The sequence below is a fragment of the Panulirus ornatus genome, chromosome 67, assembly GCF_036320965.1.
Source record: "Panulirus ornatus isolate Po-2019 chromosome 67, ASM3632096v1, whole genome shotgun sequence".
NCBI lineage: Eukaryota > Metazoa > Arthropoda > Malacostraca > Decapoda > Palinuridae > Panulirus > Panulirus ornatus.
In genome coordinates, this window is record NC_092290.1 from 8,889,062 (window position 1) to 9,033,240 (window position 144,179).

A 144,179-nucleotide genomic window follows, 5' to 3' on the forward strand; every position below is an offset into this window, starting at 1 on the left:
GTACAAATATTGCACATGACAGCTACAGACTGAGTGTGACCGAATGTGGCCTTTTTCTTGTCTTCCCTGGCGCTACCTCGCTGAAGCAGGAGGTAGTGATGCTGTTTCCTGTTGGGTTGGGTAGTGCTAGGAATGGATGAAGGCAACCAAGTATGAATATGTACATGTGTATATATATATATAGATGTCTGTGTATGTGTATGTATATGTGGAATTATATATGTGTGTATAAGCATTTACGTGTATATATGTGTATATGAGTGGATGGACTATTCTTCGTCTGCTTCCTGGCATTACCTCGCTAATGCAGGAAACAGCAATCGAGTATAATAAAATAAATAAATATATTTATTTTTATATTCATCTGTTTTACTTTGTCACCGTCTCCCGTGTTAGCGAGGGAGCGTAACGAAACAGACGAAAGAATGGCCCAACCCACCCACATACACATGTATATACACACGTCCACACACGCAAATATACACACACAGACATATACATATATGCACATGCACATAATTCATAGTGTCTGCCTTTATTCATTCCCATCACCACCCCGCCACACATGAAATAACAACCCCCTACCCCTGCATGTGCACGAGGTAGAGCTAGGAAATGACAACAAAGGCCATTCATTCACACTCAGTCTCTAGCTGTCATGTATAATGCACTGAAACCATAGCTCCCTTTCCACATCCAGGCCCCACACAACTTTCCATGGTTTACCCCAGATGCTTCACATGCCCTGGTTCAATCCATTGACAGCACGTCGACCCCGGTATACCACATCGTTCCAATTCACTCTATTCCCTGCACACCTTTCACCCTCCTGCATGTTCAGGCCCCGATCACTCAAAATCTTTTTCATTCCATCTTTCCACCTCCAATTCGGTCTTCCACTTCTCCTCGTTCTCTCCACCTCTGACACATATATCCTCTTGGTCAATCTTTCCTCACTCATTCTCTCCATGTGACCAAACCATTTCAAAACACTCTCTTCTGCTCTCTCAACCACACTCTTTTTATTACCACACATCTCTCTTACCCCTATTATTACTTACTCAATCAAACCACCTCACACCATATGTTGTCCTCAAACGTCTCATTTCCAGCACATCCACCCTCCTCTGCACAACTCTATCTATAGCCCACTCCTTGCAACCATATAACATTGTTGGAACCACTATTCCTTCAAACATACCCATTTTTGCTTTCCGAGATAATGTTCTCGACTTCCACACATTCTTCAACGCTCCCAGAACTTTCGCCCCCTCCCCTACCCTATAATTCACTTCCGCTTCCATGATTCCATCCGCTGCCAAATCCACTCCCAGATATCTAAAACACTTCACTTCCTCCAGTTTTTCTCCATTCAAACTTACCTCCCAATTGACTTGTCCCTCAACCCTACTGTACCTAATAACCTTGCTCTTATTCACACTTACTCTCAGCTTCCTTCTTTCACACACTTTACCAAACTCAGTCACCAGCTTCTGCAGTTTCTCACACGAATCAGCCACTAGCACTGTATCATCAGCGAACAACAACTGACTCCATATATATATATATATATATATATATATATATATATATATATATATATATATATGTGTGTATGGAAAGATAGTGGGGCCTGGATGTGGATAGGGAGATGTGGTTTCATTGCATTACACATGACAGCTAGATGCTGAGTGTGAGCTTTTTATTTCTACTTGGGAGGTTAGTGGTTCACCACAAATATGTGTTACTGCTTATAGGGGGTATAGATGGGTGTTGTATAAAAGGAAGGGTTGGGCTCTAGATAATGTACACAATACAAAGAAATACAAAGGAATTTAAACAGCAATAAATCACAGGGTCCTTTCAAGGCTGTTTGTAATAGTGGAAAATATCCGAAACTCACAGATCAGTGTGGCAAAAGTTAATGGTATACAGATAACTGAAAGAGAATTATCTGGAAACTGTCAATGTTACTCAAGAGGCACAAATAATGTAAGTTGTGTTGGAAATGAAATGCTTGAGGAAAAAATGTGGTGTGAAAAGGGTTGAATGAGCAAGAAACGATTGGATAAGGGAAAAGTAGGGTAATAAGAGGAGCACTGGTTGAGAGAGCTGAAGAAGGTACGCTGATATGGTTTGGATTCATAAAGAGAATGATGAGGAAAGGTTTGGTAAAGAGGTTATATGTGTCAGAAGTGGATAGGACAAAAGGGTAAACCAAATTGGAGATGGAAGGATAAACTGAATAAGATTTTGACTGCTCAGGGCCTGAATGTGCAGGAGGGTCAAAGGCATGCATGGGACAGAGTGAACTGGTGCAATCTTGTATACAGTAGGTGGTGTGCTGTCAATGAATCAAGGCATATATATGAAGCAGCTGAGGGGAACCATGGAAAGCTCTGTGGGGCCTGGTTATGTATAGGGGGCTGTGTTTACAATTTACTACACAACGGCTAAAGAATGAACATAAGAATGTCTTTCTGTGTCTGTTCCTATGCTATGTCATGAAAACAGAATTTCAAGTGATTTATCTAGTGTATCTGCCCACATTTTCAGCAGATTGTTGCAATTTCATTAGGACCATGAGCCTTGTATGCTTCAAGGCCTTTCAGCATTTCTAATATCTTTTCTAGATATCTTAACTATTTAAACCCCCTCCCTACTCTATCTTAGTAGTAATGGGAATATAGTGTCTTCCACAATGAAAATCCTTTTGATCTTAGGAGTTCCTCACATCACCCTCTACAATTCTCCCTTTCAAATCTTCTAGCCTACTAAGTTGCTCTTTAACTGACAATTTACTTCAGATGAATTTCTGGAAGCTTTGGGTTTTCTACTTTCTTGCCCACAATATTAGTTTCAGTTCCTTTGTTTCTACTTTCTTATCCTGCTACACTCATACCTTGCAAATACAGGATGGATGAGTGCCATTTACATTTTGCCACTTGAAGCTCCTTTGCTTTTTGACACCTTTCATTAAACCATTTCTTCTATCTTCTTTACATTCCCTCTGTACTTGAGGCTTAAATTACTCATGTTCCTCTTCATTGTAAAACTTCTCACAACAAAGCCCTGGTTCTTGAAAAACCTACATTAGCATGATTATGTTGAGATTTGTGTTGTTTGTGATAATATCTGTTTTTGATTACCTCTCCTTTTTTAATGTTCTCATTTACCACAAAGTCAACCTGAAACATTATATAATCACTTTTTCCAATTGGTGTATCATATATAATCTCTATATACATGCAAAGATAAGATCTAATAATGATGTTCATCAGTCTCTCTCATCCTAGTTTGCTTACAGACATGTTAGAATCAAATTTTTCTGTATACAATTTAGAAAACTTTTTGCCGTGACTCCCAAAAACCATGATAATCTAAATTCCAAGTCTATCTCTTTATAACTGAAATCCCAGTGTCTGTGTGCAATTACCCATTTGCACTATATGGAGGAGTTTTATACTCATGGGGGTCCCCTCAACATTCTTTACAACCATACTTCTAAAATTTATGTATGCTGTCTACATTAACCATGTCATTCTTCAGCCTGTTCCATTCATCCACCACTTGTACTACGAAAGTACTGCTTTATATCTTTCCTGAGAAGTTCCTTGCTTAATTTCATGTTATGTCCTCTGGGTGTTCTATCCGTACATCTGCTCAAGAAATGTTCATTGTCCACATCACTGGTCTTAAAAAATATAAAGGTTGTGATCAGGTCACCCCTCACTCTTTTCTCTTCCAAGGTGGATAAATCTAAAGCTTTGTCTTTCCCTGTAACTGTACTGTCCTAATTCTGGTAATATCTTCATTGCCCTTCTATGGACCCCTTTTAATTCTTTGTGCAACTTTTGGTGTGGTACTCAAACTTATAAAGCATATTCTAGTTTTGGCCTTATATAGAATATGAACAGTTTGCTAAATATTTCTTACCAATACACTTGAAAGCTGTATTGATAGTTACAAGAAGACACTTTGTCATCTTTATATCCTCCTAATGTGGGACTCTGGTGAGAGGTTAGGGATGATGTCAACTCCCAAGTCCCTCCCACAGACTGAATTATGAAGATTATTTCTTGCTAGATAATAATTCTCCTGAAGTCTTTATTTCACATGGTCCCAAACTTATTACCTTGCATTTGCTCGAGTCGTTTTATCAGACCAACTTTGGAATCTGTCTATGTCCCCTTGTAAGAACATACACAATATACAATCCTACAGCATTATCATTTCCCTCATGACCATTGCATCATCTGCAAACACCTTCAGGCAAGTTAATTACACAGACTAAGAAGAGTAATAGTACTAAAACCTAATTCTGTGTTTGTTGAGATTACTATTTATGTGTCACAAGGACACAGTTTCCCATTCACATTGCCCCATCTCATAACCTTGTACATGTGTACCATGTCTTTACCCCTAAGCATGTAAACACTCACCCTACCCTAAGCCAGGTATCCATTTATATACTAGTTCTGAGGGGATGATGAACACCTGAGTTGGGTATGGGATGACTAACATGCCCAGAATTCAAACCAGTGCATGGGCCCGAGCTCACTCATGGTCAATAATACTACCCAATAAACTACAAAGGCCTTTGCAATAACCTATTTGTACTGTATGGGTTGCTTTTTATATGATTGAGGCCTCCAACTCTTGAAGATTCTCTTCCATCACACTTTCTAAATCTATGTATGCTGTCTGCATAAGTATGTCCTCAAGCATTTTACTCTTTTCTCTCTCCACTCTTAAACAATAAATGTCTTACAACTTTTCTAACAAGTTTCATCATTAATTTCATACTCTTGAAGAAAATTTCAATGTCTATGTCATCAATCTTTTTTTTAAAACTTAAAAGGTAGTGATCAAGTCATCCTTCACTCTTTTCTTCCAAGGTGGACAAATTCCAAGCCTCTAGCCTTTCCCTTTAACTTGGTTTTCTTAATTCTTTGAATGTTATTACCTCTCTGTACTGGGAGAAGGGAGTGCTACACTAATGGCAATTAATTTCTTTGACATTCTCTACTATCATTAAACCTTCTGAATCTCTGTATGCTGACTGCACTGCCCATGTCCTCTCGTCATTGTATTCCCCTCATCCATCACTCATATACTACTTAGGTACTTTTTTTACACTTTTTAAGTTTCTTGCTTCATGTTATGTCCTCTGGTTGCTCATCTCTTCATCTCTCAAAGAACCATAAACTGTTGGCATGATCATTGTTTTAATAACTTATTAAAGGTAGTGATAAGGGGAAAAGGTGTGTGTGTGTTACCATGGTTGTTTAATTCATTTATGGGCAAATTAACAAGGCAAAGTCTTATGGCAAGACAGAGGTCTGCAGTATGCAGGGTGGATGAGGGTGGCCTTAGGATGCTGTTTGCAGAAAACACAGCTCTGGTGGCATAGTCTAGAGAAACTCCATAAGTTGGTGACAGACTTGGATTGTGTATGAAAGGATGTACAGCAAGATGAGACAGAACTGTTTGGTTAAGTTTGAATGGGAAGGACCTGGAGGAATTGGAAAATTTTACTCAGAGCAGAAATGGTAGTGGCAAGAACCTTATGGGCTGAACTGAGTCACAGAATGAAAGAAAGAGGCTATATATCCCTTGGTGCACTAAGCCTTAAACAGCATGCATGGTCCAGCAATTTCATCACTGTGTGCAAAAATAATAATTTAATGAAATGTTAGACTAGCACAAAAAAGTATATAATAAACTTTGTGTTTGCCTGTTCCACTGCTAAGTGAAGGGCAGAGAAGGGAATGGGTAACATGTCTAACAGCTTCTACAGAAAGAAATGATGTTTCTTTCCTTTTACTGAGTTTGTTTTCCCACTATACTCTTATTTCATACAAAGGCACAGCACAGCTTTGGCAGTAGATAACATGAATACATTTGGAAACATTTCACCTTTCTCACTAAATATTAGTGAAAGGAAAATTGGCTGACAAGCATTAGGAGGATAGTGATGAATTTCTTTCATTATCTTGAACTTGGTTTAACACTCATTATTTCATACACAAGCCCAAAAGGAACATATTTAGAAATATCACACTATTCACCATACAAATAAGTGTGAAGACATCAAATGTGAGAAGGAAGGATACTAGAGGTGTTTTCTTATTTGGCTATGTTCCCACTCTTTAATAAGCAACTGTTACTAAAGCTTTCCACCACCCTATGATTACACTAAGAAGAAAATTAAGCAAATACAAAATCTTTTCCACATATGTAAGGCCTATGAGGACATCTGCACAGGTCTCCCTCCTTATGGACCCCAGCTATAATCATTCTCTAAGTCACTTATTTCCTCTTATTTGTCATTATTCTTCACTTTCCTCACAATCAGATACAATGTGCTCCTTATCACTTAGTCATCTGACAATTCAAATATGTTCCATGGGGTTAGGGTGTATGCCACAGGTTGAACACCATGTAATGGTTCTAGGGATAAAAGAACAGAAGAAATTTTCTTTACCTGGAAGGCAAAGAAAGGGACCTCTACAGGATAAAAGTCTGTACAAAAAATCCAGTGACTATTACTTAAAGTAAGACTTTCAAACTTCAGGTTATAATTGCAGAACAAATCCTATAACTCAATTAAGGAAGGGATATCATATGTCTGGTAGCATGATAAAGTCTTCGAAGTCAGCTAAACATGATTTGTTGCCTCAGTTACCCTGTGGTAAAGAGAGTAGAGGGATGCAGTTTGTTTATAATCCTTGCTTTGGTGACATTTTCACTCTGTTCTGGGTGACATTTTTCTTCTACCAGTAACTAACCATGAATCCTAAGATGTCTAAGGAAGAAAAAGCCCACTTTCTTGCTTAAAAGCAAGAGAACATCTCTACAATTGAGACTTCAAGACATACTGGTAAGACCAAGTCCACCACCTCTTGTTGCTCAGTTTGTGGGCTTCCTTCTAAAATCACCCCTCCCCGAAAAGCTAGGCCCAGTTGACCTAAGAAGAAAAATGATGCAAGTGATGCTCTGATGAAGCATGAGGAATTGAAAAACCCATCCGTCTCTTCTAATCAACTTGGAAAAAAATTCTCACCAGTGTGTCAGAGAACAATAAAACACCACTTACAGATGGATTCGGATTAGCCATCACATCATGCTGCATAGAAATCTCTTCACATTGAAATGCATTTGAAACACTTGGCTTCGGCTTGTAAATCTTCAGATTGCACAGTTTTACATAAGTAATAAGGAGCAATGAAATTTCATTCAAGTGCATCACAACCAGGCATGGAAGGTTGAGATGGCTAAGTAATGTCAGCTGTTTTAGTAGTGATAGGGGTTGACCAAGAGGTTGTATTTTCTCCCTACACATTGTAAGAGGTATAAGTTTGTTGAGTATTCCTGGTAAATTATATGGGAGGGTATTGATTGAGAGGGTGAAGGCATGTACAGAGCATCAGATTGGGGAAGAGCAGTGTGGTTTCAGAAGTGGTAGAGGATGTGTGGATCAGGTGTTTGCTTTGAAGAATGTATGTGAGAAATACTTAGAAAAGCAAATGGATTTGTATGTAGCATTTATGGATCTGGAGAAGGCATATGATAGAGTTGATAGAGATGCTCTGTGGAAGGTATTAAGAATATATGGTGTGGGAGGAAAGTTGTTAGAAGCAGTGAAAAGTTTTTATCGAGGATGTAAGGCATGTGTACGTGTAGGAAGAGAGGAAAGTGATTGGTTCTCAGTGAATGTAGGTTTGCGGCAGGGGTGTGTGATGTCTCCATGGTTGTTTAATTTGTTTATGGATGGGGTTGTTAGGGAGGTAAATGCAAGAGTTTTGGAAAGAGGGGCAAGTATGAAGTCTGTTGGGGATGAGAGAGCTTGGGAAGTGAGTCAGTTGTTGTTCGCTGATGATACAGCGCTGGTGGCTGATTCATGTGAGAAACTGCAGAAGCTGGTGACTGAGTTTGGAAAAGTGTGTGGAAGAAGAAAGTTAAGAGTAAATGTGAATAAGAGCAAGGTTATTAGGTACAGTAGGGTTAAGGGTCAAGTCAATTGGGAGGTGAGTTTGAATGGAGAAAAACTGGAGGAAGTGAAGTGTTTTAGATATCTGGGAGTGGATCTGGCAGCGGATGGAACCATGGAAGCGGAAGTGGATCATAGGGTGGGGGAGGGGGCGAAAATCCTGCGGGCCTTGAAGAATGTGTGGAAGTCGAGAACATTATCTCGGAAAGCAAAAATGGGTATGTTTGAAGGAATAGTGGTTCCAACAATGTTGTATGGTTGCGAGGCGTGGGCTATGGATAGAGTTGTGCGCAGGAGGATGGATGTGCTGGAAATGAGATGTTTGAGGACAATGTGTGGTGTGAGGTGGTTTGATCGAGTGAGTAACGTAAGGGTAAGAGAGATGTGTGGAAATAAAAAGAGCGTGGTTGAGAGAGCAGAAGAGGGTGTTTTGAAGTGGTTTGGGCACATGGAGAGGATGAGTGAGGAAAGATTGACCAAGAGGATATATGTGTCGGAGGTGGAGGGAACAAGAAGAGAGAGACCAAATTGGAGGTGGAAAGATGGAGTGAAAAAGATTTTGTGTGATCGGGGCCTGAACATGCAGGAGGGTGAAAGGAGGGCAAGGAATAGAGTGAATTGGAGCGATGTGGTATACCGGGGTTGACGTGCTGTCAGTGGATTGAAGCAGGGCATATGAAGCGTCTGGGGTAAACCATGGAAAGCTGTGTAGGTATGTATATCTGCGTGTGTGGACGTATGTATATACATGTGTATGGGGGGGGGGTTGGGCCATTTCTTTCGTCTGTTTCCTTGCGCTACCTCGCAAACGCGGGAGACAGCGACAAAGTATAATAATAATAATAATAACATTGTAACAATATATGAAAGATTTTACAAATCAAGATGTTGATTTTTATGATATTCATGTTATCACTGTTTTAATGCAAGAAACTGCATTTTGCCAGAGTTAAATCAGTAATGGAATAGCTCTAGGAGAAATATAAATTTTGGACTGGCCAAACAATTGTCACAATCTAAATCCAATATAAAACTACTGGAATGTGATGAAAAATAAGCTATCAGTGCACAGTACTGCATCAGTCCCCAGGCTGACAGGAAATCAAAAGGATATGGACACAAGCTACAGACACAAAGTAATTTAACTCAATAAATTATCAAATTTGATGCCATACATGCTGAAACAGGTCATCAAAGCTAAAACAACACAATAAATGTGAATAGGGGCCTATGGTTTCAGTGCGTGACATGACAACTACAGAATGGATTTGAGGAACTGCAGCCTTTATTCTCTTCCTGGTGCTATCTCACTAACATGGGAAATAGCACACAAGTATATAAAAAAAAATTTGAATCAGGATTAATTCTTTTTCTTTGCAAAGAATATATTGACATAAGTAAACTGAATATTCAAACAGAGGCAGGAATTGATACTATATCAATCACATCAATTGGTATGGGCTGCTGTTTTCCACTTATCCATTTATGGGATAAAGGGCATATTGATGGAAAGTTCTGTGCTTGTTAGGGCAATAAAGAATGTTTAAAGGTACAGTAGTCTTCACAGTGATGTGTGGAGTCTTAGTATTTGAATGCAAGATAAGTTAGAGAATGGATGCACCGGAAATGAAATGTCAGAGGATAACATTGTACGTGGTGTTAGGAGGGTCGATCATGTAAGGAATGACAGCATAAGAGATATTGTAGTAAGCACAATACAACTGAGAACATACCATCTATCATAGCAATGAGGGGTATGGCAGTCTTGAAAGTGTTGTATGGTTGCAAATCTTGGGACCTGAACACAATAGAAAGGAAGTGGGTGGTATGCTGAAAGTGAAATACCAGAGGACAATATGTGGTATAAGATAGGCTGATTAAAATAAAAGTGTGTGACAATAAGTGCAGTCTGAATGAGATAGCTGACCTGGCTGTGCTGAAATGGTTCAGACACATCATGGAAGAGCAAAAGGATGAAGAGATCCATATTTTTGTGTAATGACAGGTAAATCTGTATGTACAGGAGTCTCAGCAGTGTTGTAAGGATGTTTCTTGGGGCATGAATGTAAAAGAAAGTGGCATGAAACGAGGTGATTGCAGAGGAAATAACTACAAAAAAAGTGATAGTAATGCAACTGGAGTGAGAGAGCTGACCGGGCTGTGCTGATATGGTCTGGACATATTCTGGATGTGCAAAAGTTGACTGACTAAGAGGATCTACCTGTCAGATGTGGAGGAAGGATGGAGAAATGGGAATCAAGGAGAGAGATTACCTACTTACCAGTATGAGTACCTTCAATGAGACTGCCATGATGGTAGATACTACATGGCAATCACAGCAGTGCTTGCTTGCTGTACTATTCTTTTTCTCAATCACCAACCAACTACTCATCTCATATCTGATTTGCTGCATGATGCTATTCATTTCAGCACTAACTCCTCTGGCATATTTTTCTAGGCTTCTTTTGCATGATTCTGAAGTCAATCCATGTACATGTCTCAGTTCTCCCAGTATGGTACTAAATAACAATTCTAGCTTCCTTGATGCTTTCCTGTATAGGGTGTGGATTTTCGTGCCTTCAATTCAAAGCCAGGCATATAGTACCAAATACCTTTTTCTACATTATTCTAAACTATATGGTTCAAGTTCTTTCAAGACTTTGTATGCTCTAGTCCAGTGATTTTACTTGTAAAGTGCTTTTGATTCTCTTTAGTTTGTCTGTTTCAATCTGACTGACTGGTAACCACTATCACAATAGCATTCAATCTTACATACATGTTAAACATCATTGTCAGTTTGCCATCTCTATATGCAAAAGTTCATAGAAGCACAACATTTGGCTTCAAAGTGCTACTTCTTCAATGTGTTCCTTAAATTCAAGTCCTTCCTTTACAAAAATTCCTATATCCTTGAGTGAAGGAAGCTTTGGGGTATCGAGGCCTGAACTTTACGGAGGGTGAGAGAAATGCAAGAGATAGAATGAAATGGATCATTCTGTTATATGGTGGCAACATGCAGTCACTAGGATGATCCACAGCACAGAATGCAGCCAAGGCAAACCCTGGATTCGTCTATGGGCATTGGCTGAGTTTGGTTCCAATTCCTTTTACAAGAAAGAGTGAGAGTAAATTTTCAAATACGATGCCATTGTTCATTTGTTCCTGATGCTACCACACTATGGTAGGAAACGCAATTTGGCATAGAATTTTTTTTACACCTAACTGAGTATTTTGTATACTGCAATGACATTACCAAATCAAATACTTCAGAAATATCTAAGAGTAAAAAAACAATGAACAACATAACTCAGATTTTCCATGGTTATGTTACATACACCATTAGATTAGCTACAACTTTTGACAATGAAATTTCTATAAAGTTCTAAAATTAACCTGCCCTTACTGGGAGTTCCTAATTTATGAATGGGTCAAGTTCCTGAAGTTCATATATTCATAATTCAGAAATACAAAGAAAATCAAAATTCTGCATGAAATTATTGAAAATACATATACTTGCACATAACTATATGCTATACATTATGAAATAATCATGGTTAATAAAACATCATGTTAAACAACCTTTACCTAAAATAATGCACATTTAAGTAGTTCCATGGTTTGTACACATGGATGGTTGTTTCTAAGTCAGAAGGGGGAAAAAAATATTTTTTCTAGGCTCATTTGTAGGAGTGGGTGTTGAAAGTCAGATACTCATAAGTCAGGGACTCCCAGCACTAGGATTAGTTTACATTGTGCTCTCAACACATTTGGAATATTCTTTAAAATCTACAGTGTAGAAAATGAGTCGCCATTCAACAAAAACTATAATTATCAACTAGTGTACAACTAAATCCTCTATGACAAATAAACTAGAAACCACTGGCCATAAACATTTCTGTACAAATGACATCAGTTTTCATGCATCCTTATGGGACATTTCATAGCTAATTAAAAGCACACTAAAAAATTCTTTAATTTTGATTAATTCTAACATTTATGACATTTCATATGCTGCAAAGTGTTTTTGGAATCAACTTCAAATTTTCACTACCTTATAAACTCAGAATAAAGTGAAGATAAAAAAAATGTAAACTAAATATAGTGAAGATAAAAAAAATCTATCTTCAAAATTATAATGCTGTAAACTCTAAATACAGGAAAAATCTACATCTCCACTTGTAACTCAGAATCTAAAAAAAAAAAAAAAAAGGATATTGAGCAACTTCCTAACTGCCAAAGGAAATGGCGAACTTAATGAACGTGAGAGAACATATGACAGGACATAGTTACCTATTGGGATCACTAATAATGTGCATACATATGTATTTATTACAGTCAACATCATTCATACAATTCTCTTTCTTCATGAACTGATAATCTGTTTAATATGTTAATCAATAGCAAAATATGGGAAATAACTTTTCTCAGCATCTGATAAGCATGTTATTTTTCATCTTTTCCACTTCAAACAGTATTAAAAAAAATTCATTCTTTTTTATTTCAATTGCAAACATAATTAAACCAATACTCATTCAAACAGGATAAAAACCATAAATCAAAAGCTTGCTTACTGGAAAATTCTGATGCAAACAATAAACATACAGTGTCCACAAAAAATACCGTCCACCCCCATGTATTTTCAAAGGCAATATAGAGTTTTAGTCTATTGTGGGAACAAGCATATGATGCTCTCAGGGTGAATTCATCATACACCTTGTTGCTGTGACTGCGTTTCTCATGGTGTGAGCACTAGCAACCTTCCTCAGTGTGCCTCAGGCTATCTTGAGGGAAGGATACATTATTTCTTTTTTTTCCTCTCTCTCTCTGCTCTTCCTATGTGCCACTTCATTTTGAGACTTTTGCTTCTGGGTGCTGTATTTCTTCCTCCTCTGCTTTAAGATGGTTGGCTCTTACATTTCTAAGGAGAAAGACCAAAATATTGTCTGGAAGCAAGAAAATCTGGGTACACTTGAGCTTTCTAGGCACACCTCACCAGTGCCTTACCTCAATCACAAGATCAAGACCTTGAAGACCCAAAACATGGAACTAGAATAGAATACTTCAGGGGCCTTGCAAATTCCATGCCCAGATGTCTGTAGATGGCAATCAAGGCCAAAGGAAACAACAGAATACTAAAATGTAAGTGTGACATTGCCTTTGAAAATGGATGGGAAGGTGAAGATTATCTGTCGACATTGTAAGAATAACCAACCCATATATCTCTACAAATCTTATACAGCATATTTGGAATAGGCTGCTAATCACTGTAAGTCTGGATGCACACATCTAAATATCACTAAGTACCCAAATGTAACTAGTATACTTCTGACCTAACCCATACAAATAACTAATCATCGGTGCTTCTTTTCCTGAGACCAAGATATCAGCCAAACTTGGGTAAACATAAGCTCGGCATCAATTAAGATGCACAACTCAAATATTCTGATCTTTCTACCACACTTATCTCCTTAGAGAAAAGCTGTAAAAACTTACTGTTGACCATAACTGTTGAATGTGGGATCAGTTTAAGTTTATTACTAAAACTTTACAGCATTTTCTGTACACTCATATAGCTCTATTTGGTCTACAGATTCTCTGACCAATATAAATTTTTACAAAGTTAAAGGGAATCCTACTTGCAAATGTAGGATTATTACCCACAGCCAACTGTATGACCTTCACTTAACATATACTTTAGAAACTTGTGCAACTTTCTTTCATAAACAAAGCTATAACATGCAATGTCAGATATAGTGTATGAAGATCAACAAACAAATAAATGATCTTTTCTTATATTGTAAGGTACTGCTGTTCTCAAAGCTGATTACAGATGAAAATTTTGCTTATAATAAAAATATATCTGATTCAAGACTGAAATAATACCTTAAATAGTAATAAAGGCTCTATAAAACATGTTCCATCCCCTTACTCCAAGTATGTGAAATGGTACAATTTGCTGTAATACAACAATAGCTCTCTGGTTTATAATGCTAAAGAGGGAGGCTATAAAATATCAAATTCTAAGAGGGTAAAATATAAAAAATACACAAATGAAATAACATAAAATATTATATTCTGAGATCTCTGGGAGGTTACTACATAAAAGGAATTATTGGTTCACACTTTGAACCCAGTTAAATATAGACATCAGGTGCAAATAGAAAAACAAGGTCATTATATGGGTTTGTGGAAATGTATATGATACAATGATAACAGCATGCATACTCAACAATCACACAACTAGAAATAAAATTACCCTTATTCACATGAATGCACGCCATCACTAAAAAAATCAGGTCACTGGTAGAATAATCCCAAAGACTATGTACTTCTAAACACCCACATCACAGTTCACTTTTCTTGTGCATGAAAAGAAGTACAGAATCCTTCTTATATAAAGCAAAAACGATGCACTCATAAAAACATACATTCCTTGGTTCCTTATCCGTAGGACACACAAAGTTATTAGTTATGATCTTGACACACTGTTGCCAATGATGTTCCCAGAGAACTTTTCCCTTTGTTCTCCTTCAACATAGTTTTGTGATGCAAACATAATAAAATAATCACCGTGATATATCTATCTTCTTTGAAAATGTAAGCTGGCAGCAGTTCAGGATTCCAACCTCCTGAGTGTGTTCTCATAATAAGGAACCAAGTCACCATTGCATAAGTGACATGTACAGAAAACTCTGTTTGGCAAAAAAATAGTCTCTATCATTCTTCAGGATTTCAGATTTAAAACTGTAAAAGACTACACACTAGAGTAACACTACCAGCTATACAAACACTACCTACTACACATCTCCCTGCTCCTGGATTGACGTTCCTTGCCGCAGGATCTTTTCTAACAATACTCTGCCCCTACCTTCATTATCAAGCCTCAGAGGGCAGTTCAGGTGCCGACATCTTTGGTTTTGGTTGGCCAGTAAAGAGTGAATGGCAGAGAATAAAGGATACTGCGGTGTATTGCACTACCTACCCTAAGCTACCATCAGATGCATGGGAGAAAAATGCAAATTGTACTCTTGGCGCCGCAGACACAAATTCCAGGAGGAAAAGGAAATGGTCCAGCGAATGCTCATTTGAGACCAGATAAGGCTGCGCTTTGCTCTCAGTCAAGTTATATTTTGTTTTTCACAGTAAAGAAATTTTATTAAACAAATAACAGAAGAAATTTTCATTTTTGCAGTAAGCATTAAAAGTATGAAAATTTTCTTAAATGAGAATTCTTAAGACCACAAGTAATTCACAGTTCTGTAAAGTTTTATGGTAATTTTCAAATTATAAGTGCATGAAAATAAACTTGCTAAGAGCATAAGTTGAGCTTTACTGAGATAGGCATTTGTTCAAGGCCCTAAAAACCAAAAGCATCAAAGTCCATCTCTTTGGCTTCCTGCTTTTTTCTATCCATCTCCTCCTCTTCTTCAGGGTTGCTATCCAACTTCTCCATATATTTTACCACACGTTCTGTGGGCTTCAGGCTTCGCAATAGGCTTGTCTGAAAAAATAAACATAAACAGACCACATGAAAATCTAATAAAATATCAACACCCGTTTATGCTATTTGTTACAAAATAGAATAGAATCCTTTATATCAAAATGAATTTAGATTTTACAGACCTAAAAATCAATCAATCATACAAACCCAGGACCCATTTTATGTGCTCTTACAGCTTCAAGGCTGCACTCCAATCAGGAACAAGGATGCGATGGTGTTACCTAGGAACATTTCCATGTGCTCTGCAATTCCAAAGCTGCTCTACTTTTAATAGCAGGAAAATGATAGACTCCTTGTAGAAAGTCGTTCTTTGATGAAACTATATTCCCAACGAATGATCCTTGCCAAAGGTGACTTCACTCTCAGTGTAACCTCACACTTGTTCACCGTTTACCACATTTGTGATGAACAGATGAGGAATGGCCTTTAATCTAAACCCTCAAGGAGGATCAGCATTCCATGCTTGGATCCTTCTTCTTAGGAACCTGGATGTTCCAGCTCCAAGGGAAATAAATGTTTAAGGGAAGGGGAGAAAGGATGGTTTGGGCATGTCTTATAGTTGAAGTCAAGGGTTAGCATTAGTGCCTGTAAGGGAATTCAAATTGGAACAGGCATCAGAGATACAGATAGATAGATAGATAGAAAGACAGACAGATAGATAGACTGCTTGTGACTTTTACCATGGTGGCAGGGATAAGGCACTACACTCACCACTTGACTTGTATGACAAACAACATTTCTTTCAACTACCTGTGGACTTCAGTTAAAATTGAAGAGAAGAGGGTGGACATGTTGGAAATTAAATGTCTGAAGATAGACTGTAGCATGAAGAGATTTGAATGAACAAAAAATAAATGATAGGGCAAGAGGAGTACATATGAGCAAGCTGAAAAGGGTGTGCTGAAAGTTTTGATCTCATTTGCTTACATCTATTGAGCACGCAAGTGAAAAGTTGCTTTTGTCATGGTAGTGCTGAAAGTTTTGATCTCATTTGCTTACATCTATTGAGCACGCAAGTGAAAAGTCGCTTTTGTCATGGTACAGTGTCATCAAAGACCTTCCAACTCCAAAGGAGTCAATTTTTCCCTGCTACTGAAAGTAATGCAGCCTAAGGATGCTGGGGGTTTCAGAGAAAGGTACTAGGGAAATGTAAAGTGAATAAATTACAAAAGATATATAAAAGCATTGCTGAAGAATTTTCCACTCCTAAGGAGTCCATTATTTCCCTACTACTGGAAGTGATGCAGCTGCAGAGCTACTGGAGCTTCTGGAGAAGGGGCCCTAGAGTAACACAAAGACCCTTTCAAGAATGGTGTCTAAGGGCAATTACAAACAAAAAAAAAAAAATATCACAGGGGATATTATAAACAGTCTAAGGGCAATTACAAACAAAAAAATAATATCACAGGGGATATTATAAACATAGTCCCATGCTATAAAAAATTATACACCTCAGTTAACAGCTTTTAGCCTTATTGCAGGGGTCAATCCTCACCTGAGAATAATGGTGAGCATGGGATTAGGGAAGTCATCAGACTTGAATTGACCCGTAAGACTAAGCAAAACCCAAAGGGCATTTTCAAAACGACAAGTATAGTTTCCTACTATGAAAGCCATAAACTTTCTCATTCTAAAGATAAATAAGAATGTGCCTGTAAGAATCCTTCAAATCCATAAAAACTGTGTAAGTCTTTAGACTTAGGGAATGACAGACTGTTGTAATGTAGTCACCTTAAACTGTTTTGTCTGATGCACAAATAACTTGAGAGAACTAAAATAGTTCTCTTCTTGTTTTAGTCATTTCTATGATTAGAGACAGGATACTGACAAAAACCAGTTCTCTAGCACACTCTTTCACATCTTTGATTATCATGTCCTGCATATATTCTCAAAAATACAGAATCAAGGACTGTCCCAAATTTTCCTTAGAAGGGTTTTTGAGTGATCCATCTCCAGCCTAGGTCCCTTTACAACAAGAAATAACCATCTCTCCAATTTCCTAAAATCTTTGAAGTTCTGAAGCGACTCCACATTCTAAAACAGCTAGCTAGCTATATGGATGGGAATCTACTAGAGGATCCTGCCTGAATAGGGTCATCCAATATAGGCTCCTATGAGCTTAGTAGGGGGTCAAAAAGACACATTACTCTTTGCTGTAAGAAATGACTTGCTGGTTCTTCCCAACATCATGGTTGGGGGAGCTAAAATTAATGAAAAATGACATATTGCTCACCCCTGCCAGAGAGTTAGGATAATGGGAGATAATTTTGAAGTACCATCTTCCTGCTGTAAGAAATAATAGCTTCCTTGACTTGCTCACTCTTCCCAGCACCATGCTGCGGGGTGCTAGGATTAACAAAAGACTGTTTCACTTAAGGAAAGAGGGCTAGAATGTCTGGTTATCCAGGCCAGATACAGAAGAGCATGAACTGAATTTTAATGGGTCTTCCACTAAGAGTGAAGACAGCCAACTTTCTCCATTCCTGTCTTCGTTGTACACGATGATAAAGGATTCTCTGCATGCAAAAGAAAATATTTGTGGGCAAGATTCATGACTTTCTAAAGGTTTAACATGAAAGAATACTCCTTTTGACTAGGAAAGGAGTCAGAAAATAGGAAAAATCCATGAAGACTCTGCCAGTTTCCCTAAATGATACATAAAAAGTAGGAGATTTATGCAAACTAAATAACTGCCTCTCACCCCATCCAGCTAGTTAGCTCTAGATGAGATCAAGTAATCAAAAGGAGTACCATCTCTTTCTCTTTCTATACAGAATTACTTTGAAGAGTCCAGGAAAAAATCCAATGTGGGGCATGGTATAGGACTAAAGGTCTAGCTCTTAGAAAATGAACTGCTTTTTCAGCTCTCTGCATCATTCCAAGGATACTAGGAAGTTTCTCTAAGGCAAAAAACCACTCTGGTATCCCTAAAAGGAATTTTTCTCTATTTCTAAATGAAGAATTGGTTAATTAGGGTATTTCTGAGATGTCATCAAACAAGACAGAATCAAATGACAAATCTTTGAGAACATTTGCTTAACAAAACCCAAGGCTCTTCTAAAGTGAGGCTGCACGAGTGAGAAGTTCAAGAGCAGCTGAAAACAGGCTCACTAATGTCCAATCTAGGATTGTAACTTGCCAATAACTGGGCCCCTTTAAGGAGCAGCTAAGATGGACTGTCGAAACACAGAAAATGGAGGCTCCACTTTTCTCAAACAGCCTTGGTATTTTAACATCAACAAATGCTGATAATAATTCCAGAAATGAAGCATCAGAATCACACACCGCTATGGGTGGTGAAAACTACTCTTGGCTCAGCTGAATTCTCTTAATCCAAGAGGGAAAACTTACACTTTTCTCCTGCTGAAAAGGAAGACAAGAAAGAACCTTGAGAGTATCATGAGTGGACAGAGGACTTGGAAGGAAATACTTTTCCCTCTGACAGAGGATTAACTGCATGTCTACCAAGTGACAACGTTAACAGTCTGGATCTGTTTTAAAAGTATCAGGCACTGAATATGAAAGTCTTGAAACAAGAGAGAAAGAAATACTACATAATCTGTATGTGAAAGGTCAGTGATTCTAAATCCAAGATCTTCCATTATGTGTATGATGTTCAAAAGATGGAATTCTACCCTTTTTAATTCATACTTATTGGTGCAATCTAACCCTTCCCTTCACAGTGATAAAAGCCTTTATCTAACTCTTATGACACACCAAACACCTCAGGAGCAGTGGGAGGCTTGGAAGAAGTACAACTTCCATGCTAGATGCATTTTACATGGAAGTTAACGAGTTCAATGCAATCTTCACAGCTGGTGATACCACACAATTAGGTTTCAGCTGAAGAAGACTGAGGTACGCTAAACTACTCTGATGAAGGGGATGGAGATCTGAAAATCTATGTAATGGCTTGACACACAAGAGAAGCTTAACATTAAAACAAAACAATTCATAATGCCGGGAAAATGTTTACTTCATCACCAAAACTGATGAATTATATTGGCAAACTTCTTCCCTCAAAGTGTGAGTTCTCAAAAATTATCAAGGCCTAATCTAAAGAAGATACTCTTATTCTGATTCTTGTGTATAAACATTTCTTTTACTTATTCATACCCAATGAGACTAATAAAACATGCTAAATAACAAGCACATCTGTGGATGCTCACAGAAAGAACCCAGTATATGTAAGAATAATTGTTCTATATAGCCTTCTGGGTGGATCTCCTTCCTCATGCATCTGCATGGGACCCAAACTGGGGACAAATACCAGGTGAGAAACCCCCTCCTCTTGTACCCAAATATATCATCAGCAGGATAGCTGGAACATGGTACTAATAAAAAAATACTCATCTTTTATATTTCCAAACAATGAATCAGATACAAAGTGAACTTGTTTTGTTTCTATCCATAAGGAGATCCCACATCATATACTACCTTATACTTACTGGCATGGTGGTAGAATTCTCTAAGGATGGAGAAAGGCACTCAGTTTGCCTTCACTAAAAAATCAACTAGTATATCAAAGGTATACTAAATGGGACAAAAGGACTCTGAAAACATGACGGCTAATACTTATTCTTTGTATCCTCTAGTGATGACTCAGGGAACACAAATTCTTGATTAACAAGACAAAGTGCATCAGAGGCTTTAGGTATGTGTACCGTGGGTTACCTTATAAACTACAAAAACCCTAGAAGGGAAACAGTACTCCTAAGGTGAACCACTTATCTCAAAGGTTAACTAGCATTCACAAACATGTACATACCAGCTGGGACTAAACCCATTTGACTCCTATTATGTCTTGAAAAGCTAAAACTCAGACTTAAAGGGAAACTGAGACAAACTATGCAAAACACACACCAGATGAAGCAAAAAATTCAACCAAAAGATGCCCTGGAAAAGCAAGCTCTTCTATATGAATATTTGCTTTCCTTTATACGAAAGCTTGGCTTTGCTATAGATTAATGTTCAGTATTACCCTGCAGGGAGCCTGGTTCCCATTGCCCATGGTGTGTCAATGGTCAAGGTGTGGAACAGCCAGAGTGGGGCTTATAATGATCCAACTGTCCCACTGACTTAGGGGATGATCTTCATCTGCAAGAAGTTCCCATCATTGCTAACCCTGTGAAAAACAAAGTTTCTGTGAATTAGAAAAAACCCTTCCCCATGATCGAACAAAGAGAGCCAATTGTCTATCTTATCATCAGTCAAGGTCAACAGGGCAGAACCACTGGCAAAAGTTAACTGGCTGACTTACAACCCTGATACGACAATACCAGAGTATGAGTGAGTGCCCACACTCTAAGGCACCACTATTCTAGTCCCTAACTCTGCGATTCCCCTTACAGGGAGAACAAACTAAAAAATCCTTTGAAGAAATGAGAGAAAAGCTTAAATGGAGCAATGGGACGGTACGTACTATTTCACAGAAAACAGAAACAATGCATGTAATAGATTCATTAAAAAATCTCTTAATACGAAGTCCACTGAACCAGAGCATGTGAAATATTTGGGGTAAACCAAGGAAAGGTCTGTGGGGCCAGGGTGTGGACAGGGAACTGTGGTTTCGGTACAATACATGACAGCTAGAGACTGAGTCTAAACGAATGTGGCCCTTTTTGTCTGTTTTCCTGGCACTGCCTCGCTGAAGCATGGGGAAGCGATGCTGTTTCCTGAAGGCAAGCAAGTATGAATATGTGCACGTATATATATGTATATGTCTGTGTATGTATGTATATGTGAGTGCAAATGTTGATATATGTGTATGTATGTATATCATTATACATAATCACTGAGTCCCGCATCAGAGGTATCGCCAAGAAACAAAGAATGGCCTATCCCAATACACACATATACATATCAACATATAAATTTTGCCATTCTACACTTAATCTCTCCTGATACTTCCTCACATACAAGTCTCCTTTCCAAGGTCTCATACTCTCACCACTCTTCTCCCTGAAATTTTCTAAATTTTTTGAAAACCTCTACAAATCTTCACCTCTGCCTCCACAAGATAGTAATCTGACATCCTTCCATCTGCCCCTCTCAGCACATTAACAACCAAAAGTCTCTCTTTTACACACCTATCAATTAACACGTAATCTAATAAGGCCCTTTGACCATCTCTCCATGTGTATATCTCTTTTTAAATCAGATATTCTCAATCACCAGTCTTTTCAGTACACAAATCAACAAGCTCTTCACCATTCCCATTCACAGCATTCAATACCCCATGTACACCAATTATACTCTCAACTGCCACACTACTCACCTTCACATTTAAATCACCCATCACTAATACCCGGTCTCACGCACCAAAACTGCTGACGCACTCGCTAAGCTTCTCCCAAACACTTGCCTCTCAAGATCTTTCTTCTCATGACGAGGTGCAATTTTACCCGCATCAATCTAGAATCTACTTCCTTACACCCTATTACACACTCCCACAACTGCTTCAGGAGTAGTGCTACTCCTTCCTTAGCTCTTGTCCTCTCACCAACCACTATCTTACTCCCAACAACTTTCCAAACCATTCTTCCCCTTTACCCTTGAGCTTTGTTTCACTCAGTACCAGAACATCCACGTTTCTTTCCTCAAACATACTACCTATCTCTCCTTTATTCTCATCTTGGTTACATCCACACACATTCAAACACCCCAATCTGAACCTCTGAGAAGGATGAGCACTCCCAACCTTTCTTCTGTTACCTCTTTAAGAAATTGAAATAAAAAAGGGGAGGGCATCCAGCTCCCTACATTTAGTCGCCTTCTATGACACACAGGGAATACATGGGAAGTATTCTTTCTCCTGTATCCCTAGGGATATATATAAATAGGAATAGGAATTCAGTGAATTGGAAAGATGTGCTATACCATGGTCAATATGCTGTCAATGGACTGAACCATGGCATGTGAAAAGTCTGGGGTAAACCATGGAAAGGTCTGTGGAGCCTGAATGTGGATAGGAAGCTGTGGTTTTGATGCATTACACATGACAGCTAAAGAATGAGTATGAATGACAGTGGCCTTTTTTGTCTTTTCCTGGTGCTACCTTGCTGATGCACGGGATAGCAGTGCTGATTCCTGTGAGGCACGGTGGCACCAGAAACAGATGAAAGCAAGCATGAATATGTACCTGTGTAAACATGTATATGTCTGTGTATGTATGCATATGTACGTGTATGTGCATGTGTATGCGTACGTGTGTATATGAGTAGATGGGTCTTTCTTCGTCTGTTTCCTGGCACTATCTCACTGACATAGGAAATGGCAATCAAGTATAATAAAATGTATATTCAAATATATATATGTTGGCGTGAGTGGAAGACCATGCGTGACATGGGCAAATAGGGTGGAGGAATACTGGAGGGAGAGAAAAAGTAGAAGAATGCTTGGAATAGTGTATGCAAGGGAGGCATGTAAGGACAGGGATGAGTGGTGACTCTTCTGCCGTGGCCACCTCTTAATGGGAGTTAGCAGCGGGAATGGGTGTTAGAGATATAGATCGATAGATGTCAATGCATGCATATGTACATGTATGTGTTTTTATGTATATATGTGTGTGTATATGAGTGGATGGGTCTTTCTTCGTCTGCTTCCTGGTGTTACCTTGCTAGCGCTGGAAATGGCGATCAAGTATAATAGCATAATAATAAAAATATATCAAATATATTACAAACTTATAAATACAATACAGATAAATATCCTCAGCATTATATAAATAAGATACTTATCCATGGAGGGTGAAAAAGCCAGACAAATGAAAAGAAGGCTAATAAAGGAAACATCCTGTAAGTTACAAGGATCAAAGAATAATAAGGTGGCCAGAGTGTCCAGCAATTGGCCAGTGGGACAATTATGTACCCATGGGGTGGATGTTACTGATTGGTGGAGGGCAGACTCAAAGCAAGCAAGGCCACTGTCATCAAATGCGTGATTAACAAAGGGTAAAGGACTATTAACCTCAACAAAAGGATAAGGGTTAGAGGATTCTGACCCCTGAGGATCAAGAGATCTCTCAGCTTGCGGGAAAACTGACCCAGCAAAGGAAAAAAAGTTAGAATTCTTCACATTTCACAATTCAATTATCAACTGCAGATTTGCTTTAATATCTAAAAATAATCATCAGTATTCAAAAGTAAAAAGGTACTATTACTAAAGCATAAAAAACATGCCTTCCTAAAAACTTACAGATGCTGTCAAGTCCATGAAGCGGAGAAACTTTTTCAGCACTGTTACCATCAAACTAAAGTTGGCTTCTGGGAGCATGGCACGAATTTGTGCTTCACATGACTGAAACAATAAATATTAGTATTTACTTTGGAAGGTCAGTGCATGCAGATAGTTTAGTTTAACAATTACATTAATCATGTATGCCTAAACAGGATATAAAGATGTAGTGTGATCCTTCCACATTATATCAAATGTATAGCATCAATTGCAGACAATATACAACATTCTCAAATTGTTAGTGTCTATTCATCGAAGCAATCAAAAGTTTGTAAATATACTTTTTCATTATTTAGCAATTTTCTTTGATTACCACCACTCTTCAACCATTCACACATTACACGTCATAAACAATTTCACTTATTTTTTTTTCAATGCACACTCGCCATCTCCTGCATTAGCGAGGTAGCGTTAAGAACACAGGACTGAGCCTCAGAGGGAATATCCTCACTTGGCCCCCTTCTCTGTTCCTTCTTTTGGAAAAGTAAAAACGGGAGGGGAGGATTTCCAGCCTCCAGCTCCCTCCCCTTTTAGTCGCCTTCTATGACACGCAGGGAATACATGGTAAGTATTTTTTCTCCCCTATCCCCAGGGATAAAATATTCTATTCCTTTTGCATATCTGATTATCATTCCTATATTTGCAAATTACTATTAACCACTTTAGTTGAACACACATATCACATACCTGGGGCTACTTGAAGACATGTATGAGAAACATGCTCATGTTTCCCACCCCATTTTGGACATCATAAAGTATTCATAAGTCACATACAGATATCAAATCACTAACAGTAATAACTAACCCTCAGCAATTTCAAAACTGTCAGATACCAAGGAAACACCACATGGGAAGAACCCTTATTGGAGCACACATCTAGCAGCCATGAGTTATAACCATGCACATGGCAACTGTAAATGTACATGCAAGGTACCATCAGAAGAAGTGGAGGTGTTGAAAATTGGAAAATCCTTCTCTCTAAAACTGTGTCCCTTGAGTATGACAGACATTCTATAGTATATGTCTGTAAAAATCAGGGCTGGGACCTTCCATTCTAAGTATTTCCAGCAAGGAAGCACTGGCCTTCCTCAACCTTCCCTAATCACTCAATAATGGTTGTGGCAGCTCACTTGTTTTCAGTTCTCTCTCTCTCTCTCTCTCTCTCTCTCTCTCTCTCTCTCTCTCTCTCTCTCTCTCTCTCTCTCTCCCTGGCCAAACAGACTGCCAGGGATGTCACCAAACCATTCAGTTCCACTCACTGACAGCTTCAAAAATGTGCAGATCACAGGAATCAACCTAAAAGCAGTGGCAATTGGTAACACAAATGGTTTTTCAAAGAGGGAGGAAACAGCCTGGTATGATAGGACAACCAGAAAAAAACTGCTTACAGAGTGCTAACTCAAACGAAAATGCTTTTCAACTTTTAAAACCTACTTTTCTTTGCTCTGCATCCTGTCTTGTGAGCACAGCAACATATCCACATGAAAGGGGAGGATCAAGAGAAACTTTTTTTTTAGATAAGACAAAACACAAAAGTGAAAATGAATAGTTTCATTTGTAAATGTGGTAAGGCAGCTGTAATGGATGGTACTGCAGTTGAATTTCTAAAGAAAGGAAGTGCCTGTATTGTTGATTGGTTAATTAGGATTTTCGAAGTATGTATAGACTGTGGTGAGGTGCCTGTGGATTGGCGGAATGCATGCATAGTGCCAGTATATAAAAGCATGGGGGACAAATGTAAGTGCTTAGATTACAAACATTTGTTTGTTCAGTGCACCTGGTAAGGTGAAAGAGTGGTGACCAAAGATGATGTCAAGCACAGAGCTTTAGACTAGGAAGGAACAACATGGTTTCAAGATTGGTGGAGGAAGTTGGATGAGGGGGGTAGTTGCTCTGAAGGATCCACATGAAAATACTAAGTGAAACAATACTTTGTGTGCGGCATTTATGGATATGGAGAAAGCATATCACAGGGTTGATGAAGATGCTTTCTGGAAGGTGTTATGAATACATTGCATGAGAGGAAAGCAATTAGAAGTAATGATGAGTTTTTATCAAGTCAAGCATATGTGTGAGTACGTGGAGTGGGTGGAGTGGTTTTAGGTGAAGGTGGGTCTACAGCTGGGGGGTGTGATGTCACCATGGCTGTTAAGTTTGTTTATAATGAATGAGGGTAGTGAGCAAGGTAAATGCAAGGGTCTTGGAGACCAAGTGGCAAATATGCAGTCCGTGTATGGGATTAGGGGTCTGGAAAGTGAGTCAGTTGTTTGATGATGATTAAGCACTGGTAGCAGATCTAAGTGCGAAACTGTAGAAGCTGGTGTCTGAGTTTGGGTGAGTGTATGAAAGGTAAAACTTGAGAGTAAATGGGAATAAAAAAAAGGTTATTAGGTTAAGCAGCACTTTACATATCTCCCCAACTCAAATACCCAACATCCTATCATCTAACATATTCAAGGTTCCCTAGAACTATTACTTTATCTCCCTTTCACCTCTTCCTTACCTGTTGCCAAATCTCCATCTGCTCCCTTCACTGATGCTCCCACTTATTCTCTAGCCATCAAAGTATAATATACTGAAACCAGAGCCCCCTATCTACAACCAGGATCCATGGACCTTTCTGTGGTTTTGTCATGTGTGTTCACTATTTTCTGCATCAGTCTGGTAGCACTTAGAAAAGATAAATGAGCTCTGGAGTAAAATATCATTATCAGGCTCCTTCCCCGGTTTGTTCATTTGGAAAGTAAGAAAGGAATGCATGTGATCATTCAAGATCTTTCCTAAAAAAACAGCTTTACTTCAAAAGTTTGCGTACAAAAGTACAAGGGGAATCAAGTGCATATAAACATGCATCATCGTCAATCCCACCCGGGCACCTTGTATTTATCTAAATACAATATCCCTGGGGATAGGGGACAAAGAATATTTCCCACGTATTCCCTGCGTGTCGTAAAAGGCGACTAAAAGGGGAGGGAGCGGGGGGCTGGAAATCCTCCCCTCTCGTTTTTTTTTTTTTTTCCAAAAGAAGGAACAGAGAACTGGGCCAGGTGAGGGTATTCCCTCAAAGGCCCAGTCCTCTGTTCTTAACGCTACCTCGCTAATGCGGGAAATGGCGAACAGTTTGAAAGAAAAAGAAAGAAAAGTGGTGTGAGGTGGTTTGATCGAGTAAGTAAAGAAAGGGTAAGACAGATGTATGGTAATATAAAAAGAGTGGTTGAGACAGCAGAGGAGGGTGTTGAAATGGTTTGGACATATGGAGAGAATAAGTAAGGAAAGGCTGACAAAGAGCATATATGTATATGAAGTGGAGGGAACAAGAAGAACTGGGAGGCCAAAGTGGAGATGGAAGGATGGAATGAAAATGATTTTGAGTGATTGGGGCCTGAACATGCAGAAGGGTGAAAGGCATGAAGAGAATAAACTGGAATGATGTGGTATGCTGGGGTCAATGGACTGAACCAGAGCATGTGAAACATCTGGGGTAAACCATGGAAACGTCTATGGGGCCTGGATGTGGATAGGGATCAGTGGTTTCGGTGCATTACACATGATAGCTCATGTATGAATGTGATTGGATGTGGCCTTTCTTGGTATGTTTCCAGGTGTTACCTTGTTGACACAGTGAAAGGCGATGCTGTTTCCTGAAGGCCAGAGTGGTGCCGGAAATGGATGAAGGCGAGCAAATATGAAAATGTACATGTGAATATATGTACATATATGTATGTGCATGGCGTATATGTATATATTATGAGTATGTGAGTGGATGTGTCTTTGTTCCTCCATTTCCTGGTGCTACCTCACTAACACAGGAAATAGAAATCAAGTACAAAAAAAGTACAGCAACTCAAATATAAGTGGTAGGCACATACCTCATCTTCCATTATGCAGTAGCCAGTGAGCAATGCAGTGTATGCAGCAATGAGCGTGTCTTCCATGTGATGGCCAGCCTTTTGAAGTACTGAAAAATATCAATTTAGAATTTCAACAACCAATTTCCATAAACTGTTACCACAACAATCAGAAACAAACAACAATAAAAAACTCAAGAATTTGTTTCAATCAAATCTGATAACCTACAGCTTATAATTAATTTTTCCCTGCACATTATATACAATGGCCCACCTGAGCAAAACGAACATTATCTGATCACTTTTTTTATATACTATTTGCCATTTCACACATCAGCGAGGTAGCGTTAAGAACAGAGGACTGAGCTTTTGAGGGACTATCCTCACTTGGCCCCCTTCTCTGTTCCTTCTTTTGGAAAATCAAAAATGAGAGGGAAGGATTTCCAGACCCCCATTCCCAATGTTTTTATTTTTATATTCTATTCATTTGCTTTGTCGCTGTCTCCCGCGTTAGCAAGGCAGCGCAAGAAAACAGACGAAAGAATGTCCCAACCCACCCACATACACATGTATATACATACATGTCCACACACTTAAATATACATACCTATACATCTCAATGTGTATACATATATATACACACAAAGACATATACATATATACACATGTACATAATTCATACTGTCTGCCTTTATTCAATCCCAATGTTTCTATATCAACAAAAAAATATAGACCCGAAACTCACAATTTCTAATTTACATTCATGCCTCTGCTGCTGTCCCCCATCTTTCAGTGAGGTAGCATCATGAATAAATGAACAATGTCTCATTTGCAAACATGCACTTTCTGGTTCTCTGGCATAAGATACCGAAATCAGAGCCTACCATTCACAACAAACACCAATGAATAATCCATGGTTTAGTTAGAATGGTTCAATGCCAAGATGAAGCTGACTGTATATTGCTTCCCATATAATGCATAAAGCCAATTAATTTTTTCTCATGCATGTATGCCTCTTATCCTCAAGACTGTTCAGGCCCAAACCAAAGCCTCATTTACTTGATCCTTCCATTTTATTGGTTTCCCCTTTCTCTTTCTTCCAACCCAAATATCCTCAGTCAACCTTTCCAAATCATGCATCCAAAACACTTCAGAATGCACCCTAGTAATGTCTCAATTCAACTGCATTTACTACCTTTCAAAGTATATGACTTATGTAAACATTTAGGCAGGAGCATTAGGTAGTAGTAACAGGTAGGAACATTAGGCAGAAACATTACATGGTAGTCTGCAGGAACATTAGGCAAAAGCATTATGCAGTAGTCAGAAAGAACATTAGCCAGGAGTCCATGCAAACTCTACATTAGAGATGCCCTCTGCTAGAAGTCTGTTAAGGGCAGGCACTAAAGGCTAGGAAGCAGCACTCAAAGTTCACTAGTTCTGGAGACTATTGTCATGACCATCTGACTAAGGGAGTTCCCGGTGGGAAAAAGTGTCAAACATCTTCTAACATAGAGAAACTTCAAAGTGGCTGCAAAGAGAACCATGTCTGACGAGGATTAGGTTTTGAGTGTCCAATGCTGTTTAATCATATCTGAGATAGATAAGGATGCTAGAATTAACTTCCTTAGAATATGTAGCATGAGGTGCGTTGAACACGAACATGTGGCAAATTATAGTGTCTGAGATAGTATGGTGTAAAATGTAGTTTGACTGAGAAAGCCAACCAGGATGTGATAAAATGGATAGAGAATCTGGAGGATGAGTGAAGAAAATAACAAAAAAGATCTGTGTGTAGTGAACATGCATGTTCAAACAATAAAAAAAAACCTATGCACCTACATGATTGATCAAATTTTATGTACAAAACAACAAACGACTTTGCATACAATGGTGTGCAAATTGTTGAAAAATGTGAAATATGCTTAGGAGCATATCATTATAGTGTATTACTAACTTCCATAAAACAGCACAGAATCACACTATGACCAAAATGCTGTCTGCATACTAAGGAGGATGAACATGCTCTGCAGAACTAAATAGTGTACAAAAAGGTTACAAACAAGCCCTATAATCATGATTGCCTCTTTAAAGTTGCTTCTAATGGTTCACACCATTGTAAAAATTTGACTTTTTAAAAAAAATTTCTTTATTTTTCAAAGTCTGTCAATGACTTAAGCTTCACAATGTCCTAGAAATTGGAATAACTTGGTAAAATGAATCTAAGATAGAACATTTCAGAGTAAATGCCACTACATCAAAAGCTCAAAATCCCACTTACATTTAGCAACAGTTTCCTCTATTTCATCTTCCTTCTTCTCATCTTCTTTCAATTTGCTTTGTTCAGTTAGGTCATGATCAATGATCTCATTGGTGTGGGCTTCTTGCTGCCGAGCACTTTCTTCACAGCGGTAAAACAACTCTACTAAAGCCTGCATTGCACCTTTCCTCTCACCTGTCCATGTGTGTAAATGACAGATTTGTCAAAAAGATCATTATACCTGTAAAACATCAGGTTCACTAAAAATAGAATTAAGCCTTTGCTACTATCAATACCAATCTGCAGAGGTAAATAATGAATACATACAAAACAAAATAAACTTTAAACAACTTATCACAAAATTCAATAAAACAACCCTGTATGGAGGCTTCACAAATGCCTAGAGGTCATTCTATATCACCAAAGTTTTCCAAAAAGAAGTGTAATTTGCAAAAACCTATTTCTAAACTCAAATATATAATTTTTTTATAGATACTTGCATTTCCTGCTGTAGGAAGGCAGCATCAGGCTAACAGCCTTCGGGCATTAATCTTCACTTTCCTCCTTCTACTGTTCTTTCTTTTGGAAAGGGATATCACAAGAGAGTTTGCTTTCCATTCCCCTGATCCAGCCCCTCTTAGTCACCTTCTATGACACAAAAGACATACATACATAGCATTCTCTCTACCCTATCACTGAGGATAATCAACTAACTTACCTCCAAATATTTCATTCTCATCATTCAAAAACTCTGGCGCTCTTGTTTTCATAAGTAAACTACGATTTATTTTGCTGTGTTCCACCAAATTCAGAAGCAAGCAGCATGCCTGAAAAATAAATCGTTTGAGACAAGAAAATTGTACCATTCTATTCACAACTGCATACATATAAACTAACTCCTATTCTCATACTTTACATATATGGCAATTTACTTAGTACACACAAACAAAAAGCTTGCTTCATTCTTTGGCAAGTCTAATAAGTCAAAAAACATGGTTAAATTTCTCTGGTCTTTTTATAATCAATGTTCACATTGCAATTGTTGGGACTCATAAAACTTGATTATCTACTTACCAGGATAAGTAACTCGAATCTTTTATCAGATGCCAAGTATCTAGGCATTATCAAGAGACAGTAGAGAGTGATGTCATATACTTCTTGTTGGTGTCCCAATAATTTACTACCTAAAGCTGTTAGCAAACAGAAAAACAAGTTAATACCATACTCCAACAAAACATCCACATGTATGAAACACTGGTCCATCTATGAGTACTGTTGTTCAAAACTGAGAAAACTTGCTATATCTAAAAAGGTTCAATCATCTGAGAAAAAAGTATGAAGGTAAAACGAGGAACACACTAACGGAAGGAAGTTTAGGAAGTAAACTGGTAAACTGGCAAGAGGGATATTGGTTTGGACAACTAAGCTTAGGTACTGTAAAAACAGATACTGTTTGTGGGTTTTCCCTTTAGCGGAAAGACTTTAAATGACCCTCAATTTACTTCAATCATAAATACTAAAACATCCATCTTGCCTTTTTACAAGTTAATGTATGAGACTTATACTACCAAACAAACTGAACTAGCAGCGTGCTGGCCCTGAAGTCTCAGATTTACTTCTGCCACACTTGGTAGTCACAACATTATCATTATCAGCTGCTTGAGCACATTCAGTACTGTAGATCCTTATGTGGGTATCTTCATCTATACATCAGAAAGTTCCACAAAATAATATGTATTATATTACATAAATATTGGATTTAAACACATCTTATGAATAATTCTATCTATCTGGCTTCTTAAAGTTGGTTTTGCAATCTAAAGAACATTAGAATTCCAGACCAACTGAAAAATTTCAAATCTTAATTGTTACCACTCGGGGAATAAATGTAAAAATGTTAATAAGCTCTCCTGTAGCTCCCAGGGGAAGCTGTGGCTTTGGTGCATTACACATGATAGCTAGAGACTGAGAGTTAACAAATGTGGCCTTTGTTATCTTTTCCTAGCACGACCTCGCACGTGTGCGGGGGAGGGAGAGGTGCCATTTCATGTGTAGCAGGGTGGCGACAGGGATGGATAAAGGCAGCAAGTATGAATGTGTGCATGTGTATATATGTCTGTGTATGTACATGTATGTATATGTTGAAATGTATGAAAAAATTTATGTGTATGTGTGTACATGTTTATATATGTGTATGTGAGTTGATTTATCTTTCTTCATCTGTTTCCTGGCATTACCTCACTAACACATAGAACAGTGATCAAGTATAAAAAAAAATGTGTAAACGGTAATCATAAGTAGTGAAGTGTCATTGAATGTGGGTAATGCTCACAAACCCCTCCATCCCCAACATCTCTCCCAGGGAAATTACATATTATCAAGTGGGTTATCTTACAGCACCCCATGTTAGGGGCTCTACACATTAGCTTTAGCATTACACATTGGCTTTCTTACCATGCTAGTTCATGTTTTTGTATATATTCTTTACTAATTACATGTTCTCTAATCTCATAAAGGGAAGCAGAAAATTTGAACTTTTTTATCCAAATCACGAGCAACTTTTACTCCTCCAGCCAGCACTTAAAAGTTTAAAATGCATATATATACCAGAGAAAGACGATTTTCATTTTAATGCAATAGTCATGAGCTAGAAATAGGTGTGAGTCAATAAGAAGGCTGTGTGTGCTTGGTCCTCCCTCCAGTAGTACAAATGGATTAACACATACTTTACTTCAAAACTAAAACAAAAAATTCCTGGCCAAGGCCATAAGAAGTTCATTAATCATTCTTAATGTGTTTAGAATTAAGCTATTCCCCTTACATTAATCAATAAACTATTTACTACACTACATTCAAATAAAGAATTTGAACTTCTTAAGTTTCCCATGACTCATCCATGACAGAAAATTAAAAATACATTTAATGTTGAGGGGAAAAAATAAAAAAAAATACAGAAAATGCATTACTTACATTATATACAATGACTAAAAAATCATACAATATAATAGAAACAAACTGCCTAAACATACATATTCTTCTCTCATTTTTTGAATAAACATTAAGTTCACTCATACCTTCTTGCCCTGCATTATGAGTGAGGTTGATGAGGACCTTGATTGTGGTAAGCAGAGCTTGAACCAGCAACTGGCCCGTTGACATCCCACTAACCGTCACCTGATTCTGACCATCACACGTAGGATACAAAGGAACCTCAACATGACATACACGATACAAACTCATCAGCTTCTCGGGAAAGATACCATCTTGAAACTGTAACAGGTACTCCTGGTTGGCTGTGTTCTGGTGTGTGACCTGGACGGTAAAGCAGAATATCCATACATTAAACTACTATTCAACATGTGCACAATAAACATTGCCCATGAGCTAGGAAAACCTGATTTGGTTACTACATTTCTAACAAGCATTGGCACTGCTTAATGTCCCACTGTAAGTTAAATACATAAAACCTTGTAAATATATAAAAATTTGTATGCTATAGCATTTTTGTTTGCATTACACATGTTACAAAGTCTATGAGTATGCTGCAAATTTTTTGAATGAATATGCTTACAAAAGTTATTTTACTTGCTAACAAAAATCTGATTTCTCCATAATGCAAATTCATAAAACTACGAGCCCAAACGCTGACCTGTTTGTCACCTCCAGTGAGGTGTTATCAAAAATCTGTCTACAGAAACAAAGAGAAGGGCAAGCAGAGTCACACAAGTGGCACTCTACTCAGCCAGTATTCATGAGGTATATGAAAGCAAGAAACAAATGTAGCATGATAAGAAAGGAGGAACTGAGAAACTTTGAAAAGCATATTGAGAACAAGTTCAGTGACAATCCTAAACTATATCATAATTTGTAAAGCATAATGAGAACAAGTTCAGTGACAATCCCAAATTATCTTATAAGTTTATTAGGAGTTAGTTTCACAGCAGCAATATCAAGATTTTGGATTTGGAAGGAAGAGTTTTAGAGGATGATGTAATAACATAAGAATAGGTATTGAAAAGTTCAAATGTGTTTTTACAGCAGAAGACACTATAACCCTACCATCATTGAGGTGTAAACATAAGAATAGGTAATGAAAAGTTCAAATGTGTTTCTACTTCAGGAGACACTATAACCCTATCATCATTGAGGTGTAATGGGGAGGAAGTTTTGGAAAGGACTGATATCTGGGAAAGACATTAAAAGATGTGCTATAATTGTGTACAGATACACTAGACAAACCTCTTAAAGTAGTTCAAGATGTATATGGAAAAAAAAATTAAAGTGCCAAGGAAATGTAAGAGGCAATCATCAAACCACGAAAAGACAACAAACTACAGAGCACTCTCCCTGGCAAGAGAGTCATCTGTAAGTCCTGGAAAAGATAATTAGGAAGCAAACAGATGAATTTCTTTTGAGGAGAAATTGTCTTAAGTAAGAGACAAAATGGTTTTACAGAAATGATGTCATGTGTAAGAAACCTTTAAGATTTCGACAAGAGAATCAGCTGTCTTGAACAAATGGGAAGGCTGAGTAGATTCTTTGTACCTAAAATGCCATAAACCATTTGACAGTGTGCAACATGAAAGTCTGATTAAGAGCCTGGATCACAAGTCTCATCCAATTAGCACCTTATATGATAGTTGCATCACTCAAAAGAAAAAAAATTACCTGAAATCAATACATTTCAGCTGATGCCAGGAATTTTGGCATGTAATTCCTTGAAGCCTGCCCTCTTACTGTAATCCAACTCTACCGAGATGTTTAGCAACTTTTCATACCACGTACCAAAAGTGTATCGGTTATCTCCCAGGAGCCAGCATCGGAAGGTGCCACATGCTGACCCTCTAAAAATGTTCTCATCCCCCTAACACACTCCTGCTCTCCACTGTGCCATATTCTAATATTCGGCTGTAAAACTCCTTGTAAAGTGTATATTGATGTATTCAACAATGCTTCACTAGATCAAACCTGTAACCATCAATTGTGTGTGAACTCTTGCTGCGTCTCACAACAAATGCCCCTCTTACCATGTTAATTCAATCACATTATAATGTCCAGCATGCTGCATGCATGTGCCCAGCATCTGGTCAATGCTTTAGATAATGACAAACTTAACGATGCATAAACATACTGTGAATCAAATTATGAAAAGGATACAAATGACCTTGAATCTGATGGCAACAACTATAGACTAAGTCTGTTTAGCAGGCTTCTGGTCACTCTCCTTAGAAGTACAAGAGCACCCTATAGTATGGCTTCCCTCCTGCTGCCTTTTTTCTTCAGTAAAGGATAAGCAGTGCACAGCAAATGTAACAGGTGCAACTACTGACTCCCATCCCATCACCACTACTGCCCAACCTATCACACCAAACACATAACATTGCACCAAAAGATAAGATTGTTATAAAGCATTGTTTTACTGTAATGGCATAATACTAAAAAAAAATTTATCCGTGTATTTCAAGTGTATAGACATGGGCTATAGATAAAGTTGTGCAGAGGAGGGTGGTGTGTTGGAAATGAAATGTTTGAGGATAATATGTGGTGTGAGGTGGTTTGATCGAGTAAGTAATGAAAGGGTGAGAGAGATGTGTGGTAATAAAAAGAGTGTAGTTGAGAGAGCAGAAGAGGGTGTATTGAAATGGTTTGGTCACATGGAGAGAATGAGTGAGGAAAGATTGACAAAGACGATATACGTGTCAAAGGTGGAGGGAACGAGGATAAGTAAGAGACCAAATTGGAGGTGGAAGGATGGAGTGAAACAGATCTTGAGTGATAGGGGCCTGAACACACAGGAGGGTGAAATGCATGCAAGGAATAGAGTGAATTGGAACTACATGGTATACTGGGGTCGACATGCTGTCAATGGATTGAACCAGGGCATGTGAAGCATCTGGGGTAAACCATGGAAATTTTTATGGGACCTGGATGCAGAAAGGGAGCTGTGGTTTCAGTGCATTACATAAGACAGCTTGAGACTGAGTGTGAACGAATGTGGCCTTTGTTGTCCTTTCCTAGTGCTAACTCCCGCGCGCATGGGGGGAGGTGGGTGCTGTTTCATGTGTGGTGAGGTGGTAACGGGAATGGATGAAAGCAGCAAGTATGAATATGTACATGCATATATATGTACATGTCTGCATATGTTTACGTATGTATACGTTGAAATGTATAGGCATGTATATGTGCGTGTGTGGGCGTTTATGTATATGCATGTGTATGTGGGTGGGTTGAGCCATTCTTACATCTGTTTCCTTGTGCTACCTAGCTTATCAGGAGACAGCAACTAAGTATAATAATAAATATTTATTCATTTTATTTATTTATTTAATAAATATAAATATTCAAGTGTGGTACAAAAGTACATTAAGTGGTGATAGATTTTTTTCCCGAAAACTGCTTCCAACCAAATCATGTATGTTAGCAACACTCTAAAACCTCAATTACATCCCAAGACACTATACTGCCTAAAGGAATAACAAAAAATGAAAAAAATATAAAAGTTATGGCAAAACCTATAAAGAGTGAACAATTATGCAAACATTTCTTGATATTCCATTATTTTCAATTCATCAGCTTTGGTATTACTCACATACAATAACTGACTTCATCAATGTAAAATCTTTTCTTTGTTATATAACACTTGCTGTGCTTACTTAATCTCTTGTTGATGAAAACATGGTAGTACCTAAAACTAAAATGCAAGACTTCACACGGTCAAATTCATTTTTTGCTCTCTTCTGATTTTATGTGAAAGAGTAATCAATTCTACACAGAATATAGTTGGTTTCACATACAAAAAAATCAGTTGCCAAAAAAATCTATCCAAAGAAGAAAAATACAACACAGCTCTTCCATGCCAGAGGGAGGGGTAAATATAATTAGCAAGTCAGAGCATAAAGGAGTTAATGGTGACCCCTCTCACAACAACTGGGATCATGACATCCGTGACAGACCCTGAACTATCTGACTACTAACAGAACTCACCAGACCAAAACACTGATGAGGCTATTTCTAAATGAACAATGACCTACAGCCTTTCAAGAACACATAAACCATACAGTTAAAAATGCTTTCTCAATGACAATAACAAGAAATCCAACTGCACAGAAGCAGATGCAAGTGCATTATACCACTAATTTTCCCATTACTTCATTGGTAGAATAGCAAAGTAAAGCGGAATGTACTCTTAAATCATATCATAAACCAAAATGTCTTCAGTCTTCTATATCACAATGCAATATATCAAAACTTGAACTCAGATATTAAAATTATGAGCCTAGACAGGTACAAATGTAACTTAAGAGTAACAACATGGTCTTTGGAGATTTGCCTCCTGACTATCAATGAAAGCTGGGTTGGCTAAATCATACCAACCTCTCTTGACTGTATACTTCCTCAATATAATTACAATCAAAACCCATCAACACAGATCCATTCAGAAACACTGTCCGATGTTTGAGACGTATACTACCGTACAATCTAAACTATTAGAATGCCGGCCCTTGAGTCTCAAATTTTACTTCTGCCACACTAAAGACAACCAGTAACCACACACCCTTCACAGATACCAGAACACAATAAACAGTGTAATGTCCTTACGTGGCAATCTTAATTTCATGTTTTATGTATGTTCATTATAAGAAAAATGAGTTACAGGACTCCTCTTGTTCAGGGTTACACCACACTGGAAAAGTCAACTTTGCCAAGGCCATATTATTAGGATTACAGTCTTGTCAAAGAACATCTCACTCCATAGAGTCTACACTTCCCTGCTACTGGACTTAGTGCAGCCTTGGGCTGTAAGAGCCTTCAGAAAGGTCCTGGATAACATTAGGACCCTTACACAAAAATTAGTCCTGGGATAATTATAAATATGTAATACAAAAAAATTAAGATCTTGTATGCCACTAAGTGTCAAGGTCAACAAGCTAAGAACATACATCAAATCTTTACATATTTATTTTGAATTCTTATTCTGGGGGATGGTGTTCCCTAGACACCAACTATACGAGGTTAAACTGCAAATGGAGTCACCTTTGGGGAGGCTGTATTATCACCTACTGACAAAAGGGAGTACAGATTTGTTGAAAAACTTCTCATCAAAGGAGTCCATCATTTCCCTATCAGTGGAACATACCCTTCATGCTGTGGGAGCCCCTTCAGTGTAATGTGTCCTCCAGTGCATTACACATGACAGCTAGACTCAGTGTGAATGAATGTGGCTTTTTTTTTTTCTGTCTGTTTTCCTGGTGCTACCACGCTGAAGCAGGAGGTAGCAATGCAGTTTCCTGTGGGGCATGGTGGCACCAGGAATGAATGAAGGCAAGTAAGTTTGAATACGTACATGTGTATATATGTATACGTCAATGTGTATGTATATGTGTATTTGAGTGGATGGGCCATCCTTCATATGTTTCCTGGGGCTACCTTGCTGATGCAGGAAACAGCAATTAAGTATAACAACAATAATAAATAAATAATAATAATAAAGCCACCACTCACTACCCTTTCATATCTGCCCATCTCCACCCTTTCACATGCCACATGCACTTCTCACGCATGCCAGCACTACTAACCTAAATACCTCCAATTCGAGGGAGTGGGTGATGAATTGGAGGTATGAAGGTTAGTAGTGCTGGCATGTGTAAGAGGTGCATGTAGCATGCAAAAAGATAGAGATGGGCAGATATGAAAGGGTAGAGAGTGGTGGAATAAAGTAAATTTGCTTGTGAAAAAAAAAGAGAGGCATTTGGGTGGTACTTTCAGGGAAAGAGAGCAAATAATTGAGGGGAGAATAAGCAAAAATGGCAGGATGTCAAGAGAAAGGTGCAGAGGCTTAAAGTCAGGGAGAATAAGATGTTTTAGGAGGAGGTTAATAATGTGCAAAAAACAAGAGAACAAATAGGAACACTAGTGAAGGGAGCACAAGGGGAAGTGATAACAGGTGATGAAGTGAGGAGGAGATGGAGAAGGTATTTTGAAGGACTTCTTAATGTGTTTGATGTGTGACAAATGTAGGATGCTTGACTCTGGATGGAATGCAAAGTGCGAGTCATGGAAAGTGGTATGGTAAAGAGGGATGAGGTGGTGAAAGCTTTGCATAAGATGAAATATGGTGGAGTGGATGGTACTGCAGCTGAATTTATTCATGAATGGAGTGGCTGTGGTGTTAACTGGTTGGTAAGAATTTTCACTGCATGTATGGTTCATGGTGAGCTGCCTCAGGATTGGAGGAATGCAGTTATGCCACTGTATAAGGGTAGGGGGGATAAAGGTGTCTAAACTACAGTTATATATTTTTTGAGCATACTTTGTAAGCTGTATTGGAGGGTTTTGATTGTGAGGGTGAAGGCATTTATAGAGCATGGCTGGGAGGTGCAGTGAGGTTTCAGGAGAAGTAGAGGATGTATGTATCAGATTTTTGCTTTGAGAATGTAAGAAATACTTAGATTTGTATGAGTCATTTTTGGAAAAAGCACTTGATTGTGTTAATAAAGATGCCTTGTGGAAGGTCTTACGAATACACAATGTGGGAGGAAAGCTGTTAGATGCAATGAGAAGTTTTTATCAAGGGTGTAAGGCATGTGTATGAGTAGGAAGAGAGAAGAGTGACTGGTTCCTTGTGAAGGTCAGTCTGCGGAAGGGGTGTGTGATGTCTCCATGGTTGTTTAATTTGTTTATGAATGGGGTGGTTAGGAGGTAACTGCAAGAGTTTTGGAAAAAAGGGTGAGTATGTCGTCTGTTGGGACTGACAGGGCTTGGGAAGTGAGTCAGTTGTTGTTCGCCAATGATACAGCACTGGTGGCTGATTCCAGTGAGAAACTGCATAAGATGGTGAATGAATTTGGAAAAGTGTGAGAAAGGAGAAAGCCGAGAGTAAATGTGAATAACAGCAAAGTTATTAGGTTCAGCAGGGATGAGGGACAAGTTAGTTGGGATGTGAGTTTGGAGAAAAATTGGAGGGAGCAAAATGCTTTAGATATCTGGTAGTGGACTTAGCAGCAAATGGAATCATGGAAGTGAAAGCGAGTCATAAGGTGGGGATGGGGATGGTGGTTGGGAGCGATGAAGAATGTGTGGAAAGAGAGAATGTTATCTCAGAGCAAAAAATGGGTATTTTTGAAGAATAGTAGTTCCAGCAATATTACATGGCTGCGAGGCATGAGCTATATAATTCCAAAGCATGCTTCACCTAACCTTTCCATATTCTTGTTTTCCCTTCCCTTTTCCTCCTTTCATCTCTGACTTATAGATGCACATAGTCTTACTTTACTCATCCTCTCCAAATACCAAAGCCATTTAAGCACAATCTGATCAGTTCTTGAGATATAAGATGTGTCAGCCATACCCCCTTCCTCCCACTTTACTAAGCACTTCAAGTCAACAATGATGTACTTGTATTACTATTTGGGTGTTCTCTACTTTTGCATGCCAATCTATCAATTCATAACTTTTTTTTTCACATAAGGAGAGTTTCTGGGGCTAATTCACCATTCAATTCTGTTGGTCAAGGATAAATACCATAAAATCTGCTTTACTCTACCCTTCCATGTCCTTTGTCAACCCCTGCACTTGTTACACAACTATACAACACAGAGATTCTTTGTTCCACTTCAGTTTAACCCATTTACTTATTCATCAAATTCTTCTACCACATTCTCAACTCTGCAGCCTTCAATGTCTAGAAGAGCTTTTCAACAAAAGCATATTCTTTAACACACTATAATCCTTTTCTATTAGCTATTTCAAATCTTTTGTTTAAAAAATGCAGCAAACACACTCTCCCCTATTTCATTATCTTCTCAAACATTCCTACTTACATGATTATATCCATATCATCTCAGTATGCTATGTTCCTATTCCTTTTTATAACCACTCATATCATATAAAATCAAGAAAACTAGAATCATGCAGACTCAATTGATAGCTATTCTATGATGCCACATTCCATTCCTTCCTTCTTTTGTTTTACGACAAAGAATCAGTCTGATTACTTTTCAAATCCAGAAAACTATTCTACAAATATAATTCACTATGCCCCACTACTCACATTTTCTATAACTTTGAGGCAGCGGTCAACCTTTGACAACTTCTCAAGCAGTGGATGAGTCCATGTTTCCAAATCAGGAGAGAACAGTTGAGTACACTGAGTGATGGTGCGTACCAGGTGTTCTACTCCACCAAGCTCCCGTAGCTCCTCCTTGAACCATTCTCCCGCACGTTTTGAGGTTAAACTCAGGAGTGTCTCCATGGCAAGGTGACCTGCCTAAGAAGCAATATCCAATATTATTGCTAACGTCTCTAACTGTCACAAGTATCAGCAGCATACATCAGAGAAAAACAAACCATGATACATAACATCACTAAGGCTACTTACTGTTATGTTATCAAGATTAAGATGCTTTGCATGTCCTTTCTTCTGCATGTCCCGACACAGTTCCCTAATCTTCTTCTTGTTTTGGACAACAAAAGCAGCATCACCCTGGGAAACGCTTTCTGAAGTGTCAGCATCAGTGTCTAAGAGGTTCAGCATCAATTCAAGTGAGTCACGGTCCAGATCCATGTTGAGACGATCCTGACTTAGTGTGAACATTACAGTTGCTGCACAGATTGCCAGCCTCTGAGGAGACAAAATTGGTCAAAATGACAGTTCTCAAGCACAATATATGATCACAGTTACAGTGTTAACCACAGACTTTCATACCTGTACTTTTCCATAAAAATCTATCTACTTATGTTCATTACAATCATGTAACCAATAAAGAAAGTTTTTAAAACAAAGTGCCCCAAAACAATATATGTTTAGCTCTATAGATATCAGAACAGTTAAAGTTTTTTGGCTCGGACTTTCATATCAGAAAGTTTATTAAACTATGAGTGCTTGACAACAGGCAAAGTTGTACGAAATGGATGAATGCTATAACTGCAAAAAGACAGAAACATGATTTCACTGAGGTTTCCTGCAAGGCCTAAGCAGACTTTTATGTCTACTCTTTGTTTCCACAGTAGCTACCTAGCAGTACTGAAGGTTTCCAGTTAGTCCCTTTTACCATTTGGTGATGCTCAGCATATCTGAATGAGCAACCAGGTGATCAATACCACAAAAAAGTAGTGTACACCATTTTTCTACAGCAGGAGTGAAAAGGGTAGACTATAAAAGGTATTGAAGTAGCATCCCTTTTTTCCCCCCAATATACCTTGCACAAATTTACTATGCGCACATTTTCCCCCAAAACTTATACTCTTTATATTTCCCTCCATATGATACAGCCACAACTGGGGCATGTTTCTACCTGTGCCATGTTAGCTACTTTAAACAAAATTTCCATAAATTCACAGATCCAACATATTCTGGAAGTTACACTGCTTCACATCTCAGCCCAGCTTGGGTACAAAAATCAGATGAATTTCTCAAATGGAGATATCTTTTTATACTACCATCTTTGAAGAGTTAAGAGATCTCTCATAGTTTTCTGAACAGTGATATAGTTCCACAGAACCTGGCACAGCAATCATAATAACTGGGCCACCTGCTTCATCCTCATCATTCATATTATTTTCCTTCAGAATGCTTACCAGTTTTACAACACAGTTTTCCAAATCAAAATTTCTAAAGATGACATCATTAACCTCCTAATTCATTAGACATTTACTGTACAGCATGATGACTATGACCATTTTACCACTGTAGCCACTTCTGTTTTCCTGCAATACACAATATAAATATACCACAAAAAAGCATCCTTGGAATAAGCATGTAAAAACTGAACCTCAAAATCAAGCCCTAATTCTAAATGTGTTACAGGGTTCAATTTGATTATGTTTTAGAGCAGTCCCTTACTGAAAAGCAACTGTAAAAGCACATCATCCTTGCATGTTAGTGAACAATAGAGCCGTGTAACAGTCCCAGATTTCGATGACCAAATCAACCCAGACCTTTTTAAGTTTTCTTTACTCTAAACTAATAACTGGAAATTATGGTGGCTGGGTAATGGTGGACAGCTGTGTGACTTAGGGAACATACTCTTTTAAGGTTCTAAGACTCTGTGAGTTATGCTTCAACTGGAGAGAACTATTAGCAAACATCTTTGAAGCTCTTCTGAGTGTAGGTAGGGAAATAATCAAAGTACTCCATATCCAACCACAAGTACTGTGCAAGTACTGTGAGGACAACACTCATAGAAGACTATTTTCATTCTCTTTGTGTTGAAACCTTGAATGGTGGTAAAAAATCAGACATCAAATTGTGTTTAATCATATGGCACTGCCATTTGTCAGTCAACTTGTACCTGCACCAACTAATTATGCTTAATTCTCTGACAACTGCCTGCTGTGTCATTTGGTTTCATTTTATGTATCATTCTTAAAACATATCATCTACTGGGCTGACCACTTCTGTTAAACATCAACCAACTCACATGATCTGAATGAGCATCGGACAGGGCACTGAAGAACTTGATGACGGTACCATGAGCCCGCAGATGCATCCTGAAAGCAGGCACCATACACTTCTGAGCAAGATTGAGGGCAGCCAGACATCGAGTAGATACAGGCATAAATTGTCTTAAGGCATCCAAGAAATACTCCACATCATCATTGAATTCTTGGAATTCTCCAGACTCCTGAAGTTGGTGAGTCTTTTTCACATTCTTCACCACAGTATAAAACTGAAAAGAAAATATCATGAACACCTACACAAAATTTTCATTATAATTCTGTTTAGATAAACAAGTATGCAACTGTGCTGTAACCAGTATTTATGTTACTGACTGCACTGCCCTGACTTGTTCTTTTTTCTTTTATGCTGAAGGCTCCATTCACGGACAAAAGATGAAGAGCCAGTTGTATGGGCATTACATGCTGGAAAGGAGTACGAGTGAGTACAAAGATATACAAAAGGGAGCAGCAGGAGGTCAAGAGGAAGGTACAGGGGTTGAAAAAGAAGGCAAATACAAGTTGGAGTTAAAGAGTATTTGTTTTGCAAGAAGGTTAATAATGCAAGGAGAACAAGAAAACAAATGGGAACAGTAATGCAGGTAGCAGGTACAGAACGTGAAGGATGAGGTGAAAAGAAAAAGGGGTGAGTATTTTGGAGGACAGCTGAATGAGTTTGAGTATAGGGTAGCAGATGTGGGGTGTTTGGGTCTGGGATGTATCCACAGAGAGAGAGAGTTATGACAAGTAGTTTGGTAAAGAAAAGAGGTAGTGAAAGCCTTGCATAAGATTACAAAAGCTGCAGTGGAAGAGTCTGCTGTTGAATTTCTCAATATGGGAGGTGATCGTGTTGTTCATTGATTAGTTCAAACTCTAAAGGTGAAGCACCTGATTTGCAGAATACCTGTATAGTGCCACTGTGTAAAGGCTAGAGATACTAAAGTGAATGTTCGAATCATAGAAGAGTAAGTCTGAGTTGTACGGGAAATTGGTGATTGAAGAGATGGAATGCATACACTGAGCATCAAACTGGGGAGGAACAATGTGACTTTACAAGAGGATAAGGATTAGGTGTTTGTTTTAAAATATGAGAAATACTTCAAGAAACAAAAGGACTTGTGTGTGACAATTCTGGCCCAAGAAAAAGCATATGATTAGGTCAATAAAGACACACTGAGGAAGGCTTTATGAATACACAGCATGGGAGGAAAACTAATGAAACCAATGAAGTTTTTAAAGAGATTAAGTGTGTGCATGCACAAAGAAAGAAAGGAAAATGAATGGTTTCAGATAAAGGTGGCTCTGTAGCAGGGGTAAGTGATTTCACCATGGCCAGTCACCAAATGTCCAGCTCATCACATTTAACTGTAAATGTTGTTAAACATAATGAGAGTTACAAACCACTACAAAGTACTTGCCAAACATAATCATACCTCAAAGAAAGTAAAAATAAATTACATTCTATGTAAAATAATAGAAAAAAAATGTGTCATGCACCTACAAAGAGGTTAATGAGCATCCACTCACTTCCAAACATTCATAATTCAATTGGTGAATAATATGTAAAATTTACTCTTTACTTATTTACTTACTTTTTCAACACAATTCTCTTCAGAAGGTTCTTACCTGATACAAAAACTCATTACAAAGTAAGAAAAGTATGTAAAAACATATTTTCTGCATTTTTTTCCTGACAATTTTACCTGTTTTGTAAAAATATTAATTGCAGTATTTTTGTCAAATCTAATTCTAGTGTAGGCAAAAGACCTGACTGCATACCCAGACTGGAGTATCCGAGTCTGGGTTTTAGCTGCAATAACTCTCAAAACAATACACATGTATGGTTTTTGATAGTCTTGTCACCTCTCTGACAACAATTATAAACTTTGAAGTGATAACTGTCAACATAAAATAATCTTGCATTTCCATAAAACGTGAAGCATGTGATATAAAAGATATCATGAATAAAGATTGGAGTATCCGAGTCTCTGGGTTTTAGCTGCAACAACTCTCAAAACATACATGCTTATGGTTTTTGATAGGTCTTGTCACTTCTCTAACTGACTAAAATTCTAAACTTTTAAGTGATAACTGTCAACATAAAATAATATAGCATTTCCACAAAATGCGAAACATGTGATATAAAAGATATCATGAATAAAGGAAATATGTTTAATGTCCATATCATTAATATTCAGTCTATTAACCTACAATACCCACTAAACAAATGAAACGCAACAGAAATAATAACTTTAAAAGAAGAATTAAGAATTCTTATCAGTGTAACTTAATACAGGATGATACCCTGAATTTAATTTCAGCATTGCTCAAAGTATGAAATATCATTTTCGTCTTCACAGTTAACAAAATTCTTAAATAATTCAGGATTCCTCATGTGATACACTAACAAAAAAGTAAAGTCCAGCGATTGGATCCATTCTCTCACAACCATGAGAACTAGATAATGTTTTAGACTCATTCAGAGAAAATGATGTAGCATTAACTCAAAACGTACTGAGATACCATTCTTCATATTCAAGTCTACTTGATGAGATTAAATGGAGAAACAGTTTCATGAAATACTTATAGATTTAAAGCCTCAACTAATATCATTCCTGCATCATAACTAAAAAAAAAAATCCAAAATGGAAATGATACTCAGATGACTGAATCAAAATCTACAAGTGAGGTACCAATTCATCACATTATTATGCAAGTAAGTTCCCTTACAGAGCTCAACAAAGATCACGACCATAAAAATAAAGCATATCAAATTCCAGGGAGATTCTTTTGTACATATCTTGTTAAGAGTCAATCATCACAAGCCATCTGACCTTAATAACTGCAGAACTAAATCCCCAGTGCCCATGCAAGATTATGTTCATGTAACCCCAATGAAATCCACTGAAATTCATTTTTATCACAAGGATATTGTATTAATCTGTACTGGATGGACACAAGATGAACCAACACTTGCCACATACATTACCATATCATTTCAACTGACTCTATCAAATGAGTTAATGTAATCTGGGACAGCAAAAACAAGAGGAGCATGATCATTTCTACCCTTGAGATTACAGTGAAGCAGCCACAAACTAATACAGTATGATCATATAGGCCTGTTTATTAAAAGCTCAAAATAACCATATGTCAAATAACTTGTTTTCTATTTATCCGATGAAATACATCATTAACACATGAATCTGCAATTATTGTAACAACTACTTTACACAATGACAGTAAATCTACATTTGTAAGATCATCAAACCTTGCATTATTTCACTCTTTAATTCTTACATATAAGAATGTTATATTGTCAAGTGTACATCAAGCTATCAAGGTCAATTAAGCTCCTCTCCATAGTTGTAAAATAGCATTTCAAACACATTTTTGCACAAATAACTTTTCAGTTCAAAATTCCTTAAGGTTTATAAATCATAGAGAAAACTCAAATCTCAGCTAAAGTCCATCACTGGTTTTTAAGTATGACAAATAACATGAAATACCAAAATTCTGTACAAAAAGCTAACAGCACAATCAAGTAGCATAGCAACCGACTCATCACAAATGGAATCATTTAACTTCCTACTTTTTATCCTTAACTTTTACAGTATATCATCTGGTGCTCTTAGAATACACATCTAACCATCATAGATTTTCCAGTTTTCTCTTTAATTTTCTATCCACCTTTATCAACTGCTGCCTATTTGCCATTAGTGTATGTGCATCTATTCTTATAGCAGCCTTCACTCTTTTGCCTATTTGCCTACAAATGCATATAAGTCATACAGCAGCCCTCACTCTTTTCACACAGTCTTATTTCTTAATCCAAGTACCCTAGTTTACTAATCTGAAAGCAAAACCAAAACACAAACTTATCCATCGAATAGACTGACTGGCACTACAGGGGCTTTGACATTCAGGGACAGAATACACTGCGAGGCAAGATTCAGAGGACAATATCTTGCTATGAAAATAAAAATGACAACAGAGTATAGAAAGAACTGTGAAATGGTGATAGCACAATCTTACCTGTTTTACACCCCTTGCACATTTCACACTTGTTATGGACTGTGACTCAGTGGAATCATCTAAATCTGCAGATGATCCAGGCCATGTCTGCACTCTCTTTAAAGGTGGTGGTTCAAACTCATCATATGGTGAGGTAGCTGAAGATGTACTTTGGCTGCTTGGCAATGGTGGTGGAGGTTGTTTTGAGGTGTCATCCTTTTCTTCTTGGTCGTGCCACTTGTGACGGTAAGTAGCCCGCTTTTTGGCGTCCCGGTCAGCATCTCTGCTCTTGAAGATACTTCTCTTTTTAACCAGAGGAGGTGGCTCAGGTTTTTTAGCACTTTCACTCTCTGGCTTACTTGACTGATCTGACTTGTATGGCTCATAAGAGGAAGTGGTGGATATCTGTGAAGATATAGGAGAACCCTGAGATGAGAACAGCAAATCCTCCATTTCCTGTGTGTCAGCCATAGCAGCAGAGTCCTTAAGTTCCAGACCACTGGAGGCAGTACAATCAATGGTGGTGCGATCTTCAATTTCATTTTCATCAAAATCCGTGCTAAACAAATCAAAGTTATCACTTTCTGCATCTCCAGCACCCGAGGAGACCCCAGGGCTAACACCTCTCCCTACTGGTGATGTTTTCTGAGGTTCTCCTGTATCACTTGAGCCCACACCAAATATTTCAAAATCGTCAGTTAAGGGACCATCACAGACTTCATCACGCAATGCATTTTGCCGAGTATCAATGTCAGAGGAAGAGGTTACAGTGTTTTTACTCGTGCATTTGTTCAATGCATCTGATTTAGAATATTTAGAACAATAAGTTTTGATGCTACACTGGGATGTCTGACTGTTTGATTTGTTCCCTGAAAAACTAAAATTATCATCAATACACATATCTACAGGTAGGCCACTTCTCTGGTCCATTAGTCCAACAAACTCATAACTAGAATCAAGGGCTGAATTCAAAGTCCTGTTTGGAGAATCCAGTCTATCTGGAGGGTGAAAATTAGCGTCTTTTGACACAATACTTGGTAGAGTGACTTGTGAATCTTTGTACTCTGTCAGCGGGAAGCTGGAGGGTGCAAGCTCCTCTGATGAGTCTCTGTTTTCCTCACTAAAGTCTTTTGTGGATGGAGAACTAGCAACACTTGTTGAAGTGCTGCCAGCATGAGAGTCATCACTGGGCAGTTCCACTGTACTTGAATATATTTCCTGAGAACAAGAGGCCACATCTCTACTCTTAAAGATTTTCAACTTTATTCCACTACCAGATTTTGAACTGGTCACAGTCTCAGAATTTTTTGGTTTTGTTACAACACTAGTAACGAGCTTATCACATGTATTTTCTCCAGATGATTCTGGGTTACCTTTCACTGTCTCTTGGCTCGATTTTGGTGTCTCAAAAGCAGCCAGTGGAGGAATCTTTGAATTATACACATTATCACTAACTCGCCCCTGAGCTTTATCCACAAAAACTTTAGAGGGCTCAGATATCACCTCTGCATTCCTACTTTTAAAGAACTTTCGAGGTTTACTGAAAGTTTTAATTGGGGGTTTGACCTGGAGTGAGGCGCCATTGGCAGGGTTTCCACTGTCAAAATTGTAGCTGTCATCAATACTTGATGGTGGCGAATCATCAAGAAATCGCTTACCACTGTCATCTTTGCCTGTAGAAGAATAAGGAAACTATAAGTGTGAGTATCAAAAAAAAATCATAAAAGATATAACATGTACAGCTTAAATGCAACAACAGTATAAAATCTTTTGATTAAAAAGATTACCAGCATCAGCTAAACATTTTACTGTTATAGCAAGATAGTGTCAGAAACAAGCAACAGCCTCATATATAATCATTCACTCTTTAGCATTCATGTATAATGAACTGAAACAAATGTCTACAATCCACATCCAAACCTAATAGACTGTGCCACATTTTACAACCAGCATTTCATCTATCTTAGTTCAACCCAGTGAGAGCATGTCATCCCCACACATCATGTCAATCCAATTAATTCTTTCCCATGGATGTTACCATACTCTGCCCACTCATGGTTACATCAAAAGTGAAAAGCCATCTTTGTCAAGGTTGTATCATTGGAGTACAGTCTTGTTAAACAACTTCCTACATCCATGGGCGACAGGAGCGACTTAAAAGAAATCCTGAATAACACCAGGACTAAAAGAAATTGGTCCTGGGAAAATTCTAAATAAGAATAAAACAAATTCTATCCCATCCATGCCAGTCACCCACCTGAATACTTATGTCCTGATAACCCAAAGCTTCCTTTACTCCTTCTATTTATCTCCTTGTTGGTCTTCTACCTTTCTCCCTCATTTTGTTACATATATCCTTTTACTCACTCTTTTTCTTATCCTCTCCCTACTTCCAACTATTTCAGCAAACCTTGATCAGTTCTCTCAAACAGACTGTGCTTAGTATCCCATGTCACTCTTACACTGTCATTCCTTACAGGATCAACCTACCATACACCACATTATGTTTGCAGGATTTTTTTCCCCAATACATCCACCCTCTTCTGTTTCTTTCCATTCAGGGCCTGTCTCATAACCATACGACAAACATATCCAAACATGCCCTAACAGACACACAGACCACACAGGACCTTAGCCCCACCCTTCCCATCTTGACACACTTCAGGCCCTATGATTCTGTCTGCTGCCACATCCACTCCAGATATTTCAACTTTGTACTTTACTTCCTCCAGGTCCTCCCTATTCAAACTTACACTTACAAAACATCCTGTCTCATTCTCCTGAAATGCCTCATTACCTTATTTTGGTTCACTTTGATTCTCAATTTTTTCTTTCAAACACTCTTTCATATTCTGTCAACAGTCTGTAGAGTCTATCTCAAGAGTCTACAACCAGAGTCATGTCATCTGCAAACAACAAATAATGGTTATCTATGCCAAATACAATCAAATACATAACAGGTATTTCCCACAAAATGGCAGATCAATACTGTAAAGTCCAATACCTTTGTCCACAGAAAATACTGAACACATGTATCTGCTCTCGCAAAGGGGCTAAACTTCTGTAATTTCAGCTATCTATTTCTCCATACAGCAAGCTCCAAAGTAAACACTGTCAACTTCATACAGGAGCCGCTGTTAAACAGCATCATCCTTATATCCAAGAATTAAATATCACACAGCAAGGTATCTCTAACTACCACGCCAATCAAGCAGTTGCGTGCTTGCAAATGGAATACACTTAAAAACATACTTACACTTTCTAACACAACCTGTTTTAAGTCAAATTTGTCAGTGGTATGCATACCACTGGTAATTAGTGTCACAATTAACCCTTAGCATCCTATAAGTCCTCTTTGTCTGCAGCAGACTCCCAGCATAAAGACTTGCACAGCTCCAAAACAATGAAAGCTAATAGCCTACTTACTTGATACAGCATTAGCCTGCAGGTACCTGTAAAATTCATACACTTCTAACAAAATTATGCCCCATTCTCCATTGTTATCACTCAGTTCATGTACATATGGCAGAGTTAACAATAGCAGGGTCAGCAACATGACTTGCCTGACATATGATATGAACCAAATGAATCACTTCTCCATTAGAAAAAAAAAAAAAAACTATGCTGCAACTACAACACAATGCCAAGCTCCTAAACATACAAAACCATACACCAAGCTATAACTGGACTCTTAAGAGTTACAGGATAATGAGAAGCATTTATATTCATTAAAGGCTAAGTATACATGGGAGAAACTCATATGGGAAGGAGCCACTTCAAAACCTACCTGGTTTGGCTGCACTAAACTAATACTTGGAAAATTAGCAGACAGGCATAAAAATATGACACCAGTCATATGTATAACTAGCCCATTACTGACTAAAGTAAAAAGTCTCTCAGCTCACACACAATGTAACTTATGTAGTGAGCTGTAAGAAAAAAAAAGAAAGAGGCTTCCACACTCTTTAATAATCTACTTTCCACACTAAGTTGATTTATCAAGGTACACTAATTTCCTAATTCACACCTTCACCAACCCGTGGCATCCTCACATGAAATACTTCTACTAACATTCAAAAATTCAACCAACCCATCAGTCTGTCTCTTTTCCTTCTACCTTCAACTATATTCCAAACAATCATAATCGCATTACCAGAAAAGGCCCTGCTGTAAGTGTAGCATGTTCACCATCTTTAATTGCAGTGGGACCCTGTTTAGCAGTCAGGACATGTTCTGAGAGAAAGAAAAACTTACAAGACCACCACTAAAAGGGATCACTCTGTTACTATCTGTATGGGGATGCATTCCCAACAACATTAGCATTTCTTGCATTCAAGCTATGTATGAGGACTTCATTGGGGTACTAGTTACTCATACAACAGCCTCATTTACTCACGTCCAATCACCAGCTGTGATACATCATGCACTGAAACCAAAGCTCACAATCTACATTGATAACCCTAAAAATGATACACAAATGGTAAACATCAGTATGTATTAAGACTGGCCACCAACATCATCATCAATCCCTTGCTTTCTTCTTTACACAGATAAGAAAAGATGCTCCTCAACTTCTCCATGATGATTAACTGGCTTAAAGGCATATGGCATTTAGTTAAATATTCCACCTATACATGCAGGTAACTGAGTGATGGACTATGCAGGAACTTTCAGCTTCACTGTATTCTTGAAAACTATTCTTATGGTCAACACAGCCAAGTGTAGCTCACGAATCACTTCCAACCATCTTATCACTTGCATTTTAAAATCCAAAATAAGTCAAATATTTTACACTTCAGTTACATTTCTAGCACTAACACTTGTAGGTCTTCTCCCAAACATTACAGATTAAAAAGCTTCAATTCTTAGTTTTTTATAAAAAAAATTCTCAAGAACAAAGAACTCTACAGCAAACCAGCACTCTATAGAAGCATTCAAAGCACTGTCCTGGTCAACAGTGAAATTCAAATGAAACCAAAAAGATCATTTCTAAGCTCCAAGGACCAAATATATTTCACCTATATCAAATACCTACTAAGCCAGCATGACAAATTTCAGCAAGTCAAATGCTAGGATGAACGAAACAAATCAACATATTCAATGAACACCTGACTACTATTGGTGAGACTGAATCTTAATGCCAATTCTAGTAGCAACCCTTCTGAAATACAAAAAGTACAAGTAATGACATCAACCTAAGCCTAGAAACTCATACATATTAACATCAAACAACTTACCAAGTCCACCATTGATGCTTCGCAGAGATGTGAAGGATGTAATTCCCCATTTGCCCACATGCCCAGCTGTTTTGGTTGCTGAGGGTTTCGTACTGCTACTGCTACCTGGTTCAGTCACAAGCTTGTCAAACTGACTTAATGGGGGTGGGGCAGATTTCTTACGACTGTACGTCCTGCTAAATCTACCACTCATCTTGATGGATGCTCTGTCAAAATGATTTATTACAATGTGAGTATCTCAAATGATTACTTAAATATACATATAACTAAAAACATTGTTTAGATACCCATTTTCATGAGTTAAAAGAAGACTGTTCTACTTGCATGAAGAAAACCATAACAAACTGTATGGCAATAGTTAACTAGACAAACTGGAAGCAAGCTTGCTTAAACTGTCATGATTAATCATTATTCTCCTGAGGATTCTGTCACAACTAGTTGAGAAGAACAAACTCCTAAATCTTGGTTTTCAGTTCCCTTCCTACCTTTTGCTCACTTGCCACTATGGATAACAAACACTAATTCTGTCAAAGGAACAAATCATGACATATACTTACTTACTTACAACTTACTTCCTGCCCCAGGAGTCCCTTTTTTCTTCATAAGGCTCTATAGCACTCAGGAAGCCAGCCACATCCACCAGTTGGGACTACAGGTTATTAAGTGTAGTGATGCTGTGTGTACATCTATGAGCAGAAAGTGCTAGCAACTGAATGGCAAGTGCAAGGTGTCTTCTTTACAGTACTTGCATTGCAGGAATGTAGGGTCTTGGAATATGATGAAACGTTGTTTGTAGTGTAGATGGGATGAGTGGTGATGCCTAGTGCACAAACAAGAGTGTGACTCATGTTTGTCTACGGAGTATGGTGTCAAATAGGTGTATATCGAGTGGGTTGGTGTTTAATGCTGAGTAGGGATTCTTGAGTTGAGAGGGTGGATGTTTAGTGTTTGTCAGGTTATTTCAGTGTGTATGTATTTTGACAGTGTTATATTTGCTTTGGATGGGGGATGTGAGTCAATATCACTGACGAGTAAGGCAGAGGTAAGTTTTTCATTTTTATGTGAGAGTGGTAGGTATGGCATGGTCTGGATGGGATTTGGTCCAAAGCTGCTGCGTACAAATGAGTGTCAAGCACGTTGAGGTGGGGCTGTATTGGAAGAATCTTAGATTATCGTGTTGGTGGTGAGGTAGCACCAGGAACAAATGAAGAATGGCCTCATTTGCTCAAATCCACTTTCTAGCTGTCATGTATAATGCAGTGAAACCACAACCCACTATTCACAAGCATAGCTCAAAGACCTTTCTGTGATGTCCCCTGACCACTTCATATGCCCATTTGCAGTATGTAAGCCCCTGTATACCAGTGCTCTTTCCTTCCATGCCTCACACCCTCCTGCATCTTCAGGCCTCAAACACTTAAAGCTTTTTCACCCAAGTCTTAAAAGTCATCTCTCTCTCTTACCCTAGCATTTCATTTTCAAACACACCTCATACTGTCCTCAAACATTTCAAATGTAACATTTCCACTGCCTTCTTATACTTCTATCAAAGGCCCATGCCTTACATCCACACAATAACGAGACTATATAACAATAAACATACCCAACATTTTCATTAAAAACATTGATTTCTCTTCCACACATTCATTAGAGTGCACATGACCTTTGCCCCCTCACCCCCTTCTGGCTCACTTCAGGTGCCATGGTTCCATTTGCTGCCATATCCACTTCCAGGTATCTATCACACTCAACTCTGCCCAAGTTCTCCCCATGCGAGCTTGCACTCCACATAACCTACCTCTCTTCACTCCTAAACCTAATAACAATTCTATTCTTATTCACATTTACTCTCAACTTTCTCGTATCACAATCTCCCAAACTTAGCTGCCAGCTTCTTCAGTTTCTTACTCATATCTTTTGCCAGTGCAGTGTCATTATCAAACAACTAACTCACCTTCCTGGATCATCGACTCCCAACAGAGAGCATGCCTGCTCCTCTCTCCAAGACCCCTGCATTCACCTACCTCACCACCCCATCCGTAAACAAACTATAGAGCCAAGGTTACATCAACACATCCCTGTCGCAGAACCGCCTTCACCTGGAACCACTCACCCTTCTCTAAAACTACTAACACACACACCCTGAAATAGCATCTAAGGCAAGGCTAGCAAATGCTCAACAATTGACAGCATGCAGGTTCCAGCTAGCAACTAATCAGAGTTAGGCATTCAAATTTATACATCCTGAAGGGAAAGTTCAGTATTGGGAAGCACAGTCTTCTTAAGGATCAACGTGCCAATGCTGATATGACTCATAAATTTACATTACAATCAGGACTCGTTTTGATTTGGGACTTGGAAAACCATAAACGAGATGGCAGGATCAAATGGAAGAATTCTTAGGCTTGTTGAGGTGAAAACGAGAAGGATGAAAAAAAAAAAATAAAGCTTTCTAATCCTACAAGAGAGTTGAGCCAGGATCTAACATTACATTATAAAAATCATAATTTATCATGCATTTGCTAAGCCCCTGTAGGGAAAAGGCATCAGAGATATAGAAAGATAAACATCATTAGATAAGAGCCAACAAAAGAGAACATGAAAAACATATGAAAAATGCAATTCCCCATATCATTAACTGATCATAAGTAGAATCATCTGAACCTACATCAATCTAAACGTTCTTGATGCACAGTAATTCCGACTCCGTGGCAAACTTTTTCCTTATTTTTCTCACCAGAATCATATATAAGTAGCCACCATGACAGAACCATCATATCAAGCCTGAAGATGGGACAAGTTAGTTCCGAAACATCATTGCCCTTTGGGGAACTCCTGAAGAAACTTCATGACCACCAGAAAATTGTACAGCAAACAGAAACTGTCCATAAGAAAATAAGTAAAGGAGAATGTGCCATAGATTTCAACCTGGTATGCCTCCAAGAAAATATCCTGCCTGGCTACATCCTGCCCCACAGGAAATTGCACTGCTACCCCCTGCATCAGCAAGGTAGTGCCAGGAAAACAGACAAAAAGACCACATTCATTCACACTCAGACATATATATATATACACATGTACATAACTCATACTGTCTGCCCTTATTCATTCCCGTCGCCAACCCGCCACACATGAAATGACAGCCCCATCCCCCCGCGTGTGCGCGAGGTAGCGCTGGGAAAAGACAACAAAGGCCATATTCGTTCACACTCAGTCTCTAGCAGTCATGTATAATGCACTGAAACCACAGCTCCCTTTCTACATCCAGGCCCCACAGAACCTTCCATGGTTTACCCCAGGCGCTTAACACGCCCTGGTTCAATACATTGACAGCACATCGACCCCGGTTTACCACATCATTCCAATTCACTCTATTCCTTGCACGCCTTTCACCCTCCTGCATGTTCAGGCCCCGATCACACAAAATCTTTATCACTCCATCTTTCCACCTCCAATTTGGTCTTCCACTTCTCGTCGTTCCCTCCACCTCTGACACATATATCCTCTTAAGTCAATCTTTCCTCACTCATTCTCTCCATGTGACCAAACCATTTCAAAAAACCCTCTTCTGCTCTCTCAACCACACTCTTTTCATTACCACACATCTCTCTTACCCTTTCATTACTTAGTCGATCAAACCACCTCACACCACATACTGTCCTCAAGCATCTCATTTCCAGCACATCCACCCTCCTCCGCACATCTCTATCTATAGCCCACACCTCGCAACCACATAAAATTGTTGGAACCACTATTCCTTCAAACATACGCATTTTTGCTTTCCAAGATAACGTTCTCAACTTCCACACATTTTTCAATACTCCCAGAACTTTCGCCCTTTCCCCCACCCTATGATTCACTTCCGCTTCCATGGTTCCATCTGCTGCCAAATCCACTCCCAGATATCTAAAACACTTCACTTCCTCCAGTTTTTCTCCATTCAAACGTACCTCCCTATTGACTTGTCCCTCAACCCTACTTTACCTAATAACCTTGCTCTTATTCACATTTACTATCAGCTTTCTTCTTTCACACACTTTAACAAACTCAGTCACCAGCTTCTGCAGTTTCTCATCCGAATCAGCCACCAGCGCTGTATCATCAGTGAACAACAACTGACACTTCCCAAGCTCTCTCATCCACAACAGACCACCCATAAACAAATTAAACAACCATGGAGACATCACGCACTGAGAACCAATCACTTTCCTCTCTTCCTACACGTACACATGCCTTACATCCTTGATAAAAACTTTTCACTACTTCTAACAACTTACCTCCCACACCATATATTCTTAATACCTTCCAAAGAGCATCACTATCAACTCTATCATATGCCTTCTCCAGATCCATAAATGATACAAACAAATCCATTTGCTTTTCTAAGTATTTCTCACATACATTCCTCAAAGTAAACACCTGATCCACACATCCTCTACCACTTCTGAAACCACACTGCTCTTCCCCAATCTGATGCTCTGTACATGCCTTCTCAATCAATACCCTCCCATATAATTTCCCAGGAATACTTAACAAACTTATACCTCTGTAATTTGAGCACTCACTCTTATCCCCTTTGCCTTTGTACAATGGCACTATGCAAGCATTCCGCCAGTCCTCAGGCACTTCACCATGAGTCATACATACATTAAATAACCTTACCAACCAGTCAACAATATATATATATATATATATATATATATATATATATATATATATATATATATATATATATACTCACAAAACCTTCACAATGAAACAAATATCCTTCCAATGCAATCCTACCTCTACATGCTCGACATTCAATTTTATGCAACAAACCATTCCATAACTAGCCATCAATCCCCAAGTAGAATTATACATAAAAGCTTACCCCTGCCTAATGCATCAGTAGCCTCTACTCAGAAACTCCTTCCCCAACAAATACAACAATGACAAAACACATAAACAGTGAACTAACACAATAAGCACTAAACTACCCATCTCTTGAACACCAACCCACCAGACATACACTCAATAAAAGCCAAACTCCCCAGGCATACACATGCTCTGGACATCATTCATCGATACAATATTACACACATCATTTCAACATATCCCACGACTCTTCATGCCCATGACGCAACTACCAACTACTGCCATACATTCTTTGCATAGAGAAACACACACATCAAAATATCATGACCTATGGTGGACATGGCCAGCTTCCTGTGTACTGCAAGAGCCTCATAAAGATAGAAAGGACTCTTGGGCCAGGTGGTAAGTATAAGTTTACAATCTGTGATTTCATATTTTAATGTTTAATGAGACTTTAAGGGCAATATCTGGTGTTTACAGTTAAAACCAGCAAACTGAACTTCATTCAATTGTTAAGCAAACCCGCAACAGTAGTGTACCGTAAAAGTGTTCCTTACCATCACATCTCTATTAGCTATGAATACTGACAATGTATTTTGTACTGTTTGTGTAGCATTAAGCAACAACAGCTGTGGAGCAATATATTCTATTTAAAGAAATCAAGGTATATGATTTGACTACGTGGGAAAATGCAGGGTTAATCAATAAATTTTGAAGTGTTACTTGTCAAATATTAAGAAAGCCTCTAAATTTCTCACCTAGTTTCAAAAAGGATAGTAGAAATATACCAAGCATATATTCGTCTCCTGATTACTGTGTTGTCTTCGTTGACATCTAGTGACATGGTAGTGCAATTTTGGTGTGTCCAGTATAATTCAATATGAACATTAAACCTTGAACATGTGTATTATCTATTCTTACTACTAGCTATCATCTAATCTAAATATTGTTAAAAAAATAATATAAACTGGTCCTCTCATATTTATGTACCTAAAATATAAGAAGTCATTTCCCAAAGTTAGTTTCAAGAGGTATTTCTGAAATAGCAATAAACTACATAAAACAAAAAAATAAAAAGACATTTCCTGATGCTAGTTTCATTGCAGACCTCAAATATATTTACTTAAAATATTATACTCTTATTCACGCTCAGAAATTTTTACTGTATTCTCTTAATACCACATTCACAAAGAATGGAAGAGTATCAGAGGGCAAGAAATGGAGGAAAAAACATGGAATGGAGCATGCAGGGAGGCATGTAAGGGGAGGGTTATGTGGAGACTATTTTGCCGTGGGCACCCCTCGCTGGGAGTTCCCAGAGGGAAAGGGCATCAGAGATATGTACATAGATACACTCACACTGCAAAACAATATCACTCAATACAAAAATACTTCTGATGCATAATTAACCATATAAATTACAAAAAAATGCTCAAATCATGCAGCAAGCAGCAAACTAAAATTTCTACCAAAAAGTGATCTTCCTGACAATCACCCTTAGATTACAAAATCCATCAAAATTCATGTTGACTGCATTATGCTTAGTGAAATACACCTACAATGCTATAGGAGAACCAGTCAAACTCTGATATTCATGTTTACATTAAGAGTCTATTGTTTATCTGTATGATTTCTTGTGATTTTGTTTGGTAATTTATCAGATGAGACACGTGTTCTAGTTGATAGATTTTGATGAAAGTGTGAGATTGTACTAGTAACACCACCTAATCAATCAATATCAAGTTCTTGTATGGTGTACAGGGGCTTTGAGTTCAAAGGAAATTGTGGGGTAAAAGCACTCTATACCAACAAATGACAATAAAATGAATCTATTGGTAACATCTTCAAAATCTGTCAAATACAAAATGAAATTGGAGAATGCCTATAGCATCCCAACTTCCTTTTCTAGTGTCCTCTTACAAAGCATTAAGACATTAAAAGACTGATCGTCCTACGGATAGATGATGAGAACAATCGCTTAGTGCTTGTTCACATACTACAGAGCTTTAATTGGTTCATATTTCAAAGTACAAAATGACTATAAACACTGTGAAAGAACAAAATATAAAGAAACTTACCTTACTAAGAGTTGCTTAATAAGCTGGTAAAGTAACACCCTATACAAAGTTCACCCACAATGAGAAGATGCAAAAGTTGCCAAAAATGGAAATTTTTCATAAGATTATGAATTTCAAAGTTACTGAGAAAATATCTATCTCAATCAATGGAATGAAATGAATTTCCCATTGTTTCTTGAGGCTTCGGTTCTTAAATGTATCATGAGATCTGAATGCTTTGAACATATAGCGTAATACATTCATGACTCCATCTATAAATACGAGCAAAGAGGAAATATCTGATGGTGTCAGATTCCATATATAAAACATCAAAACCTATGCCTACAGATGCTGACTCCTTCTAGATAACGCGTTATCATTGCCCATACAAAAGTTTAAAATGTTTTTCTATCATTACTCATAACAAAAGTTGTACACCACAAGCCAGGTAATAGCATTACATGCCTTAGCAAATAATGGATTTCACATATAAATACACCACACACATACTTCTCATTACACCTATCTACTGAAATTGCCCTCTTTTATACGTATAATGTGGATTTTTACATGTTACCAAGCTTCTTATTCCATCAACATTATCATCTAACTCCACAGTTTCCCTATCCATCATAACCTTACCTCAATCAATATATCAAACATCAATAGAACACGTTTAACAGTGTAAAATGAAAAATCCCACTCTTAACGGATGCTACAGCAACTCAGTAAGATTAGATAGAACAGAGATCATAATGCCAGAACACATGAGCCCACCAACAGATAAATTACTCTGTTTCAGTCTCTATCCCAAAGATGCGATGCCACACTTCCTAACGTGTTGTGGTATAAACTACAATAAACAACAAAATCTAACCAACGCAACCAACATCAAAATAAATGTCAATTATAAACTGGGTCTCCTACAGTATGAAAGGTGTATTTCACATACCATACAGCAATCCTCTTGAATTTCAGTGTACTTCTTTGTTAGAATACCATTTCCATAAAGAGCTGGGGCATAAAATGATACTTTCCAATGCGTTTCACAATTTTTTGATGAATTTAGAGTTCCTTCCCCATAGAGATTTTTTTTGGTGACCATGGCATATCTAATGAACTAACTTAAGAAACGAGTGTTCATAGCCGGAGACTTCTACAAAATAGATCTATCCATTACATACAACAGACACTTCATAACTTCAGTGGATTGTAAACGGTCAAAATACCAATATTTGTATTATTTTACCCCCATATTCCACTACTCATCACGGCCCTCCCCACTTTCGAGTTATCTCCTGAGGTAGGATAATGAACCAGCAAAACAAAACTGCCGACTGAAGGTGATACCCTATTCTCATACGAGTAAACAAATAAAAAAAAAAAATCCGTTATTGATACATATACCGAACTGCCACAAACCACTGCCACAATGACACCCCCAAGAGTGAAACCCTCCCTGGTTACGTGAACGGGCAAACTGTTCTCACCCGTGTCATGCATGAGCCCAACACACATCATCAACACTTGAGTCCTAATCAATTCTCATTGCCCGTTACCCCCTCATTCATACCTCAAGCCTTGTCAACATGTCGATTTAACCCACGATTGGGATGGATAACGTAGTTCGGCACTGAAATAAGGCTGGACGTAGCATGAGTCGACTCTCATAAGACAATTACCTCGGCAGGAGAGAGAGAGAGAAACATCACCTCGTTTATTTTGACATTTCTGGTCTCGGGTGGACTGGAGGCACCACAAACACCCACAATAATCATTTCTCCTCTCCCACTGCCATAACAACTCTCTCTGCGAGACCAACGACACGGGTCGGGATGCGAACTACCCCTTTAGCACATCCCTGCTGGTCCTAGTGGCATGTGGTGTGAGATTTTGTGGACGACGCGCTGAAAGTTACCAGTTACAGCAAGCTGGGACGTCGACCCAGATACATACCTTCCCGCCATTCTCCTATTTAAGGGTTCCCTGCATCACACAGGCCTGTGGCAACATCACGCTCATCCTCGTGGTGCATCCTACCTTGCGCAGAGTCACTGAACCATAATACAAGGGTGATCATCACAGTATCCACCAACGTAAACACAGTGCAGTGTTTTCATATTCCGCCATTATCGTCGACGAATGACCCTCTGGCCTGTAACTCTCCAGAGCCACTTTCGTATCGACACCCCGACGACATCTATCGCAGCCCTACTATGCAAGCTTTTAAATTATTTACAGATGCGAGGGAATAATAACTCGCGGGAAATTGTTATCCATTCCATTTATACGAAACTAGATGTAAAATCAAGACGATGCCAAAACAGTCCTTACGCGGTGGGGCATTAAGGGTCGTTGTTGACTCGCCCCGTCCTGAGTTGCGGAGGGATACACAAACAGGAAGTTTAGGGAGCGGAAATATAAATAATCGACTGCAGTTAATTATGAAAGGTTTTAGCATATTGATAATCGTGATGTAACCTACCTCGCGGACATGCTGCACCAAGTCCCACAACCGTAGAGAACACTTGGTGAGGTTGTTTACGCCGAGAAAGGACGAATAATAAGTAAAAACCGGCACCTCGGCTTTGCTCTTGCAGCGAAATCATTGTATAACAAAATTTTAAATCAAAATTATGAATATTTACCCGCCACCAGCATGCACTCTCCCCGATCCATGCTTAGTTAGGCTAAGGGTCAATGAGCACTCAACGAACTTCCTTATGTGAGTTAATTTTCACGTTATTGCCAAGTACGAGTAAAAGTCATTGCCCCTGATCACCTCACCCCACACATCTTTACAGTTTGAAGACATGCGTTTATAACTGCCTGTTCCTAACTGGCCTCCCGTAACTGAACGTCAAGCCTGAAGTGCTTTGATACATGCTGACACTTAGTGGAATGTCATTTCTGTTACATTCTACACTTTCTCTGACATTCGGATTATCATTTTTTTTTTTTTTACCTAAGGGTCAACGGACCTTGGGGGGAATTATGATTTCAATAATATGTACTCATCATATGTATGTTAGTATAATGCAATCATTCATGAGCTTATAATTACACTTGTGTATGACATAATACCATAATCAGTATTTTCATTTTATGAGCGTGCACACACACACACGAGACGGGGTCCCACAAGTGTAGAAGTCCAACCTCATTCACACACACACACACACTTTGCGCTTACCCAAACTGATAGCTAAACAGAGACCACTACGATTCACAAAGAAGTTTTTACAAGTTAAAAGAACAGAACAAGAGGGCTGGTGAGGCAAGGAGCGTGAATGGGGGGTTGGGAAAGTACTTTTGAAGTAGAACAACGGTGTTTTGGACTCGCGGAATAAGTGGAACGCAGAGGAAGTAAATGCAACTACCATTGGAAATTTAAAAACCTTTACATTAGAGCAGCAAGGACAGGGGTAGGCAAAGGGGGGGAGGGGGCGTCAAACGGGTGTAAGGTTCCTTCTCTGCATGCATAATCTAATAACATATTTTCACATATATGTAAATGCATCATTAGTACAAAGACTATTTTGGAACAAACAAATACAATGGTAGTAGGAGGCAGGAAACCACTGACCAGGGAGGCACTACCACCACCTTGGGCTTGGAAGGGTTAATGACGGCAGCGCAGTAAGCCTTCACTGCAGGGACTGTCGAGTTTCCCTCCATAGCCCAAGTTACTGTTTTCTTTCTGCCCCACATACATAATGGGTTCCTTGCATTTATTCAACAAGCTCACTTTCTCCAACTTATAAAGAAAAAAAAACAGCACGTAACTCACTCGATCCTTTGTCAACTCTAAATCTTAAGCGGTGAGCGCTACGCGTCAGCCTTGCATAAGGGCAAAATCTCGCTATAGGTAAGTCTGTTTTACATACAGGCGGTCCCCGTCTTCTGTCTCATGTGGACACACGCTGAGGAAGTTGCGAGAGAGACGCACGGTGACTAAGGTGTATTTTGACGGTGCAGAGAAAGGCAACTGATATATTACCAGAATTTAACAGATCAGAGCTATAATGAAAGGCTAACGGTTATGTGCTTTTGCTCACCACGGAAGAGAAAGAGAGAGGGGGGTGACCTGATTACAGCCTTCAAGTTTCTAAATCAGATGGGAGACGTTGACAGCGAAGTGCTTCAGAAAGCCATGGCAGGCTTATTATCATTATCATTATTTTCTTACAATGGAAGCGAATTTGTTTTAGTCTTCGTGGTGAAAGGCTGGATTAGACGAGGCAAAATGAAGCTATGAATGCTGGCCGTACACAAATGGACGAAAAGCTAACCTAATGGTAAAGTTTAAGTCATCATCTCCTCCACCCCACCCCACATACGTGTGAGTTAAGATGGGTATCACTCACGCACGCGCGTGCGGACAGACTAAGCTTTTTATTCCTTGGTGACGGTGGAAAGCCTTGATCCATCACTCGAAGATTCGTCCCCCAAGCTAAGCGTTTTTCTCGACTAGATTAAGTTAAAGTATAAACCTCCTCTCATACATCCTAACCCAAGCTAATCAAGCACCACGCATTCCTCACCCACCTCATCATCAACCACTGTGTCAAGCACCTTACATTCCTCTCCCCATCATCATCAGAGGAAGAGGAGGCCCTTGGCTGATACACCTTTACCGAGCCCAATATAAATCTTTAGTACTCAAGTCAGGCTTGTACTGCCGCGAAAACTAGAAAACTAAACGTTCCCGATACCTGAGGAGCATTAACCAATACATTACACCTGCCTACAAGATCTCAAGCATGGGGTGGTGACATTATAGAAAAGAATTTGTGGGTTTACGAAGCACAGCTGAAAAGCAACGAGTGGCAGACATGGTCGAGTGATATTTCTAAACTGGTCCAACTTTCAGAAAACTTCAAGGTCCGTCCAGTAGCATCCTTTGTCCGTTCGTATGTTTCACCGCAGTATACTCGCGAGGATGCACTGGCATTCGTGAGATGTGAAACGAACGAAAACACTACGCTATTCACGTGACGAATGTGCGAAAAGACACTAAAGTAACTTAAAGTAGCCTACGTCTGCAGAATAGATCCACTGCAAACGTAATACGTACGTAAAAAGAAGAAAAAAAAATCGTAGAGCAAATTCCTTTCGAATCTGTTGGAGATCACCTCCCCTCGGCACATGTGTCAACTCAGGGTCGAGGCACGGAGCTCTCCGGCCAAGTTGGTGCGCTAAATATCTGTCATAAATAAGAGGAGCGCAAAGTATCGACCAGTGATGACTGCTTCTCACCTCCAGCACGTGGGGCCTGCTGGGGGTAGAGGTGGCTTCCCACCACCAAGCAGGTGGTTTGTTGACATTCCTCGTGTGTCTTTTTATCTTCCCCCGCTTATTTTCTTACCCTAACATGTAATCTATACATTTCTGCATACTATTGATAAATCGTTATCATTATCATCATCATTATTATTACTATTATCATTATCATTAATAACGTTATCTGATACGATCATCAGTTATAAACTATTATTAATCCCTATGTTATGCCTCTCTTCCTGAGGAATATGTGGGGCCTTCTGAAGTCTTTCAACAACACTGCACTTACAAAACACTTTCATAACCATAACTGTCTGTTCTATATCAACATACGGGGTTATCAATCAAAAAATGAATTACAATCAACACCAGTTATCGACAGAATCAAATCATTAGCCACCTCCCTTGCACATAAGATACATCAGATGTCCCAACTTAGCTCCGGTTTTCACCCAAAATATCTAAATCACCGGCAGGACTATGATGCTGTTCGGCTTAACCACAGAAATACCACACACACACACACGCGAGACACTATGAAAGCACCAAACAAACACGGAAGCAGAGCAAGAGGTAGAAATCTTACCTACAAGCTACGACAAACATCTGCTGGTGTTATCTGTTCTCTTACATCCGATCTTCCCGTGCGACGGCAGAGGCAACGCACGCGTGGTCGGCAACATTACGGAACGTGCAAGCACTTCATCCCGTCACTACGCGCATTTTCACCAACGGAACACTGGAACCTGATGGATCGCCTGGCTGTGATTTCGTAGCGTACAGAAATGGATTCCTTGAGCCATCCCTTCATCATTTTTCAAACTGGAGCACTCCTACCTACACTCAGCGAGCTTTCACTCGCTGTAAGGGTACTGTGATTTGTGAGACGAAATCAGGTTTTCAAGCCGTATAATAACAATCACCAACCTCTCCTTCTCGAGTTTAACCAAATCAAGCAGCGTCTGCTGACACTCTATCAAAACTCCCTCATAATCAAGTACTCATGAGCCAACTCTCGTGCTGGAGTTGGAAGCGAACGAGGAAGTGGACGAGGCTACCCTACTCTAGCCTAGTACATCTTCCGACTCACGTTACTGCCCCCCAAATTTTTTCAATAATCCTGTATCCATCAAAGGGGTTGAAACATCATTCTTTAGACCCCATGTTCCAACGAAATGTATGCCAGAGCACAAGACAGTAGTAACACAGTCACTCATCCTCGGCGTTTCCTACGCCATCCATACAAACATACAGAGACGTAGAAACATTGTACCTATACGAGTAGGAGCGGGCCATCTCGACCACTCTGTTAGGCGGCCAAGAACCAACACTTCCCCGACGTATGTCCTCCTCTGCTAGACACCCCTTTATGAGACATATTTCAGCCTTTATCACGTACAAAGGACCTCTACACTCCATCCTTTCCTGAGACGGAGGTGAACTCGTTACTGTATTCCATTCATACATCTCGGGGCTCCCTGATCCAACCTCTAAACTACCTGATAGTTCGAGCATGCTGCTCCGCCCTGCACGGTACAACCTCTAGTGTCATACCTAAACCAACAGGGTCACTCGACCTTTGTAAACCCTCCTTTACAAAATATCAATAAATACTAACCTTATTATCGTAGAATAATACTGTGATCATACGGTAGAATACTCATAATAACAAAATTAGCTCTAAACAGAATCACAATAAGTGAAGACGTATAAGGAAACTGGTTCAAACCTCGCGAATACTTTTTCTTTTGTTTTTTTTGTTACGATCCACACGGCTCTCACGCTGGACCACGGACAGGACTGATAAGATTACCGGACTCGGCCTTTCACAGCAACTCAAGCCGTTCCTCGGATATGGGGTAGATAAGAGCCTGCGAGGTTACATCCAGTCCACTGTGTGTAAATCGTTTACAGCTGAACTAAAACCAACGGAAGAATGGACTTCATTTTACATAAACGAGAACCCTGAGCAGAGAAATAGTTTAAGATAAAAGAATGTACCAGTTTGGCAGTAAGCTATGACATGAAGCGTTTCAATCATAGGATTACGTACGCGATCGAGTCTTTCACACTTGATTATGTATGCATCATCTCCTCCAGTTTGTTTATTTCATCGCCTCTTCCATTGTGCATCGTCTTTCCCATTATTATTTAAGGCCAGACCTTTCTTAAACATGTATAGTGGTGGCCCACTTGGCCCACTGGCCACCACAGGTTAGCTGGTGGATCGTACGAAGGTAGTGTAAGTGTTTGATAGGTTGGCTGGTCGTGTGGGCGTTAGGTATGTCAACACCTAAGGTCTAAATCATTTAAGCCCATCTGTGTCAAGATAAATCCACCAATCAAAAAGTATTTCACATCTACTTCAAGTCTTAAAGATAAAGTGCCAGATAACGTACATCTTCACTAATGTTCACCTGGATGACAAGATATACTCGTGATTCTAAACTCTTCATTGCAGAATACCTTTATCTATCTTTTCCATTCATATCTTTATGTCATTATGGTAGTTTTCGTGTTTTTTTTTTTTTTTTTGTCGTCACTTAGCCTAAATGAATATATGTGAATATGCTTTCTCTTAATATGGCCCACTACTAAAAGGGGCTTAATAAAATATGAAAAAAGCCTTGGTCGAAGTTCATGTCATCACACCAAAGGGTTGTTCCGTCGTGTTCAAGGGCCATATCGTCGTGTTCAAGGGCCATACCGTCGTGTTCAGGGGCAATAAAGTCGTGATCAGTGGTAATCCTGTCGTGTTCAAGAGGCGTAACGTGGTGTTCAAGGGCCATAACGTGGTGTTCAAGGGCCATAACGTCGTGTCCAAGGGCCATAACATCGAGTTCAAAGGCCATATTGTAGAGTAGAAGGGTCATACCGTCGTGTTACGGGCCATAACGTAGTGTTCAAGGGCCATAAGGTCGTGTTTAAGGGCCATGACGAGTTCAACAGCCATAACCAAGCGTTCAAGGCCGAAGCCGTCGCCTTGTAAGGCTGCAGCGTCTTGGTCTTGAGCTAAGCCAACTCGAACACTTACAAAGCGAAGTACCATGTCCACTGTATGACTCAGGCACAACATGTGTTTACTAAGCGGCATCGAATCCTCTTGTTGGCCAGGAGTTGTATCATTCGCCTGTGCTAGTATAGTGTTGGGGGGTTAGGGGGGATATTTCATTGCGACAAATGCCCAAAGAGCGATCAGAATCACTTTGAAAGACGGTGATGGACAACATGGCAACAAATATTCGACAACAAACCAATTGTAAATGAAAAAAAAAAGGGAAAGGAAAGAATTATCCTAAACAAGTTGGTAAAGAGCCAAATAATTCACACTAGCAAATGTTATCGTGGCATTTGAAATGAACAAATGAACCGCGCTGCTTCTCTTGGTTTAAACCACTGAGCACAACGACGCGACCCTTGAGCACGACGGTACGACCCTTGAGCACGACGGGACGACCCTTGAGCACGACGGGACGACCCTTGAGCACGACGGGACGACCCTTGAGCACGACGGCACGACCCTTGAGCACGACGGGACGACCCTTGAGCACGAAGGGACAATCCTTGAGCACGACGACACGACCCTTGAGCACGACGACACGACCCTTAAGCACGACGGTACGACCCTTGTGAGCACGACGGCACTACCCTTAAGAACGACGGTACGACCCTTGAACACGGTGACACAACCCTTAGATATGATGATGATGATGACCTGACCTTCGAAGTGACCCATACGGGTCAGGTCAAAGGGCGGGCCATATCACCCCAAGGGTCCTACTTTCGCGCTCAAGGGACGTCGTACCCATCAAGCTGATGGGACCTTTTAAGTATGTGGCCCAACGTCACGCTCACCACAACACTCCCTACTGATATCAAAGATATCAGTTATCTTAAACAGATAACCCATAATGGTGTATGTATCAACTTTCATGTTGAAGGCATGGGTTTGGGGGGGGAGGACACGTTCGAGGGCAGTGAGCGTAACCCAAGTCCCTTATGCGGGGCCCCAGTGACAGCATACCCACAACGAGGTCACTGCCCAGGGGGGGCTGCAGTAAAACCACAATACGTTTACCAAACATTACCTTACTGAGGAGGAGTCATTTCATCCTCCCCCCTCTTCCTCAACACATTCTGTTATTGATCCCTAGCTCTCTTACCTGTTGATAAAGGACGTTAAATAAAATAAATAAAAAAAAAAAAAAATGCTTGCCATGTTGGCCCCCCTCGCGACTAGATCCACCCTGTATGCTCGTGGCCAACAATTCTGAAGTACTTACTCGAGGTCTGCCATAAAGGACGTGGAGGGAGGGGGGATTTCCTCAATGGGAAGGAAAGAACGGGTGAGGTGGGGTCGGTGAAGTTGCCCCTTAATGCCGGAGGTGTAAGTACGAACTGACCGGACGCACCACCACGAGGCGAAGTTACTAGGCGAGCCAGCTATGCTAACGCTCCGCACGGTAGGGTAAAGGTTACCTGAAGTGCTTCCAAATGCGGACGTTCAACTCGATTCCCAGGATGATGCGTCCCGCCAGGGGTTTTATTTATCAACCCCCCTGTGGGAGGGAGGAGGAGGAAGTCATATAGCGTGAACTGGTCCAGGAGGGAGCCATCATGACCAGGGACAGACACACACGGGTCTGGGTAGTGTAACAAGTGGAGTATTTACCCAAGTCATGGCTCAGTGGCCGCTGCGTATGGCAGACTCACCACCACTACCACCACCACCTAACCCTGCTCTCTCTCTCCCTCTCCCTCCCTCCCTCCCAACACCACCACCACCCTCCCAACCCACCTGGCTGGTGGGAGTTGAGGAGGACGGAGCTTCGCTCTCCACACACACACACACACACACACACACACACACAAACACACACACCACACACACATGGAACCCTCACCGGTGAGAAGTAAAGGGTTCTCGAGTCGCATATGACAATTCCAGACGGAAAGCAATATCTATATCACTACGAGGAGCCTTCGGTCGGCGACCACCTGTCTGCCCCAGTCAGACGTATTCCGTCCCTCACGCGGGACAACCCGCCCCACAACCGCTCTAACACCAGGGGACCCGCCCCACACCCGCTCTAACACCAGAGGACCCGCCCCACACCCGCTCTAACACCAGAGGACCCGCCCCACAACCGCTCTAACACCAGGGGACCCGCCCCACACCCGCTCTAACACCAGGGGACCCGCCCCACACCCGCTCTAACACCAGAGGACCCGCCCCACACCCGCCCTAACACCAGGGGACCCGCCCCACACCCGCTCTAACACCAAAGGACCCGCCCCACACCCGCTCTAACACCAGAGGACGCGCCCCACACCCGCTCTAACACCAGAGGACCCGCCCCACACCCGCTCTAACACCAGGGGACCCGCCCCACACCCGCTCTAACACCAGGGGACCCGTCCCACACCCGCTCTAACACCAGGGGACCCACCCCACACCCGCTCTAACACCAGAGGACCCGCCCCACACCCGTTCTAACACCAAAAGACCCGCCCCACACCCGCTAACATATGAGGACCCGTCCCACACCAACTCTAAAATCTGAGGACGCGCAATAAACCCGCTCCAACGCCTGAAGATCCTCCCCACCTTCACTTTAACACCTGAGGACGCAGCCAAAGCCTGCTCTACCACCTGAGGATCACGCTCCACTTCCACCTCAGCACCTGAGGATCGCCTCCAAAAAAAAAAAAAAAAAACCGCTCTAAGCACCCGGAAACAACGGCCAATATGAAACCTGAACGAGAGAGAGAGAGAGAGAGAGAGAGAGAGAGAGAGAGAGAGAGAGAGAGAGAGAGAGAGAGAGAGAGAGGGAGAGAGAGAGAGCAACGATATCAACATCGCAGCATGCGGAAAGGGGTGGTTGAGGAGAGGTGATGCCACGAGAATGAATGAGACGGAAGGGTGGAGGAAAAGTCACCCCCCCCCCCCTGCCCAAGATGTGTGGGTGGCACTCCCCATACTGAGGCGGACAGGTAAGCCCTCATGTATGAAATAGCGACTCACATGCAAAACAATCACGGCACACACACACACACACACACACACACACACACACACACACACCCTCAGCTTTTTCGGAAGCAGGCTTTGTGATGCTGGTTAAGTAGGGTTTTCAGGAAAGGGGTGAAACTTGTGGTGGTGACTAATATGTCATTATAGGGTTGAACTGTCGTGTTTTTGAAACTGTACAGAGGGAAACAAATGACTCGCAAATAGAGTTGAATGTCGTGGTTCTGAAACTGTACAGAGGGAAACAAATGACTCTCAAATAGAGACAGAGTTGAACTGTCGTGTTTTTGAAACTGTACAGAGGGAAACAAATGACTCTCATATGGAGACAGAGTTGAACTGTCGTGTTTTTGAAACTCTACAGAGCGAAACAAATGACTCTCAAATAGAGATACAGTGAAATTACGTTGTAGCACTCAGCTATCCTTGGATGACACACAGGTCCGAAATGAGAAAGGAAATGTGTTCAGCACGAGAAAGAAAATTATGATTCGGAGGAGGTGGGAAGGGAAAGTGAGATGACTTACATATCGAGGTGACAGGACAGAACCCTAAGGAACGCCACTATTGTCAGGGGGGGAGAAGAAGCCGCTCCATAAACGACTCCTGCAATAGCAAGGTCACAGAGGGACCTATGTATTGCGGAAATGAGGGAAAGGAAACACCAAAGGATGGGAGGTCAGGAAAGAAAGAGATATGCTAAAGCGTGTCAACTGGTTTTCAAGATGTCCAGAGGGTACGGTGCAAAGTAACACCAAGGTCTCTAAGAGAGGAACCACCTGAGGGGAGTCACAGTGGACAGGTCACCAATGGGCCGAGCAATGTGTTTCTACCACAGGCGAGTCTTCCCATGCTGTGCTGTGGTGCCCCTTTGGACCAAGGGAAGGCTGGCCCACAGTGTCGTGCCCCCAGGCCCATGACGAGCCTACCCTGACGCCCGCCCACCCAACCCCGACCCCTCACAGCACCGTTATCCAGGCGGCCAGCAGGAGGTCCTCCTCCGTCGTGCCTGCTGCTACACCGCTGGGGATGTCCCTGATGAGCAGCTGCCTGCCGCTGCGTCATCGGTCACGTCTCCGGAGAGCGGTCCGTGTGCAACTGCAACCAACCTCACCCACAGGCCCCTCTCTCTCTCTCTTGTTGCTGCTGCTGTTGCTTTCCAGGGCACAGGGACGGCCGGGCTGTCCAAACTCACCCGTGCTGGAGGAGTTCGAAGTGACCTCCGTCAGTTCCTCGAGGTTTACTATCTCTCTCTCTCTCTCTCTCTCTCTCTCTCTCTCTCTCTCTCTCTCTCTCTCTCTCTCTCTCTCTCTCTCTCTCTCTCTCTCCCTTCCCCTACAACGAAGGCAGTTTGGTCTCCTCTCCCCAATGTGGCATACGTTGGTGGCCTCCCACAGAGTGAGGCCTGAGCAGCTGCGTTAGGTGTACACCTGCCACAGGTGTAGAACAGCTGCGGCAGGTGCAGAATCCTCGCGCCACCTCCCCTTAGAGGTGTTTAAGTACTGCTTTTGCTGACTTATCAGATAGCTGACCTCGGGCAGAGAAGCGGTGGGAAGTGCGTTCTGGGGAAGAGGAGGAGAAGGGAGGAGAGGAGAGGAGGGGAGAGAGGAGAGGAGAGGAGAGGAGAGGAGAGGAGAGGAGAGGAGAGGAGAGGAGAGGAGAGGAGAGGGGAGGGGAGGAGAGGAGAGGAGAGGAGGGGAGGGGAGGAGAGGGGAGGGGAGGGGAGGGGAGGAGAGGGGAGGGGAGGGGAGGGGAGGAGAGGAGGGGAGGGGAGAGGAGAGGAAGGGAGAGGAGAGGAGAAGAGAGGAGAGGAGAGGAAAGGAGGGGAGAGGAGAAGAAGGAAGAGGAGAGGAGAGGAGGGAGGGAGGTAGTGCCGCCTCGCCTTTCGCAGGTTTAATGAGCCAGCTGCTGGAGTGGGGGCGCACCTCACCTCCCACCTGACGCGGCGGGTCGTACCTGAACGACTCGTCCCAGCCACGGCCTGGCGAGGAGAGCGACCAAGAAGAAATCTCGTCGCATCTCGATAAGCCATATACTCGTGGGGGGGACGGGTCCTGCCGACGTGCCTTTATGACACGCTGGTCACATGGCTGTTGGAGACGGGGTCTTCGTCTACCGGAGAGGAAAGAAAAAGAAAAAAAAAAAAAAAAGAAGGAAGGAACATAGTAGGGTTTTAAGGTGGTATACGAAGATCACGATCGTGTTGGCAGCTGTCACGCGCGTGAACCTCCCTGCTCCCCCCCCCCCCTCCTCGTCCTCCTGTGCAGGTTGTATAATATAACTGGATCAGCATTGGTGATGACTGAGGGGGGGGGGGGGGAGACGACACGACTCTCGCCACTAAACCAGCCCATCGAACGGAACCTCAGGCATGAAATCTCTCTCTCTCTCTCTCTCTCTCTCTCTCTCTCTCTCTCTCTCTCTCTCTCTCTCTCTCTCTCTCTCTCTCTCCGGGCCGCGGGCTGGACTTGACCTACTGGTATTGAACTCTCCGTAGCGTCGACGGGGGGGGGGGAGGTGTGGCTCACTGGGTCAGATGACATCACACATGCACACATCTCGGACTCACGAGCTCGGTGCGACAACCCTTAGTCCCCCTGACGGTAAGGTCGACCCAGGCGTCGACCTCTGTGTGTGTGTGTGTGAGTGTGTGTGTGTGTGTGTGTGTGTGTTTCTCCCTTCAAGAGAGCACACACGAGGGGGATTGGGGGGTGTGGGGTGGTGGTGGGAGGGTAGTGTGAGGGGGAGTTGCATCTCGGCCACCACGTCTCAACAGGCATCATCCTCATCCTCCCCAGGGGAGCCGCTATCGACCGTCCGCACGGCGGAGGGAGGTAGGTAAGCCCACCCGCCGCCGCCGCCCACGAGAGAAACCCGCCCTTCCGCGCCCCCCACCGGCACCCCGGGCGCTGGCGAAAGGTGGCCCAGCAACTCCTCCCAGGGAACACTCTCCTCAGCGTACCACCCACCCAGCCAACATCTTAGGCAGGACACAGGAATCGGCTTCGTTAATTGCGCTTCGGACGAAGAAATACCGCGATGCACCAAACTCCCTAGTGCTGCTAGCAGTCCGGTGCATAGGTTCGAGTCCAGGTCGCGGCAGCCGGCCCACAGTCAACCCAGCTGTTCATCAACTCCTTGAGGTTGGTTGATACACTGGTTACCTAGCTCAGGATTATACATATATATATATACAACTTTAATGAGACGGCCTTGATTAGGGATCAGTTGCCCGTACCACCTCAGCAAAGATAAAAAGAAATCAATACTGATACAATCTAACAAACACTTTATGAGTAGAATGAAAACGTAGAAATGAGGGAAATATTCTTAATTATCATTCTTCACTTTTCGGTTTTCTTTAATTAATAACTTTATCTAAAGGTGAAAAGACAATCATGAGTCAACTTTCTCTACAGACATGACTGATTTTCCCTTATCTTCATTAACTAACTGGTTTGACGCATGGTTCCGTGGTCTTCTCTACCTTAAACCCATTCCAAATCAATTTTCATCACTACTTCTCCGTCTATCTATCCATCTCTCTTTGTCTAACATATCCCCCTTAACGAGGTCAACCATACTTAGGACGCAAGGTCAGCCAGGCCACGGGAACGAGAGTAAACAAGTCTTGAAGGGAGAGTTTAAATCGTCCAGATGAATGGTCTCAAAACACCATGGTAAACTAGCACAGGAAAACCAATTTCGTTAAGTCTAGTAAACAAAAACATCACGCCCAAGTATCAACGTCAAAGCGACACAAGTAACAAACTCAAAAACAGGAACGAAAAAGACCGATTTTAAATCACGAAGGCTGGGCGAGAAAGTCTAAATGAAAGTTCAATGAAATATCTAAAAACAAGAGCACAAATATATGACTGCCTGGGGACTTGAATGCTACAGGTGGCGTGTTAGATAAGATGGAAACTTATCCAAAGGAGATGGGAATGAAAGACAAAACCAAAAAATAAACGCAAGTATATTACACATCCTTGCCCACTTCTCCAACGGCGCGGGCGTGGGCAGGCCTACATGTGTGCGTGACTCACACTTACTTCTTTCATAAATGTTTTAAAGTTTGCAGAGGTGGAGCTGTTATAAGAGATCTAAGTAACGCAGACGGCCAACCTCACGCTCGTCCCCTTGTATAGTAATGATGTGTCTCACCCAATACAGTACACACACATACACACACACACACACACACACATATATATATATATATATATATATATATATATATATATATATATATATATATATATATAAGCTTAGAGAAGAAATCTGATACAAGTGCTAAAACAAAAATAATCCGACAAATACAATTTTTTTTTTGCTACGTCGCCAAGTTCCTTGTGGAAAAATTAATACCCACATTCTTTTACATCTAATATTCTACCATCACTCTACATCTAATATTCAACCATCATTCTACATCTAATATTCAACCATCATTCTACATCTAGTATTCTACCCTCATTCTACATGTAATATTCTACCTTCAATTACTGCTGGTAATATCATCACTTTTTTCTTGTCTAGAATGAAAGAAAATAAAGCTCCGAGTGTCTCTCTCCAGTCTTGAAAAAGTTTGTATAATGCCGGAAGTGTTGTGATTCTTAACTAAACGGAACAGTTTTATTCCTCTGGTCATCTGTATTTATGGGAAATTATAATATTGGCAAAACTACGTCAATGTGTGTCCCTTTATTACCATTTTCTTGAAGACGATATAAAATTTCATTTAAATAAACGACTGTGTGGATTTTTCTGACGTACCGATATATATCTTTATTTATTGGAGGCTCCAGTTACGAGCAACCAACCACATCAAGGCTGGGCATTAATCGAAACATGAAAAGGGTTAGAGAGAGATATAAATAAGGATATAAGAACAATCAATACGTTTTGGCGAAAGTGGAAAATCTGCTAATCAAAAAGAAGCAGGTCGCACTTGGTGGTAAAACAGACATGAAGGAGCCCAAGTTCCAAAGCTTCGGAATATTGGGGTTGAGACAACACACAACGGTCCATCTTTACAGGTGCCACCGTCTTTATACTCTGTTAAAGAGAACCAAATTTTTTGATAAAAAGAAGGAAGGGTGTATATGGCATGACCAAACCTTGAGGGACACCGCTACTGATTGGGAAAGTAGATTATCCAATTAGTGATAGCTTTAACAGTGGGTCTCCAAGAGACTCGAATAGATATAATGGAACGAAGTGGATGAAGCCAAAAGAGTGGAAGTTAAAGTTGAAATATCGTTGCCATACCTTGTAAAAGCTTTTAATATATCAATGTCTATTGTAAACCTTTACGTTTGGACTTCTTTTACACTAAAAGCACTCATACACGTAGGAAATAACGTGTTCCGTTTTTCGAATACAATTTTGTTAAATCCTTATTATTTTTTTTTTTTCAGTGTCGATCGTACGAAATGATTCGCCTATACACAGGCCATTTTGGAGGGAATTTATTTGAGAGTCGGAAGGCTACTTCAGTGCAGGAATTTAAGGTAAACTTGTCAATTTGAACATTGTTTAGACAATTCATCATACAACTGTGCGTATATCTATTAGTTTCTGGATTTAGGAATTACTGCATGTTTCTTTGAAATATGCCTTGTAAGAGATGTGGGTCGTCAGTCCAAGATGTCATTTTATTTTTCACAATCACAACTAGTCCATCATCCCAAAATAAGGTCTCTGACACTAAATACATTGATAATGAACAATCTACCCGCACAGCTACAGTATATGAACTTACAAAGTCTCCTACGGCGGGGGGACACTAGACGTTCTGGCGCCAATTTCTGAGTACCGTCATTTTCCTTCGCGTGCTCTGTCACATATCAGCAAAACCAATGGGTCAGCTACTTTGTCTGCGTCAACATAAACAAGCAGGCAATACCTTAAGTATTCATGAAGCCGTCTTCGTCCTGGTGAGCCCACAATGTAGTAAATATTAAGGCGGTCATGGCGACATCATGGCCGATGGCTTGGCGGGCAGAACTCGGGGTACGAATGTAAACTATCCAAATGAGTTGTTTTACGGTAATCAAAATTACTATAATTATCTAAGGCTTCAATATTTAATAAAATAATATAAAAATATATATCAAAAAATAATATTGATAAGTTAGAACTAAGTTATATATTTTGTTTTAGTGAAAGTTTGCATTCACGATTATAAATCTTTACTTGACTATGGAATCTTACGTCATCAAGTATAACCGTTACTAAGTGCTCGATGGATCGCGAAAATGAAGCAAAATTAAGGAAAAAACGGCAAGTTATAAAAGTGACACGGAAAATACTAGTGTGACGCCGCCTACAGAGATGATGACTAGACGTTGGTAAGGTAAGAAACGTTATCACCACTTAATCTTGCCTTGCAAAAGTCCAAGTGATTACATTATTTTGAACTACTAACAGTTTATCCCACAAGACTCATTTATTTCTCTCTGAAATGTCATTTACATGTAATGAAAGATGATGTTTCAAACAAATTGTATTTGAATTTTCATAAATGAACGATATGGGTTTACTTTAGAAGAACGTACACAAGTTTTCAATGGCGTTATCTGTCGTCAATGTCGTGTAATCATATAGACCTTATAACCCGCCTAGTACATTGTATTTATCATTAACCCAAAATTTCTTTCTTTGATAAAGTTCTGGTGTTACCCAGGACGTCTTTCCGGAGGCTCTTTTAGCAAGGAAATATGGATTCCTTTGAAGCGCAAAATTCTTTGAGGAGACGGTATAAGCCTCGCCAAAATGACCTTTCACTTGCCCAGTAACTTCATAAATATCATTATTAAATTAGCGGGTCTGAAGGAACATTTTGAATGTAATATTACTTTTGTTTGAAAACTTTTGTAGAGAAATGTATGACATTTAAAGACCCTTGTGTAGAGGGGTATTGCATTATCGTAGAGGGAGGTGGCTTAATTTTACGTGATTTACGAGCATCATTATTACGTCCTTACACTTCACCAGTCTTTGACACCCTAACCAGTCCCAATCATCTGTTCTAATCAATGGAAGTTTCAGCAGCTGACTGAACCTCCTTTCACGATATCTCATGAAGCCTCAGGACGGAAATCAAGGTCAGCTAGGGATGGATAGCAAGTAGGGAGGCTAGGCTACGGCCCAAGGCCATCCGCGAGAAATTTGATAACACGTGACATAATCTAAGAGCCGTTATTAATTTAAGCATTTTCCCCCACGAAAGGAAGCTGATTAACAGACAAGCAGAAAGGATAGAGAAACTATTACGTTAAAAGGAAATTTTTTCACCTCGTAACATGAAAAATATTAACAGTGCAGGTTGCACCATATTCGTTGTACTTATGAAATATCAACTAGAGATTGTGATGAATGTATTTTTAAAAGATAAGGTCTGTTAGACAACTTCTGGAGTGGTCAGTGGATAAAACTTTCCCTATAGGCTGCTATAGTGGTATAGTTACTCTTCAGCGAGACAGGAAAAATAACGATAGATTCCATGAGCCCATTCCCTGAGTAGATGGCAGCTGCAGACAGGAATATGATTGCTCAGTTCTACGTGCTTTTGAATGCTCTAGGTAGTTACACGTAAGCACCGTGCTGACCCCTTAAGGTTAGGTGTTTGCGTGTGCAAGACGTGTTGCAACATTGCCTACAAATGTGTGCGCCAGCAGGACAGCACAAGTTATCATGACTGGATAAGTGAACTATTATAGACTGACTGTTTCCTGTATCTGATGGGAAGGGCTGGTCTCTCGTCGTGCATTGTGCCTTCACTAGTAGATTAGCGTGTAAACTTGCCGTGTTGTGAAATGATTTTACAGCGAGACAGAGTTGACAAGCCGTTGTTGTTGATGTAGCTGCTGCATGAAGGAATAATTGCTAGACCATCATACATGGGAGAGTAGGTGAGTGAAAGTTTGTTAGACCATCAGAATGTGGGAAGCGCGTGAGTGAAAGTTTGTTAAACTACCAGTATGCGGGAAGCAGGTGAGTGAAAGTTTGTTAGACCATCACACTGTGGGGAAGTGTGAGTGAGTGCGAGCTTGAAAGATCCTCAGAATATGGAGGTTATATGAGTGAAAGTTTGTTTGACCATCAGAATGTGAAAATTATGGGTAAGTGAAAATATGTTAGACCATGAAAATGGGAATATGGATGAGTAAATGTTTGTTAGACCATCAGAATGTGGAGATAAGATATACAGAGGTTTTCTAAAGGATCTCTACGTAGCTTGTAATAATTTTGTCTTGTGATCAGCCTGGTAATTTCAGAACGTTCAGAAAATTGTCGTCCGTATATATTTCAGGTGTTATATATATATATATATATATATATATATATATATATTATCCCTGGGGATAGGGGATTAAGAATACTTCCCACGTATTCCCTGCGTGTCGTAGAAGGCGACTAAAAGGGGAGGGAGCGGGTGGCTGGAAATCCTCCCCTCTTGTTTGTTTTTTTAATTTTCCAAAAGAAGGAACAGAGGGGGCCAGGCGAGGATATTCCAAAAAAGGCCCAGTCCTCTGTTCTTAACGCTACCTCGCTAATGCGGGAAATGGCGAATAGTTTAAAAGAAAGAATATATATATATATATATATATATATATATATATATATATATATATATATATATATATATATATATATATATATTAATTTTCCAAAAGAAGGAACAGAGAAGGGGGCCAGGTGAGGATTTTCCCTCTAAGGCCCAGTCCTCTGTTCTTAACGCTACCTCGCAAATGCGGGAACTTGCGAATAGTATGAAAAAAGAAAATATATATATATATATATATATATATATATATATATATATATATATATATATAATGATCTACATTTGGACGTAGAACTGCTGACAATGCTACACACAGTATCATAATTTGGTACCAAAGTTTCCCAAATATCAAAAAGTCACATAATACAAGAAAACGCATATTATACATGAAAAAGTCGATTTTTTCAATTTTGTTACAACTCGTAGAAGGAAAAATTACCATTCACTTGAAGTGAATTGTGCAGTTTGTTGTTACATCAACCGAAATTTAAGACAGGCATACCATGTCACAATGACCAACAGAATTTTTATCATATTGGTATAATAGGACCAAACCTCAGTGATTTTTTTTCACCACAATGTAGTCCATCATTATACTAAGAGGTTAAAAAGTAGCAGTTTCAGTGTTCACTTCTGCACATAATGAATACATTGGTTTCTATATAACTTCGATGCGTTTCCGTACCCTTTTTTTATAGCAAACGTTATGATGTGACATTATAGCCTAATCCTTAGTACAATTATTTCTTAGACCTGATATATATATATATATATATATATATATATATATATATATATATATATATATATATATATATATATATATATATGTGTGTGTGTGTGTGTGTGTGTTATTACTATTTGTGTGCTGCTGGTAGAGAGTTATACAATCGTTCCCCGTCAATCAACCTTGTAAATATATACCATGTCATTACCACACTCATTATATAATATATATATATATATATATATATATATATATATATATATATATATATATATATATATATATATATATGTGTGTGTGTGTGTGTGTGTGTGTTGTGTTCTTGTATGTAGGTGTGCAAACAAACCAAAATTTTACAACTTGTGGGGACATCGTTTGTAAATCTTAACTCATGGGCGTGACTGTGTAACGGAAGAACTGCATAATACTAACCCATTACGTTGAAAATTAATCATTATGTTCAATGTTATATATGGTGGCCGAATATCGTTTAGGGTTTAGACGTGCGAATTCACGTAAACACGCGTCATGCAGGAGAGTGAGGAGGTTACGAAGGAGACTGTGGACAATATTGCATGTTGACACTGCAGGTTTAATGGCAGGAGAGATGTTATTTATAGTCACTGATACTTTCTCGAGATGGTTGGAAGTGATTACATGTATATTTAAGGGTGTGTTGCCAAGGATACCGCCTCAGATGTTATAATGCAACATTTGTGGCCTACCAAACATCACTGCGACAGTGAAACAACTTTCAGGTGTGAATCCTAGAGCTTACAAGGATTGGTATTCTTGTGCTCCTTACCATCCCTTAACAAGTAGTAATGATATAAATACAGTTAAATCCTTCACACAAACCGTAAGAGAGACAGCAGGCGATTGATGAGGAAAGTTGCAAAGATTCTTGTTCAAGCATATAATGAACAGGCTTATCCCTTGACCTGTTATTGAAACATTAATGGGGGTCACGTTTATTACAAGTGACAGAACAGGTTTGGCTAATATCCTATTGACGGTTGAAGATTGCGCAAGACCCGTCATGTAAGACGCGCAGAGACCAGAGGAAAAACATAACGATAATAACGTATTAGTCAAGAAGAAAACAAATACCGTAGTAAAATGTGATTTATCAGTATGAAAGTTCAGGATATGATGAAGGTTTCAGTGATCCTAGTCCTAATACAGCTAGCCATCGAGAACAACTACGATTTGAGGTTTTAGAGACCGTCGATTTAAGTCTTGTGCAGTGGATGGATCTGATTTGTGATGACTGTCAAGTATAGACTACGTTATATTGATTTTCTGTCATTACATAAACGGTCAGAAGTGAAGTGATACTACATCACTGTACGTTAAGTTTCAAAGTTGTGTTTTAACTTGTTGTTTTTGACTGTAAAGGTCTAGTAATTCAAAACGTAGAATATTGACATTTCAGTTACGCACGTTTACATTCTTAAGGGCAAGGGGAAGTGTAACGGCCTTGGAGGAAAATTATATCCTCCACAAACTTTCATAGTTTACGTCGTCACAACAGTACAAATTGGCTTTTGCTTCTTACACATTGTTAGTCTAATCACGTGGTTGTAAAGTCTAGCAAACGCTTTTTCAGCTTTAACCTTGAACAGATTGAATGCCTCTTCAACACTAAAAGAAAAAAGAAGTAAGAATCAACACAAGTTACGTGTTTACCAGTGTGGTGAAATTACCATAGTTGGAAACTTACCAGGGGCGAGGTCTCACAGGCATTGCGACATATTCTGTCATAATAATGCGCGGTATGTGGGTAGTCTCTTGTGGCAGGATGAGGAGGGAGCTGGGCTTTGTGTTCATTTGCTAATGGTCGCTCTTAGCTATATATCAAGCATATCAGGACATTAGATTTATTGGTTGTTAGTCATCATTACCCCAGGATAATTGAGTGGTCATATCTTGATAATGTTTTTGGAGGTGGGGGGGGGTGAGAATCCTTTGAGGAGAGAGATGAACAAAAATGATTCAAGTAAGAATTATGAATTACACTTAGATTTCTGATAAACCGTTTAATTCATTCCGTGACAGTTCCTCTTGGCAGTTCAGGGGATGACAGTCTATCCCGGTTACCACTTTTACCATTAGTGTAGCACACGTACTCCTCCAGTGTAAAACATTTTTTGATTATCGATGAATGTTAAGTTATCTGATAAAGGTGCGTGTATGTGTGTGGCTATATTATGTGTACACTTAAATTATCTCTTGTGTCAACGTGTAATAGCATTAACTCGGGGAATCCTCCCCCGTCAGCCAAGCTGGCTAACCTAATCGTACACACCACAAACGTTACTATTATGGTTTTATACCGTTTCCAGAAGAATCTATTCAAAGTTGCCATTACTGTAAGAAAAAAATAAGACGAACTAACGCTCCTGCATAGCGAAGCTTCAAACGGTTTGGTCAAGCTCTCCCCAACGGCCTTCGCTAGCAACGGTTACTTAGGAGTATAGATAAGATAAGACCCTATAAATAACGTCGCTGAAATCAGTTTAAGTAGATTGCTTAACAGAGGTACTGATTTGTTTTCATCTTTATATATATATATATATATATATATATATATATATATATATATATATATATATATATATTTTTTTTTTTTTTTTTCATACTATTCGCTATTTCCCGCGATAGCGAGGTAGCGTTAAGAACTGGGCCTTTGAGGAAATATCCTCACCTGGAAATGTCTGACCAGGTGTTGCGTTAGCAAACCCTATCAACTAAACTATAGGAGAAATTTATTGAATAAAAGCAATTATTTTGTGTCCCCTGATGATATGATTATTACACGAAAGTGCATTTGGGAACTTGTCGTGTTTCATTTTCCCCATGCTCATAGGAATATATATATATATATATATATATATATATATATATATATATATATATATATGTGTGTGTGTGTGTGTGTGTGTGTGTGTGTGTGTGTGTGTAAAGTACACAAGTAGCGTTTCCACATGATTTTACTTATCTGTCTATCTGTCTATAGACATTATAAACATTGATTAGTCTTCTAGAATTACCAGTACGTTAAAGCATTCATGAGTACCTTTTGAAAGAAATATATGTCTGCACACTATACTGTTATAACACTAGTTTTAACAAAGAAAATAGTGTGAAAGTGGTTTGTGATTACAGTCCTTCTAGTGATGCAGTGGAAGGACGATTACTGACATGGTTGATGCGCAGTACTAGTGTCATATTATTTGTTCTTTTCTTATAGATGTTTGTCTTCACACAAAACCACAAATGAGTACTACGAATGCATTTTTTTTTTTTTTGTTGCGACAAATGAATTGCATGTTGGCGGACTGATTCTGAAAATATAACTTTAGTGATGACACTAGCAAGTACGGGATAACGCAAGAATGTAAACAATATGAGCACGCATCCTGTGAGGCAAAACATGCCGGTGTAAACGCTTTTGTTTGTATTCTCGCTCTCATGAATTTCGCTTTGATTCAGGAACTCGCAGATCTGTAGTAAAATAGGTTATGGAAACATCTGAACATTTTCTTGGCCATGATCAAGTAGACAAAATGGACTGACTTCCCGTCGGAGTTGAACATTAATAAGGGGCGAGAGATGGTCAAATCCTAATTCTATCTGTGATGGTGGATTATCCTTGTGAAGTTACGAAATTGCCCGGCATAACATGTATGTATGTGACGTAATGTCTTATAGATACGCCAGTTGTAATCACCAACGAAGCTATGAAAATATATATATGTCGCTAGAGGCTTATTAAATTCGACTGCTTTGTTTGTGATCATGTTGAAACTGCTTTTACTGCGGTATGTCGATAGTGAATAGGAGGTAAATTTTGCTTCCAAAAAGTCGAAGGTGAGATTTAGACCGCAATTGCTTTCAATTGAACGCACATATTTTGATATGGAATTGAATCATGATAAAAATGTTTTGCAGAAATCACGAAATTTCTCGTACGGTTTTTTCTTCAGTATCATTTGTAGTGTATTTTTTTTTTTTACCAGGATGGTAGTGCTGAAATGAAAATCGTGGCTAGTTAAAGAATGGTAACTCACCAGAAATGAAGTGTTCACTGCATATCAACGTTTGTCATATTCATTTTTGAGACGATGTTCCTTAGTCTTCAAGCCTGATATCATTTATCCAAGCAGCACGCGTTTCCTTCTCTATTTAGAGTTCTTCTTTTCGGCGTTCGGTAGAACGGCAATGACCTAAGTTTTCTATATGTAACGGCGTATATAACAGCTACTGCGAGGCACTTTTTGTAGAAGCAATAATAAGTTCGGTAACAACTGGCGAACAAAGAGCGTTGTGTTGACACATACGGTGCTCGCCCAACCGTTTGGACTGTGCCGGATGTAAACATTGGCAAGGAGTCTTTTTTTAAAATTCCTTCGTTGTTTTCATAGGGCGAGAGTAAGCTTCTCCAGACATCAAAAGAAATTTTTATTAGACATTCTACATTTTGAACTAGAAGTCATCTAGTTAGGCCGAATGGTATTTTTTTTTCACACAAATGAGAAAGGCACAGTGCTCAATATGGCGGATGTGCTAAAGCATGTGTTATATAGCGTGTGCGTCACGAAAGCTTGGCCTCAAGAAGCGGAGTAACGTAGGCGGCGATGACCTGGATGTTAAATCACAGAGGAACCTTCCCTCCCCCTCCTCACCCATGGGAGGTGGGTCTCTGTATGAGGTGTGGGGAACAGACGAGTCACAGCTGCTGCTGCTGGCTGACCCTTCACGGAATGCAAGAGAAAGATTGAGTTGGAGATGCTGCTGCTGCTGCTTCTGGCTGACCCTTCACGGAATGCAAGAGAAAGATTGAGTTGGAGATGGTGATGGCATAACTCGGGCGGATCTCGACTTTCTGAAGTCTTTAACGTCTCAGGTTCCTTCATCTGTTGCACGCCTTTTTCTTAAAGATCGCACTTTGGCTCTTCATCAGGTATTAGTAATCCATGGTACATGCACGGGGCTCCCTTTCGTAGCAGGTAAATGAATCGAAGTTGATGGACAAATCAAACAGACTACGCATGTACATGAGACACTCATCACCTGAAACAATGTCTTATTTGAATATGTGTCTGCCAGTGCTTCCAAGCATGCTTGCAAGGGTTTGTGTATACATTAGCCAAACTGTGTTTTTATCTTTCTGTCTAACTTTACTTTGCGTTATCTGTTTGTATTATATATATATATATATATATATATATATATATATATATATATATATATATATATATATATATATATATATTATCATTATTATACAGAATCGCTGTTCCCGCGTCAGCGAGGTAGCGCCATGGAAGCAGACGAAGAATGGCCCATCCACTCTCTCTCTCTCTCTCTCTCTCTCTCTCTCTCTCTCTCTCTCTCTCTCTCTCTCTCTCTCTCTCCCTATATATATATATATATATATATATATATATATATATATATATATATATATATATAAATATATATATATTCCTATGAGTCTACTGGGAAAATGAAACACGATAAGTTCCCAAGTGCACTTTCTTGTAATAATCACATCATCAGGGGAGACACAAGAGATATATATATATATATATATAAGTCAGTTGATATACATTCTTTCCAACATATATATATATATATATATATATATATATATATATATATATATATATATATATATATATATATATATTCTTTCGTACTATTCGCCATTTCCCGCATTAGCGAGGTAGCGTTGTGAACAGAGGATTTCCAGCCACCCACTCCCTCCCCTTTTAGTCGCCTTCTACGACACGCAGGGAATACGTGGGAAGTATTCTTTCTCCCCTATCCCCAGGGATAATATATATATATATATATATATATATATATATATATATATATATATATATATATATATATATATATATATATATTCCTATGAGTCCACGGAGCAATGAAACTCGATAAGTTCCCGAGTGCACTTGGATTAACGCCCTTTACCCTACATTTTCACTAATTCCCTCTCTGCTCTCGGGAACATTATGTAGAACAGGTAAACGTTTTTAAAGAGTAAACGTTTAGGTGTTCCTCCAATCACAGTAAATCGATTGATGTCAATTTTCGATACACAGATGTTGTTGATATTGAAGCAACCGTAGAGAAAACATTCACGAAATAAAAGTTCATTGGAATCATGCAGACTTGACTGACGAAAGTGAACCTGATAAGGCTATGATAAGGAAAATGTCAGAGAATGCGATAAAGCGTTTAGATTTTGAGTATGCATGCACGAATACCGAGATAGAAGGAAAAGTTGATTACGAACTGTAGAAAAAACAATTAATAGGGAATAAGAACTAACGAAATGTTCAGGCATGGAGTGCCCACCATGGACATGCAAGGTAAGCAACATTATTTAATTTTGTTGTAGAAGTAAACAAAACTAGTGTGACACTTTCTATCTCTTTGTTTTCCCAGGAATCAAGTGATACCACCGTAAAGAGTGATTCATGTGTGTGGGATATTTCCTTTTCCATCTCAAACCCGATTTTTAAAAATAACATTAGTTTACTGTGGAGTTATTTTTGAATTTTACTTTGTTTATTGGGAGATATTTTTGTATCTTGTATTTTTGGTTTGCATTTTTAAGTATATATATATATATATATATATATATATATATATATATATATATATATATATATATATATATATATATATATATATATCTTTTCTTTTTTCTTTCATACTATTCGCCATTTCCCGCGTTAGCGAGGTAGCGTTAAGAACAGAGGACTGGGCCTTTGAGGGAATATCCTCACCTGGCCCCCTTCTCTGTTCCCTCTTTGGTGAAAAAAAACAAAAAAAAAAAACAAGAGGGGAGGATTTCCAGCCACACGCTCCCTTCCCTTTTAGTCGCCTTCTACGACACGAAGGGAATACGTGGGAAGTATTCTTAATCCCCTATCCCCAGGGATAATATATATATATATATATATATATATATATATATATATATATATATATATATATATATATATATATATATATATGTATATATATATATATATATATATATATATATATATATATATATATATATATATATATATATATATATTCAAAATCGTGATATTAGCTGTTTCATTTAGCAGTGATGGCATATAGTTTTGCTAATATCTATATCTATTGATGCTTTAAAAGATTGTCATGAACGGTTGAAAAGAAAAAAAAGGTAATATGATTCTATTGTCATCCTATCGTGTTTCGTGGGAGTGTTGGTTGGTTGGTTGGGTTGTAGTAGGCCTTTCAACTCCCAGTTACGTCCACCAACCGAAAAAAATTTAACACTTTTAGGTGTTAAAGTTAATTCTAAGGCCACATACACTCTCACTATGCATGTGGCCCATATGGGAGTCTTGAAGGCTCGGTGTTTCATAAGATTTTTCCACTTCTGAATTGACTACGTTAACTATTCATATCATCATCATGATTTATCTACTTTACAAGTTCTGTTTTTCCTTTTATTTCCTCTCAACTGGAGATGAAAGTGAGTGTATAGGTTATCAGAAATGATGAGGAAAGGTAGGTTACGCTTCGAACATTTTAAGGTAAGTGATTATATCTGTTTTAGGAGAAAAGCTTAGTAGATATTTCATGTAAAAAAAAAAAAATCAAAAGTTTGATGCAAGAATATGTATACATTATTATATTATTTATTATATTTCATCCCCGTCTCCCGCTTTAGCGAGGTAGCGAAGGAAACACCACACACACACACACACACACACACACACACACACACACACATATATATATATATATATATATATATATGTATATATATATTTTCTTTCTTTCAAACTGTTCGCCATTTCCCGCATTAGCGAGGTAGCGTTAAGAACAGAGGACTGGGCCTTTGAGGGAATACCCTCACCTGGCCCAATTCTCTGTTCCTTCTTTTGGGGGAAAAAAAAAAAAAAAAAAAAAAAATTGCCCAGGGACAAAAGTAAAGTTATTATTAGCAATTAAGATAGATTCAGTGACGTTGCCTGTGTCATAATCAGCAGAGGGGTATAGAATAACGGGATTTTCAAGATCTGTGGGGGTGATCATTTACATGAGTGTTTAGCGATCGCATTTTTGTGGTCATCCCTTCAGTTTTTTTCTTTTTTAGCATGATGTTGCTTCAGATTAGGAAAGTGAAGTACAGAGATCGGAAGACCGAGGTGTGGCGTACAGCCACGGGGGGGCACGAGAGCACATCAACATACGGACCTCCTAGCCGGGGACACTGGTAGGAGAGGAACAGGACAAGAGCACAGCACAGTTAAGAGGAGGAACAGGAGATGGACACGGTGCAGCACACACCATTAACAGAGGAACAGGACACGTAGGGGTTGTGGGGGGCGGGTAGACATTACAACACAGTCCATGAACAGAGCAAGAAAGACAGCACCCTTAGCAAAGCAACAGGATGCAACCGTTGATGGGGGTAAATGGCACCTACCTTCAATACAGAACCTGTCGCAGTCGGGGTCATTGAAGCACAAAATGGCACAGGTTGTCTTGAGGCCAACTTGAAGCTTGATGGGTTCTGTGTTGATTTCAGCGTAAAACATAGTATCCGGCTGAGAGAGAGACACCTGGGGGATAGACAGCACAACTTAACATGGTTTTTTTTTTTTTTTCTGAAGTTCGCCAATGGAATCTATCCATCTAGTCTTTCTCTGCTTTACACGCTCCGATGACTTCCTTAAAACGGAAGGATACGAACCACCACAGCAACTCCACATTTCTTTTATAAACTTCCTCGTTTAAAACCACATAGTCTGTGCATCTGTGGTTACCACAGTGCCCACAAAAGTGGATTGCGAGGAGTTGGGTGATAACTAGTACTGGTGCACCAAGCCACCTGAGAGGACTGGTGAAGAGAGGTGAGTGTTTTCTGGGAGGAGATGAGCGAGTATGTCAGCTGTTTTCATACGAGAGATTCGGTGTTAGCGATAGGGGATTTGAATGCAAAAGTGGGTAATGTGGCAGTTGAGGTTTAGCGATAGGGGATTTGAATGCTAAAGTGGGTAATGTGGCAGTTGAGGTTTAGCGATAGGGGATTTGAATGCAAAAGTGGGTAATGTGGCAGTTGAGATTTAGCGATAGGGGATTTGAATGCTAAAGTGGGTAATGTGGCAGTTGAGGTTTAGCGATAGGGGATTTGAATGCTAAAGTGGGTAATGTGGCAGTTGAGGTTTAGCGATAGGGGATTTGAATGCTAAAGTGGGTAATGTGGCAGTTGAGGTTTTGATTTGGAGGTGGGGTGTTGGGGGCGGGCAAGGGGTATTCAGTAAGGTGAATGCTAAGGGTGAACGGTATATGGAGTTGGGTGCTGAATGAGAACTGGTTTTAAAAAGGGGGATATACATAAGTGTACGTGGTATCGGGAAGATGGTAAGCGAGCATAACTGGACTCGTACGTATAGCTTATAGGGATGCAAGAGAGAGAGAGAGACGCTTGGATGTGAACGTGCTGAGAAGTCTAAAAAGGAGACGTCTTCTGTGTAGCGGTTACGTAAGTTCCGATGTGAAAAATATATGATCATTTATGAATATAAAGCTAATGTCGTGACCTGAGATGTTTATCATAGGTTGGGCCAAGCCTACTACAAGAATGATTATTGAAGTGAAACTCTTATAAACTAAACGGTACATCTACTTTAATAATAATAATAATAATAATAATAATAATGATAATAATAATAATAATAATAATAATAATAATAATAATAATAATAATGATAATAATAATAATAATAATAATAATAATAATGATAATAATAATAATAACCAGCTCTGCTACCTGTCAAAATTCCGCCATCGACGCTAAGGAAAATATGTTACACACACACACACACACACAGCCACTAACTTTTTTGAATGTATCGTATGTTATGACACCAGAGGTGGGGAGTGTCAGTGTAGCCATCATGAGCATCACCCCTGCCACCGCCACACACTTCGTTGATCCGCCACCGCCCATACTCTCACGACCCCTTTTTTGGCCTGGAACTCGTAGAATATTCTGGAGGGCTCCTGGTAACTCTGTCCAGGAGCTAGGGAGAGAGCTGGAGACTTCGATTGGCCTTCGGTGCAAGAGGCGGGTCCTCCTTCCTACGTTGTTCATGGTGGAAGAGATCAGACATGAGATTAGTGTGGTAAGACAGAGAGAACTTACGGAAGAACACCCGTAAACTTTATACGTGTGTGTGTGTGTGTGTGTGTGTGTAACTAAAGAGGCGCAGATAATGTCGGACTTGAAGTATATTTGTCACATATGTTCTCAGACGACTATATTGAACTGATCTCAGCTATACTGTAGAAGTCGGCAAATCATTTCATATGTTAACTTACCAGTTGAAGTTCGTCTATTTTTTTTTTTATTTCTATTCTTTGTTTCATTATTTTTTTTTTTTCATTCTTCGTCGTCGAACGTTCACCCACGAATTCTGTGTATTATTCTATGTGAAATGAGAAAAATCTAGCCTTTGATTAAAGCTGCTTTTAGATCGAAATTATCAAAGCCTTTGAATCATCGTGAATGCTTGTATCAATTCACGTTTTAACCCAATTTTTTTTTTATAAGCTAGTTGAATTTTAGTCGTTTATTTATTTGTATGGGATTTGTTCTTCAGTTCGTCATTCGTGCTGGTAGCAGTACTCCCTTCATCCTTTTTTCTTTCCTTTTTTTTTTTTCCAAAACTGAACGCAGTATCTAAGGTACGGACTCGCCAACTCACAATAGGAAATGAGGATTAGAGTTTTCTAAACTTTGAATTCGGATACCGTACCTATGAATCCAAAATGTATAACACCCCCCTTCCCCTTTTTTTTCACTGCTTCTTCGCGCAATGCTTACTTTACGTAACACAAGGTCGTACTAGATTTTCAAGAGGAAAGTTTTCATCCTCATTTACCTATCGAGGCTCGGCAAACTCTTATACGAAAGCTTTCGTTTCTCGTTTGGATCTCCAGTATATAAAACGTGTCACTTACTCTGACATTGATACTCATGTACCGCATATGTTGGAGTCTCGTCCATCAGTTTGTAACTATTACAGGCAGTCATATTATGCCATGGCTTTACCATCCAACTTAGTATGCCCTGCAACTCTCTTTATATTTCATACCATAGCCAGTGTGTGGAAGAAGAAAGTTAAGAGTAAATGTCAATAAGAGCAAGGTTATTAGGTACAGTAGGGTTGAGGGTCAAGTCAATTGGGAGGTGAGTTTGAATGGTGAGAGGCTGGAGGAAGTGAAGTGTTTTAGATATCTGGGAGTGGATCTGTCAGCGGATGGAACCATGGAAGCGGAAGTGGATCATAGGGTGGGGGAGGGGGCGAAAATTTTGGGAGCCTTGAAAAATGTGTGGAAGTCGAGAACATTATCCCGGAAAGCAAAAATGGGTATGTTTGAAGGAATAGTAGTTCCAACAATGTTGTATGGTTGCGAGGCGTGGGCTATGGATAGAGTTGTGCGTAGGAGGATGGATGTGCTGGAAATGAGATGTTTGAGGACAATGTGTGGTGTGAGGTGGTTTGATCGAGTAAGTAACGTAAGGGTAAGAGAGATGTGTGGAAATAAAAAGAGCGTGGTTGAGAGAGCAGAAGAGGGTGTTTTGAAATGGTTTGGGCACATGGAGAGAATGAGTGAGGAAAGATTGACCAAGAGGATATATGTGTCGGAGGTGGAGGGAACGAGGAGAAGAGGGAGACCAAATTGGAGGTGGAAAGATGGAGTGAAAAGGATTTTGTGTGATCGGGGCCTGAACATGCAGGAGGGTGAAAGGAGGGCAAGGAATAGAGTGAATTGGAGCGATGTGGTATACAGGGGTTGACGTGCTGTCAGTGGATTGAATCAAGGCATGTGAAGCGTCTGGGGTAAACCATGGAAAGCTGTGTAGGTATGTATATTTGCGTGTGTGGACGTGTGTATGTACATGTGTATGGGGGGGGTTGGGCCATTTCTTTCGTCTGTTTCCTTGCGCTACCTCGCAAACGCGGGAGACAGCGACAAAGTATAAAAAAAAAAAAAAAAAAAAAAAAAAATATATATATATATATATATATATATATATATATATATATATATCATATATATATATATATATATATATATATATATATATATATATATATATATATATATATATATATATATAAAGATAATCGGTCTCAAAACTGATCCCTGTGGCACACCACTTTTTTGTTACATCAGGCCATTCTGAGGCTTGGCCATTTAATCACTACGCTTTATTAACAGTCATTCCACCAGTCCTCTTTTATTTTGCCAGTGAAATAAGATCCCAAGTCAACAAGATATAAGTAAAACAAGTGGAAAAGTATCAAACCTGACCTGGATTGTCGAGGCCGAGAATCTCAGCGGGCACGTCCGTCCTTGAGCAAGTCTGGCGCGGGAATGGCACAAGATGAGCCTCGTTCATCATTCTTGTGTTATTATCTAGGATCATTATTCATGCGTGTGCGCAATTACCTATCTGTACAGTAGAAGGAGGAAGTTTTACACTCTTGGGATCCCCCCCCCCCTCTTGAATGTGTGTGTGTGTGTGTGTGTGTGTGTGTGTGTGTGTGTGTGTGTGCAGCCGCAACATCTCATCTCGTAAGAATGGAAAGCACATGGAAAATGATGGTAATAAAGAGTTTCCCTGACCAGGAGAACTCGAAGGAATTAAGTTATGAATATTGAAGGCAGGTGTGGGGGCACACTGCAAGTTCACACTCCTGCAGTTAAGAATGCTACGCGTCTTGAGCACTTAAACACGACGGTACGGTATTTCTGCACGACGGTATGGCCTTTGGACGTGTTGTGGAGTGACCTTTGATATGCTCCTTCGAGAGTTGTGTCAAAGACCATCCCGTCATACTACCCAAGGGAAAAATTTTTGACCGGCCTGCACGAGAAGATATCAGGGCTGACCAAAATGAACATCTAACCGCGTTTAGTAGGACCTGAAGAAAAAAGAAGGGGGAGGGGGGATTGACGACTAACGAAAATGAATAAATTCCCGCTCAGTAACATAAGATACGTCAATATAAGTGTAGTGAAACCTTTACATCCCCCCCTCTCAAAAAAAAAGAAACTATCAGACTCCCATCAAGAGCGCCTTTCATGTAGTATGACACGTTTAGTGAGAAATATAACTGAACGTGACCCAGGCCACAATAATATACCTGATGTTGAAGGGCGTTCTTCAAGGTAGCCTCTTATCATCCTTCATTACAACATTCAGTTGCCTGCGTTGTGTCTCAGCTTTACGAAGGGGGAAAAAAGACGTATTGATTGAAGTCAACGCCGTAGAGAAACCGTCTCTCCTGATTTTAAATAATTGGTGTATTTACCCCTAAACTTGCGCATTGCATCACTGATTTATAACGGTTGGCCAAGCGGAAACAGACGTCATTGCGCGATAACTCATTTCAGTTATAACATACAGTGACATGACAGCGCTTCTCTAATGTTAGGAATGGATCGGTGTGATTCGTGGTCTAGGCGCTGTAACCCTTTAGTTATACGTCAAGGAAAGACACTAGAACAACAAAATTGACATCTTCACGACCCTGCGAAGTTCCATAAGGGCAAGTGGTTAGCGTTGCTCCCCACCACCAGTCTACTGTGCCCGGATTCGAGTCCCGGACATAAAAAAAGGCGTCTCTACCAACCCGGGTGTTCGGGTCGATGAGTGGGTGCCTGACATATATCACAAGAAGCAGGACGAGAACCACCAACAGTAACCATAAGAACGACAAAACATACAGCGATAAGTAACGAACATGGTGGGTAATTCCTTCCCTCACGAACTTTGGGTACACAACTCTGATATTCTAAACGGCATGATAAAAGCAGATGTATGAGTGCTCGATTTGACGTTTAAGTACAGTCATAAACTTCAAACCATAAACGAGAAGCGAGAGAGAAAAAAAAAAGAAGAAAAGTATTATGACTATGGAAGATACAAGACCAAGAAAGTTCATTCGTGGTATTGTCTATGAGCCCCAGGTGAATCGTATGCACCACACCTGTATCCAACCACATCAAAAGACAAGGAGAGCAAATAAATAAATAAAAAAAAAACCGTAAAAGTGCAAGAAATGGTGTTGCAAAATATATAGCATTGCCTCGTATATCCAGAGAGAGAGAGAGGCTAGTCTTCTCATCAAGTGACGGGGAGGTAAGGTCACTAGCGTATCTTAGACACCATGTGTAGATATACGTAACAGAAACCTTCCTTCATACGGGACACTCAGCAATAGACGCCAGTCTGGGGCACGAAAGTTTCTAAAGTAGGAAGAGGGGGGGGGGGGCAGGTATTAGGGGAGAAAAAGTATAATGAACTCTATATACCTTTTTAAAGTTCCCAGAAAATATTATTGAGTTGGATGCGCCGAGTGGCAAAAGTGACGGTTGTGAGACGGTTCATTAAGTAATCGAAACAGCTGAGTGATACTGTTAACTGAAAACGTATTTACATGATATAGATAGACAGACCATCACACACACATCATCATCTGAGTAAGTCTTGGAAAGATCGAGCAAAACAAGGAAGAACTGAACTCGGCGGCACGGTACGTCTTTGACAAATGTAGAAAAATCGTGTTACCAAGGAATACAAAAAAAACAGGTGGTGTACCTGTGTCTTTCCCTGTCATTAACATCTTAGGTACAACCCTTGAGCACGACGGTGCAGCCAGCCCATTAGCAAAGATGGTACGATCCTTGAACACGATCCTCGAAGTACGTCGTGCTTCGAGCCTTATGAGAAGCGGTTCTCGAAATCTGTTACCACACTGGTTTTCAATTATTTTCCCATTCCCGGTCATCATATCATGTGATTTCGCTTCCCATGGACGCAGACATTATTTTTTTTTTCCATAATGTAGATGGGGCTTAGATAAGTATGAATGACAGACATTTTGGTACACAGTTGCACTGAGACAACGCGATGCGACGCGACATTCGACAGAGGAAGACGATTTTCCCGAGATGTGGAGACAAAGTCCGGAACTAAAAGATTTTACGAAATGGAGCGAGAAGGGTATATGGTTATTTCCCTAAATGTAACGTGTGAACAGCTGAACTTGATGGTAACACCTGATGAATGAGGCAGGGGGAGATAAGTAATTAGATCCTTTCGTTTAATGTATGCATGGGGTAGAATTTCCAGTTTCTAGGCCAAAATGTGCGAAAATATGTGGAACTTTAATAACCACAAAAGGGTTTTTGTCCTTTTGAGTGGTATTTCTTTGTTGTCAATAATAACTTTTGCTTTAAGTATGATTGCTCTAAGTATGAATAATTTCTCAGTAATTGCGTTTAATGAGTCCCAGGCTAAAAATCAGTGGCTTATTAACCTGTTCAACAGAGCGATGAAAGTTCTCTAGTACGGTAGTCATCCCTGTGGTTTTGAGCCCCTAATGAGTATATCATTTGTCTCTGATATTCGACCTCAGCCTAGAAAACTTCGGTCTGTCTGAATAATCTGTGGTACATATATTTTCTTTGTTAAAACTAGTGTTATAACAGTATAGTGTGCAGACATATATTTCTTTCAAAAGGTACTCATGAATGCTTTAACGTACTGGTAATTCTAGAAGACTAATCAATGTTTATAATGTCTATAGACAGATAGACAGATAAGTAAAATCATGTGGAAACGCTACTTGTGTACTTTACACACACACACACACACACACACATATATATATATATATATATATATATATATATATATATATATATATATATATATTATATATATATATTATCCCTGGGGATAGGGGAGAAAGAATACTTCCCACGTATTCCCTGCGTGTCGTAGAAGGCGACTAAAGGGAAGGGAGCGGGGGGCTGGAAATCCTCCCCTCTCGTTTTTTTTTTTTTTTTTTTTTCCAAAAGAAGGAACAGAGAAGAGGTCCAGGTGAGGATATTCCCTCAAAGGCCCAGTCCTCTGTTCTTAACGCTACCTCGCTATCGCGGGAAATAGCGAATAGTATGAAAAAAAAAAAAAATATATATATATATATATATATATATATATATATATATATATATATATATATATATATATATATATATATATGTGTGTGTGTGTGTGTGTGTGTGTGTGTGCGTGTGTCGGCGTTTATGTAGATATGTATGTGGGTGAGTTGGGCCATTCTTTCTTCTGTTTCCTTGCGCTACCTCGCTAACGCAGGAGACAGCGACTAAGTATAATAATAATAATAATAATAATGATAATATATAATATGTGTATGTGTACTTTTTCCACACCACCATTTCCTGCTTCTGCAAGGTAGCATCAAGACCACATGAAGAAATGACTTGCAAAAGAGTTTTAACTAAGGTTAATAATACTTAAGCAATATATTAAACATGAATTTTCAACAAATTATTCCGTATACAATATTTCATACCTATGGCATATGATTTCTCTACAATTCAAGAAAATAATCATAGTTTAAGACTTAAGTTGCTTATGCTACAGACCCATGTACCCAGGAAGTGAACTGTCGTGTGACAAGGGCCTGAACCTTGCTTGAACCTAGAACTAAATCTTTAACAACATCAATACAGTGTAGACAAAAACTAATTAATAAAACAGCATAAATGGCAAAATCCCTAGGATTTATATATATCACAGTGAGAAAACTATCTTAACTGTAATACTGTATCATACTGCAAAGAAACAAACAAGTAATATATTTCATTCAAAACACCAGTTAATAATAATACACCAATAATATTATGGTTCATATAACATTAAACTATAAAAAATGTTTTCTATTGCGAACAAAAAAAAAATTGAGCAATAATGATGAAAAAAAAATCACATTACTCTTGCAAAAACCAGCATCTTACAAACTACTATGAGCTGACTAAACTAGATATTTCAAAAATATTATGGCAATAGTATGGCCAACATAATTAAAGGTAGTGTCCGCAAAAGGCCTTTTCCGCCCCATATATTTCAAAGGCAATACATAGCTACGGTTTATTGTGGATACAAGCACATGACACTCGGTGAAATCATCATAAATCCGGTCGCAAAAACTAGAGTTTCTAACAGTGTTTGCACCAGCATTTTGCATGAGTGAGCTTAGTCTATCCTGAATGCCACTTCATTTTGGGAATTTTGCTTCTGGACACTGTATTTCTTCCATTTGTGCTTCAAAATGATTCACTCTTACATTCCTAAAGAAAAGAAAGCCTTAATTCTTGCCTGGAAGCAAGAATATGTGGATACTTAAGATTTCTAGGCACAGCAGGCATTTATAATGCATGATCAGGCTGCTGCTTCCAGCAACACTTTGGAAACCTTGCCAATTCCATGCCTACAGATCTGCTGGTGGTAATCAAGGTCAGAGTAGAGATGATAATGTAAAAAAATGTAAGAGCAACATTACCTTTGAAAATATATTGGGAGGAGGTCAAGGTCTGTAACTGAAAATCTATGTTCATAAGCTGTAAAAATGTTATACATACATTTGATATCTAGTTGATTGTTAGATTTCATAATCCCTGATCACACTATGTACTATATAATTTGATAAATAAAAAATCTTGACAAAAAGCATGAAACTAGCACTATGTATTTACAGGTCATAATATAAACACACATTACTAAGAGACTGATTAACCATAATCACGTAACATACATAGTGATCAAAAACATTTCATTTAGTAATATAGCAGACACTCTTCACTGACCAGTACCACTAACCCTTCTGGGACTCTAGCCATACTTGTTTGGTTCTGGTGTTGGGTTTCTAGCCATACCAGTGTGAGTTGCTTCTTCCCATCTTCATTTAAACTGGCAGGCAAGCTTTACTGGTTATAATGAATTGCTTTATGCCACAAGCAACTATGATTAACAGAGGTAAAAAAAAAAAAAAATCCTAACATCAGTTACCCATATGGGGTAGTATGAAATGGTGTTGAGACTAGCCATACTTGTATGAGCTCCCTTTTCCCATCAATATTCAAACTGGGAGGAATGCTTTATTAGTATGCAAGGTTGCTTTGTGTTTCATGCATCCACATTTAGCATTGGGAAAGAATCTTTAATAGTTAGTTACCAATATAACACACTGAGGGAAGGTATGGCCTTAAGATTCATGTCATATCTAAATGTTTGTATAGCCTCAAATATGATTAATTTACAAGTCTTTTTTTAAATTTGTCTAGAGACTACCTATAGATGAATGGAAATATTTCTTTTTAAATTTTTCAATAAACCTGTGTCATGGGGCACCACAAAATGTTTTGACTTTACCCTTAAAGAATTAAGTGAGCTACACTCCACTTGAAAAGTAAACAATATGAGAATTCACAATAATTTGTGACATGTGATACTTTAATGTGGGATGAATCAGAAATGCATTTACAGTATGCTAACCCATGGTAATCACTAAACTACTCTTGGTTAATACATTGAATATTTGATTCAATGGTTTGCATTTTTTTTTTTTTACTTAAAAGGAATGCTTTAAAATATTCTATTCCAGTAGTAATGATAGAATGAAAAACAATATATGTTCATGCTGATATGATTCCCAAGAATAAAATCTTGCCAAGATGGTGTGATGGATGAGGCATCTTGAATAACAAGGGCAATTCATTAGTTTTCCCAAAGTACTTACTTCCATGCATACAAATAGTTTCAAAGAATTACCTACAAAAAATAATGCAATGTTTTTTTTACATTCAATATTAGGTAAGCTTAGAATTCCTGGCGCTTGAACCAACATAATATAGAAACCCAGATGACTTGACATGTTCCAACAAATAATACACGAGCTTGTGGGGGCAGAAATTTGAAGTTGATAAGCTGCGCTGGAATCCAGAACACACTGGCTGTCTGAAAGAAGTCACTTAGCGATACATTGTAATATTCTACTAATGGGACTGGCTGTCTGAAAGAAGTCACTCAGTGATACATAGTAATATTCTACTAATGGGTGTTCAAAGGATGTATCTCAGAGGAGGAGCAAAGTTGACAAAATGATGACAAATGAGATGAATTTCATTTGTGCTGACAAGTAAATTTAATAAACACATGATTTGACTTAAATAGTTCAAATACTAATGTAAATTATTTCAAATGCTAATGTATACTGAATGAATAAAGGAAGAATATAATAATTTCTCATTTGTTTCTTTCATTATATTAATCTATATACAGGGAAGCAGACAGGGTGGGTGAGGAGGCAAAGGTCCTGGGAGTACTGAAGAATTCTGAAAGAAAGCAAAAATAGGTCTTTGAAGGTACAGTAGTCCCAATAGTATTACAAGGATGCGAAACGTGGGCTACAGATAAGGTTGTGTGGAAAAGGGTGGATGTGTTGGAAATGAAACTTGAGGACAATATGTGGTGAGAGGTGGTTTGATCAAGATAGTTTGATCAAGATAGTAATGAAAGGGTAAGAGAGTTGTGGTAATAAAAAAGACTGTGGTTGAGAGAGGTGAAGAGGGTTTACTGAAATGGTTCGGGTGTATGGAGAGAATGAGTGAGGAAGGGTGGCAAAAAAGAGATATATGTCAGAAGTAGGAGCAAGGAAAACGGGAAGACCAAAGTGAAGATGGATGAATAGAGTAAAAAAGATTTTGAGCGATCAGAGCCTGAACATTTGTTTTTTTACATGACTTTATCCTTTTCTTCATAGGAGTTATCATCTTTGTTTGCTGTTTTACTTCCTTTTCTTAGTCCTTTGGTCCTGACTTAATCTTCCTTTTTATTAACCTCAGAATGAGGTGGTTGTAAAGAAAAGGGACAAAAGGTATGAAGCATAAGGATAGCATCACAAATTTTACATATAAAACTATTTTATAATGAAGCATATTATTGAAGGAGTTATTTCCTAATGTCAAATGGTTTCACACTTGCACATTAGAAATGTGATGGACATATGGATAAAGAGATGCAAAAAGTAATAAAAAGGTAGAGAGTTGGTTACCTGCACACCATGGTCCTCAAAACTTTTGAAAAGAATATCTATAAAAAATTAATGCTGATATAAAAAGCATTGTATATTTCAGAATCTGACACAAATGAATGTCAAAATGTGGGAAGGAAAGTGGACTAACCAAAAATGTGGGGATGATTTTTTTCCTCCATTCTTCAAGCAAATCTCTCTTTCCCTCCAAGGCACTCATACCTGTCAAAAAACAATTTCAAATGGAATATTATAAAACACAGTAAAATAATGAGTCAAAGTTATTATAACCATTATTTCTTGCAAGCAGAATATAATCATGAAGAGGGATCTTTTCCACTCTGGTCATCACATATTCCAACACTGCAACAGACTCAACACCAATGCTTGCAATATTTCTTGGTGAATAATGCAAATAATTTGCTGACAATCTATTCAAAACAGATTGTGGGAACCAATGTCTGATGTCTCAACCCTTTTATTGTGTAGCAGTCAGACTATACAGGAACACTGTCCACAATATTCTCAAATATCCTAAAAATATATCTTTAAATTCATTGTGATTAAATAAAAGTAATTTTCTAAATAAAATCACATACAACTCAACCTGGTGAGATTATTTACGTCTGTTATGAGTCTCTTTAATGATACTCTATTGTTGGATGTATAAGGTGCTCCTGGAGTATTTTTGGTTACACAAAGTTAGATGTGTGATATTTTTGTAAGTCTTTTTGTCACAAACAAATATGACTGCTAAGGTTTTCATCAGTAATATACAAAGGAATTTAAATTGTAACAGACTATTGGATCCCTTCAAGGCTGTTTGTGATAAAGGAGGAGATATGGAACTCGTTAATCAGTTTAGTAAGAAGAGGGAAAGAAATTAAAACTTAAAACGGAAAAAAATACTATAAAACTTTCATGTAGTTAGGGAGGCACAAATATAGTTAGTTATGGATTTGAAGAGAAATATTTATCATATTTTGCCAAAGGTATGTAACCATTACAAATCTATACCTATGTAGGTTAATAGATCGAGATTATTGAAGCCTTTGATAATTCTGAATAACTATCTCAGATTACCCTTTAACTTTATTCTTCTAAACTAAATAGATTGAAGTCATTTAGTTGGCTTTCGTAGGATTTGTTTCTCAATCCGGGAATCATTTGGTAGCACATCTGTGCTCTCTCCATTCTGTCTATGTCTTTCCTCAAGTAGGGTGACCATACTAAACAAAATATTCAAGATGGGAATATACAAGTGACTTGTAAGGAATGAGGATAATTTCCCTGGATTTTAACTCAATAGCCCTACCTATATATATATAAGAATTTGCTCACCTTTTTAACTGCTTCTGTGCTCTGCTTACATGGCTTTAAACCACTAGAAATTATCATACCCAACTCTTTTGCCTCATTTATCTTTTGCAGTTCAACGAAATTAACACTGTAGTTTAGCTTTTCATTTTTACTCCTGACATATAAATCTTTGCACATATCAACATCAAAATTCATTTGCCACCTGTGAGCCCATTCTGTCAATTTCTCTCTGTCTGTCTGAAGCTGCAGTTGTTCAATAGCTGCCTTAATATCATCAGCAAATCTCAATATCTTTCCGAGCAGCCAATTATCAGTATCATTAAAATACATGAGAAGAGAACCAGCCCGAAGACTGATCCTTGTTACATTTAACCATTCTGAGGCTTGAGCATTAATCACAACTCTTTGTTTATGGCCAGTTAACCAATTTCCTAACCACTGAAGTACAATCCCATCAATACCATGTGGCTTACGTTAGTAACCTTTGATGTGGAACTTTAATGAATGCTTTTTGAAAATCTAGATAGATCTATTATCTTGTGAGACACAGGTTCAAAAAGTATTACATAATAAAATGTGAGGATGAAGATCTTATACAGGTTTCTTTGACATTTCCATATATATCAACTAGAATACGGGGTCCTTGCAGAACAAAAGACTTACATTCCTACTGATCTATCACTGTAGCAGAATGTCATTTTATGAAAATGTGAAACTCAAAATGTTATTGAAGGTGTTATGTCCCTGGTCAAAAATTTCTCAAATCTAATTCTTATGTACGGACTATATCCAAAATTCCTTGCCATCAGCATGCCACATTCTGTGCTGTAATTTAGCAATTGTTCTATATCAGACAATATCTAATGATTCTTACTGAGAATGCTGGTTATACAAGATTAAAGTAGCTGCTGGTGGAGAAACCTTAGAATGCACTTAAATATTTCATCAATAGAAAAAAGAAAAATGTTCTTCAAATTTGTTGCTATTGCAAAATCTTAGTGTCATTCCACAAATTTCTACTCTAATTCTCATGTCACTAATGTCAACCTCTGTGATCTTTCATTTTGCGTGTGTTGCCTGTAAGGAAAAGTTTAGGCTGTGGGGTCTGGAAATGGAAACAATGTGTGGAACCACTGCAAGCAATAATGGCTGCATATTTCCCCTTGAGACAGAAATAGCCAATTAAAACACCAATACCTATATATGTAGTTTTGGTGCATTACACACGACAGCTAGAGACACAATGTGAACATATTGTTTTTTGTTTTTTTTTTTCTGTTTCCTGGTGCTACCTCAATGAAGTAGGGGATAACAATGCTGTTTCCTGTGGGGCAGGGTAGTGCCGGGAATGGATGAAGGCAAGCAAGTATGAATGCGTACATGTGTATATATATGCATATGTCTGTGTATGTACATATGTTGGTATGTTTATGTATATGTATGTATGGGTGTTTATGTTAAAGTGTACACAAGGGGATGGGCCATTCTTCATCTGTTTCCTGGCACTACCTCGCTGAACAGGAAACAGCAATCAAATATATTAAAAAAATGAATACATAAATAAATGAATAGTAATGGTTTGGTCACATGGAGAGAATGAGTGAGGAAAGATTGACAAAGAGGATACATGTGTCAGAGGTGAAAGGAACGAGAAGTGGGAGACCAAATTGGAGGTGGAAGGATGGAGTGATAAAGATTTTTAGCAATCGGGGCCTGAAACAACAGGAGGGTAAAAGTCATGCAAGGAATAGAGTAGATTGGAACGATGTGGTACACCGGGGTAGATGTGTTGTTAATCGATTGAACCAGGGCATGTGAAGCGTCTGGGGTAAACCAGGGTAAACCAGGCCTGGATGTGGAAAGGGAGCTGTGGTTTGGGTGCATTACACATGACAGCCAGAGAGTGAGTGTCAACAAATGTGGCCTTTGTTGTCTTTTCCTAGTGCTACCTCGTGCACATGCGGGGGAGGGGTTGTCATTTCATGAGTGGCGGGGTGGCGACGGGAATGAATAAGGGCAGACAGTATGAATTATGTGTAGGTGTGTATATATATATATATATATATATATATATATATATATATATATATATATATATTTTTTTTTCATACTATTCGCCATTTCCCGCGATAGCGAGGTAGCGTTAAGAACAGAGGACTGGGCCTTTGAGGGAATACCCTCACCTGGCCCCCTTCTCTGTTCCTTCTTTTGGAAAATTAAAATATATATATATATATATATATATATATATATATATATATATATATATATATATATATATATATATATATATATATATATATATATTTTTTTTTTATACTTTGTCACTGTCTCCCGCGTTTGCGAGGTAGCGCAAGGAAACAGACGAAAGAAATGGCCCAACCCCCCCCACACACATGTATATACATACGTCCACACATGCAAATATACATACCTACACAGCTTTCCGTGGTTTACCCCAGACGCTTCACATGCCTTGATTCAATCCACTGACAGCACGTCAACCCCGGTATACCACATTGCTCCAATTCACTCTATTCCTTGCCCTCCTTTCACCCTCCTGCATGTTCAGGCCCCGATCACACAAAATCTTTTTCACTCCATCTTTCCACCTCCAATTTGGTCTCCCTCTTCTCCTCGTTCCCTCCACCTCCGACACATATATCCTCTTGGTCAATCTTTCCTCACTCATTCTCTGCATGTGCCCAAACCATTTCAAAACACCCTCTTCTGCTCTCTCAACCACGCTCTTTTTATTTCCACACATCTCTCTTACCCTTATGTTACTTACTCGATCAAACCACCTCACACCACATATTGTCCTCACACATCTCATTTCCAGCACATCCACCCTCCTCTGCACAACTCTATCCATAGCCCATGCCTTGCAACCATATAACATTTTTGGAACCATTATTCCTTCAAACATACCCATTTTCGCTTTCCGAAATAATGTTCTCGACTTCCACACGTTCTTCAACGCTCCCAGAACTTTCGCCCTTTCCCCAAACCTGTGATTCACTTCCGCTTCCATGGTTCCATCTGCTGCCAAATCCACTCCCAGATATCTAAAACACTTCACTTCCTCCAGTTTTTCTCCATTCAAACTTACCTCCCAGTTGACTTGTCCCTCAACCCTACTGTACCTAATAACCTTGCTCTTATTCACATTTACTCTCAGCTTTCTTCTTTCATACACTTTACCAAACTCAGTCACCAGCTTCTGCAGTTTCTCACATGAATCAGCCACCAGCGCTGTATCATCAGCAAACAACAACTGAGTCACTTCCCAAGCTCTTTCATCCACAACAGACTGCATACTTGCCTCTCTTTCCAAAACTCTTGCATTCACCTCCCTAACAACCCCATCCATAAACAAATTAAACAACCATGGAGACATCACACACCCCTGCCGCAAACCTACATTCACTGAGAACCAATCACTTTCCTCTCTTCCTACACGCACACATGCCTAACATCCTCGATAAAAACTTTTCACTGCTTCTAACAACTTGCCTCCCACACCATATATTCTTAATACCTTCCACAGAGCATCTCTATCAACTCCATTATATGCCTTCTCCAGATCCATAAATGCTACATACAAATCCATTTGCTTTTCTAAGTATTTCTCACATACATTCTTCAAAGCAAACACCTGATCCACACATCCTCTACCACTCCTGAAACCACACTGCTCTTCCCCAATCTGATGCTCTGTACATGCCTTCACCCTCTCAATCAATACCCCCCCATATAATTTCCCAGGAATACTCAACAAACTTATACCTCTGTAATTTGAGCACTCACTTTCATCCCCTTTGCCTTTGTACAATGGCACTATGCAAGCATTCTGCCAATCCTCAAGCACCTCACCATGAGTCATACATACATTAAATAACCTTACCAACCAGTCAACAATATAGTCACCCCCTTTTTTGAGAAATTCTACTGCAATACCATCCAAACCCGCTGCCTTGCCGGCTTTCATCTTCCGTAAAGCTTTTACTACTCTTCTCTGTTTACCAAATCATTTTCCCTAACCCTCTCACTTTGCACACCAACTCGACCAAAACACCCTATATCTGCCACTCTATCATCAAACACATTCAACAAACCTTCAAAATACTAACTCCATCTCCTTCTCACATCACCACTACTTGCTATCACCTCCCCATTAGCCCCCTTCAGTTTTCCCCATATCAGTCTAGAGCTTACTTTCTTACACTCTATCACACACTCCCACAACTCCTGCTTCAGGATTAGTGCTACTTTGTCCTCTCACTAACTCCTGACTTTATTCCCATGACATTCCCAAACCACTCTTCCCCTTAACCCTTGACCTTCGTTTCACTCAGAGCCAAAACATCCAGGTTCCTTTCCTCAAACATACTACCTATCTCACCTTTTTTTCTCATCTTGGTTACATCGCACACATCTAGACTCCCTAATCTGAGCCTTCGGGGAGGATGAGCACTCCCTGCATGACTCCTTCTGTTTCCCCTTTTAGAAAGTTAAAATACAAGGAGGAGAGGGTTTTTAGCCCTCCGCTCCTGTCCCCTTTAGTTGCCTTCCACAACACATGGGGAATGGGTGGGAAGTGTTCTTTCTCCCCTATCCCCAGGGATATATATATATTATTTTTTTTATTATACAGAATTGCTGTTTCCCACATCTCTGCCAGTGATACATGTTCCATTAGTTATATTTTTGCATTCTAATTGTATAACTTTATATGCATTATGTAACATCTTCTGCAGCCTTGTTAGCATTCATCTGATGTTCAATCCTCCTCTGCATTCTGATAGGTATCAACCAGATGAGTTGAAAAAATATGGGAAGAGGATGTGGAAATATTGTCAGAATAATTTTCTGATTCTCTACTCCCCTATTCACTGTGCCCAAGATATTTAAAAGCCCCAGACCATATATGGCACACTTACAGTCAAGTGCCAGAGGCATGCCTTACCATATATGGCACATCAGCAATCAGTGGGTTAACATAAGAAACAACAAGATTCATATGCTGGAAATTAATATTACCACCAATTTTATGACATTTATATAGAAACAGATATGACATAAGATCAAATGGTGAAGATAACCTCACAACAATGTCATGATGGAAATACTTACCGACATAAAAGATTGTAAGGTTCATAGGGGTAATGATGACAGCGTCAATTAGCAATTTTGGAAGGACTACCTGCAAACTATTACCCACAAACTTGGAGTCTAAAAATTTATACCTGTAATGGAAAATACATATTCATATGAAACTGCTATCTACTGAATAAATGCTCTGTAGTAATCAAAATCACAATTAATAAAACAGCATTAATGTAAGAAATCATTATTTCACTAACAATGTATCATGACAATGCTACACAGTATATTAACATTATGCTATAAGGCAAGCTACAATTCGACACCATGTGAATCATCATAAGACACAAGCAAATGCAACTATATAATTACTAGAAGAATAGAATTCCAAAGAGCTTTGTATAATTCATATAAACAATGACCATAACATAGCCATGGGACATATAAAACCCCAAGAAGCACTTGCAACAGGAAAAATATGCTTTTTAAAAATTTCAAAAGAAAATCATACCCACAATTATTCTCTTCAGAAAAAAGCAGGGAAAGGAGAACAAAACAGAAGGCTCTCTCATTCCCTACCATTCCCATTAGCAAACACACTGCCATAGATATATCTTACAGGGCGGCAAAGCCTGTATGGGCATTTCATAATACTGATTAGGAGAATGAACCTTTACAGCTATCATATCCATAAATTTTTCACTTATTTATTTATACATTTTATCATGAAGGAAAATACATATTTACCCTTATCTACATGCAAAGGAAAAATCAAGAATATAATAGAGAAGGTAATATCATATGAAATGAGATGTGCTTCTGGCTAATACGGATAGGTTTTTAAGTTATACCATACCATATTTTTTTTAGGTGTTTGTCAAGTTTGATTTTCAGTGTTTCATCTGTGGAACTGGCCACTAACTCACTCTATATATCTATAATGCTATATGTAGAGAAATTTTAAGATTATCAAAATTTATTCTTCTTCCCTAGAGTTCCATCCTATTCATTACTAGCAAACCTTGGGCCCTAGCAATTAGTTTATAAGTGTCTACATTACACAGTACTTTGATTACTTGGAAACATTCTGTTAGTCGTCGCTGTAATTGGTACAACAGATTTATTTCTACGGGACAGAATACAGTATGTGGAGCTACTCTGTGTGGATTCTAGCACATCTATGCATCTAAGTATTGAAAGTAAAGTGATCAGCAGACTCAAAACATGATCTTAATAAACTTTTCAACTTGAGGCATCACAATTTCCTTACCTAAGAATGTAAAATTTTTCCCAGTGAAGCCTACACCTCATTGCCTCTTTGGTCATTTCCCCTACACTGCTGTGAAGGCTTCAGGTTGCATTATTTTGATGCCAAAATCCCTTAAGAGTGATGTGCTAGAGAGAGAGAGAATCCCTTTTATTTGGACCATTCAACTCTCTTATTCAAGTTGTGCTACAAACCACAACCCTCCTTGGATAATGCTAACTTATCAAATTTTGTATCTTTTTTAAACTTTTTATGCTACTAATTGGTTCGCCACTGATGTCATTAATGTAAATTATGAAAATTACTTGACCCAGTACACAGCCTCGGGAATACCACAAGTGAACATGCAAATGTATATTCAGTTAATATAACTCTTTGTTCTCTGTCATTCAACAAGTCTTCTAACCAGTTATGAATGCTGCTAACAACCTTACATGCTTGGTACTCTCTATCAGTTTCTTATGAGGTACTTGATTCTATTATTTACTTTCTATAAGGCATTTATTCGAAGGCGTTAACCCTTTTACTGCAGCAGTCCTAATACCCAGGGTACTCTCTGTGTGTGGAATATTCTCAGCTGTTTAAAGACAATTTCTTCTTAAGTTTCTTATCACAATGAACTAGAGTATAATTTTCTAGATAAAATGATATGCAGAGTACCATGTGAAACACTCCTTATGTCCGTTATGCACCTTTTAACTTATGCTGCTCTACTGTCAGGCATATGAGGTACTTCCAAGCATATAATGTACTCCAAGAGTATTTTCAAGCATACATGGTGAGATGTGTAGTGAATTTTTGGAAGTGTTTTGTCATCACTGAAATCTAATATCTTATAAAAGTGACACACTTTAAAAATTACAGTATTACATAACTTGATGGCACAGATCTTATAAAGGCTTCTTTAACATCACCACCTATACAGACAAGTTTATGGGAAAATAATTAAGGCAATAATACTGGAAATAATGCATGAAATGTCACTACAAGCATTAACATGGCTCAGCCTCAGTAAACTGAACACAAAATTACTGGGACACAAATAATCCAGCAGTTGGCCACTGACTGGACATGCCTCACCTCAGAATATCAAGACAGCTCATCCCTAGTGTGTGAGTGTTAATTAGTACTGCTCATAGTGAACCATCAGGTTGAGGGAAGGAGCTGCCCCTTAGACCAATCTGGCCAAGCTGCCTCTTGACAGGCAGGTGAATTGAAGACACATTTCTAAGGGAAAAAGTATCAATTTGAGTACCAACCAAAAACTTAGGTTCCTAGCCCAGCTGGAATGAACAGAATGCATCCTTTTTCTTTCAGAGGAAAGATTTAGTATTCAGGGATCCCTCCCCAGGGAAAACATAATAAACTGTAATCTAAACTCGGAGCTTAGCCTAGCTGACACTTATCATTAAATATTAATGATACAGTATGACAGTATGATACAACAGATGAAGAGTTCTGACAAAAGCTCTTGAGTCTGGCCCTGTATTGGTAGCCTGCTCTCCTTATATGGCAGCAACCACAACTGCTGTTGTCCATGACTATTATCTTGTATTATGATCTAAAATTATCAAGTACTGTTACACCAGCAAAGTTAATCATAATGTAATTCTGTCACAAAAATCCACAAGGTAACTGTGTGCTTGGATATGTTAAGCTGAGCACTGTTTGTTTGTTGCTTACATTGGCAACATGATGGGAGATAAGAAAATTGTTGCCCTCAAAGACTTTATGCTGAATGGTAAGACTTTAACTGTGCTTAGAACATAGGGTTTGCTTGTGTTTTATAATTTTCGAATTGCATGCTTTGAGACGTTGCGAAAAGAATAGCATGCATCAGTTTCAGGATTTTAGGTATGCAATACCAATTCCAACAATTTGACCTACCCTTGCAAGTGTATGCTAAACAATATAAATCATACAACTGATTAGTATGAGGAATATATCACCTGTTCATTTTAACCTTGGTTCCTTTCATTATACTTGATATTCTTGTTGAGCAACTTGTCCCATTAGCAGGAAATGTTTCTTAATGTGAGAAAATAATAACACCTTTTCATGCATACCTATCACAAAAGGTATATTGCATATGTGTAAAGCCTCAGAAGTAAATAGTCTACTGAATTAACAAGTATGAATACATTCTGGCTTCCTTTCATATTCATTGCTCAAAGCATCTCTCTCAAATATAAGATTTTCATATGGCTTTACAAACCTTGTAGTTTAGTTTTACTGATGACATCAAGGTAGTTTTGTTACTAACATAATTATCCTTATGCCAGCATCCTGCTGCCATGATTGGCATGCACGGGTTGTACTTTAACCATTCATGTAGTTCCACAAGATATGCATCATCTTCAAAAAACTGCATGTCCAGGGTGATACTGACTCTTGAAACACTAATTTTTCTTGCTTATATCTGAACGATAATATTTGTGAGTGAGAACTATTTGCTATTTTGCCCTTCAAATTGTTACAGAAGAGGCTAAAACAAATGTCTCTTTACTTTTCTTTAATTCAATTAAATTCATGTAGAAAAATGACCTATTAATTTTGATACCACAACACAATGAAAATAATTATAAAGAGCATTTTCCAAAGGCCATTGTTAACGATCATCAATAGCATAACATTCTCTCTAATCAAGACAAGCCTGCTGTTGACATCAGTACTTTCCAAAATACATTATCTCCTTAATATAAAGACATAAGGCAAAAATAATGAATGATCAATGTCATCAATCAGTAAAAGTGTACCAACATCTACCGTCCACTAAAATGGAAAAGCTAAGACTGACTTCAATACTACCCAAAACATTTTATGCTGAAAATATATATCAAACAGAAAATAAATGATCAATAAACTATATTTCACTGTCAAATTACTGATGACATTTAAATATGTCCTTATAAGTTACTATCATCCATCACCAAAAGTCGCAAACTGCTAAGTAACAAGGCAAGCCTAAAGATGATCAAAACTTAATGAAATGAACTGTATCTTTAATACACATACAAATAAAAAGATTTATATTCATTTATTTAATATACTTAGTCGCCGTCTCCCGCGGCAGCGATGTAGCACAAGGAAACAGATGAAAGAATGGTCCGACCCACCCATATACACATGTATATACATAAACACCCACACACGCAAATATACATACCAATACATTTCAATGTATACATACACAACATATAAATACATTCACATGTACATATCCACACTTGCTGCCTTCATCCATTCCTGTTGCCACCCTGCCACACATGAAATGGCACCCCCTTCCCCCTGTGCGTGCACAAGGTAGTGCTAGGAAAGGACAACATGGGCCACATTCGTTCACACTCAGTCTCTAGCTGTCATGTGAAATGCACCGAAACCACAGCTCCCTTTCCACATCTAGGCTCCACAAAACTTTCCATGGTTTACCCCAGACGCTTCACATGTCCTGGTTCAATCCATTGACAGCACATCAACCCTGGTATACCACATCATTCCAATTCACTCTATTCCTTGCATGCCTTTCACCCTCCTGTATGTTCAGGCCCTGATTGCTCAAAATCTTTTTCACTCCATCCTTCCACCTACAATTTGCTCTCTCAGTTCTTGTTCCCTCCACCTGACACACATATCCTCTTTGTCAATCTTTCCTCACTCATTCTCTCCATGAGAATGAATACATATAAAAATATAGGCATATGTAGGGCTCTTACAACTTTGTGGTTGCTTACACAGGAGGTGAGAAATAATAGACTTTTTGGAAAAAAAAAAAAGGTCCTTGACATGATTGTACCCCTTTGTGTCTCCTGAGTGATACAGCCTCACTTAATGTGACTTCTCACTTATGGTGTAACTACTTACATACAGTGTCTTGTAAGACCTATTTAAACATGTATAAACACAAATACATGTTTCAAAATTCCATTACAAATGACTGAAAAACCACATGTCCTTCTTGGTCACTGTCATTAACTAAAAGACACAAAATGATTCCTCCAAAAACCAATATGGCAAGTTTGATGTTGACATTAACCCAGTAGCCCACCAGCATTAATAGCTGAAAATCATCTGACACACCAACAGATGTAGTCATTAGCAGCAACCAGCAAATGAACACCATGCATGCATTCACAAAACAGTACATATGAATGTCAAATTTTCCTCTACTAGTCCAGCTTACAGAGTCAGCAAACATAATTAGCAGTCTGTTTAGAAGTTAACCTGAGTTTTGCTACCTTCATCACATGACAACAAAGAGGGACTGAGCCTGATGGCAGCACAATAGGGGCAAGGGTTGGCATAGTCACTAAAACAACATTAGTAATGGCTTAGTGATTAATCAGAGAATTGGTTTTGGTAAAAATTTTCATACAGTTCTCCAGGGCACATTATAGTACTGTACAATATTTGTTTGGATTTACCTGGACTGTGGCATTCTTTGTCATGGGGTTTATCTACTTTGCTGATTAAATGAGATGATTTATCTAAAAAAAACAATATGACAGGGTGGGTTGGCTCAAAATAAAAAATACTCAAATGAAGCAGGAATAATGCCTATGGTAAGAAAATTCTTAATTTTCATTAAGACATACAACACTAAACAAACATTAGATTACAGTTACAAAACTACTGGTGGTGTGCTTGACATGTCATATTGACAAAGGTTAAATTACAAATATGTGAGTTCTTGTTCAAATAATTCACAGGCTGCAGAATTTCCAGAATCTCTCTAAACCTTGTCTCCGTTTCTGAAAGATATGGGGGATGAGTTCAAGCAGGAAACAAAAAAAATTCCTCCAACTCTAAATGGCCAGAACCCAGTTGAGTTAGGACATTAGCCTCTGTTTTGGTCATAAGGGGGATCACTTATTCTTTAACACAAAACCATCTGTTCCATTCACAGCCCCACTAAGTTTAAGTCGCTGATGACTTTTCTTAAACCCACAATGGTGTTTTACGTCAAGGGAAAGAAAAATGTATTTTGTGCTGTACAAGCAATGCTTTGGTAAAATGTTTACAAGCTTTTTGGAAGAGATCCTATTCATGATCATCTAGTGGAGCCACTTGACAATAACTTTACTGTCATGTAATGTCTGTCAGGGAAGGAAATTTAGGAAAAAAGCATTCTTTTATAAATACCCCAGCGTGCTTCTTTACTTGCCTATGTTATTTTCTTCAGGACCTTTCCCAGGAAACAATCCAGGAGGGACTGTCCTCCAATAGCTCAAGCCATCTGAGCAAGTCACTATGAACTACTAAGAAAAATGTTTTCAGTCATGCAAAACTAGGCACTAAATAACGTGAGTTTTCATGAGAAATGCAAGCATGTGCATAAATTTGAACTAAAACACCCCATCATAGCACAAGCAATTTCCTCACCAGAACTGGAGGCAAACACTCCAAGATGTACTCAGGACTGCAGCAGGATAACTGGGCTACATCATAACCAGCTCAGGCCAATCTGTATCACCTAGCAGAGACGTAACACCATGCTCTGCAGTACCTACGCCAATACCAAAATAAACAAGAATATCAGATTCTGTATCTAACTCCTTTTTACATTTCTCAGGTGATATATGAACACAACTATTGGCAAAATAATATAAACTGGTTAACCAAAATTCTGCTTGAAAGGGACTATCAGCAAGTTGCTGGTTAAAAAGTTCTCCCCATACAAACAAAATAATAATGCATATGAAGTTAGACGGCCAAGATTGAACAAGATTCTTGTGAAAAGTATTATTAGATACACAGCACAACAGACACTAGCTGATCAAGGTATTGGTGTAGAACTTTCTTTGTTGCAAACAGTACTCCTGCAGTGTGCAAGTGCAGCAGTATGCGTGTGCTTCATATGGTTATAAAAGTGCCTTACATGCTTGCTAATGCATTTGTGTGGAAGAATAATTAGAAGAGATCAAATACCGTACACATAGCACATAAGTTACCGATGATCGTCGTCATGCTAACTTTGCTTCCATAATTATACAAAAACTGGACTTAAATACGCACCCATAATGTCTTGACAAAAACTCTAAGCACTGCTAAACAGGAAACCAAATATGAAAATCATGAAGAATTTATGGTCATGTATGTTCCAGATGCATCAATAATATGTACTGTAAAGGCGATTGATGGTGGCTGTGGTTATAGGGATGGTGAAAGGTACAATTCTGGGTGGTGAGAGTTAGCTTAAGGAAATTAAAGATTAATGTTAAAGATCAAAATTGCTGTATTTGTGGGGGTGGTAAGGTATACAGTTTGGGGTGGAAAGAGTTTGCTTAGTAGAAATGAAAGATAAAATTTAAGAAGCAGATTTCAGCATCGAAAGTATCGATTTCATTTATGTATATATAACCATTTCCTCTAGGGTGAATCTAGCTAAAGTGCCACAGCAAATTAGCATTGTAAGTTAAAACTGTGTATCAAAAGTCAGATTTATACCAAAAGCACAAAGGAAAAACAATCAACAGGCCACTCAGTGATGGGTGCTAGCAGAGGAGAAGTTTTATTAAGTTTTCAGTTTCAAGTGTTGTTTATAGTTATTTACCTTAGTAAGCAGGTCTGGCTACATTGCTACAGGAAATTCATAAGAGGGACAGATTTGAAGCAAGCACTGTAATCTGAAAACAGAAAAGAACAACAATGGAACTGGAACTGCCAATCAAGCAGCTTTGTGGCCCACATGTGTGTGATCACCAAGTGAGAATGCATAACTGAAATTTCATTAGGAGTGACTAAATCAGCTACTCTTAAGACTTCTAAGGCTGGACACAGGAAAAGATATAGGAAAGTCTGTGAGTATTCAACCCATAAATGGCAGGGTAGTTCAGAAATCATATTGTGTGAAAAAATAAAATCCTTTGATTGACTGGCATACAAAAGTAAAATATGCACATGAAGAAATATAACTACCTATGTATTAGCCTGGTGGAGTGCTGAGTAAATGGGTGGAGGGAGTGTAGCAGACAAATCTGACAACCCGAGATAAGATGGAAGGACATAGAGGTCTTATTTCTTTCTTTTCCTTCAATTATGGATTATGCTCTACTCCTATTTCTTACACAAGCACAGTGCTGGTGGTGAATAATATTTGTATATTAAGAATTATATCATTATATACACCAGAAATGAGGGGGAGGAAAAGGTGTGGCCTGCATGTTTGGAGAAGTCCTTCTTCAGCTCAAATTAAGAGGATAAGAGGGAAGGGCAAGAAGGTCAAGTCTGCATCACATTCTATTCTTACTTGTTTCATAAATAAAGTACTGGTGATGAATAACATGAATAAGTATAAAGAAACATACACCACACACACACTAAATGAAATACTATGCACAAATTTATACATGATACTCCGTAGTTAAAATATGCTTGGATAATTCTAGCTCTTTATTAGTTATTTTCTGTAACAAAAGTCCATCATCCATGGACTGCATTCATTAAGTGCAGCTGTTTATACAATCTATTCCGTGTGCCTAAACAAAGAATGAGCTCAAGGGTGGTAGAGACACAGTTGGTGTCTCATGCTGGCTTCCCTCCTCCTAACTCTCACTAAAATTATCCATAATGTCACTTATGTTTTCACATTTTACTTGTTCTTTATTTTCATTAACAGCTGATACATAAGATAATTATTGTTTCTCTTCATTACACACAACATGAAAGGTCAACAGACATGCATCTTCACTGGAGATTGTAGGAGGTACTGAGTAAGGCTGAATTTTTTACCACACCTGCATAGCAGCAAAATAAACCTCTATAAGCTACTGATGGTATGACAGGTCAATTGGATGTTCAAATAGGCCTATATGCTACTGATGATATGATGGGTTAGTTGGATATTCAGCCACTTTTTATCATTAGTAGTAAATGAATGAATATCTTTTGAATATGTAAAGTTGCAAACATTTTTAAAACTATGAAAAATGTGAACTTTTAAGAGTTGGAAAAGAAAAAATTCAGAAAAGTTAAATTACTAGAGAATAATAGCCAGCATTTCTATAGAGATCATCACAAGAAGATGGCCACTGTTTAAGGATGAAAGTACAAAACATTCCTAAGCAAACAGTTCCATTTTTCACTTTTAACACTGGGTAGGATTAAGCTACATAGATACACAGACCACATAAACCCAAGGTCCAAGCAAAGTGGTGGATGTGTATGATAGATTTCAGAAAATGTATGTGCATGGTCCACCCCATGGAATTGGGGATGACGTTAATGATGAAACAGAGGTAAATTACAACAGAATTTACCAAGCAGTAAATGACAAACTTTTAAAACAAGGAAATATTTCAAAATTATGCAAGATACCAGGAGACACTAGTCTGCTGTAGGTATGAATGTTAAAGCTGTGTCAATATCATCACAATTCTGGTTACAATTCTAAAACTTAGCAAGTAATTTTAGGCATTCAGTCACTTTCAAGAAGACATGATCACAATTACAAAGGTTTTCAAGTATTTGGATAAGGAATTATTTAGTATGCCGTTCATACCCTACAAAAGATGAAAACTAGAAAATGCCTCAAGTTTGGTCATTGCACCTAAAGAAGCACAAAGAGCTAATACAGAAGGTCCAGAGAAGGGCAACAAAGATGGTAACAGAATTAAAAGTGATGAGTTACAGGGAAAGGCTAGAGTCTTCACATTTGCCCATCTTGGAAGAGAGAAGAGTTAGGGGTGACCTGATCACAATCTATAACTTTTTAAAACAGATCAATGACACAGAACAGTTCATCAAAAAATGTACAGATAGAGAAACCAGAGTATACAACATGAAATTAAGCAAGAAATTTGTTAAAAAGGTCTAAAGAAGTACTTTTATAAGAATGGTGGATTAATGGAATAAAATGACTGTGGACATGGTTAATGCAGGCAGCATACATAAAGTTGTACGATACAAGAGAATGTTCGAGGGATGGGGCCCCATGCATGTAAAAGTCTCCCAGTACAGTACAAATAGGTAGTTACATATTAATGATTAAGACTTGAAAAAGCTATCCTAAAAACAAGGTAAAATAAGACCAAAATCAGTTTGAACAAGTAAATGAAAGGTTGCAAATGATTCTGCAACAGGGCTGAAAAGCCCTTATGAATTTCTAGACAATGTGGGAAAAAAAGGGGAGGGGGATATCTTCCAATTAGGTGAATACTGGGACACAAAATGAAGAAATCCAAAGAAAAAAAAAACTTAGTTCACTGAATTAAAAGAGAGAAGGTATTATGTGATGAAATACACGAGGAAGAGATAATGCAATACATATGAGGATAGATGAAGCAAGACCTAAGGAAGGAGATATCTTACTTATAAGACTTGATATCAGTAAGGTCTGAAATAAATTCATCATATAATGAAGCTACATCACAAGGCAACAAGAAAGTATTGCTGAAGGTAAAAGAGGATGATGAAACACTTCATACCATTAGGAAGACCACAAAAGAGAACAAGGAAAAGGGCAAGTTTGAAACAAATACCCTACATGTGAGGCAGCAAGAACATGTAGAAAGTGGGATGGGCAACAGAAGCAATAGTAAGGGGAATGGGTCAACAGAATTACAGAAGAGGATAAAGCTACAAAGAATACTGGGGAACTTCAAAAACCTTTCCGAGAAAAACAAAATTGGAAATACTGACGAGTGTCTGAAAGTAATCAAAGGATTTGGGGGAGTACCCAAGAATAAAAGATAACTTAGTAGATGTATTGGATTACAAAGCCATAAATTATAATAAACTAACGGAAACTGTTTCCAGTTTATCAAAAGCTTTCTAGGACAAAACAGTGAAATAAACTGGACAGATATAGGTTAGTAATTTTATCTGATCGACAAAATCAGAATGAATCTACGAACAAGACTCAAGTGAATGAAACGAAAGTCTTGGACATACTGGAAACTACAAATGAAAAAGCCTGTGAAGACAGAAAGGGTAAACACAATGGGGATATACAGCAGAGGAGAAATTATACATCCCAAAAAATTATGCTTAAAGTGAGGAAAAATACTGAGGAAGTCTTTATGGAAGCCAACAAGTCAAAAGACTGAAAATGCCAATAAAGTGTATGTAAAAAAAGGTCAAAACAAAAGAGGATTTGGAAAAATTAAGAAAGTATAGGAGGCAAAAAACACAAGGATGAATGGCTGAAGGATCCACTAAAAGAGTCCATGTTAAAGATTGTGTACACAAATTACCATAATTTTATGATCATTGATATTACTATTAGTATTATTAATATCACTGTTATTATTAATATGAAGTCACCTGCATATGAGAGGACTTTCACAATGGTTATCAGGGGGTAAGAGGTCATGTGGGAAGAGAATGAAAAGGATTAGATTTTCATATGAATATGAATTTGCAAAAAGAACACATACCACTTAAGAAAGTTTACACAAGGGAAAAGTTGAAATTTGGAAGCATTTAAAGGGAGAAATGGGAAGAGGCAAGGGAAAACAATAAAATTTAAGGAAGAAATGGGAATCAGAAACCTTTATAAGAAGTGCAAAATGTGAGTTTGACATATCAAGCTGCCATGGGAATATGACATAAATAATCATTGTGAGAAAACCTAGCCAGTTCAAATCTTCCAAAGAAGTGTCTTTGTCAGTAACCACGCAGAAGAGTTCAGCTATGTAAATAATTCTTTACTGTAAAAATAATCATGTAAATATAATTTTCTAGTGATGGTACTGTTGTCCTTTTCAGTCTTGCTAAAAATTATGATAACAGTTACAAACAGTCTAACTGTTTTAATACTAGGAGATCAAGAAGCAGATCAATGTGATATTTTTTATTTGCCTTTCCTGCTACAAAGAGGTAGCTTGAGGAACAAGCAAACTATTACCTTGTTTGGACACAATCACTCCCTTGCTGTCATGTATAATGTACTGTATCATCCCCAGCCAAGCCTAATAGATTAATGTGAATTTACCCTGTACAAAAATTCTGCAAGGAATCATTCAAAATAAGAGATTTCAGTGATTCCTAACATCATAATTTTGTAAAAAAAAAACAAGCCACCTGTCTTTTCTCTCTAAGAGAGGGTGCTGGTGCTAACCAGGATCTCTTTCCAGGGGCTCCTACAGCCAACAGCTGTACTACTTCCAGTAGCAAGGAAATGTGAACTCCTTTGGAGTGAAAAGGTCTTTGACAAGGCCGTACTCCAGTGATATAGCCTCACCAAATGTGACTTTTGATTTGCAGTGTTACCTCAAGCAGCTGGAGTCCAATAACACCAAACTTCCTTTTAATACAAGGAGACAAAGATATCAACTCAAGCAGGCAAAGTGCAGTAACTCCCAGCTTTTTTTTAGTACTAGGAATGAAGGATAACGATCAACTCGAGCAGGAGGAGTGTGGTAACTCCCAGCTTTCTTTTAGTACTAGGAATGAAGGATAACGATCAACTCGAGCAGGAGGAGTGTGGTAACTCCCGGCTTTCTTTTAGTACTAGGAGAAAAGGATAACGATCAACTCGAGTGGGCGGAGTGTGGTGACTCCCAACTTTCTTTTAGTACTAGGAGAAAAGGATAGCGATCAACTCGAGCGGGCGGAGTGTGGTAGCTCCCAACTTTTTTCTAGTATTGGGAGACAAGGGTACTGATCAACTTAAAACTAAACCTGATGAAAACTAATTAAAACGTACCTTAAACAGTAAAGAGGCTAAGTTTCTTATCAACATATACACATTGAACAGGGTAATCTAGAGATGCAGCACAAAAACAATGAATTCCCTGAATATTTTATGAACTGCACTTTTTTGATACTTGAAATCTATGAATGAAACCAAAAAGGAAAGTTAAGAAGCCAAAAATATAGTGATAGAAGGAAAGCTCTAAGAAGAAAAATAACTCTGGAGAGCTTACAAATATTCATTTTAAAAGAAAAAGCTTTAAGCAATTTAAAAATATGCTTAGGTCTTAGAAGCAAAAAGCAAAAATAATAACCAAACAAAAGATATCATACGTATGGTAGAGAATATGAGGATAAATACAGGTCCCCATAATCCCGTAGCGTGCTAGCGTTCCTGTGTCGTATGGCTTGGGGGTGGAGTTTGCTGGAATCTAGAAGATATCACACCATTTATCTAAACATAAAACAAAAAATTATTTAACACTTATTGTTAATACTGCATTATATACTGTATCCCTACATCACAAAAAACACACAAAACTCTCTATGCAGCCTAAAAGATGGTCTACTTATAACATTCATAAGTGTTAAAGCATTTACTTAAGTTTTATACTGTAAGTTCATTAAGAAAAATGTACAAAGTCTGATAAGATAAAGCTACAGTCTAATCATAGTACAACTAATCTACAAAAAGAGTGTTTACCTCTATAATGTAAAGACAAAGCTTTCCATTTTCTAATGGTATGGTATTCATAATCTTATGTTGCATCATTCATTTAGAATACCTTCTTTTCTGTTATGAAAAGATTTTATACTGCTATATGTATTTTCTATAATCATCATGACTGCATTTCCTTTTCCGAAAGGTATCTTATCAATAACGTATTTAAAGTTTGAAATGCAATTTCCTTTTTTTTCTATTTCATGAAAAAATGAACAGTACGAGACCATCTTTCCTGGTGATATAATGTGATACCTTTTCTCAGAAAATATCTAGAATGTGAAAACTCTATCAAATACATTGTTATCAACTTTTTCCACAAAATCCTTTACGATTTAATTTTTTTCTTTCAAACTTGTTTGCTGTTCTCACATTAGGGAAAGGGCCTCATTTGCTCACATCATTTCTCAAAATGTCATATGTAATAAACTGAAACCACAGCCCCCTATTAAAAGCCAGTCCTCACAGATGTTCCCATGGTTTCCTCCTGCTGCCTCACTTGCAAAAGAACTGGATAACAAACCAGGACCAGAGTTCAATAAACTCAATCTAAAAATTTGCTAACTATGTATATCACGAATGCTGTGTCTGCACAAGAAGTCCACTTCCCATATAAGGTTTATTGTGGGTAAAAGCACACTCTTGGGGTAAAATCGTATTATAACAGAGTAATGAGACTAGTGTTTCTAACAGTATGAACTCCAATAACACACCTTAGTGTGCCTCAGGTTATCTTGAGGGAGTGATGTTCTTTATGCTGCCACACTGCCACTTCAATTTGGGAATTTCTCTTCTCAGCATTGCATTTCTTCCACCTGTGATCATTTTTCCTGAAAACACTATTTCATATCTACATGGGTCTTATTCACCTGAGCACTAATTACCACCCACATATCTTGGGTAACTCTTCCTCCAACTTTATATCTGTCACACCAGAATCCAAGGCTTTCTGTCTCATTAACCATTTCACCATGATAATCTTGTTATCTTGTGTATGCTCTGTGAGCAGGAGATTCAGATAGTCTAAAAAAAATCTCCTTTGAGTGTCTTATAGGAGGTTTGCTAAATGTGTCTGATGATAGAATGGCAGATATAGGGTGTTTTGGTTGAGATGGTGTGCAAAATGAGAAGGACAGGGAGAATGGTTTGATAAACAGAGAAGAGGTAGTGAAAGCTTTGTGGTAGATGAGAAGTCGGCAAGGCGGTGAGTTTGGATGGTATTACAGTGGAATTTATTAAAAAAGGGGTGACTGTGTTGTTGACTGGTTGGTGAGAATATTCAAGGTATGTATGGTTCACGGTGAAGTGCCTGAGAATTGGCGGAATGCTTGCATAGTGCCATTGTATAAAGGTAAAGGGGATAAAGGTTAGTGTTCAAATTACAGAGGTATAAGTTTGGTGAGTATTCCTAGGAAATTATATGGGAGAGTACTGACAGAGGGAGAAGGCATGTACAGAGCGTCAGATTGGTGAAGAGCAGTGTGGTTTCAGAAGTGGTAGAGGATGTGTGGATCAGGTGTTTGCTCTGAAGAATGTATGTGAGAAATACTTAGAAAAACAGATGGATTTGTATGTAGCATTTATGGGTCTGGAGAAGGCATATGATAAGAGTTCATAGAGATGCTCTGTGGAAGGTATTAATAGTATATGGTGTGGGAGGTAAGTTGTTAGAAGCAGTGAAAAGATTTTATCGAGGATGTAAGGCATGTGTATGAGTGGGAAGAGAGGAAAGTGGCTGGTTCCTAGTGACTGTTGGTTTGTGGCATGGGTGCATGATGTCTCCATCATTGTTTAATTTGTTTATGGATGGGGGTTGTTAGGGAGGTGAATGCAAGAGTTTTGGAGAGAGGGGCAAGTATACAGTCTGTTGTGGATGAGAGGGCTTGGGAAAAGAGTCAGTTGTTGTTCACTGATGATGCAGCACTGGTGGCTGATTCGGGTCAGAAACTGCAGAAGCTGGTGATTGAGTTCAGTAAAGGTGTGAGAGAAGAAAGCTGAGAGCAATTGTGAATAAGAGCAAGTTTATTAGGTACAGTAGGGTTGAAGGACAAGTCAATTGAGAGGTAAGTTTGAATGGAGAAAGACTGGAGGAAGTGAAGTGTTTTAGATATCTGGGAGTGGATTTAGCGGTGGATGGAACCATGGAGGTGGAAGTGAGTCACAGGGTGTGGAAGGGAGCGAAGGATCTGGGAGCGTTGAAGAATGTGTGAAAGGCGAGAACGTTATCTCGGAGAGCAAAACTGGGTACGTTTGAAGGATTAGTGGTTCCAACAATGTTATATGGTTGCGAGGCATGGGCTATAGATGGGGTTGTATAAGGGAGGGTGGATGTGTTGGAAATGAGATGTCTGAGGACAATATGTGGTGTGAGGTGGTTTGATCGAGTAAGTAATGAAAGGCTAAGAGAGATGTGTGATAATAAAAAAGTGTGTGGTTGAGAGAGCAGAAGAGGTTGTATTGAAATGGTTTGGTCACATGGAGAGAATGAGGGGGGAAAGATTGACAAAGGGGATATATGTGTCAGAGGTGGAGGAAACAAGGAGAAGTGGGAGACCAAATAGGAGGTGGAAGGATGGAGTAAAAAAGATTTTGAGCGATTGGTGCCCGAACATACAGGAGGGTGAAAAGCGCGCAAGGAATAGAGTGAATTGGAACGATGTGGTATACCGGGGTTGACGTGCTGTCAATAGATTGAACCAGGGCATGTGAAGTGTGTGGGATAAACCATGGAAAGTTTTGTGGGGCCTGGATCTGGAAAGGGAGCTGTGGTTTCAGTGCATTACACATGCACATGCTAGGGACTGAGTGTGAATGAATGTGGCTTTTGTTGTCTTTTCATAGCGCTACCTCACATGCATGTACGTACGGGGGTTGCCATTTAATGTGTGGCGGGGTGGTGACAGGAATGAATGAAGGCAAGTATGAATGCATACATGTGTATAAATGTATTTTTTTTTTTTTTTTTTTTTTTTTTTTTATACTTTGTCGCTGTCTCCCGCGTTTGCGAGGTAGCGCAAGGAAACAGACGAAAGAAATGGCCCAACCCCCCCCATACACATGTACATACACACGTCCACACACGCAAATATACATACCTACACAGCTTTCCATGGTTTACCCCAGACGCTTCACACGCCCTGATTCAATCCACTGACAGCACGTCAACCCCTGTATACCACATCGCTCCAATTCACTCTATTCCTTGCCCTCCTTTCACCCTCCTGCATGTTCAGGCCCCGATCACACAAAATCCTTTTCACTCCATCTCTCCACCTCCAATTTGGTCTCCCTCTTCTCCTCGTTCCCTCCACCTCCGACACATATATCCTCTTGGTCAATCTTTCCTCACTCATTCTCTCCATGTGCCCAAACCATTTCAAAACACCCTCTTCTGCTCTCTCAACCACGCTCTTTTTATTTCCACACATCTCTCTTACCCTTACGTTACTTACTCGATCAAACCACCTCACACCACACATTGTCCTCAAACATCTCATTTCCAGCACATCCATCCTCCTGCGCACAACTCTATCCACAGCCCACGCCTCGCAACCATACAACATTGTTGGAACTACTATTCCTTCAAACATACCCATTTTTGCTTTCCGGGATAATGTTCTCGACTTCCACACATTTTTCAAGGCTCCCAAAATTTTCGCCCCCTCCCCCACCCTATGATCCACTTCCGCTTCCATGGTTCCATCCGCTGACAGATCCACTCCCAGATATCTAAAACACTTCACTTCCTCCAGCCTCTCACCATTCAAACTCACCTCCAAATTGACTTGACCCTCAACCCTACTGTACCTAATAACCTTGCTCTTATTGACATTTACTCTTAACTTTCTTCTTCCACACACTTTACCAAACTCCGTCACCAGCTTCTGCAGTTTCTCACATGAATCCGCCACCAGCGCTGTATCATCAGCGAACAACAACTGACTCACTTCCCAAGCTCTCTCATCCCCAACAGACTTCATACTTGCCCCTCTTTCCAAAACTCTTGCATTTACCTCCCTAACAACCCCATCAATAAACAAATTAAACAACCATGGAGACATCACACACCCCTGCCGCAAACCTACATTCACTGAGAACCAATCACTTTCCTCTCTTCCTACACGTACACATGCCTTACATCCTCGATAAAAACTTTTCACTGCTTCTAACAACTTGCCTCCCACACCATATATTCTTAATACCTTCCACAGAGCATCTCTATCAACTCTATCATATGCCTTCTCCAGATCCATAAATGCTACATACAAATCCATTTGCTTTTCTAAGTATTTCTCACATACATTCTTCAAAGCAAACACCTGATCCACACATCCTCTACCACTTCTGAAACCACACTGCTCTTCCCCAATCTGATGCTCTGTACATGCCTTCACCCTCTCAATCAATACCCTCCCATATAATTTACCAGGAATACTCAACAAACTTATACCTCTGTAATTTGTATATGTATGTATGTATTTGTATATGTATATAATGTATATATATGTATGTGTGTGTGTGGGTGTGTGTGTGTGCGTGTGTGTGTGTGTGTGTATCTGTGTGTGTGTTTATATATGTATATTATCCCTGGGGATAGGGGTGAAAGAATACTTCCCACGTATTCCTCGCGTGTCGTAGAAAGCGACTAGAGGGGACGGGAGCGGGGGGCCGGAAATCCTCCCCTCCTTGTATTAACTTTCTAAAATGGGAAACAGAAGAAGGAGTCACGCGGGGAGTGCTCATCCTCCTCGAAGGCTCAGAGTGGGGTGCCTAAATGTGTGTGGATGTAACCAAGATGTGAAAAAAGGAGAGATAGGTAGTATGTTTGAGGAAAGGAACCTGGATGTTTTGGCTCTGAGTGAAACGAAGCTCAAGGGTAAAGGGGAAGAGTGGTTTGGAAATACCTGGGGAGTGAAGTCAGGGGTTAGTGAGAGGACAAGAGCAAGGGAAGGAGTAGCAATACTCCTGAAACAGGAGTTGTGGGAGTATGTCATAGAATGTAAGAAAGTAAATTCTCGATTAATATGGGTAAAATTGAAAGTTGATGGAGAGAGGTGGGTGATTATTGGTGCATATGCACCTGGGCATGAGAAGAAAGATCATGAGAGGCAAGTGTTTTGGGAGCAGCTAAATGAGTGTGTTAGCGGTTTTGATGCACGAGACCGGGTTATAGTGATGGGTGATTTGAATGCAAAGGTGAGTAATGTGGCAGTTGAGGGAATAATTGGTATGCATGGGGTGTTCAGTGTTGTAAATGGAAATGGTGAAGAGCTTGTAGATTTATGTGCTGAAAAAGGACTGATGATTGGGAATACCTGGTTTAAAAAGCGAGATATACATAAGTATACTTATGTAAGTAGGAGAGATGGCCAGAGAGCGTTATTGGATTACGTGTTAATTGACAGGCGTGCGAAAGAGAGACTTTTGGATGTCAATGTGCTGAGAGGTGCAACTGGAGGGATGTCTGATCATTATCTTGTGGAGGCTAAGGTGAAGATTAGTATGGGTTTTCAGAAAAGAAGAGTGAATGTTGGGGTGAAGAAGGTGGTGAGAGTAAGTGAGCTTGGGAAGGAGACCTGTGTGAAGAAGTATCAGGAGAGACTGTGTACAGAATGGAAAAAGGTGAGAACAATGGAAGTAAGGGGAGTGGGGGAGGAATGGGATGTATTTAGGGAATCAGTGATGGATTGCGCAAAAGATGCTTGTGGCATGAGAAGAGTGGGAGGTGGGCTGTTTAGAAAGGGTAGTGAGTGGTGGGATGAAGAAGTAAGAGTATTAGTGAAAGAGAAGAGAGAGGCATTTGGACGATTTTTGCAGGGAAAAAATGCAATTGAGTGGGAGAAGTATAAAAGAAAGAGACAGGAGGTCAAGAGAAAGGTGCAAGAGGTGAAAAAAAGGGCAAATGAGAGTTGGGGTGAGAGACTATCAGTAAATTTTAGGGAGAATAAAAAGATGTTCTGGAAGGAGGTAAATAGGGTGCGTAAGACAAGGGAGCAAATGGGAACTTCAGTAAAGGGCGTAAATGGGGAGGTGATAACAAGTAGTGGTGATGTGAGAAGGAGATGGAATGAGTATTTTGAAGGTTTGTTGAATGTGTCTGATGACAGAGTGGCAGATATAGGGTGTTTGGGTCGAGGTGGTGTGCAAAGTGAGAGGGTTAGGGAAAATGATTTGGTAAACAGAGAAGAGGTAGTAAAAGCTTTGCGGAAGATGAAAGCCGGCAAGGCAGCAGGTTTGGATGGTATTGCAGTGGAATTTATTAAAAAAGGGGGTGACTGTATTGTTGACTGGTTGGTAAGGTTATTTAATGTATGTATGACTCATGGTGAGGTGCCTGAGGATTGGCGGAATGCTTGCATAGTGCCATTGTACAAAGGCAAAGGGGATAAGAGTGAGTGCTCAAATTACAGAGGTATAAGTTTGTTGTATAAATGTATATGTCTGTGTATTTATACGTTGAAATGTATAGGTATGTATATGTGCGTGTGTGGATGTTTATGTATATACATGTGTATGTGGGTGGGTTGGGCCATTCTTTCGTCTGTTTCATTGCGCTACCTCACTAACACGGGAGACAGCGACAAAGTATAATATTTGAATAAATAAATAAGTTTCTTATTAAGACTAACTAGAATTTAAGTTTCTGATTAAAATGATAAACAACTCAACTTAGTGAAAAATTGCATGCATAATAGTATTTTCGTTTTAATGCTAATCTACCTCCAGGAGAATCAGGTATGCTTGGTATACAGAGCATGTGCAGTATTTTTGGGAGTATTTTTGTCATAATAACTATGATTATTGAAGCTTTTCACTATTAATATCTATTTTTTCTAAAGGTTTCATAGACTCAAATTACAGCTTAAAAAGAGGGTATAGATCTTGTACAGGCCTCTTTGACATTTTTACCAGTGCATGAGAAAAATTTATGCTGCAGCATCTGGTAACAATGCAGGGGGTGCCACTGCATAAATGGCTTTATGTTTCACCTTGAGGCAAAGGTAGATAATTCAAGAAGTTTGTTTTTATACAAACCATCTGTAGTGAACAGAAAATAAAATAACATAACATACTAAGTAAATAGCTATAATGAATGGGCTAATTCTCTGTGTACAGGAAATAAACTACCATAACATACTGTGTATATGAGTGGATGGGCCATTCTTCGTCTGTTTCCTGGCGCTGCCTCGCTGATGCAGGAAACTGATGTTGTATAACAGTAATAATTATATTCATAATATACTGTGTACATAGCAGCCACAATGAATCGGCTAATTATGCAAGTATGAACTTTCTTCAACCATCCATTTCTGTCTTTAACAATAATGCTGCCCTCTACATCCCTAAAAGCATTCTGTCCTCTGCTCTTCTAAGCTGTCCGTGTATGTCCTCTCACCAAGGATTAGGACAGTGGTATGAATTTAGGTGTTGCTTCCTGTAGTCTCTGTTTGGAAACTGGTCATGCAAGGATTGACTGTTACTCAAACAGCAAAGTTGTGGAATTCCTTCTCTTCGTGTTGTTTTTCCTTCTTCCTACATCAGTCTACCTTTTACAGTCAGGTCTATAAACCTAAGAAGCTCTGATAAATTTCTCCATTCTTTTACTCAAACCATTTTCTTTTTATTTAAGATGGTCATGACTAGAGCATGTTTTGCCCATGCCATGGGGAAAAAAAAGAAAAGAAAATGGTATTAAAAATATAATGTTGATATAATTAATCTTTGCAGTCTAACATTAAACACTCTCAAACAATTATTCATTTAAAATCTTATGAAAACAAAAGCAAGCCTGCATGAAGTATTAGCCCCATTAGTGAACAATCATATCCAACCTTTACATGTACAATAACCTTACAGGTCCTACTGCTTACTGAAATAAGTGTGGGTCTGCCACAAAATATCTTGTACATGATTATCATGAAACATTTTGATGCATTACTAATTGACAGAATCAGGAGTAAGTGAATCGAGTGCACCTGAAACAGGACATTAATGTGAAGCTATTGAGCTGTTAACTATGAGAAGGAAAAATACAGTCTTCATTCAAGTTTATACATCCACAGTTGCTATATTGTTCTCCTGCTTACATTTCCAAAATAAAAACATCATAACTTCAGTTAAGCTTCAAAAATTTGCACTATCTGAGAAAGAACTCATGAAAAACAGGAAACCTCTTTACCATTAACATGAAAGAATAGGATTTCCTCTTTTATATATTATTATTTAAAAAAATCATCCTTTTGAAAAAATGCATACAGAATTTTTCTCTTCATTTCTAGAAATTTAGCACATTAATCACTGCAGTATCCTATACAATGTATGCACTAAAATACACTTCATGCAATCAAAAAGCAAAAATGTGGATCAGTTAAGTGCAAATTTGTGATATCATGTTATGTCTATACAATTATTCATATTTAAATACAATTTAAGTAAAAACTCACCAGCACTCTATTGTTCATGGTTTGCTGAAGGAATTCGGCACCAGTATATAGCGTTCCATAAATAATAACATTGCCCACAATAGGTCGTTTGGACATCATTGTACCCACAGCTTTAACTGCTGCCTGCATCTTGCTCAAGTCTTTGCTATCTGTTCTAGTTTACTGAATCGTTGCTTACTTAATGGTTTTAACAATACTGCAATATTGTGTCAACTATCCCTGGATAGATTTTGTCTTGTGTTTCTCGAAAGTAACTTTATGAAAAGATTGATACTGTATGGTAAAAAATTAATGTTTGGCTGACTCTTAATGCATGAATCTTAAATTTGTACCATAATGTTTAAGTTGTATTATCTATTGACTTGAAACCTTGTACTGATATAAATCCTTGAGCAGTGCCTGTGGAAAGAGGTATACATAATTAGATCAAGATTCACAGCAACTCACATTAAATCATTACAAAGCATCTGCATAATGTATGACTTCTGAATCTTCTAGTTGATGCTAAAGGTTAATTTCATATACCTAGATGTATTTATATTTCACTTAATGATAAAATGAAAATATCTGACTTTTTTACTTTTAAATATAATTTAAAACCAACATTTACAGTACCAGATAATAAGCAGATAAATTACTGAATGTTAGTCTCTGGGTTTTAAATAAAGTTTTTTAAATCTCTTACTATATCTTAAATCTGAGCATTGGCATGAATAAGATTCACCCTCATGCTAAACAAAAAATGTAAAGTAATATTTGTACCATATGCTTAATTGAATCAGCCAATTAATCTCTATTACCTTATAGTTTCAAAAAGACAAAAATTATATTGAATTTGTATTAATTTCCAATTATGTATATATATATATACCTGGAAATTTGAAAGCTTAATAAAGATCTAATAAAAGTAATTACCCTCTTAATTATATACTATGTGGCAGGAGAACACATTATAAGCTACATGACCAAGTGCTAGTCACAGTGACTGTTACCTATAATCAAATATACGAGCCAGTGAAACAAGTTTGTACCAGGTCGATTAAAGGTTCCTAACCTTACAGGTGGACCTTCATCCCTTGTTTCTGAAATTGGGGGGTCCACAGTATACATATATTTTTTTGGTACAGATTACTGTATTTTCAACAATGGTAAACACACACACACACACCTTTCTACATGGTTATCTCTGGAAATACTGTGAATGACTAGATCGAGTCCCAAACACACGTCACAGCCACCTTTTGAGTTTCGTCCCACTACGCGGTTGCCCCACGACATTTGACATTACAGCCATACTTCGCAAGGCCGCCAGACCATATCTGCTGCAGTGTTTCACTCCTTCCATAGCTTCTTATTCTTGCCGTACACGTATCCATATCTCCTATCGTTAGTTCAGTTTTGGGAATTACCGGCACAAAATCAAATATTAGCAAGGCCACCGGCCTATGTATTGCCGCATTGCGGCTGTTTGTTTACATTGTGACGTCACATTGACGCGCGTGCTTATGAACTTGTGCGGACACGTGGCAACCAACTTGGAAGAAAATTCTTGCGACGCGCAGCACGTACGAGAAAATAATGATAAGCTTTCAACACGTGGTATAAAGAGGCCAGCAATAATCTATCAACAGTTGGCACTTGGGTAAGCACGATGCAAAGCTGTTTACTCGTGGCACTTTACAATATGCAATAAACAAGTGCCACTTAACATTAAGCAGTAAATACGTTGTACTTAACAATGAGTAAGGAACACGTGGCACTTGCGGGAATTACCTATCAGCACGTGGTAATTGGGGAAACTACTGCTAATATATCAACAACTGGCACTCAAAGAACATTGTAAGACAATACGTGGTACTTAAAGAATAATGACATAATCTATCAACATATGACACATATGAAACTATTAATCCATCAATAGGTGGCACTTACGTAAGAACATTAATGGATAACACATGACACTTGAGTAAGTACAATAATAATCTATCAACACGTAACTCTTTAGCTATGAGCTGTTAACAGGTGGCATCTCGGTATAAAGAATAAATGCAATTTAGTACCAAGTGGCACTTGGGTAAGAACGATGATAATCAATGAACTTGTAGCACTTACGTAAAAACGGTGGCAATCAGCTTCTGACACTTACATAAAGGACATGGAACTAGGCTGGGGGGTTGTCCTTCCCTACAACCAACCCATCCACGGAGCTCATATACCTATCCAACCTATTCTTAAAACAATTCAAGGTTTTTAACCCCAGCCACTGTATCTGGTAAGCTATTCCATGGATGAATCATATTATTACTAAACCAGTGCTTCCCTACATCCAATTTGAACCTCAGTTTTTCTGTCTTGAAGCTATTATTAAGAGTTCTGTCCCGGTTGGCTATCCTTAGAACATTGCCAATTTTCCCCCTTATTTAAGCCCGTCATCCCTTTGCACACCTCTGTCATATCCCTTCTGGCCCTCCTCATTTTCAGCCAATGTAAATTCGGTCTAGTAAGTCTTTCTTCATAACTAAAATTCCTGGTATCATTCTAGTCAAAGATTTCTGCACCCTCTCCGGTCTATTTATATCTACCTGATGGTAAGGCGACCAATACTCTGCATAGCATAATCCAAATAAGGTCCAACTAATGCAAGCTAAAGCTTCGATATTACTTGAGGGGTTTTGTAACTAACATTTCCCCTAATAAATCCTAACATTTTATTGGCCTGGTTTTTAACTTTGTTACACTTCTTTTGCCTTGGTTTTAGGTTTTTACTTACTGTTCATACTGTTCGCCATTTCCCGCATTTAGGGAGGTAGCGTTAAGAACAGAGGACTGGGCCTTTGAGGGAATATCCTCACATGGCCCTCTTCTCTGTTCCTCTTTTGGAAAATTAAAAAAAAAAAATACTCCTAAATTCCTCTCGCATTCTGACTTTCATATGAGTCTACCATATAGACAGTAGTTTGTGTGACCATCTTTCCCTAAACTCAACACGTCTATTTACGTTGAAATCCATGTGCCACTCCCTCGCCCAAAGAGGCAGTTTATCCAAGTCCTCTTGTAACTTCTTGTAACATTTTCCCATTTTCGAATCGTCCGCAAATTTACTCGTCACTCATGATTCCACTTTCCAACTCATTTATATAAATAATGAAAGGAAGAGGTCCCAGCACTTACCCCTGCGGAACACCACTGATTTCATCGCCCCAGCCCAGCCTAGCCCGGCACGACGAGGACCCATTTATACATACCCTCTGTTTCCTGTCTGTGAGCCACTCCCTAATCCGAATGATATGGATGTCGAGAACACCCGTATAGCCTCCTATCTTGTGTTTGGACAAATGTTTTCAGTGTTGTCGGTCGCCCAATGTCAAACAGGTGTTGTTGCTTTTGTGGAACCCTCTGATGCTTTTCTACGATGTATGGTTAAAAACGTGCCTGTTTTTTTCTCAAGTCAATCAGCTCTTCACGTCTTCATTTTACATTATTTTCTACCCTTTCTACAATTCATCTTTTGCATGAAAAAGTATATCTATAAGCATCGTCGAGACGATGGCAAGTTTTTTTTTCTTTTTTTTTATACTTAGTCGCGTCTCCTGCGTTAGCGAGGTAGCGCAAGGAAACACACGAAAGAAATGGCCCAACACACCCACATGCACATGTATATACATACACGTCCACACACGCATATATATACATATACATATATATATATATATATATATATATATATATATATATATATATATATACATTTCAACGTATAAATACATATACATACACAGATATATATATTCATCCACTTTATTGAGTCGTTCATTATTTGGGTTTCCATCAACTATATTTCTTGTGGTCACTTGCACACTTTGTGTAGGGGGAATATTTTCAAATCAAGGATCCCATCCCAGACACCGAAGGCTTAGAGATTTGATGAACTAATTTATTGTATTTGCTTATCTTTTACAGTTGTGGGCCAGTCCTTGCAAATTCTCATTATCTCATAATTACGCCTTTGTAAATGATGTTAATTTTTTTTTATATCTACCCTTTATTTATTGTAATGAATACCCTACATGCTTTTACATGATTTGATAGTTACTCTTGTCCTGAAAGCCTTTGCCTGCAGACACATAACCATCCACCTCCATCATCACTAAGTCAGCACCCCACTGTATACATAAATTTAACCCTCTCTGACCTTGGTACGCTACTTTGATGTCTAGGATAATGGTTTTACAAACGAGCATCCTTTCATATATTTGGTTTGTCTTGTGTTGTTTTTTTTTTTCAGAATATTTCTATATGTCACTACTAGTTTATGACTATGAGTAGCAAAAATATCGGGGGTTCCTCCAATATCCCATGTTAACTCAGGGGTGAGACACCTGGTAATGATACATTATTAACTCACCATTATTTTTATTTTTCCCTATGATGGAGGCTAGAAGCCGTAGATCTACCGGTCGTATGTAAATCGTACAAGCATGGCTTTACTAATCCTCACTGTCACATCGATCAACGCTATTCGTTCAGTGTTCCAGTCAATTGTTCTGATCTCACTATACCGGTGAAAATACGCTCAGAAAGAGCTCAAAATATGTTTCTAATCTTGTTCATTGGAAATATATATATATATATCTTTTTTTTCTTTCTTTCATACTATTCGCCATTTCCCGCGATAGCGAGGTAGCGTTAAGAACAGAGGACTGGGCCTTTGAGGGAATATCCTCACCTGGCCCCCTTCTCTGTTCCTTCTTTTGGAAAAAAAAAAAAAAAACAATAAAATGGCCCCAATAAAATGGCCCACATCTCTGGGGGGCGGGGGGTACTTCATGTGTGTTCAGGTCTACCTCGCTCAAGCTAAGTTGCCACACTCACCCTTCATGTGGCGAACTTATTGACACACTACGGATGTAACAATGAATGGAGAGAGAAAAAAAAATTTATCTTGCATAACGAAAAGTAAAAACGTATATGAATACAGAATGACAGTACGAAAGGGGAGTAATGTTCACACAGTTATCACAACACGTAAAGTACCTTGACCTTCACGGTAAATCAACCCTACTTTAAGCTAGTTAAGCGGTGAAAGGATGTCACACCATGAAGGATGTCACACCATGAAGGATGTCACACCATGAAGGATGTCACACCAGGGCGTCCCGAGCAATATGCGCAGTGAGAGCGTGTATGGTCTCACAATTACCTTCAACACATGAAGGAGTCGTGTAGCAGATTATTTGATTGTGGTTATATAATTGGACGACCGTAAATAGTAACCCTTGTTAGTCGATGCCTACATCCCAAATTCCCGATGAACCACTTGTAAAACTGGGAGAAAACCGAGGAGAATACAATAGCTAGTATAATGATGATGAGGATGGAGTTTGGCCTGCCTCTACTGAAGTAGCTGAGCCACTAACTGTTCTCAAGGTCACCAAACCCGTATCTAATAAAGGTAGCTGATAACCTCCGCAAAAGGCGTCCAATTATCTCTGGGACCCTATTCCTCGTCCCCCTTCACTGACACTCAAGCTACAGAAAGGCATAGAATTCTCCATTTTAGTTGGGTACCTGGCTTAGGATGAAGGCAAGCATGAAAATATACATGTATGTACATATGTGTATGCACATGAATGTATATGGGCGTTTATGAATATATATATATATATATATATATATATATATATATATATATATATATATATATGTGTGTGTGTGTGTGTGTGTGTGTGTGTGTGTGTGTATGAGTGGATAGGCCGTGTTTCGTCTGTTTACTGGCGCTACTTGCTAACGCGGGAAACGGCGATCAAGCATCATCATCATCATCATCATCATCATCATAATCATTATATATATATATATATATATATATATATATATATATATATATATATATATATATATATATATATATATATATATAGCGTAAATAAGATGGCCTTGCTGAGGGCATTCGGTTGCCCGTGCTGTCTTAGGTAACGTAAAAGTTAGTTACCACTGGAGTATAGACAGTGTTTATGTTACATGCTATGATGGTAAATTTTAAAAAACGGAGGTTTCAGACGTGCTCTACATTGTTGTCTAATTTATTACTGTTTAGAAGCAACTCAATAGGAGGGAGGATGCATGTTCTCTGCCTTTCGGCGTACGCCAATCATGAAACTTGGTATTTCGTAATGACGATAATTTCACATATATTCAGAATTTCGCTCATACATGTTGAGATTAATGGCAGAAAAACACAATCAAGATCACTGGAGAAAAGAGCGAGTAACAGGAAAGCGGAGGGTGAACCGAAACGACTTGTACCACCGATGCCTAACCAGTGGAATGTGATTTTCTTTAACTTAAGCATTTAAAGAAAAACCCAGAGACTGGCACTCACTGTAGAGCACGTACGACAGAGATTTTACGATTACATGTTACATCTGAATGTATCGACATGTTTTCCTTACCTTACGCTATCATTATCATATATCTATCCTCTTTACTTAAACTTCTGGAAACGAAGCAACACTATATATAAAAAAAAGAAAAACACATGAAAATGTAACTACTGCAGAGAATGGATCATTTAGATAACTAACCAGCAGGTCTTCCAAGGCACACCTCGGCCACGTTGAAGTCAACCGTAGACTCGCCACTGTGAGCAAGTGTGAGAAACTCTTTACTGCTCTGGTCCAGCTGCAGGTGCCACATCACAAAATTATACCCGAGTGATGATGGTTAGACGTGTGTTAATTACTGGTACAAAACCACTGTCTCTCTTAACTTGTTACTTTATAATGAACTTGTAAGATTTATTTTTTGTTTGTGATGTTGCATTTTGTTCCGTCATTCTGTTGTTCTCGTTGTGGCATCCATTGTTGCCATCGTGGGGGTTTGATATTTAATCTTAGCCCTTTATCAGGTCAGAGTGCTATTGGTAAGGGCTCGTTCTGGTAATCTGTGATCAGGTTTATTTCACTCTTATATGCCCCTCAACGTCACTGGCCTTTGGGGAAAAATATTCCGTATATGTCAGCTATATGTGTGTGTATGATACTAGAGCGTCAATATGTTAACCAGAAACGAGAAGGATCGACCGTCATACACTGGAAGTAGTCAGCATAAATTTGTTAGTCATTTATTATATTATACCACCTTAGGGATCCCTTTTTCCTTCACAGTCTCCCTGCGGTCCTTAAAGCTGCGTCTCACTCACTGGTAGACAGTTAAGGATGGACTACTTTGGCGCTGGTTCTTAATAGGATACTCCAGCCCTCCCTCCCTCGCCCATTGGGCCTCTTCACCCACAGCGTAACCCCCCCCAAAATTGGTCGAGTCTGGAAATGAAGTGAGCTTCCGTAAACCGCGTAAGCAGGATCGAAATGCCCTTACCTACCTGAAGTAAATAACCCTTAACAACAGACTATCACATGTGTAACAAATATTGGTTTGTATTGATAATTAGTCATTGCTATTGCCAAATATACCCATACCAGTTAGGGTGAGTGTCTGTTCACAATATTTCTGCAATTCTGTTGCTCTGTTTATACAAAGTCGTTCATTGCCTACCTTACAAACGGATTGATAATCCTTATTGAATGTATCTTATTCATTAGTCTTTTCACATCTTTTCTAGTGTAAGACTAGAGAACAATGGAAGAGAAGAAGAGATAAGGAAGCTTAGATTATAATGAATATAACAATGTACGTTATTTCTCAAAAAAAGGACAAAAAAAAAAACTCTGATTCTGCACGATATTCATTTTCATTGAATATCCTTTTTTTTAACGAAAAGTTTGAACAACATGAAAGTAGAGAGCGCAAGAAGACAGAATTATAGTTAGAGATAACCAAAGCAGGTTTCACAGTCTGTCCTCAATATGGTTTTGTTACGCAAGGGAGGAATCAGTTTCGTCGTTCTTCGTTGTATTGTTTACTGAGAACTGCCATTTTCAAGACCATGCAGCTATTTCATCTAGTTCATTTTGTGACCTTACCCTACCTTCTTCAGTTGATATAGGCATTGCTAATCTTCGTGTCATCTGCCATACATCACTATCATTAACACACACGAGGAAAGGACAGACCCCTGGAGGACCCCGCTAGTAAAGGGGTGACCACGGAGATGATTCACCATTCATTGCAACCCATTTGCATCCCATCATGTAACCAAGCCTCTGTCCTGTATACAGCCAGTACTCCCCCCAAGGCCCCGACTGCATACATTATTGTAACGTGGGTGACCGTCGAATGCTTTTCGGGAAGTCCAGATATATATATATATATATATATATATATATATATATATATATATATATATATATATATATATATATATATGTATATATATATGTATGTATATTCATTTATTATACTTTGTCGCTGTCTCCCGCGTTAGCGAGGTAGCTCAAGGAAACAGACGAAAGAATGGCCCAACCCACCCACATACACATGTATATACATACGCGTCCACACACGCACATGTACATACCTATACATCTCAACGTATACATATGTAGACACGCACAGAAATATACATATTTACACATGTACATAACTCATACTGTCTTCTCTTATTCATTCACGTCGCCACCCCGCCACACATGAAATAACAACCCCCTCCCCCCACATGTGTGCGAGGTAGCGCTAGGAAAAGACAACAATGGCCACATTCGTTCACACTCAGTTTCTAGCTGTCATGTAATAATGCTCCGAAACCACAGCTCCCTTTCCACATCCAGGCCCCACAAAACTTTCTATGGTTTACCCCAGACGCTTCACATGCCCTGGGTCAATCCATTGACAGCTCATCGATCCCGTGTGTGTGTGTGTGTATGTGTGTGTGTGTGTGTGTGTGTGTATTTCCTCTCCAAACTGTGTTATATTGTGTTGGAAGTTTTAGGTCACTACTTCATTTCTTAAGCTTGCAGTATTTATTTCTTTAGTTTCTGTAATATCTACGGGGCACCACCCAGGCCTGGTGTTGATTTTATCGCTTTCTGTCGTCCATAGGAACGAACGTGTCTCCTTGGTGCATAAAACTGACGTTTCAAACTTGTCCATAACTACTCTTGGTATGAACGAACCCAAGTCTCTGATGCGTTGAGCAACCATTACAAACCACCCTCGCTTAGTTAGAGGTAGTGATGATACGGGCTTTCGTGGGGGGGGGGGGATCAGTTTTTAAAGATTGTCAGTAAATGGGTCGACGTTGGAGGGTAGGTTGTGTGGAGAGGGTTCGAGAGCGAGGAACGGATGGACCAGGATAGCGAAGGAATAGGGCGAGGGAATAGTCGGGGTGAAAAGGAGGCAGTGAGGGGTGATGTCATGTCTTCCTCATTTCAAAACTCGACATCTCTCGTCACTTGAGAATTTGACTCTTCGCAGAAAGAAGGCTTTGAGACCTGCCTTCATTTCACCGATAACACTTTGCTTAATCTTATCTGCCAGATTAAAGCGAATTACGCCGACCCACCCAGTCTCTTATGTTAAGCGCCGTGTCTGGTCTCGTTACCATAAACGAAATTGAAGAAAGCCCCGACGACAGGATTTTTACACCGGGAGCGAGCAACGAAGGAACGACGCCACCGCCTGTGGCTCTTCGTTAGGCCTATAACGAAACCGGTTTTATAAGTTCAGATCACAGAGGAAAGCAGAGGTAGCCCAGTGACGGGGCATGTTACACCCCCACCCAAGATGAGTTCCAGGAATCACAAAATGTGTGTGTGAGTGTATGTGGGGGCAGGGAGGAGGAGGCATTGCTGGCTGGCGGGTGGCGCTTCTTGGGAAATGTCGCAATGCGCGGTCTTATCTTCAGGATGTGATAGAGAGAGAGAGAGAGAGAGAGAGAGAGAGAGTAGAAATGAACCAACGTTAGGTTAGGTTAGGTTAGGTTAGGTTAGGTTAGGTTAGATTTTGGTTTGACCGTTTGCCCTCCTATGCCACCGTGTCGTTGGCCTGGGTCCATATTTGAAATGCCTGTATGTTGGTATGAGAATGGTACCAAAGCCGCCTATAGACAAACTGCGTGAGGGTCTGTAAGGTACAGATCAATTCAGATCGCCTGTTTATATCTTACGACAAAAATAACTGTTGATCCTCGAAGATAATAACCGTATTTAGAAAAGTTGGCTGAGGCGGTTGTTTATTCATTTTTTAATGGGGATATAGATGTATAACGCATTATTCAGCCTTGATAACTCCAAAAAAGAATATTGGTCATTTTTGTTTTTCCCGTGTGGATATGCATGAGAATCGGCACGTACATTTTTTTGAAAGCATCACAGTAGGCAAGGACGGGTAAGCAGCCACTAGGCTATATAACTAATGCCTTGCTGTCGTTTATATTGAAGAGGCTACAACCTACTACAGCGATAGTGGGTTGCCAGGTGTTGTTAATAACAGGAATGTGTGTGTGTGGGTAATGCCAGCTTATCTTTCCTGCATGATAGGGATGTGGTGTGTAAAGTGTATAAACCCCCTCTCTAATGCAGCAATAGCACCTAGCGTTGATTCTTTTTTCTTTTTTCTTTTTTCTTTTCTAGTTGAGACTGTATTTTGACACGAAGGTGCAAGATTTCTTCATTGATTCCCAGTTACTAATGGGATGTTCTGGGAGCGCTAAACAAACACGTGGATTACACTCAACACACACACACACACTAATGCTAATCTAGGGTCCTGATTTGTACTTGTAAATGAAATCCATTAACTTATCATTTTTTTTTTTTAAAAGTTTAACATATCTACGTCATTCGAATCGTTCGTTGATACAATGGAGGATGATAAAGTCGACTGTGTTAGTGAATGATTGTGGGAAGTCATTTCTGCGTGGATCTTGTGTACGGGTGTTCTTCATTTACTTGGTATGTGTAGTGACGCTGGGAGAAGGAATTTCGCTGGAATGGGTTCAGGAGTGCTTCGTGAGCGAAGCTTGGCTAGCTGGGTGGGTGGCCTGGTGCAGGTGAGAGTGGGTTTCCTATAATAACGTGCGCTAGAGTTGGTCGCTGTTCTGTCCTGTGCTCTAGCGTGTTAAGGAAAGGAGCAGAGTGTCAGTCTTGAGCGACTAGGTGAGGGTGATGACTAGGTGAGGGTGATGGCGTAATTCAGGGCGTGAATGTGTCGTCTTATCTCTTGCTGGTATTGAGTGCATGTGTCTCATGCTGGTTCTCTTCACTCTAACGAGTAACTTGAGGGAAGGTAATTTTGTTGTGTCTCGCTCTGTACCCATGTGGTATGTGGTTTTTTTTTACACGATCCGACTCATGATCCACCTCTCGAGTGTCATAACACATCAGAGGGAGGGAAAAAAGGATCTTTTGTTACCTTGTATTCCTCCGTCACTCATTACACATACATACATACATACCTGCACACACACACACACACACACACACACACACACACACACACACACACACACACACACATGCATACACACGTTATGTATGTATATATATATATATATATATATATATATATATATATATATATATATATAGATAGATAGATAGATAGATAGATAGATAGATAGATAGGCAGATAGATAGATAGATAGACTCAGGAGATGGTTAAGACCGGTACAAGTCATATGGTGGAGGAAGGTGGTAGTCCAGTGTAGTGCCAAGTAATGATGATTGTCTCGTTGTGAAGGTCAGGCAGGAGGACAACACGGTTGGGTTGGGTGGGTGGGTGGGTCTCGCCCCTGACAAACAGCAGTACGTTAGTGGCACTCGGCAAATGGGATGTCTGGAGGGGCGAGTGAGGGTCGGGAAGTGTGGGTAAGGGGGTGAGTAAGGGTTGGGGAGAGTAGGTATGGTGGTGAGTAAGGGTTGGGGAGAGTGGGTATGGTGGTGAGTAAGGGTTGGGGAGAGTGGGTATGGTGGTGAGTAAGGGTTGGGGAGAGTAGGTATGGTGGTGAGTAAGGGTTGGGGAGAGTGGGTATGGTGGTGAGTAAGGGTTGGGAAGAGTGGGTATGGTGGTGAGTAAAAGTCGGGGAGAGTGGATAAGGTGATGAGTAAGAGTCGGGGAGAGTGGATAAGGTGGTGAGTAAGAGTCGGGGAGAGTGGATAAGGTGATGAGTAAGAGTCGGGAAGAGTGGGTATGGTGGTGAGTAAAAGTCGGGGAGAGTGGATAAGGTGATGAGTAAGAGTCGGGGAGAGTGGGTAAGATGATGAGTAAGAGTCGGGGAGAATGGATAAGGTGGTGAGTAAAATGACAAGGAATGAGATGGCGAAAATCCCTTGTGCCATTACGTGAGGGTGAGTGTAGCCAGGCATGGGTGAACATATCGTGTGTTATGTCTATGGCCGGGCGTCGCTGGTGCCCGGATACGTGTAGTTGATATACATAACACGTCTCTGTACACGTTGTGGAAGGCCCACAACTCCATGCCAAGAGAACGCTCATTCACCACACACCTTCACCTTACAGACCCAACTCATGGACAGAGTCCCCTCAAAATCGAGGCCAGGTTCTCATGAATTTGACATACGTAGGGGGGAAAAAAATGAATAAAACCAAAGAAAGGGGGAAAAAATGATGTTTTCCGAGTGTTTGATTAAAGAATAGGGGATGGGGAAATTGAATATGAAGACAAGATGAAATAGAAGGTAGGTGTTCGTAAACACAGAGTACAGCCCAGTAGCTTGGTTTAGATGAGAGAGAGTCCTGAGGCGAAGGGTTTACCGGCGATTGTGGCCCTGACTTGAACATCTATCGTAGGCAAGGAACTCTTCTTTTAATTTGTTCTTACAGATGTACGTCGACTTAAGCACTTAATATTCTAAAGGCATGAGCTTCAACAGTACAGCCATCCATACGTGCGATAAGTCACTGAAATCAGTACCTATATGGACACTTCTGGGTGCTGATCAGGCTGGCTCAACGCATAAGGGTATCACAAACACACCACGATCCAGGTAGGCACTGTGAGGATGCCCGGGTGACACGCCACACGAATGAAGGTTAATTTGAACAGCTTCCAGCCTCTACGAACTCCAGAGAGTTGACGAGAAACGGCGCACTCGTTCGGGGCTGAAAATCAGAGGTATATCCTCAGCTGACGTGGTATTAAAGCTGACTGAAAAAAAAAAAAAAGGCGTTACGTAATAGTTATCCTTCGTCTGATAAACGCGACCTGACGACGTGTCCTTCAAGGCAGGAACTACCGCGAGGTTGTCCCTGATCAAAGCTGTGAAGGGAGAAGGACAAGGGAAACCCAGACGCTGACATGAAGAGAATTTACGTTGACTCGCTTGAAGCTAGTAGGGAGAAATGAGAGGTATGACATGCCTTAGTTTGAGGAGGTATGACATGCCTTAGTTTGAGGAGGCATGACATGCTTTACTTTACATATCTTGAGGTCAATATTCACCACGTAGGGCAGTAGAATAAGGCTCTTCTTCATCACTTGCAGGGACTCGCAGTTCGTGGCTGCTACCTTGCGTTGCCATTGGTCACCGTAGCACAAGGCACCGTATTAGTCCATCAGCTGGTGTTGGACGTGGCGTGAGGCGAACCCCTGGCCTCTGTGATAGTGGCGGAGGCTCGGGGTCCCACATGCCCTCCTCTTACTTACAACCCATTGATCATCATCTCTTTGTTATAATCCATCTTTGCTGTTCACTCCATATTGGAAAATTCCTTTTCATTTCAAGCTACGTGGGAAGCACACACATGGGCACTCGTGGCAGTGGGTGGGAGCCCCACCCGTGTAGGAGGCGAAGAGAGAGGAGGAGGAGGAGGGAGGGGTGTGGTTGGGTTCTCGGCACCCGTTTAGAAGGTCGCTATACAGATACCCACCCGTCCTACCTCGTATACAGACCATAACCTACCATACCTTTACGCCTTGACTCACAATGGCCACAACGTCTTACAACCGAGATAGCAACGTTTACCACAACACCATTCCCCCATATTTTCATCTTTTGGTTACCTTGATGATGATATTCACGTCCTCACACGAGAAATATAATTCTTTCAACCTACTTTTCCATCCGGACGAACAGAAGTTGTTTTGGGGGAAAGGAAGAGGTTTGTTTCTGACGTCACCCTCACATTCACTCTAGCCTGATTTTCTCATTTATCTGTTGACAGACTTTGTGAGCAGGGGGGGGGGGGAACCAGCATTCGAAGGTTGCCGTGACGCTCACATCTGTGAGAGATAATGACGGTGGGAGATAATGAGAGTGGGAGATAACAGAAGTGGTCGTCAGAGAAAAAATCATCACTGCAGACATTGTGTGAGGCATGATCTATGGTGACAGTTTTTTTTTCCGTTCGCATTTCTTCAACAGTCGTGTTACAGAGAGTGTAACACTCTGTAACCGTGGGCATGAGAGACCTTCTGTAACACGGTGTAGCGCCCTCACTGACTTTGAGCGCCTACCGGGACAAGAGTAACACTCTCTACGAAGTGCAGCGCCCTCTGTAACAGGTGTAACGTCTTTAACAAGATGTATCACCCTCTGTAACATCAGACCACAAGACAGCAGCGATACAGGGGTTCACATAGCCGACACTGTATCGTGGACACGAGTCCTGCCATCGAGAGGTTGAAGGTGAAAGTAGCGGTGATGTAAGATAGTGAACTATGGGTGGAGTAGGGAGGAAGTCAGCGATGTGGGCCACTGGACCATTGTAAAGAGAGAGTGTGAGGTCCGGGCCATTGGACCATTATTTGTCAGTGACGGAAGAGACATAGAATTGTTACGTGGTGCCTAGATTGAATTAATGACCAACATAGAGCTGGGAAAAATATCCCTCCAAACCCATGTGTAGCGTTCTTCTCAAAGATGGATGTGGCTTCCTTCAGTTGTGGCGCGATGAGATAAAGTAAGAGATATAAATATGTACAGCAAAAGATCTATGTAAGTCCCGGGGAGATGTACAGCGAAGATCAAAGTCCCTGGGGGAGATGTCGATAAGATCCTAGCTCGAGTTATGCGTCAAGCGAAGGGATAATAGTTATTGCCCGGACGGCACGGGGCATAATGAGGTGATAATCACACCCCCGCCCTCCCTCACACTCCGATCTTCATAACTGCTCAAACTCTGGTGAGCGAGAGCACCTGCCTATGAGGGTATGTAAGTTATAGTGCTCAGTTAACCAGGGCCGCCGACCTTGACGAGTGCTCTAAATGACCACATCCTGCCACTTCCATCAGTACCCAACATAGCCAGCCAGGGCTACACAGGGTCTCCTTACCCCTGGACGACTGTCTGACTAGCAGGTGGTAGCGCCCCGCGCGCCCCCCGCCTCCCTTCTACCAAACCATCAGGCCTTCAACTTAACCAGCTCAAGAGGCGGCGTTACACAACCTCTCGCCTCATCATCACCCGTACCCCTATCTTCCCCTCCAGCTCCCACACAGGTCAACATTGTACTACAATTCAACAGCAACACGGCATCCTAGACAAACTGGTGTGATGATGGCAATGCAGACGCTGATGATGTTTACGTCATCTGATCAGGATAGAAACATCTGACTTGAAGTAAACTTTGATGGTACACACGAGGGTTTAAAAACCTCGTGTTATATGTGGGAAAGAACTCGAGAATCGCTTATTGACGCCAAGGGTATTGTACTGTAGCGCGCCCTGTTTTCATTCTTGCGTTTTTCATTTTCCCTTTACCAGGTGGATGTTGTTAGTGTGTGTGTTGG

General features: G+C 39.3%; 3 protein-coding genes across 7 annotated transcripts; all 3 read right to left on the bottom strand.

The window, feature by feature from the left end:
- Positions 1–14,044: 14,044 nt before the first annotated feature.
- Positions 14,045–69,031, bottom strand: wapl (wings apart-like). 4 transcript variants are annotated; one of them, XM_071658920.1, is made up of 13 exons: positions 69,003–69,031; positions 52,523–52,728; positions 47,307–48,958; positions 43,256–43,504; positions 41,215–41,457; positions 40,888–41,103; positions 32,912–33,149; positions 30,912–31,027; positions 30,556–30,664; positions 29,859–30,032; positions 27,599–27,687; positions 23,691–23,792; positions 14,045–15,494 (listed from the first exon to the last, which is right to left on the bottom strand). In XM_071658920.1, exons 1-13 carry the CDS (start codon positions 69,014–69,016, stop codon positions 15,351–15,353), a joined length of 3,552 nt encoding a protein of 1,183 aa, XP_071515021.1. In that variant the 5' UTR covers positions 69,017–69,031; the 3' UTR covers positions 14,045–15,350. The 4 variants fall into 4 exon arrangements, with proteins under 4 accessions (XP_071515021.1, XP_071515023.1, XP_071515024.1 ...); XM_071658922.1 differs by lacking the exon at positions 69,003–69,031 and adding an exon at positions 61,922–61,947; XM_071658923.1 differs by lacking the exon at positions 69,003–69,031 and adding an exon at positions 61,477–61,635.
- A 15,484-nt stretch (positions 69,032–84,515) lies between these two features.
- On the bottom strand, positions 84,516–92,533 carry LOC139747076 (uncharacterized). The gene is made up of 4 exons (XM_071658868.1): positions 92,446–92,533; positions 89,963–90,204; positions 88,547–88,682; positions 84,516–85,128 (listed from the first exon to the last, which is right to left on the bottom strand). The coding sequence occupies exons 1-4, from the start codon at positions 92,531–92,533 to the stop codon at positions 85,022–85,024; spliced, it is 573 nt and encodes a 190-aa protein (XP_071514969.1). The 3' UTR covers positions 84,516–85,021.
- A 3,936-nt stretch (positions 92,534–96,469) lies between these two features.
- LOC139747123 (mpv17-like protein) lies at positions 96,470–135,248 on the bottom strand. Of its 2 annotated transcripts, none has more exons than XM_071659036.1 (6): positions 135,114–135,248; positions 128,530–128,928; positions 119,698–119,795; positions 106,497–106,609; positions 100,192–100,262; positions 96,470–98,965 (listed from the first exon to the last, which is right to left on the bottom strand). In XM_071659036.1, exons 2-6 carry the CDS (start codon positions 128,656–128,658, stop codon positions 98,828–98,830), a joined length of 549 nt encoding a protein of 182 aa, XP_071515137.1. In that variant the 5' UTR covers positions 128,659–128,928; positions 135,114–135,248; the 3' UTR covers positions 96,470–98,827. The 2 variants fall into 2 exon arrangements, with proteins under 2 accessions (XP_071515137.1, XP_071515138.1); XM_071659037.1 differs by lacking the exon at positions 135,114–135,248 and adding an exon at positions 129,698–129,992.
- Positions 135,249–144,179: the final 8,931 nt, after the last annotated feature.

Bases quoted from the DNA above. Each gene is read 5' to 3' on its own strand.
- wapl (XM_071658920.1), bottom strand. The intron at 30,665-30,911 runs GTAAGTAGATAA...TTTATTTTTCAG, and splicing joins GATTCGAGTTACTTATCCTG to GCATGCTGCTTGCTTCTGAA. The intron at 30,033-30,555 runs GTAAGTTAGTTG...ACACATGGACAG, and splicing joins TGAGAATGAAATATTTGGAG to GTGAGAGGAAAGGTGCAATG.
- LOC139747076 (XM_071658868.1), bottom strand. From the start codon at position 92,533: ATGAACGAGGCTCATCTTGTGCCATTCCCGCGCCAGACTTGCTCAAGG. The intron at 90,205-92,445 runs GTCAGGTTTGAT...TGAACAACGTAG, and splicing joins TCTCGGCCTCGACAATCCAG to GAAGGAGGACCCGCCTCTTG. The intron at 88,683-89,962 runs GTTAGTGGCTGT...TCTATCCCCCAG, and splicing joins CATACGATACATTCAAAAAA to GTGTCTCTCTCTCAGCCGGA.
- LOC139747123 (XM_071659036.1), bottom strand. From the start codon at position 128,658: ATGCAGGCAGCAGTTAAAGCTGTGGGTACAATGATGTCCAAACGACCT. The intron at 119,796-128,529 runs GTGAGTTTTTAC...GATATCTTCTAG, and splicing joins CCATGAACAATAGAGTGCTG to ATTCCAGCAAACTCCACCCC. The intron at 106,610-119,697 runs GTATGATATCTT...TTTCCATTACAG, and splicing joins CCTCATATTCTCTACCATAC to GTATAAATTTTTAGACTCCA.